The sequence below is a fragment of the Solenopsis invicta genome, chromosome 16 (assembly GCF_016802725.1).
Source record: "Solenopsis invicta isolate M01_SB chromosome 16, UNIL_Sinv_3.0, whole genome shotgun sequence".
Taxonomy (NCBI): domain Eukaryota; kingdom Metazoa; phylum Arthropoda; class Insecta; order Hymenoptera; family Formicidae; genus Solenopsis; species Solenopsis invicta.
The window spans coordinates 24,992,073-25,136,251 of NC_052679.1; the positions used below are offsets into that span (position 1 = coordinate 24,992,073).

At 37.7% G+C, this 144,179-nt stretch overlaps 2 protein-coding genes, 2 long non-coding RNA genes and 1 pseudogene across 5 annotated transcripts in view; 4 read left to right on the forward strand and 1 right to left on the reverse strand.

The window, feature by feature from the left end:
• Positions 1-3,572: 3,572 nt before the first annotated feature.
• On the reverse strand, positions 3,573-96,111 carry LOC105193842 (protein artichoke). Its single transcript, XM_011158467.3, has 6 exons — positions 95,804-96,111; positions 62,443-62,525; positions 13,754-14,148; positions 9,877-12,969; positions 8,160-8,497; positions 3,573-7,476 (listed from the first exon to the last, which is right to left on the reverse strand). Exons 3-6 carry the CDS (start codon positions 14,055-14,057, stop codon positions 6,886-6,888), a joined length of 4,326 nt encoding a protein of 1,441 aa, XP_011156769.2. The 5' UTR covers positions 14,058-14,148; positions 62,443-62,525; positions 95,804-96,111; the 3' UTR covers positions 3,573-6,885.
• On the forward strand, positions 50,370-52,904 carry LOC105193841 (alpha-glucosidase). The gene is made up of 2 exons (XM_011158466.3): positions 50,370-51,741; positions 52,318-52,904. The coding sequence occupies exons 1-2, from the start codon at positions 50,495-50,497 to the stop codon at positions 52,832-52,834; spliced, it is 1,764 nt and encodes a 587-aa protein (XP_011156768.2). The 5' UTR covers positions 50,370-50,494; the 3' UTR covers positions 52,835-52,904.
• LOC113003863 lies at positions 53,662-54,919 on the forward strand (annotated as a pseudogene).
• Positions 96,112-122,489: 26,378 nt separating the features above from the next.
• LOC105193844 lies at positions 122,490-123,678 on the forward strand. The gene is made up of 3 exons (XR_850613.3): positions 122,490-122,639; positions 122,721-123,136; positions 123,428-123,678. It is a non-coding gene; the product is annotated as an uncharacterized LOC105193844 (long non-coding RNA).
• A 2,028-nt stretch (positions 123,679-125,706) lies between these two features.
• The window catches only part of LOC120359807, a 21,623-nt gene continuing 3,150 nt past the window's right edge, over positions 125,707-144,179 (forward strand). The window contains exon 1 of one of the 2 annotated variants that reach the window (XR_005576594.1): positions 125,707-126,748. This is a non-coding gene — a long non-coding RNA (uncharacterized LOC120359807). Of the gene's footprint in view, positions 126,749-142,018; positions 142,721-144,179 lie in introns of those variants that run through there. The other variant, XR_005576595.1, reaches the window with a different exon arrangement.

Here is a 144,179-nt window from a genome sequence, read left to right on the forward strand (position 1 = left end):
ATAGCTCACGAATATTATTTAACTTTAATCAATTTAATCTCCTCGTGTCACTTACGACAGTAATTAAGAACATATCGATGTGCGATGCGTTTCTACTTAATGAGACCGTTATTAAGGCGACGTAACTGTTTTCCGACACGACGTTCGTCAGAATATTCTCTCTGCAATTACTGCAAGCGTCACACCAGCGTTACGCGTAACGAAAGTTGGACACACAATACGCTCTTAAAAATGCAGAACAATTAACTTTTTCATTGTACCCCGTTGAACAGGTTGAAGTAAATACGAACGAATTATTTTAATTACGAAATAATGTGCCCGCGCATATATAATGACTGAATAATAAATATGATAAACAATATGCGAATGAATAACGTATTTTCCTCCCTCGATCGAGTAGGCAGCGTGAATATTGAGAGCTGCGTGAAAAATGCAATAAAGGCACGAAATTTTAGTTAAATGTACCGCGTGCGCGATAATGTCGCGCATTAAATTTGGAATGCAATAAGCTCACTTTTAGCAATTTTCAAGTATTCATTTTAATGAAACTTGTACGCAACGCATTTGCATTCTCTTGCAAAATTTTTGTCCCAGATAATTTCTGTCACAAGTAGACCATTTTTATCACTTTCTTTGTAGCTGTCCTTTTTAATTCTATTTACTGTCGTAAATATTTTTTTTTGTAATTAAATAAACGTAACGAGATATAAAAGGACGTAAAAAGAAGCATAATATTTCGCAATTCTGTGTCTGTCCGCGAAATTGCTTACACACTGTTCATTAAGCGAAGCAATGGTAAACGAAAAAAATTGATAGCTACCCGAGAGAGTATTTTTTTAGTGACCAAGTCATCTTTTTTTTACGGCCAGCGATTTGCAGACAGGTGGCACGAGAGCGTGCGATAACTCACGATCCTTAATGTTTAAGCATCTTGTACTGCTTAAGTTTTAATGTCCTTTTTTGGGCATCCTGACGACAATAAATAACATCCGAAGACAAGAAGGGGAGACACGGGTACCGAAGAAATGGTTAAATTACGAAAAAAAAAATATATCCCTGTCGGCTACACTCGATACTCGGTGAATAGATGGTTACGGTGATAATAAAAAAATCAACGACACACACACACACACACACACACACATTCGATATAAGTGCGATTGCTTTCTTAGCCGATCGATTTCCAGGCAATATACCGTTGCTTGATACCGAGGCTCCTCGTCGCTTTCTCTCGTTCAACTTAACTAATTACGAATTTCCGCGCTTTACCGACCAGTTAATTAATTAGTTCACATTAATTACAGTTATAGGGGAATAATTGCTTTCTTTTCAGGGGCGATATAGCGGCGCGCGCGATCGTCCGGGTGTTGGCCGCGTATAAATGTTCCTCGCACACAGCCGGCGTTTTTCGCGCTCGACCAGCCGGGACCGCCATCGGCGGCGTATACGCGTGTTCTTAACGGTGAGTTTCAATTTCCTGGTCACGGGTCACCGCCCTTGCAATTCCGGAAGAACGAAACCGGGACGCGCTCAGCCTCCCGGAGCGAACCCAGGAACAAATGAAATATGCAGAACGCTTCTACTTCGCGATCCACGGCCAACGGCGGCTGGGTAGGCGGTGGACGCGGGGGGCGCGGGCGCGGGAATGGCGAGGAGGGGTTAATTGCAAGGAAATACGATAAAGCAGACGGGAAGCGTTTCGTCGAGACGCTGGAAAATTTATACGAGATGTAGGGTATACCGGTTTAAAGAGGAACCCGCTCCTCCCCCTCGCCGTCGCGCCGTCGGTGCAGGCGCGGACGCCGAAATAAACGGGAGCAGGCCGCATACTCTACGAATTCCGGTTGCGCCTCTCGAGAGCCACAAGCCTTTCCGCGGACCTCGTTATTCTCGAACCTACACCTTGGCATTTCATCCCACGGGTCATTCTGACGGGATCCGTTGATAAAACTGGCATTGCTCTCATTGGCACGTATTACGGACGACAGGCAGTCGATATTATCGCTATTTGTGTTTCGTGCTCGAATATCGGGTCGTTATTCTTTTCTGCCTCGAGCACCGATTCTATCTCCTAAATTGAACTCTTTTTTCATGACACGTGATTTTGCTTTATGATATCAAGAACATTTTTTTTTTTTTAATGTGCTAAACTCATTGCGATCCAAACTATTTGTCGCGAATGAATGAAAAGTCAATATTTCACTTTCACAAAGTCATCTAATCGAGACTCTAACATCAATTAGAGAAATTTTATTATTTGAAGGAATTTATGGACTACCTTGTCATTTTGCAATCATTTTGTGCATATAAATGTTTGAAGAATCGTACAACCAACTACCGCAATGCGTTATATATGAAATCCGATTCAACCGCAAAGAGTTAAAATGTGTTTAATTATGAAGAAAAACTATGTTTAAATCTCTCATTTCCAAATCAATTTTCAATTTCACTTTAATCCGATTCTCTCTAAAAGATGTTTTTATTCGCATTATACTGCGAAAGTTTTATATCGCTGACTTATCGACTTATCCTAGGAAGGTGCGCTGATCGAGAAAAAATCAATACAAAAGCAATAAAAAATTCCGTGCAGCTTACCGTTAATAAGTTATCTTCATCCAGTTCTTTGTCGAGGCAGGTAGGGTTCAGTGGTGATAGAGATTGCCTCGTATTCGTATTCCATCTACCGAAAAGTTGTCAATTTTTATCCACCGATACAGCAGCGAGTCGAGTCCATGTGTGATTGCGAATTCGATGGAACTCGTCAAATCGGCCGATATGGCCGATGGAAATTAATATATTCTATGAATCAATCCCGTTTCTGATGTAAGCCATACTCCATCGGAAGGCTATATACGTATAATCGCGTAACGCGCTAGAGAAACGTAATCCCCCGCCGCGCGTTTGGAATATACCGTTCGCAGTGATAAGAGTCCGCGACATAGAGGACGGCGGCGGGATGCACAGAAAATATTTTTCTATTTATTTAAATTCACTCCTTGTTAAAATTTATGTGTTGAATTTTTAACATACCTGAATGTTAATTTAACGTAATGCGACTGTTATTTGAATATTTTGTGCTAAATTGATATTCATTTGTAAATGATGAAAAAACACAAATTAATGGATAAAAACAAATGGATAAAAACAATTTCAAATTAATGTTGAAATAACACAATTTATGGATAAATAAACCAACATGATAAAAACGCAAGTCTGAAATGTAGAAATTCTAAAATTAAATGTAAAAAGTGTCACAACATATTACAAACGTTAATTTTATTAAAGAGATACGCTTCTATGATTTGTTTCCAAATTATGTTAAAGTGTAAATTGACACAAAAATTTGAATGGACCGTTTTTGAGGCGTGCGACGCGTGTTGAATTTAACCCAAATTTTCCAACTGTATAAAAACGCGTTTCTCTTTCGAGTTTAGGCGGGATCTCGTATTAGGTAAGAAAAACCCAGGCCGGTTATGATTCAATCTCGTCGCTCGGCGATATCGGGGTCCGGACGGATTAACACGTCCCTCCTCGTTCGCTCGCAGCCCGCGCGGGAGATGAAAAACACCTGATTACAAAAGAATTTGCATTTTTATTACAGTGACGTACGTATATGTTACAGTACACAGGGTGTAACGAGAACACGCATACATCGTAGATCTCGTTGCCGCGGCGATTTCGTCAATCCGCGCGAGATCTCGCTCTCCTTCTCTCCTCTTTTGCTCACACGGCCGGGAAACGTAAGGGAGCCTCTCCCGCCGGCGCCGCGCCGGTCGATCCCGAATGATCCGGTAATGCGATAACGAACTACGCGTTGAACGCGTCCGTCGAGCAGCTACGCTCCTCGCAGCGCTGCATTTCGTAACGATATTTCATAACGAGCTCGCTGGATATCGCATATCGCCTCGATAATTATTTCGTCGTCCCGTCGAAACGGAAACGCGGGACTCTCGCGTCGACATTAAAAATTCGTCTGCACCAAATGCGACATTTCGTGCATTTGCGGCTTCAGCGCACCGGCCTCGGCGCGGTGATTATATCGGTGATTAGCGATATCGAGCGAGTCGGTCTGTCGATCAGAATCGTATCCCGAAAAACGTACAATTCATGCGCGCGTCATTCATTCCTAATGCGAAATGCCTTACATCGGTATCCATCGACACCGCGATAAAAAGTTCTGATGTATCTGGTCTCGTGTATCTTGGCCTCCTCAAAAATCGGGGAGGATCGACGCGCCGATCTGCTAATTCAACTACTATTGTTGTCTCACTATTTAAGAGATCATCAGAATTTTTACGATAATAACCTCCGGTGATATCGACGCTCTTAATTGAATACATAGGTTTTCGATACGTATGTATCTATATACAATCGTTTCACGTATATTTATAGATTCTAAACATGATCCACAGAACGTCTCCTTAATCGCTGAATCTTCAACGACAGCCAGCGTTCAGACGCGAATATTTGACCCAGAAAGGAAGCGACAAAAATGTAAAACAGATTCGTGCTTAATTTTATATCTGACCTATTCTTCACACCTTTTATTAATCTTCTGCAGACATTAGCGAAATTATTTATCTTTTTACCGATAAATTGTGAAGAGTGACGTGATACAATTTTAAATGTAGTGCAATATTAATGAACGAAATAAGATTTTCCAAGTTTAAGTTTAGATCTGTCCTCATTGTGTGATATTAATAACTTGCTTGTTAGTTCTCACTATATAAAGGTTGTAGAAAGTTCATATTTTTATAAAAAAAGAAACTTTTTTGTTCAAAGGTACAATTTTGAACAAGTGCTCACAAAAGTTCAGGTATAAATTTGAATACAAGTACAATTTCGAATAGTGTTTAATAATAACAATAATATTATTATTTCTTTTTTCGTCAACTTTTTTTCTCATTAGGAAATGTAGACACTAAAAAAAAAAAAAAAAAAAATTATTTGTGGGAAATCCAAATTGTATCGTGCTATATTCAAGATTATATTTAATAAAAAACAAGTATACTTATTGCAATACGTTTTCGAACACTTTTCTGAAATAAAATAAATTACTTTGGTCACATTAAAATTTTGTTTTTATATTCGTGTATTTCGTGTTAAAAAAATTAAAATATGTGTTAAGAGTTCGAAATCGTATAGAGCACCATCATATCCTACACCGTTTTCACATTAGAAAAATTCATTCACTTGCAAATACATACAAAAAATGATGCATACCTTGGTGTTTGTTGCAAAGGGATATTTCATTTATGTCTATTTGGTGTCTATCGGATGCTCTACTGATTCGCGCTGGAACGCTAACCGGATGTAGAACATATATCTTCCTTCAAATTTACATGCTCTTTTTTTACATCCTTCACCCTCTTATTGCCGGAGGATCTGAAATCCGTCGATTACTCGCAGAGATGAGCAATTTTTCCCGCGTTCCGCCACCCTGACGATTCCGCGCGCGGCCCAATCGGAAATTGATGGTACCGTCGTACCGCGGACGTTCACCGCAAAATGGCGCGCCATTTCGCGAGATCGGCGCGTGGGTGACGTTCCTAAACCACGCGGTTTGCCGAGCCATTAAGAAAACACAATAGCCACTTCACACCCGTCCGATCTCATACTCGCGAGCGGTAGCTCCGGTCTGCGGAAGCGATGTGCAATAACGCAGTGTTTAGTAAATCGTTCGGCAAATACGCGTCGTGCGTTACACGGAAACAAAGGTCTATCTACCGTCTATTTCTCCCCCGTTGTCGTTTACAGTTGTCCGAGAGCACGCGCGACCCTCGACAGATCGTGCTTCATACACTCCTCAAAATTTCATATTTCTTGAAGAAGACTGAGCGTTATGTTACAGAGATGCGTGAGAACCTTTTCTTTCTCCTCTTCCTCCTCCTCCTTCTCCTCCAAAGTACCGCGCTCGCCGATTACCGCAAATTCGATCGATTTTTCGCGAATGGAATGACATTCGTTACGTTCAGAGTAGTTCAGCATACGTTCTCGCATTTGTCCGATGTCGATATTCTTTATGTATTTGCGATTTTGGTCCTTCGAACCGCGCGTATTGATTTTAATGCTCCACATTATTAATAACACATTACTTAAAAAATCTCTCGATCCAATAAAGACCTAAAGCAAAATCCGATAAGAACTTGGTCGAATTTATCATAATTTTGTTTTAATTTTCTTGATTGCAGAGGGGCAAAGAGTACGATATATATATCTCTCTCTCTCTCTCTCGTCTTGTTCAAAACTTATAAGATTTTTTTAGAGTATACGAGAGCTGCTGCACATGTGGCTCACATCGCTCGTACATTATCGAAATCAATTTCCCGTTCTGTACAACTCTTATGACATTTCGTTCGCTCGATCGCGTTGGTTCGATACGATGCCACGCCAAGTGATTAAAGCTACTTTGGAACCGAATTCAAACTCGTAGAAAATCCTTTATAAAATGCTCCGTTACTCTAATAAAGATTCTCATTCTCGCGCGCGCGCATTCTCTCACGTACATGCATTACTCACTCGCTTGAACTCTTCGTTGCCGTTAACGACGCAGAGGTCTGGCATGGCCAGTGTTTGGTAGTGACGCTTCTCTCGAGAACGACGCTCTTTGCCGAGCGTTCGTCGAGTCCAATTAACAACACTCTCTCAGTGCGTATCACTTGAGCGCACAGCACTGCTAATTGTGACAATTTTTCAGTTTGTAAGAAGACAGTTTCGCTCGTGCCGAAAATTCGACAGTCGGCATTGTCCTTTGTGGCTCTCTGGCGCGTAAACTCGAAACTTCCGCGAATCGGGGAGACCTTCGAACCGGTTAACACGCTCGAATCACTCGAGCCTCGCTCACACGTTCGAAACCTCCACGAGTCGGGAGTTCCGCGGCTTTTCTCATACATTCAGCGTGGTGTTGTTGATGAAGTTCGAGTGCTGCTGCTGCTGCTGCTGTTGTTGCCCGTCCTGGCTGGTCTGGCTGGTCTGCCTGACAGCGGTGTGGCCGGCTTCGCCACTCTGTATGCTGAAATGCCTGTATGATATGTACTCTGGCGGTATCGGTTGCTGCTCTCTCTTGACCACTTCCCGCTGCTTCTTCACTTTGAGGTAACCCAAGACGGACACCAGGAGGAGGAAGACGACGAAGCCCATGCAGCAGCCGACTATTAGACCTAGTCGCCTCGTTAAGAAGCTGCTGACGCTGCCAACGTCGCCCATGGCCGAACCGTCGCTGCTGATTATCGCGTCCGGCGCGTCCAGCGTCTTCACCTCGGTGCAACGGCTCGTCGACGAGTCCGTCATCTGCGAGCTTGGTGTGCTCGCGAGTATCTCGACCTGCGTGAAATTGAGCTGTTCCATTGGGCCGTCCTCTATCCGCGACGTTATCCAATTACCGAGACCGAATACGCAGATCAGGTAGCGAGTGTTCGACGACAGTTTCGATAGTTTCACCGAGCGCGCGTTCGGCTCGAGTGTTTTGGCACGTACCTGAAATGCAGAGCGATAAAAGTGACGTCACGTTTTCGAGGGCTTTGAATAAATTCAGAAATAAATATATTAAAGTGTTGCTTAAAAATAATTCAGCTTTCAAATATATTCGAAATATTCCGTGACCCCTTATTTATTTTTATTATCTAAAAAAAGGAGCATTAATATTTCTTATAAAAAAAAAATATATAAAGAGTATTTTATTATAACAGTATTTAATATTTAATATTTTTTTTTTCGTCGATGAAATAACGTAGCGCAAAATTCTCTCTCGCGGAATAATGAACGCGTAGCGATCGAAAGAATGGCGAGCATACCGCCATTATCCAGTAATTACTAAAAATGAGTAAATTCGATTTCTTTCGGCGAAAATACTTAATCCGACTGAAACGCCGCGCCGCCTTTTTGCACGTTTGCGCCGATCGATCAGCGAGGACGGTGTCGGGTGTGACGACACGTTTTTGCGAAGAATGAGCTAGAGCCGTGTCGAGAGAGACACAGAGAGAAGGATAGATACAGCGAGGTCCTCGGCTATATCGATTGAATCAAACGCCGTTTACACTTTACATTTTATCCGCTCCGCCCGTTCGATTTATACTTCGTGTTGTACCCGTACCCGCTTTTTAGCGACGAGCACACCACGTGTGCGCTACGCACAATGAGAGTGCCTATTTTTTCGGTACCTCGTCAACGTTATCCAGGGCGTGATAGGCCACCTGGTAGCCGCGTAGACCGGAATGATTTCTGCTCTGCCACGACACCAGGACGGAGAAGGGTTGGATATCCTGGATCGCCAGTTTCAGAACCAAAGGCGCGGTGCAGAAGGCATGCGGGTCCAGATCCAGGAAGACCAATCCGCGCAGCTCCGGTGGCTGCTCGCATCGCAAAAGACCACCGTCCATGTCGTTCATCCTTAGTCCACCCCCGCGATTTCGGCTCATCCCGCCGCCGACCAGCTTCTGGTGATCGCGCAGCCATTCCCAGAGCTCCTGGGACTCGCAGTCGCAGTGCAATGGATTCTCTGCGCGGATTTTAATGTCCGTGATTATCTTATGAGAGAGGCCTGCGGGTCTCAACGTTTATAAGCGTATCGGTATTCGTTCCGCTGGTCTTTAAAAAGTTTTTTATCGCACCACGATGACGCGATAAAGTGAACGTCACGAAGATGTCGTGAGTTATGCAAGCTCGGAGTGTTTAGATTCGTAAGCACTGTGACGTTTACGGCAACCTAAATTACCGCGACGCTATAGCCGTTCTCGGCGCCCTGAATAGCATCGTGATGTTTTGTAACGTTGCTCGCGATTGTGTGCTCCGCGTTCATATCGTTCACTCGACGTCGAGAAGTCCCGAGTGTAACTACCCGCCGGGGCTATTTTCGACTGATTGTGAGTCGAATTCGCTCGCATGCGAAGATGAGTTTTGCATGCGACCAATCATCTCACCGGTTGAGATTGCTATTGTCGAACATAGCGCGATATGATCCGTGTGAATAGCGTCATGTGTCTTTTATATGTGCAAGCAATACCGTCGAACGTAAGAGAATTTTTTTCGTGCTAACTCGCAATAAACAGTCCAATAACAGTCTCGAAACATACAAATGCTTGATACAGGAAATAACTCGCGGCTCTCAGAAATAAAAAGATGAACATTGAAAAGAAATCTGTCATCTCATAAGACACGGTGTGTGATATCGTTTATAAAGGCGAGAAATAAGACGCAATAAATTATTTGCTTCGTACAGCTTTATATTTAGTTTCTCTTTAAACAAAATTTTGTAATCCTGTGACATAGACAACTAACTGAATAAACTGAGACATCTGTCCGATAAGTCACGTAGAAGTGTAAAATAAGTCTTGAAATAATGGTATATTTCTCAATTGTCAAAATCGTCGTGCTGGATTTTTTTAAACGGTTGATTGCATATTACAATTTATTGCATATCGTTTCTCTCTTTTGATGTAATAAACAATATCGCATCACGAGAGAGCCAAGCAAAGCCTTAGCAAAGTTTTCTTTCAGAAATTTTAATATTGGTATTAAATTGTCCTTTGCTTGATTACTTATTTTGAGTATTGATTAACCCTAGAATGCTACTCATATTTTTTTTACAGTAAAAGTACTTAACAAAAATTTATTCACAAAATGAAGAACTTGCTTAAACTTCTTTCTTTATTGTTCTATCGTTAGTGCTTTTAACATTTGAAATAAAAAATTAATCACTGGCCAATTTATTGTTGCCAGTAATCAATTTCTGTAAGAGTTGTAATACAGTTCACATGAGAGATTTTTAAAAATAGTTGTTTTCGTAATTTTGTATAAATCGTAAATACGTAAACTCTCATAAATGCAGCGTAACGTAGTGAAATGGAAATATACGATAAAGTAATAAATTGTACTTACCCTCGGCCCGTAAACTCCGTATTTGCGTTTCGAGCGGTCGAAAGGCATTCAGCGGTAAGTTCGCTAAGTAGTTCCTACTTAGATCTAAAATCCTGAGCTTCTTCAGCGGCTTGAACGCATCCGGCGAGATCGAGGATATCCAGTTGCCGTAAAGGTGCAGCTCGGCTAAATTCTCCAAATGCTGGAACGTGCCCTTTCCCACTCCGCTTATCTGATTGTACGAAAGATCGAGCACCTGCAAAGCTTTAAGATCAGGCGGGAAGTCCTCGAGCTCTTTCAAACGATTGTGCGTGAGATTCAGTAGTCTGAGGTGTTCCAGTCCCTTCAGTCTTTCCTGTGGCAGTAGCTCCAGCTCATTGACACTGAGATCTAGCGTGAGTAAATTTGTAAGGCTGCGAAACGCGCTGGGCGAAACTCTGGATATCATGTTGCTGCCCATGAAAAGATGCATTAACGCGGGAAATGCCTCGAAGTCTTGGCTGGTAACTATCGTTAAGTTTGTTCCGGAGATGTGAATTTCCTGAAGAGCCGGATACTTCGCCTCCGAGCTGATCTCGTGTATTCTCACGAGAGGATTAGCCGTGACGTTCAACCAGGCTAGACCGGGTATATTTTGCGCCGTGAGAGCAACGGCGGGTATTTGCCGGAACTTATTACCCGCGAGCTCGATCTTCCGCAGCATATTCGAGCGAGCGAAGAAATTCGCCGGAAGAGCCGTTAAGTGATTATGACTTAGATCCACAGATATTAGGCGGGAGAAATTGACGGCGGCGAAACCGATGAGAGACGCGATATAATTACCGCGTAGATCGAGCTCGCGCAGACTGGTCAATCCATTCAGTCGCGACATGTCCACGCGGTGAAGAACATTGTTGGCCAGGGAGAGAAATTCCACCGTAGTGGCATTCGCGAACACGTCGTACGGAACTTCCTGGAATCTGTTGCCGTCGAGTTTCACCTCCTTGAGCGTCTCCAGGCCCAAGAACAGGGTCGCCGGCAGTACCCTGAGTAAATTGTTGCTTAGCAACAGCTTCCCCAGATTCTTATTCTTCGAAAATATCTCGGCCGGCATCCTATAGATTTGCGACGAGTCCATCGCCAGATGTTGAAGGGACGGCAAGCCGTCCAACGAATTGGCGTTAATCTGACTAAAGTTGTTGTACGATATTCTCAAAACTCTTAATCCTGGGATGTCTAGGCGGTCCAAGGCCGTGGCAGTGAAATGATTGTGCTCGAGATTTAGCTCGTAGAGATTGTTCAGTCCGCGGAAGGCACCGTTCTCGATCACGCTGACAGTGCAGTTCTTCAGGTTGAGCGTTCTGATTGGCAGGCCCTCCTGAAAGATCTTATCATGCAGCACGTTCAAATGATTATTGGCCAAATCGAGGATACGCAGTCTTTTGAGGGCCGTTAAGGCGTAAGGATCTAAACGGCGTAGACCGTTATCCTGCAGATAGAGTTCTTCCAGCTCGTGGAGCTCGGAAAAGGTCTTAACGGTGACGTGACTCAGCCGATTCATACTGAGCTCGAGAAACTTGAGCGCCTGCATCGGTTTGAAGGCGGTGTCCTCTATTCGCGAGATGGAATTATTCGTGAGATACAGGCGTTCAACCAGCAACAGGTCTCGGAACAATGGAGCTTGAAGTCGAGTCAGCCTATTATGTCCGAGCCACATGATCCTGACCGAGGCTTGGCCTCTTAATGAGTCATTGTGTAGGACGCCGAGTCCATTGTTATCCAACTGAATGGAAACCAAAGAGCTACCGCTGTTTTCGCTCTGGCCGACGTCGTTCGACACTTGGAACACATCGCCGAGCACCGCGAGTAGGTTACCCTGCAGATTCACGTGTTGTAGACTGTGGAGGGATCTCAGAGCGCCGGTTTCCATATCCGTGATGGCGTTGTTCTGCAGATGTAGCTCAAGGAGCGATGGTAACGGCGCGAACACGCCACGTTTCACCTCGGTGATCTGATTATCCTGTAGCCGGAGCTCGCGCAGCTGCTTCGCCTTGGCGAACGTGCCCACTTCGAGCTCGCGAATGTTATTACCGTCCAACGACAGGGTCGAGAGATTCTCGCAGTGCTCGAGAAAGTCGCGCGGCACCTTCTCGATATAATTTCCGCTTAGATGTAGCTGCGCCAATTGACCGAGCGTCGCCAAGCCGCGCGCATCGATCCTTCGGATGGCGTTTTGTTGAAGATACACGACCGAGAGGCTCGTGCTCCCGGCGAACGTTTCAGCCGGTATTTCGAGAATGTTGTTCTCCGCTAGGAAGAGCTCCTTCAACTCGGGCAGCCTCGAGAACACGCCTCGGATGTAGTGTATATGATTGTGGCTGAGATCGATCGACCTGAGCTTTTGATTGGCACGGAAGGTGGCCACGTCAAGAAACACGATCTTGTTGTGGCTGAGGTCTATCGACTCGAGATCGATCAACGATATAAAGGCATCCTTGTCGACCGATTCGACCGCGTTGTAATAAAGCGACAGTGTCTTTAGGGACGGACAGCAGCGAAAGCAATTGAGCGGAATGTCCTTGAAATTGTTGCTACTGAGATCGAGGAAGTTTAAGGCGTCCAGCCTGGAATAACCGTCCTCCGGGAGCTGGGATATCTCGTTCCAAGCGAGCCTCAAGGACGTGAGATGTTCTAATCTTCTTAAGGATGTCATAGGGAATACTCTGATCTTGTTCTCCGCCAGATCCAGGTCCTTTAAAGTGCCCTCGAGCCCGGCAAAGGCGTACTCCGAAATTTTCATTATTTGATTACCCTTCAGGTTTAGTTTAATTAACGCGAGCCCGAAGAAACTGAAACTCGGCAGCTCGTTAACGAGGTTGGCCTCCAGGTCCAGCGCTTTGAGTAGGCTCAGCGAGGCCATAGCCTTTTGAGGTACGTGAGGTAGTCGACCGGATACGAGTGCCAAGGATTCCAGGCTTTTACTGAGTCGCATGAAGGCATCCTCGCTTATTTCGCGGATCGCGGAATGCGAGATTTGCAGATGCCTAATTTGCGAGCCTGCCGGGAAAGCGGCGGACCGAAGTTCCTCTACTTTCCGATCCAACTCGTACACGCTCAACGATTGAACGAGCGCCCCTGGAACAATCGCCAAATATTTCAGTCAAAGCCATTGACATGCTTTGCAAGTTACAATTGCGAAATGCAAAGCTAAATTCTTCTCTTTTGTCTCTTTTATTTTTCCTATTTTTTTATTCAATGAAAATATTTCATCGAATATCAATAAATACAAATAAAAGGACGAATCACACTCTTCAATAAATATTCATGCGTGCATTGAGAATTTTTATCACTAAAAAAAAAGACAAACCTGCGTAATATGTGTCAGAAGTAACACGAAATTTAAATCAAGTGTCAGAAGCTTATCTTCAAACTTTAGACTAAAGAAGAAAAAACGAATTAATAAAAAGTGTATCCGACTATTTTTCTGTAGTTGGATTAAAATATCTCGTACACTAATCTCTCTAAATAAGAGAAATTAAATATTCTTCCGAAAGAGATATTTCAGAAATGCAGTTGTGTTAAGATATCTCAGAATTTGGATATCAAGTAGCTACGTGACATTTGAAAAGTAAAAGCTGAAAGAAAATGAAAATAAAAGGAAACTATGAAAAAAAAAAATTTTTTTTAGCTTATTAACTATTTGCACAGATACTGGAACAATCTCTCCGGAGCTTTTTCCTTTGTTTATTTTTTTTTTATTTTGCGCCACAGCTGTTTCCACCAGCGTACGACGTTACCACCGTAGTCGTTTTACGTACGTATCGCTACAGCGGCTGTTTCTACTTATGTATGCGAGCGGAATACGTGTTCTCCCCCCGTTGATCCCCGCTTTTTGCGTGTTGTATCATGGACGGTTTACCTTCCTCGCCGGCGGCATGTATCACGCCGGACAAAGCGTTCCTGAGGGACTCCTCGGTGGCACCTGCGCACTCCAGGAACAGACCGCCGTTCTCGAAGTTGTAACACGGGCAGCCGGGTATTGTGTCCGGTGGCGGACATTTGGCGCCCCTCGCTTCCTGCGTCGCCATGCAGGCCGCCAGGATCACCGAATAGATGATGCGGAAGCCGTCCCGACGGCGATTCCACCGATTGTCACGTTCTCTGCACGACAGGGTCGACGGTTGTCGCCACTTTCGCCTGGTCCGTGGCCGCGTCGTCCACATATTATTATTATCGCACCGCTTCGTTCCCGGCTCGTCCCGATTCGTTCATCGTTTTTCGCGCCGACACTCGGATTTCACACCGCCGCGGGTTCTGCGAACAATGAGAAACATCACCGTGAAATTGGACGTGAACGGAAGAGAGACGGGGCTTACTATCATCTTCGCGAATACACGCTTGAATACGTCCTTCAGATATAAAGACTCTCAAGATAAATGTTCAGGAGCGACTAGAAATATCCGATAGCTCGAACAGCACCATTTTTATCTGATTTTTCATCGACATAAACGAGCTTCAGATTTAGACTATATCGGATTTAATGCCCAGATAGTTTTCGATAATGAAACTTGCGAACTAGAAAATGTACAAAAATAGATTAAGAAGGTTGGTAAAACGAAAGAAATTTTGTATATTTTAAGCTTGACGGTTTTGCAATTAAATCTTTTGTCATGTTAATCACACAGATATATTGGCATACACTTAAATATTAAAACAAAAAAAAAACTCTAATTTTTAAACCTTTTCCAGATTCGCTTAATCTTCGTATTGCAAGTTTAATATTTAAATTTTTTGCAGATCGTTATTTATAATTTGTTTCTCTGCTTTTTCTGATTACGACAAAAAAGATTGCAAATCCCAGTTCCGCATATTTTCTTTTTAAAAAATCGCCGTTGCTTGCTTCGCCTATGGCTGGGATCGTCTACAGAAAAATATGGTTATCCTGTTTTCGACGAACCACGAAGCATGTACACATATATACTTCCTGGACGGACCTCAATTTTCAACAGGACAAGGTTGGATCCCGCGAGACCGAAAAGCCGACGGGTAACGTCCTTAACAAAAAATATAGAAGGAAAAGAGAGAAAGAGAGAGAGAGAGAGAGAGAAAGAAGTCAACAGCATCGTTTGGTCACTGGGCTCCTGGTCACGGGTGTCTCGTTCAAAAGATACCGATCCCGAAGATCAGCCGGTCGACGGTCGTAATTTAATGCTCGTAGTAAATCACCGTGGCTCGGGGATGCTGTCACATACCCGCGTGACCCGTTACGATCGGAAAAATATGACCGGATTGGGCGGTTGCCAGATGGTGTCTTAAGACGGTGCCCAGGTCGCGACGCGGGGCGGTCGGGGGTCACGTGTGGGGACACGATCGAGAATACGAAGTGGTAAATGGCGTCGATTTCCGTCTTGCTACACCATGTACGGCGTGTCATTCTTCAGATAACTTTGTTAGGACCGTGCTTGCAGGCCGGGGGTGACGTTAGGTCATTGGCTGCAACGCCGGAGTAGAAAAATCAATATGCCCTCGCGACTCCTACGCCAGGGGATTTTATTTTTTAATCCGCTCGCGCTTATCGCAGTTCCTGCTTAGGTGCTCTGCCCCTCCCCCCCCCCCCCCCTCCTCTTGCTCTTGTATCTCATCCCCCGTGTTCAGAGTGACCGTTTCAGACATTCTCTCGTTCGCATCCCCATTAATTAATTCGCTAGATTTTCACGAGAGAGATACGCGATTCATTATTTCTGCTGGAATTAAGGCAGTTAATTAAATTTCATCCTAATTAGGTGACAGGGCTAATTATGTACTTTAAATTATACGGTTGAATTATATTGAGCTGCATCTAATCCTCGATTGTTACAAAAAACAATTTTTTTTTTAAGAGGGATATGAGAAAGCAATAAAATTGTAAAATATTGTTCAGTTGTTTAAGAATAGAGTACTTAATATTAATCATAACATTGTTGCAGAATGTGTTGCAAGATTATATCGTAAATTTGCAATCTGATTCTTAAAGATGCAGGATTCTGACATATAAATATGAATTTAATATAAAAGTAACAATATTAAATTTAAGACCTGATTGTAATCGATAAATCTTCGAGTATATCTTTCACCATTTTTCAATGATGCATTTGTTTAGAATCTGTGTTATATCCTAATACACACATAATTCTATGATTATTTAAAGTCAAACCATGCGTATCATGTAATACGCTGAATTAAGAATTAATTTAGAAACTTTATTTTAGATTTTAAAATTACTATATTGTGACAATCCGTAGATGTGTAAGTATATATAACTCGGCTTCGATTGTGATAAAGTCGGTCAAATGCATCTCGTTGCGCGGAAATAGACTGGAGTTCAGTCGTTATATATTCGAATCTTTAATTTACGAAAACTCGAGATAAGAAAAGCCGGAAACAAAATGAAATGCTTGTTGTCGCTGCTTCGAAAGTAGGTGAGCTCATGCACCATTATAAATTTCAAGAACTACATAGTACGTATCTCTGTAATATATTGGATCGAATCGTAAGGTCGAACTTTGTCGTTTGCAAGCATGAAAGTTGTTCCGCGCTGTAACTTCGCCGGGAGATTCGCCCGTTGCTCTTGTTTCCGAACCGAGAAATCTTTCGTGTACTCAACGTTTTACTTCCGAAGGACTTGGCGCAATATTTGCATAGCGTTACGTAATGCGGCATTCGGCAGGTGAATCTATAAACGAGTGCAATCATTTCCTTTCCGCGTCACATTTTAAAAATATTTTCAATATAATGAGCAAACTGTTGTGGATTTTTCATTAAATTTAACTTTATTCAAATTTGGGCAAAAGCATCAATGTTTAAGCTTCATAGTATATTTGTATATTTTAAAAATAACACACGTTAAACTCGAGAGAATGATTTTTATTACTAATTTAGTTCATTAAGTTCAAATATATCGCAATCAGTGCTCTCGCTTTAGCATGATACTTATCACTTGATTTGCCTGCGCTAAATCAAGTGTCGGTGATAAATTAAATATAGAAAACTATGTTTTGAATAATTAAATTTATAGTAGAAAATAGTGAAAGTTTTAATAAGATTAAATAAGGTATATAAGAGATATTTATATAAAGTTTAAAAGCCAACTCATAAAAGTTAACTCACGAGTTTATTGTTATGTGCCATTAACGTCATAATATCTTTGAAAATATAAAAATGAAAACTTCTCTGTATCAAATCTAGAGTTCTCTAACAGAATTCTTTACAGAAAAATGTATTAAGAAATATAGAACAACAACAGAGATAGATTTCCAATTATTTCAAAATTTTTAATTGAAATAAAATTCTAAAATTCCCAAATACTAAAAGAATAATAGAAAACTAACTTTTTAAATTTGTTAAACAATCTTGGAAACGGTCGGTCCAAGGTACACGATGCGTATCTCGCTCGTGCAATTACAAGTTAAAAATTTCAGATCGACCACGCGAACTTTTTAGGAAAGTTACCGAATTCGTATTCGACATTTCACTTGCGTATTCCGGCGCTCGTTCCCATCGAAAGTTTTCCGGAGTATCCATGTCAGTTAGACATTCTTGTCGATGTCGTTTGTGTCGTTCGCGTCGTTCTCGCGCGCGATCAACTATCGAATGCTGCAAGGGTCGAGAAGCGAACCCGGTCGCGCCACCCGGAATCCGCGTTACGTTCGAACGGATTCCGCTTTCGGTGGGATATACCCAGAGTCGATCGGCGTTTCCGAGAGTCGGCCTGACTCTCCGGTCGGAAACGTTCTGGTCCATTACCGCCGTAGCGAAATTGAATTTCCTCGGAATGGCGGCGTGGCTTGACGCCGCGCGCAAGCTCGGATTAAATCGTTGCGGCCACCGAGCAAACCGCAGCTACTAATGAAGCGTACCGCGTTGAATTTAAAAGATTCCTCCTTGCTTCCCCCCTTCTTTATCGCGTTGCGCGAGGTCGGGGACCATGAGGATTCCGCATCCTCGCGCGAAATTGCAGTCAGCCGAGACTCCCCTCCTTCTCCCCCCCCCCTCCCCCGCCTCTTCTTTCCTCCTTCACTATACTGTGTCTTAAAGGGAGAGGTTGAGAGCAGCATAGCTTGCGGAGGTTGATGGTGAGTGCGTCGAAAGAGCGCAAGGGTGCAACGGATGTACCTGTACATACGGCCTCTTTCTCTCACTTACTTGGGAGGGGTCGCCTAACGAGCTCTCCGACCACCGGAGTGCTTTGCAGTTGTTCACCTATTTAAATAAGAACCGCCGATGGTAATGAGAATGCAAATGGCGCGACACGCCCTACGCGAGCTTCGTCTCACACGCCATGGAATAATAAAAAGGTGAGCGTCGCCGTGGCATCGAGGCGATGTACTTGTGTGTACCGCGAGCTTTTCAACCTCTGGAGATCCGCACGGGAGGCAATGGGGCTGGGAAGACGGTAGTGCCATGAGCGCTAATTTCTCTTCTTCGCGCTATACACACAAATCTAGGATTAAAGCATCGAGATTGAGATCGATCGAGAGGTGTAGATATATACGTGCAGCGTGTCGAATGAAATTACAAAGCTGCGCGTTGTAAGTCGCTGCACGGTTTACGATTCCGATCGTAACTGAAAACAATATTGTGCCGCATGTTCGATAAACGCATCGAACTTTACGATCTCAGCTTCTCGTGAAGGACACTCTCTGTCGTTGGTTAAGAAATAAGCAAGGAAACGTTTATTTGTAGATAGAACTGGATTTACGGTTGAGTTTGTCGCAAATGCAACGTAAAAGTCTTAAAACGGAATCATAGGAAGCAGCAAATTTCGCAAAATGACTTACGCATTTATGATAGGTATTAACTAAGAACGAGCTTCGATCATTTACGATAAGGTGGATTTTACGACTTTGATTCTTTCTCCCCGAGATTGAGATCGTTGTTCCCTTCGTTTGGTGCGTTATTCTATTAACTATTGTTTCTCCTTGAAATTTTTGTTAAATTGCTTTTTTTTATAATGTCAGACTCTATTTCCTTCTTCTTATAAAGAAAAGAATTTCGATGACAACTACTCGATGAAGCCTGCTCGGTTATATAAAATATCTTTAATCTGCTTGTTTCTTAGTCTTCGTTGAGGATACATTATCATATGTTACAATATTTTCAAAATTATGAAAAGATTACAAATTGTTCTGTATTACATTTAAAAGTACAAAAAAATTTAGTAGTGATTTTCTAAGCTGAATCAAACACTATTTTAATAAGAAGTAGAAACGTGTTCTAATAGAAATGTAATTAAAAAATAACGACAAAATTTGTTTATTTATTTATCGAACTAAGCTCAGAATCGCAATACAACTATACATAAATCAATTTAAATATTTTAAGTACTTATATAAAAAATTAAAACTTTTTCAACTATTTTTAAAATAATTAAATTTTCAATAACACAAGATAAATAAACTAAAAAATATATTATTAAATAAAAATATAACGTTATTCACAACTTTTATAAATATAGTTCATTTAAAGTATAAATATTAATATATTTTATTTTTAATTTACTTTGCCGGGATTGTACATTTGATACATATACACACATACACATCAGACATTACATGAATGTTTCGAAACGCGTGATCACAATTTTGTTGTTCAGCGAGAATTATCTTATCCGATAATGGCAACGTGGAAATAAACTCAACGGTGGTTGAAAACGAGAAGTGATATACACCGGCGCGGCGACGCGGCGACGAAGCGCGGGGAGTCTTGCTTTATGAGTTCTAGGGCCATCGTTGAAGTAACGGTCGTTGAGATCGTTTAATAACTTGTACTTCACCGAGTGAGTTCTGTTTCTCTCCCGACATCGAGGCAATATCGCGTAATTTCTGCGCTTGGAAATAAAACGCTTCTCTTCGAGTTTACCGTTGTTTTAATCGCGCCTCTGTATCAGACACGCCTTCGTAATCCGCGTGATGGTAAATCCCTCCAAAACGACCAATCTAATTTATCGATCGATCATTAAAAATTGAGCCGCCAACATACGCGACTCGCGGGAGCGAGACCTACGCCGACCTACTTACGTGCTTCACATAAACTCGCATTTTATCCCGAGAGCGCGTTACGAATTGCTGTAGCGCGAAGCGCGAGTACTGCCGAAAATATCCGGCAAGTTTTATCGAGCGGTCTTAGCGGCAGAGCCGCGCGCGCGCTCTCTCTCTCCTAAATGCGCAATGTCTTAACGTCGCAATCGATTCTCGTTTCCAGGATGATCCTTTTATAAACTGCTTTCGAAGAAACTAGAAAATGCCGATTTTAATTGTCTCGTGCTAAGACGAAAACTTTGCTCCAACATCACGTGCCTTTGGCTCTGTCACTCTTCTCTGGAGCGTTCCACTTGAGACTTCTCGGTCTCCGCGTAATGTTGCAAAGCAGAAAGACACAATCTCCTTCGGCATTTCTGCCAATAAAAAAATGTACTTTACTCGAGTTAGAGAATCTGGTGTATCCTATCGTGAGATGAAGAGTCAATCTGCGTAAAAATTATATCGAATCGAATGTACGTCGTATCTGTATTATTACATAGCTTTAAGCTTACGCAATGAAAGAAAGTTTTCCATTGCTTCTATTATGATCAATGCAAATCTTATCTCTGCTAACATATTTGCTTGGTACAATTGCCCTTATCTTTGCAGCAATAAGATTGCGATGCAAAAATGATTTACTTCTTGTTTTCTTGCAACAATACGTACAGGGGGAAAAACGATGGTGTCATTAACAGCATCTGGTCAACAGCACTCCAATTAAAAATAATCTTATTAGTTTAAAAAAATAGTATTAATAAAACAATATTTGAACAAAAGCATGATATATTTGTTTTATTAACATTATCATTAACGAGACTATTTTCAATTTTATTTTCAATTTTAAAAAATGCTATGTTGGCTAATACTGTTAATATAACATTACTTCTTTTTCGGTGTATAACAGCAAAACCAGCTATCGATTTTTATTATTATTAGCTCCGAGATATTTGGGCATATGAGCTCACGGTTAGAAACGAATCGTAGCTTTGCCTTGGAAAGCGCTACTGTTGATTTAACTCCTTCAGCCGCGAATATGGGTCAGAGAAATTCATTACGCATATATGCGAAACGATAATTCTCTTTTTCAATCAAATGAATGTATGTATTGCATTTCAAAGTTGCACTTTCCGTTAAACCGCGTTCCGCAATTAAGAGATCCACCGTGAGAATGCCCGACATGAGGTAATTTATTTCGAGTGAAAAATATAGACGACGTCGAGAATAATCCATCACGAGGAATTCGTGGCCAAGTAAGAAAGTTCTGGTCCTCGCGCGTAGATGATAGATCCACCGTTTGCTATCGATCGTCATATTTTGCCTCGCGGAGGAAGAAATTCCTACAGCCAATTTAAATGCCTCGAATCCATCGTAATATGCTCGCAAAGTGGCTTTGCAACCGGAACAATTGGTTCGCGTCGAAATATCGCGAAATTCGAAAATCGGCAAATTTCCTCGAGTCCGGTCACGGACACGGTAGATTGACCTCTCTAGCGGCGAAACAAAGGCGGGGAGGGCGTTAAATCGCGACACGTCGTAATCCGTTACGGGCTACTGGCTTTAAGGCGTGCAAACCTGCTTAGAGTACAAAGCAGCGAGTATAAAATATATCGCCGGCTGAACTTTTTCCCTTGCGTTGCCTCGCGCGTAAGACGGCATGCCGCGGCCGCCGCGACGCGTGAGAGCGGGGAAGGTTGGATGCGTCCTCAAAGGAAATTTAACCCCGTTGATCCAGCAAAAAAGTTCTCGGCGGCGCAATTAGTACGTGGCGCGTGAAACAGCTCTGGGAGCATCCGGACTGCGGATAAGATTTCATTAGCCGTACTTAGTGGTTTTAAGGGTTAATTACCATAGGGATTAAAGAGGAATCTTTTCTTATACGAGGGCTTGTGCAAACCGAGTGTTTCGGATACACGGGAATACAAAAGGATTTTTTGTTATGCGAATATTATGTATATTGCGAAGCTTTCTTCAATCTTTATCAATATTTAAATGTGCGAAATTTTTATTTATTTTTAGATTCTCTCGGGTAACGTATGAATTTTAATTACGTTTTATTATTATGTTTTACATCATACCATTCTTTTCTTCTTGTAAAATTTGCAAGCACAAGGAAGTGAACGTTTGGCTGGAGAGTGGTAAGGTGCGATGTTTTCACACGTTTTTTTTTCTGCGTAACTGAAGCTAAAAATGCTAATGTAAAAAAAGAGTGTAAACTTACATCTCTGGCTTCGGCAAAACGCAAACAGGAAAATTTAAATCAGAACGTTTTACGTCACGTGCCTTTCCTTGAGTATGTACGTCATGCAACGTCGTGTCGGCTTCGCGAAATAGTCCGCGAGGAATACGTAAATAGCACTTTCGAGATTTATATTCATGAAATAAAGTAATAGTTTTAAATATAGGGCACAGGCACTAAATCATTGCACACGACGGACACAATGCACAAAAATGGAGAGAAATTTTTCAAGTGCATTTCTTACATTTATAAACTCGACTGAACATTCCGTATATTTGTACAAAAGTAACTTTTGATTCATCTGAAATACAAAATACATTATCTAAATACATTATCATTTGAGCATATATATTTACTATAAATTTTTTATTAGGTGAAAAATTTATAGAAATTATTTTCACGATCTAATGTGTAAATACAGTTAATTTTAAACTAGTCGTACTTTACTTCTAATACAAATATTAATGCTATTAAATTTTAAAATGTAATTTTTATATTATTCGAGTACTTTTATGAAATAATTTTAGAATTGTACGAAAGAAAATAATATTTTGCAACATCGCGCCCAACTAAAATAAATTGCGGAACATTCTTTCGTGTTGCTTATGTACAAGAATTACATCTTTATTTTTACATCAAAGTAACGGATGAGTCTATGTCCGAGCAAGACAAACGAGTATATGCTGAAAACAAAAGAACACGAGATATCTCGTCTATAAATGTTCAACATATATTTTAAGAAAGAGTATCTCTCGAAGCTTAAGTACCTGAAGCATGAAATTTGAAATGCCATACGGATATTTACGACAGTATTAAGTTTTAATTTAAATATTGTTTCGCAATTTTCAATAAATTCTGATAAATATATTTATTACATTATACATTATACAGATTTTCAATATTTGTGTATTTATGATCTCTTTGCATCTGGCAATGACATTGATAACAGTGGTACGGTAACTGTAACGTGTATTGATTTCCGTTTCGGTGTATTAAAAATCGAATTGACATCGAGATATATTTTTAACTGTGAACACATAAAGATACGTCGTTTTTCAACAAAGTATTTTTTTTTATGTTTGTAGTCACAAAATTTTATAAGAAAGAAATCACATAGCTTATAATTTAAACACATAAGAAATAAATTATGTAAGTTGTAAATATATAAAACGTATTAGATTACGTTAGAGTTTTCAAAATATATCGTTGTATGAAGTTTACAGTAGATAAATAAACACTTTTTAAATATCGCGAGATAGAACCTATAAGAGATAACAATGTCCGATTATCGTATGATTATGGAAAAGAAAAATCTCTGTATCTCGTCATACTACGCCGTCATACTATCCCCACTCATAAAAGCTCGACATTATGGATAATGAAGATATGAAGGTGTTTATCTGGCTGTGCTATATGCTACATCGTTACGCTACATAGGATGCTCGCGTGCATTTAATCGATATGCAGAGAGTGCAGTCAAAATTATTATACAGTCGTGAAAAAAAGGCTGGTTTTTCGCGGAAAAATAAGTCGAAAACGCAAAATAAATTCTTTTTGTTTTTATTTACAAGAAAAATGAATAAAAATTTGGAAACCGAGCGAGAGAATTCGTTCCTTTCCCGGCTGTATCACGATATCAAACGTATTTTGTGCATTATTATTCAGGAACATGAATTCATTCTAATATATTCGCATAATAATTACATGGACAATATGCAATTCTATGTGGCGTCCCTACTTTAATCGTGGCTAAGCTGCATTAATAACATTAAATCCTTTTAATAATGGGACATTTATTATGACTTTTCCATCACGATATATCGCAATGATACTACCATATTGAATATTAATTATCACATCACATAATTATTACTTATTTATAACTGCATACATATTTCGGCCAATAATATAATGGCATATGTAATATCACATCAATATTAATATATATTCGCGCAGATTAAAATTCGCTATTTCTAAACTTCATTTTCTGGCGCAGTGCATCGTTTGCAGGGCGGTACATTAAACAAGTTAAACATATGCAGATACGACGTGGCTGACTTCCTGAATTGCAGCAGCATCATTTCACCTCATATTCGTCAGGCGCAGTAATTAAATGTGTAATCAAACGCGGTCATCTTCGAGATTATCTGCATGCTTAATGGCGCGTATTTTCCCCATGCGCAGGAAATGAAAACGCCGTCCGTTGGCCGAGAAAAGTTGGACCGGACAGGTTAAATCGAGGACACCCTCGCGCGTGCCACGTATAATTCTAAGCGCCTCGAGTGAACTCTTATTGCGCGCTGGACTTTCGTATTTATCCCCAGATGAACGTCATTCAAAGAGTAAACTTGACTTACGGAAGCAGATCTGATTTGCCTGGTGCGATTCCCGCGATTCCGGTTTGGGGTTGGAGCACGAAACCCACGCGGGGACACGATTCAATCTGCTTGTAAAAGCAGAAACGCCACCACTCCTCTTTCGTAAATCCGAGTTGCGAAATCTCCACGGATTACATGCACTCCGCTGTTATTTTACAACACGGCGCGACGAAAGGATATTTTTTTTCTCCGAGTTCGCGAACGACGAATCTTTCTCGCCCTCGTCGCGTTTCGACGATAGATTTCAAGCTGTCGAACGCAGATATTTTTCTCGCTAATCGTTCGACGTTAACGGTGAACGGGATAAAATGGCAACGGTGATCGCCTTTGCTAAAACGCGGGACACGTAGCGCGCATATAAAGTTGTCACAATGATAATAACGCGTCGACGTGTTCGCCTCTGTAAACGGCGCGACGGGAAGCTCGCGCGAAATGGCTCGGGGACATTATGCTAAGACGCGTTAATATGGAAACAAACGCGAGAACCCCGTGCCGCGCTCGCGACGTGCCGTCAAGTCGAGATGTTTCGGAACTTTTGCCTTTGTGTCGGGGAGAGTTAGCTTTGGCGCGGAAAAAGGAGCGGCTTTTCGCGAACGGCTGCGCTAAAAGTCCGTGATATAACGCGTTCTCTTTTGGGATCAGAAAGAGAATGAGCTCTTTTACGTAGGAATGGGAATTACATATATCTCTTTCATTTTTATACATTGCGCACAGACATTGGCATACCGAAGCTAAGGATTCTCTATATAAATATCTTTCTTGTTAAAACTATGCAAAAAATTCGTATATAAACGTACGCGCGGAAAAGTTTTTCTTAGTTTCTTTCTCCGTTCTCAAATATTTTTATAAGAAACCAACATTGAGCGCAGCTGTATGCAACTGCTCATCTTCCCACGCAGCAATAATTTTCATGAAGAAGACTAAATTATAAAGATTTTATTAAAAGTCGTAACGCGTTTGTTTCAGTAAATTATGTGACTTTTCTTATTAATCTTATCGTTTTTTATTTATTATCATTTTTAATTACACTATAGCGCGAATAATCAGCTTTCAGAAGCTCATTTTGCTATCTTTGATTTTTATTCTCAAATTCTTATAATTTTCGTTCTACTTTTAATTGTTTAATTTTCAACACGATCTGCGTACTTTGGCCGAGTCTATGAGCGTTATCTCGACAATTTATAATAGGAGCGAAAGTTCAAAGTTAAGAATCACCTTACTTTTTTTTCTCTCTTTTATTCATTTGCTTATACACAGGAAGTGATTCGATAATTCCACTGCTTCGTCGTTAGTGTAGAAATTACGATGTCTAGGAAACTTTATAATCCAATTGGAAAGTTTTACGCTGATGTAATAACCGCGCTTCAGTAACGAAAAAAAGAGCGGGCACTTTTCACAAGAGCTCGAACGACGCCGATAACTCTACACCGGTAGTTTTTTATCTTGGAGAAAAGTTCATCACAAGTAGTAGCGGTTGTCACGATCGTAATGCGATATTCGACGAAGATTACTCCTGAAATAAATTCAAATTATTTATATACACGATGGATTCAAATTACTCGTTTGTGTAAATTTATTAACTGCGCCCGTGGAAAATTTCATACATTAACTCACTGCATTACGCATTATTTGCACATTATAATCTTCGAATTCTCTCGGGTACGCGTTAATCAGAAATTAATTAATCAGAAATTATCTATTAAATGAAGAAGGAATTGGTTTGGAATTGTTATTTGTTATTCGCTTTATTATTTGTTTGTACGCGATTTCGTCGCTGAATATATCCCGCGTTCCTCCTTGTGGTAGGGATATAATTACAATATTTTCTCTCAAACACTACTGTGCGCAATAACATTTTGTAAAAATATTTAATTGACCAATTAATTTAATCTAATGATTAAATAGAGGGATTACTAATTTATAGTATTATTATATTACAAATTAAATTGCGTTTCCTATTATATTCATGTGTGAACGATACTTTGAGCGGGCCTTCCGTTTCCTTGTCGCAGAGATGAGATGAGGCACGATAACGTCGCTCAGAAAATTCGCTGAAGAAAAGCGGTAATTTACAGCGTTTTACGCCGTCCGAGATGATGGAACCTCGATGAAAACACGTTATCGCGAGAGAAATCGGGCGGTTCTTCGCGACAGGGTTTACGGCGTGCGCATGTTAAAGCGACGGCGGCTGCATGCATGGTTCATTGGATTCTTCTGACTCTTGTTCCGAGTTGGGGTTAAAGGCCAGCCACTTGGTCCGTAGTTACCATAGGACTCTCAGCCTTGAGCTAGTGCTTTTCTGAAAGAATTTCCGACGGGCTTGACGCGGGATGGTTATATGACGGCTTACCGTCGTAATAACCACCCCCCCCCCCCGGGGGGGGGAGTTAGGGGGATGGGCAGAACTAACCGGAGAACAGCCGACGGCGAGCGGTCCGGATCTGCGCATTTATCGTAGATCCTAAATCTAAAATGGAAACGAATTCTCGCGACAACTGGAGAGCCCCTCTTCTTTTTTTATTTCTCGTCAATATCGTCCGCCGCGGCGCGTGGAGTACAAGTCGAGTGAGGTCCGTGTTTTGAATTGGTCGAAGTGCTCGTCCGTCTCTCTCTCTCTCTCATTCTCTCTAGTGCAAACAAACGAATCCGCATGCGGGCGGACGAAAAAGAAAAAAAAAAGGATGATCGAACTTCAACTCAATTTGCCGCCGTTCAGAAGCGAGACTGGATTTTCATTTTCGTTGCGACCCTTTCGATGTAGGTATCTGTTAAATGGCAGGACAGGGATTAATTACTTTCCCCTTTGCTGGCGTGCTCTTGACGCCTCGTCGAAGTGAAAATCTACGTTGGTTGTCTATTTCGCTACTTCGGCTTTATTTTTCAGCTTGTAGTTTTTACATCTGATGAATTCTTCTTCAAAAATAAAACATATTTTCACAGAGAGAGTATGTGAAATCCAGTTATAAATAAAAACGTTGTACGCACGAAAATTAAAATTTGATACATGACGTCTGTTCTCTGTTTATTATCAAAATTGCTGATTTCATAGAAAATATGTGATATTTGTTAGTATTTAAATCTAATTTTAAATTTTAAATTGGTAACTTTATAATTTATTATTATTTGCAACATATATTGTATTTATATTATAAAAATGATATTTTTCTCTCATAAATCATTTCATCCATAATGTTTTATATTAGCAAATCTTGATAATATATCACGGATAGAATTGGCTTGTATTTCAGGCAACATCGTAGATATATAGCCGATTAACTTGTTAACGATGTACGCGCGCACATTTCTTGCTGGTGAAAGCGTTCGAGAACGTTGCCGGTATTAATTTCCATCGGTAACGCAATACGTGTAATTTAGGTGGCTGATGGCTCTCCTAATGGTTAAATAAGATTAATCCTAGCGTTTAGCTTTAATTCGTTTGTTTTTACTCTTGATCGTGGCAAACTCACAGTAATGCGTAAGAGTAATGCTCTGGTTAAAATTTATGGTAACAACATTCACCGGCATCGACTTTACCGCGAAGCGGATTGGAAGGAAAAGGACCCATTTTCAAGTTTTAAATAATTTCGCTTTTAACGGGCTTCAAGAAACTATCTACCACGTTCTCTGATCAATTTTTCAACTTGCGGACTCCACCATTAGAGCGGCGATCAAAGACAAAATAAGAACGATTTTTTTTTTTCAAATTGTCTCTTTGATGTTTAAGAGATCTCATTTTAATTTTACTTGCCTCGGGCTTCGATACGATACGTATGCACCTCGAGATCGCATATTAGTACCTATCTTTATTTAAATCGCAAATTTTGCGATGTTCTCGTGGTAATCTATCCCTACTCACGTAATGATGATATGATCCATAGTTAATCGCGGAACATATCATGCGCCATTGCATCGCTCGTATTTCACGCCCGCTACCAGGCAATGTCAGAAACATTACAAGAACGTAAGAGGCAGCCTCGGCGGTATTTTAGCCTCTTTGGGAATTGGAAATTCGTGTATATCGGAATTGGATTTTTTTCCCTCGCGCCGTAACTCAGTCGAGGTTTCTAATTTCAAACGGGGAAGCAGATTGGTTAATCCCCTGGGGTACAGGTGTATACTTGGCGTTATTATTTATTTGGTACGCAGCGCAGCTTTCTTGGCCGATAAAACGGCTGGAGAAAATATGTGGAACACCGGTGCGCGGATCGAATAAGCGTGAACAAGCGAATAAATAGAACGACGCGACCGCCTGAGAATTTACGGCTTTGTTCTTAAAGAATTTATGTTCTATATTAACACCACCACCCCAATGAACTGTGAAAACTTTATATAACAGAACTTTGAATACATACAGGAAAAGAACAGTTTTGTTAAAGTGTCTAAAAGTTTAGTTAGATACGGAACAATAATTTTGTTAGGTCGTTAAACTAATTATATAGGATGCTCAAGATTGCTAAAATTGTAAAACTTTTGCATTGCTCAGTATGCTTGAAATGTCTTTATTTTGATAGTCCGACAAAAGTTTCAGATTTATCCAGTCGAATTTTTAGATATTTTAGTAAAATAATTCTTTTCGTGTATATATTTTTGAACAATGTGCATATATCTAAAATCAATTTCAAAATATCAGTTTTAACTTTTCTATCCTTCTCTCGCCTTTTTCTAAAAACACATAAAAAAATACGAATTAAGTTTTACTTACAATATAATAAGCTAATAAAATAAAACGAGGATTAGTTAGGTGTTGAGTTGAAAGATGTTCTCCGCTAAAATTTGACGCTATTCATTAGTGGATTATTTGAGTAGAAAGATATGGGGAGTACTCAGTAAATTGACCCGTTTAGAAGCATGATACCCCACTGCATCCGATAGTTCGAATTACGGATGGACTGGTTGATAGGACGTACCAGGGCATTCATCAGCCTTACGATGTCTGGAACGCCGTTCGCCTTCTCGTCACGTAAGCTCCGATACAGGGGCGAAATAAGTTATCGCTTGACGCAAACGCTCGTACGGCGCGGCGTAAGTGGCGGCGGCGGTAAAAACAACAATCCGCTATCAATGCCATATGTTTCCGCGGAAAATGCAAATTTTGCTACGCGCGCACGACGTCGCGGAGATACGCATGCGACGCGACGCGATGGTAAAGAGCGCACCCGTAGCCGCGCCGTAGGCTTTGATTTATATGCGAGCCACGGGAGCACCGTGAGCTCTATGATTTATACGAGCCGCGACGCTGGAAAGTGGTGAAGTCGGGGAAATTGTGGGGAAGAACGCGCTTTTCTCCCGACGGGACGCGGTCCGGCGGCGGGTCGATTAATTAATTAATTCAGGCGGAAGAGCGCGCGCTCATGACGTCGACAGGGAGACATCGTGTACTTACGAAGGATTAGAGTGCCCGTTGATGTTGCGTCATCACGTTCAATTTTGAATCTCCCTTTTCCGATATATCGACTTATTTCCAGAATAGGGTATTTCTATCCTTAAATATTACGCGATTTTCTCGAGCGCAAAAACTTTGTTCGCCTGTGCGAGTGTTGTATTTATTCGGAGAACATCCTTAAAAATTACATAAAATATACATACGACGAATAAGATAGGAATAAATGTATTTTTAAGTACGACATATAAAAATTTAAAGTTTTATCAAAATTTTTAAGAAACAGAAAAATTTTGCAAAAGATATTTGTGTAACGGTTCGACTTTGGTACTTGAATATTTTGAATTCTTTTGATGTCGTCTGATATCGCCTGAAAATCAGACTTATCAGAAATATGGAAAAATATTAAGTTAAAAAGAAAAAAAAAACGTGATGAAAAAGCGAGTTGATCTTCAGTTAACTATTTAATCTGACTACTTTTGTTATTTCACGAGAATATTTTGTATTTTCATTATACGTATGACTGAGTGATATTTATGGCAAAAGTCAAATTTCAATTTCATCTAGTATATTAATTATTAGAAACATTGAATGTTGTTGTTTCACTGGTTACACAGGTGTATTGAATGATTCTATGAAAATATTATTTCTAGGAAAAAATATATTGTACACATGGTTTAATGGAACATTTCAATCTCCGGCTACTATTTATGTTCTTGTTTAATAAAATGTTCGAGAGAATATGTTATGTAAAAAACTTTACTGTATTTTTACAAAAATGTATTGTACGTTCTCGATATTTTGGACGTCCGAAATCTCGTCGTGGTTGTTGTATTGAAAAATCTCGTCGAATTTATGGCTCAATTGTATTAAAGCTTGAACTGTACGGCCGGCAATATTGCAGAACTTTAAGGGTTAAGCAGTTTACTGTATTACATCATCTTTCAGTTATTCTATCGTGCTGCTGCACTCCTCATGCAGCTGTTTCGCCAAACGCGGAGTACTGCAAAACAATAGATGGGATAAAGAGAACGGAGTTTATTACCGTTTTAGAGCCGACAGCTTCTGCCAGATATAGAATTCCGCGAACCAGTACTCGTCTCTCTCGCCTCTGACAATTGAATCTTATCTCAACTGCTCGGTGTTAACGACGTGACTCTGTCGGAAGCTGCGCATCTCGTACAGGGAACAGCTGCGTTATAAGTGAATTAATTGAAGTCGATGGGATTTCTTTATACTTTATCTGACAAATTGCAACATACGTCTTGCGCAACGCGTTCCTTTGTTTTGTGATTTTTAAAATAATATTACATACACGATGATCAAGGAGGTATTACAATATTATTTTACAGATTCGATGTATTTGCGATACATTTCTCAAATTCAAATATTAGAGCGTATTCTTAATTTAAGGTAGACTTCGTATCGAAGAATTTCGTATCGAAATTGCGCGCTGTCGAAACAGTTTGCCCGTGAGAAATATTCCGCGGAATGGCGTAATTGACGCGAAATGACTTGGATGAGCGTAATTCGATTATTTAAGTGGAGAGTGAAAAATTGCACCGCTTAGTTAACGGTGAGCTTAATTGGTAGGTATTAAGCGATCAATCGCGATGGTAGTTGGTATTGTGGATTCTATACGAGGGAGGCGTGTGTCGTAATTTCTCGGCACACATCGCGCATGACGTGCCACGTATCGACGAATCAATCTTAGCGCTGTAACTTACGTATTGTTCCTGCTGCTAGTTTGATTGTGCCTCTTTTAGTCATTGTACGTATGCACTTTGCGCACGACACGTACACGATGCGCCATTGTTACAGTTCAACGTCGCTTTAGCGGGCGAACAATAGTCCCGTTAAAGCTGATGTTCGTTTCCCCACTAATTACGGATTGTATTGATGTCGGCACTAAAACAATTCACCAAATTCTGACACTTTAGACTGCACTGTAAGGCCCGTTCGATATTGTTTTGAACATACAATCGCGATATGCTTTTGTCTCGGATGATTGAGTTTGTTTTTTTTTCCGGACGCCTCTCGATGGAAGGTGATTTACAAAAATATCATTTTTGCAAAAAAACGTGCAACAAAAATATCTGCAAAGTTTCCGTTAGACAACGCAGCGTATTTCAAATTTTCATATAGAGGTTTAAATATTTTTGTGTAATCCGTGAAAGCCGCAAAATCAACTTAAAATCATTCGAAAGTGTGTTATTAACGTTGAAATGAAACGACGTAGAAAATGGTGCCAGAAGTGAGTCGTTCAAATCTTTGCAACGTTACTATCTCATCGATCGTGTCCATTGTGGAAAATCGAGGCTTTGTCGCACATAGGGTCCGATAGGCGAAAACTCTTTTAATTTTGTTCGCCATCTCTTGAAAACTTTCTGTCCACTGTTGCGCACTCGGCACGTTCGTCACTTGAATTCGCTGAAATTGAACTCCCGCGAGTTGCCAGATGTTGACGTTGGTTGTACAATGTCACTTGTGGTAACCCGCTGAGAGATGTTGTCGCTAGCTGAACGATTTTATCCTATCGTTTAGTTAATATTCGAATCGTCTTTTCATCGTATTTATAAAGTTTTGCGAGTACGTCACGCACGCTTGGTAAATAACATTTGATTATATCTCCGTTATGTAGTCTATTTTCTTGGCTGCGTGACAAGAATTAATTCTTTATAACGCCGTGCGATTTGAAAGTTTCAGATTTTTTTAATTTCAATGATTTAATCAGTGTCATTCGACTGTATAAATGTTTTCATAAGTAAAAAAGAGGTAAAGGATTAAGCTTTAAGATTAATTAGGTGCATCAATCCATAAAACGAGTAAATTTGATAAAAAAAAAATTTTTTTTAGAGAATTTCTTAACTGGTAGGTTGAAAACGCCATAATATAAATCACTACTATAAGCTAACTTGCGAAAATGATAATACCAAGGATTTAGCAACGTATAATCATGCGACTTTGTAAATTACGGCTAGTGGCGAACTACTTAAAGTAACTCCGTAAACACCTAACTACCATAATCCGAAATTATTGGCGGTATTAGTGCTCGCAAAAGTGCTTCTTTTGAGAGTATCGCAGTGTGTGTGTGCGTATTATTTTTCAAGATATAAATTATGTCCCTTGCGTTGCATTAAAGCAGCAATTCTGGAATTATTGATTTCTTTTTCGCGACAGGTTAAAATAACGATGTCAAAGAAAACGTTTTTTGTCAATTAGTGTCTCGTTAATTGCGTGCGCCGTGCAGTGTTTTCTCTCCACGCTACGTTAATGACACGGTCGAGAAAAATAATGATTATTGCGTCGCGGGTAGCGCGGTTGCCGAATTCACACATGTATTATAAACGGAAAATGTGAGTGTTGTGTAATCTTTTTTAATTCACGATAATATCACCAATAGTTAAAAAAAAATACAGAAGATCGTAAATTGTAATTTTACAAAGATTATAGTTGATCTGTAAAAAAAAAAAATTAAACAATAATTTAAACTAGAGCGTTTGAGAGTGAATCACACAAATAAGTAGAGAGGCGTCAAATAAAAATTAAAATTCTTAGGAGAAAATGGTGTACGATAAATTTTGCGACATGACATATTTCTATATATCGCATGGGGCAAAATATTAGATCTGATGCGTCTTGAACGCGCTTTCGATGTCTCCTGTATATATGTGTACACATATGGAGTACTTCTTAAAGATCGGTAGGAGCGTGATTTAAGAAGAGGGATAAAAATCCGTCTCACTCTTTTCGTATTACTAGGTAAGCGGTTTAGCGAAAGAAAGAAAAACTGTTATGACATTTTCGCGTTTTCCCTCGTGGACGTTTTTATTTACCGCAATCTTGTTGCGAGCGTGTACAGAGATTTTCCCGGCTACTCTTACCGTGGCCGTCATGCAAAAAAGATTCGAGACATTTCGCTCGCGGTATTAGCGAAATTAGATTTTTGCCCGCCACTTCGTTACACGTCGGGGATCGCCGCGTTCTTATTGGAAATGATTTGGTGGCCGTGGTGGCGCGAGCGCGTAAATCATGCGATTCTGGCATTTAAATAATGCAATTTCTGGGTATTACTTGGGCTTAGAGTCGGCCCAGTGAGTAATCCCGCGCCGCGCTGCGCCGCGCCGCGCGGGCAAAATCGCAGTGCGCGCAGCGCGGAAAGCGATACACGCGGAAACGAAACGGATGTCAGCATTTTCGCGATTTTTGTGCGTTTCCTACCCTTCTTTTTCCATATAATACGCTAAAATGGGATTACGCTGTATTATCAATTCCTTGTTCAAGCGGGGAAATGCAAACGTTCGCGCATACCGGGCCGCGTTTTTATCTCGCTTTGTGCATACCGTGCGTCCTTCAGTGCTGTTTCGCATGCGTTTCTTCTATCCGTGCACCGTAATCGCATTATTTTTAAGCGTCCTTTCCATTTGCGGCGATATTAATAAAGGGTGCACAGCTATTCCATTAGTTGTCAAACGAGTCCGCTTCAAAGCACTTGGCGATATTAAATGTAATTTACCAAATTTATTGAAAATATGTTTCAGTACGCGGGATACTTTGATACCTGCGGTCGAGAGAGACCTATAAAACTTTTGATACTGAAATATTTAATATGGAAAGAGATGATACTTCTTAGTCGTTTAACGTACTAGTTTAAATTGCGAAAAGTTGATGTAAGAACCGCGAAACTTTATTCGAGACGTCGCTAATATATGTGACTCGTGCGACGACGGTTTAAAATATTGTAGTCATTAAAGCTGTTTTGCGTGCATTTTGCCACCAGAGTCTTAGAGCTCGCTGCGATTGTTCGGTAGATTCAAAATCGCTACAATTTGCATATCGTCGCTGCATTTTCGCGCGTTACTTCCGGTCCCATGGGCAAACATCGTTGCACTTTACTGCAGTTCGCTACACTTCATCCATAACGATGCATTCGTTTCACCAAGGAAAATGTCCGACGGCTTTGCATAACCGAACTTTGCGCACAATCACACTTTTCACTTAGGCGAGCCCGCACATTGGTTTAAGTGATGTGAAGAAAAATTATTTATGCTAAAAGTTAAAAAACAAATAAAATTTTCGTGCAGTGCTTAAAATTATTTACAAGTACCAACATTTTTTATTTATTAAAAGGATCAAGCGATTGAATTACTGTAAAAGTAAAAAGTGATAAAAAAATAAAAAAAATATTTTAACAGGATAAAAGAGATAATGAAAGGTCTGTAAATTTCAAAATCCTATCTTTTAATAATAATAATAATAATAATAATAAAAGTGTTTAGTAACCTCTGGAATTAAAACTAGGCCATTCATAAAATTATAGAAGCATACGTAGGTATATCGTCACACGCACGCACGGAGGTTATTTATGGGTAAGATTACGTGACATTCTCATCAACCTACAAATTCAGATCTCCACGACATTGTGAGCTTTTAGTGTGCATTTCGTGTGGTCGTAGTGTTTTTTGTCGCGACCGTGTATCTTCAAATATATTCAAGTACTGCGGTAAAATTAGGGTGTTGGTTGGTGCAATGCTTTAAAGTAAAAATGGAAATTTCAAGCATGATGAATATGTACTAGATTGTATATAAGCGTCGCATGAGAACGTCTAAGAAAGGAAATTAATTAGAATGTAAAAATATATACCACTTGGTGTATACGATTTTCAAATAAATCTATACTTGAGAGATTATATATGTTTTATGTTTATAAATTTAGTGTGTTTGTTAAGTTTTAATGTTTTAGTATTATTTGTGTGTGTTAAAGTATTAATAAAAATTACAAGTTATTAAGAGCATGATTGAATATACAGCCAGATATTAAATATATATAGAGAAATAAAAACCATATTATTACATTTTATTCATCCGTTATTCATTTATCGGATAAAATATGGAGTAAACACGTTTCATTTATTTATCTCAAAATCGTAAAACGTGAAAAAGTGCATTATGTCTCATAAAGTCTAATTAAAGCCAGTCTACTAGTAAATGTTAGTCTCAGCGTAAAGAGACAGTCGATCAGATTATGGGCTATACTTTAAGCACCGTCTAAGCAGTAATTTAGCTCCACCACTTTAAGTTTCATCAAGCAGAAGAAGTGTAATCAGATTTTAACTCGTGCATCTTACCGGCTATAAGAGCTATTTAAAATTACATTTTCTTTTCGAGGAAGTTGGCCGCTATACTTAGTGCTCGTTAATGTGAAATAGGATATAAAAATAAATTTTGTTTTCATGATTTGTCCGCTACAACTTTTTGTATTACAATATCACTTGTTCACCAGCTATTGTTCCTTATGTAATTAAGCATTTGATAAAGTTTAATCTGAAACGTTTATTATGTTTTCGAATTAAATACGTGTGGTATGTATTTTAATTTTACATGTACTTGTTTTGTGCAAGCAAAATTGTTATGATTATTACGTATTTATTTATAAAAATATATTTATCTTTTATCCATGAGATATGAAGTGCATATTTATTCAACGTGCGATTATAAATACACGCGATTCTATATAAAATCACATATTCGTAGCCGACTGCACGGAAATAAGATGGCACTTTCTTCATCTCTACACGCGTAGTGTCAAAGTTTAATAAGTAGAATTCAATATAAGTTGAATTTTTAAAAGTTGAATGAGCTTCTAATGCTCGTGATCGTTTTATTCTTACTCTACCAGAAGGGAATTCTTTCCGTCCAATCAATCTTAAAGAGATTAACCCTTAGGAGAACTTCTTGCCGTTTCCTCGAGGTAATATCCGGTTAAGTCACCGCGGTTGTTAATTACAACGACTTCCAGTTATCAGAACCTCAACATGCCATCAATTTCAGTCACGACATGTTTATCCCGATGCCGGAATATTTCATCGGCAGCGGCAATTTAGAAAAGCTGGCATTTTTAATATCATACATGTTATCTAGTTTTAATGTGTATCATTTTTGATCCCGCAATAATAAGACTAACTAATACAATACATATTTTATAACTTATCTATTTATATTTTCCTTTATTATGTAGTGCAGCGTAGTAAACCACTTAACTTTTTTAAACTTTGTATTCGCCAATAGATTCAAAATTTAGTTCCACCGAGAAAAAATATGAGTCTGATCAGTTAACTGTACACGGATCAAGCATCAAAGTCATTAAAATTTCGTAGCAAAGTTTCTCTAATTTTATACTACTTATATTTACCGTTGTGAAGAATATATTTTTCTTTAATCTAACACAGAAAGAATGGATTTTTGCTAAAGTATTTAAAAATTTAATTATAATTCAGTTACAATTCTGAAAATAAATTTGTTGACTTATTAAAATAATTACGTGGAATGCTCGAATTAATTGCTAGAATGCTAAAATTTTTTGAAGCATTATTCATTATACTCGATCGTTCTACGTAATTATTTTGATAAAATTATTTTCTCTTTTAATTAAATTCTTAAATATTATTATTAGAACTGTTTTCTCCGTGTACCTATCGATTTGTACGATATTTAAAGCAAAGTATCAATGTTCTCTTAAGGAATTAGCAATAATTTGACAGTGTGTTTACGCGTGTCTGACAATATCGTGATGTACCTATAGGCTTTGTGCCTCTGAACCGACGTGCTTCTGCAATAATGTATGTACTGGAACCACCTGAATGCTTGTGCGTACTAATGGAATGTGAACCATTCGGTAGCAAGTGGGTACATAGTTAGCATTACGCCACATTGTGCTATTGTTTATATAATATAACATTGATGACTAAAGCCTTAGGAATCAAGAGACGCGGTAGCGACTTTTGTTGAGTAAACCTTATTAATAAAGCATCGTTTCGTGCGTGAGACGTAGCGGCGTATCTTTTATAGGAATGAAAAGACTTTTCTGGAAATAAATCTTTTTTTTTTTAAATAAATCGCGCTGTTATATAAAAGATGAAAATATTAGGAAAGAATATATAGATTTATGTAGATCCAAAATAAAGAAAAATTTAAAAAACTAAATTTAAAAAAATGTAAAATTCAAGTAAAAATAATACATATTATCTATATACACTGAAGAAAAAATTACTAAATTTTAATAAATATTTATTCAAATAGTACTAACGAAATATTTACCAAATGTAAATATATATTTATTTAATATAAAACCCACTAATTTAGTTTAAGTATCATCTTTTCTTATAGAGTAAATATTTATGTACCGTAAATAAATGTTTCATTAGTATTATTCGAATAAATATTTATTAAAATATAAGAATTTTTTTCTCTCAGTGTATTGTACTCTCTGTTACGTATTAAGTAATTAGTGCAATATTTAAATGTTTATAAATATAAAAAATATTTTCTTCAATAAACGTATATTCGATTTTTTATAGGTTATATTAATAAAATAATAAATTACACATATATTAATTATAGATTCATCCTATTCTCGTGCTTCAATTATTTGAACTAAGAAGTTTCTATTTTCATAAATTTGTCAATGATAGTTGACTGAGATTAAACTGTGATTGTTTAATCTCAACGAATAAACGTGTAATATCAGTAAATGCTTGATAAGGAAACTTAATATTCAGCATTAAACGGCTGTACAAGAGAATTATACGATTTAGATAACTAACAGGTGTTGCTGTCGATAAACGCTGCTTGATAACAAAATAATATTTGCGGTTACGTGTACCTACATTTCAAATAAAGCTAATCTGCAAATTAGCGTTTCTAATTTCGATTGAATTGAAATATTTTCTGGAGAAGTAAGAATTCCCAAATCTGATTATAAACTTTCTCCAGTACAAAAAGATTTTATATTTCAACAAGCAATAATATCGAAAATATTTTAGATTTTAACAACAAGTAATATTATCAACTATTTTAATAATATTTCAGCGTTGTTAATTATATACTATCAAAAGTAACTGATAAACTAATAAATCTCATTAACTGTTGCAACAGCGCAATGTTGATCGAAATACAATATTTTTGTTACTCATTAATTATCAGCTACTTCGTTACATAAACCTTTCAACAATTATAAACTATAGTGGTAATCCCTCTCTCTCTCTCTCTCTCTCTCTCTTTCCCTTATGATATTTGATAAGATTCGCCGATAAGATTTTATTTAAAATGTCCATAATAATTTTTCTGCGTTGACACGAGATCGGCATAACGATTTATTCGTATGTGGCTATGTTCGCTTTCCCAATATCGATACTTTGCAAACGGTGCGCAAGTAACGAGGCGCACTTGCACATATCCTTCCTCGCGCCAATCATCTCGGTTATTTGAATCGTATCCGCGTAATTATCGACGCATCCACGCGAGCCGACCGGCGCGGCGCGACGCGGCGAGGCATCGATCGATGACACAGATTGGGCAAAGTTACTGTCGGCACATTAAGCGTATCGGTTCGTTCCGACCGGTTCGGTCGAACGGAGGTAGGCGCGTCCGCCTCTCCGTTGGGAGCAAACATTTTCGATACATCGATCATTGGGTTTTTTCGCTTCGGTACGCCCGATGCACCACGACACGTACAGTCGGTAGTATAACACCGTAACTACTGGCCGAACACTAACCCGGCGAAACCTAGTCTGGCGGCGTGGCGCGGCGGCGGTGACGCTTGCGTGCGTGCGTATACATACGTGCGTGCGTGCGTCACATGCCATCGGTATCGCTAATTGCGCCACCCATTAAGGATCCTCCAATTTGCACAGTGCACAACGCTCGTTACGATTAGCAGCGCTGTGTGCGCGGACTGCTGTATATTTAAAGAGTCGTATATCTCTATCTGATACTCGGCGTTACGAAGTCGGATGGCTCCTCCCTCTTGCGACGACGACGACGATGGTCAATCGACGACGGGCGAGCGAGTGAGCGAGCGAGCGAGCAACCGAGCAAGCGAGTGCAGCTTGAATGAATGCGCACGACGCCGAATTCAATTTATCACTCGTCTCGCTCTTGCGACCGACGAATTATTTTTCCACATCGACGAACGGTGGAACGATGATTATTCATGCGCTGCATTTGGACCTCCACGTCGCTCGCTTGCCTACTCTTGCATTACGCAGGACGAGAGCGAGAATCACGGCGCAAATGTGTTTATCATGAGATTGCGAACTCACGACTTCATTAAGGCACCAGGCCGAGATGAATTTAATGAATTAATATGAGCCTTTCGCGGCTCTTGAAGATCGCTGATTTCGATCAAAAATGATTTCGTTGATACATTTATGAATGCTTCATGTCTAAAACCGTTTAATATTTTCATCATCTTCGATCTTATCATAATTACTTTTATATTAATTAATTAATTGTAAATATGTATCTGTATAATTTCTATTCTTCTCAATAAATTCTACATCGAATGTACATAACTGTTTTTATATTAATTAAGCAAACATTTCTATACTGTTTTTCTTTTGTAGATTTCTTTTAAGAGATTGTATTTTTGCAAAATTCTATGTCGAAAGAACAATATAGTCATGAAACTAATTGTATTTAGAATATTGACAGTTGGTTACATTATGATTTTTTTAAGTATAAACTTTAGATGCTTTTTCATTGGAAATTTGATTTGTAGCATAAAATAAAACTTCCAATATTCTGTAACCGGACAATTAAGATTTTAGGTTTCAAATTATGGACATTTCAACGTTATCGCAAGTTTGTAGTAACATTGCAGAAATCTTTTGTAACTTCCATACAATAATCTTTCCATACAATAATCTTAATCTTTCAATGCTGGGTTATGATTTTAACCTTCACTTTTTGTAACAAATATTATATTAATGATTAATATTGAAATATGGATTTTTTTCATTTTAAACTTTTCCCCTTTTCTTTTTCCTTTCTTCTCTTCATTTTCATATTTTTTCCATATTTAAAAATTTCTTTCTTCCTTCTCCTTTCATTTTTCATTATTTTATTTCTTTTCTTTTTTATATCCAACGTTTTATAATATCTATCCGTCTAATGAAAGTTTGTAATGCAGTGCGATGCAAGAAAATCTCTCTAAAAGTCGCTATGGTAGTCTCACGGAATGAGAGAGACTCCGCTTTCCCAACGCGCGCGTGCACGCCGATTAAAGCCCCGCCACTCGGGTCGTTGACCGCTACGCCGCGCGCCGCGTCGGTCGAGGAGAGTGGGGACGCGGCCCAGACGGTCGAGGAGAGTGGGGGGAGCCGGCCCAGACAGCGAGCACGTGCGCCTGTCTGACGACACCACGTGCGGTCAACGACCCGAGTGACGGGGCTTTAATCGACGTGCACGCGCGCCTTGGATAAGCGGAGTCTCTCTCGCTGCGTGAGACTACCGCAACGACTTTTAGGGAGGTCTTGCATCGCATTACAAATTCTCGTAACTCATTTGCAGAATTGGGTAATTAAAAAATGAAAAGTTAAATAATAAAATTAATAACTTTTAACTTAACCTTGTTAATTTTAAATGATTTAATTTTGAACTTTAACTAGTTATTTTTTAAATACATGAACTTTAATTTATTAACTTTTTACTTGAGTTAAAAATTTATTTATCTAGCATTGGAAGATTAAAGAAACATTGCATAAACTTTACATTGAAATATTGTAATATTGTATGAAAGTTACAAAAGATTTCTGTAATGTTACTACAAGCTTGCGGTAACGTTGAAATGTTTAAAAAATTTTTAATCTAAAAATTTTTATAATGTCATATGACTGCCATATTGGATGCTTGTTAGCATCATTATTATTAAATTGATTTTTTATTTAATATTGTAATATTATTGTACTATTTTCATTCAATTTAGAGCTGTGTTTCAAGACCAAACAATTTATCAGTGAGCCGCTTGGTGAATTGAAAATGTATATACACAAAAAATATCAGCTCTAAGATCTAGCTATGAGCCTTTAAGATTTTTTAATTAGTTATAAAATTATCAGTTTGCAAGGCTTGCGAGATGTTCTCGATTTTGTCACGTCGCGCGGTAACATCACCAAACACTTATTTAGGCATTAATTTTTTAATTAAAAATCACGCGCTGTCAAGAAAAAACTCGGTCGGTTAAACGAAGAGGAGATTAATGACGCTCTATGCCGAGAGCCGTCATTCATGCGAGCTCTCGCGTTCTAAAAGTGCGTGCACAGAGTAAGCATGGGGGCGCGAGATTAGAGTGGCGGTGTGTATTACCACTGCCGTGCGTTTTAATTATGGTCGTCCAAGCTCGCCCGCGCTCGCCCGTTCCTTCGTTCCGCGCGTACTCAAGTTCGAGCGCGGCACGCTATTTCACTCGCGCGAGATTATTCCTCCTAATTATTTTAATTGCTCACGCTTGTGGGACACGCTGCGAGGGCCTCGGGCGCACGGAGTTCGAGGCGAAAATCCACACGACGCGAGACGTGATTATCTCTGTAACAGATACCATTCATGGATACGCTCCGACCGCGGTATTTTAACATTATGCATCTTGGATAATTAAAGAGCCCACGCGAACCGGACACGCCTGTTTCTTTAATAAAACAGTTATCCACTGCGCGGTTTAGATTCACTAAACGCAGCTTATCGGTGAACGCGGCGAGCACGGGACACGCGTTTACAAGAGAACTTTACCCAAGTCGAAAATTCAAATTATTACGAAACTTTTGTAATGGAAAATATCGTGGGGTGTAATAAATTATTTTTTTTTGCTGCCTGAATTTATCCTGACATTATGTTGGCCCATTTTTCATTTTTGTTTCATTATTCATCAACAAAAGGAAGCGGAACAAAATTTCATAGAGAACATTTATTTTCTTTATTCGGTTTATCGATTAGAAAATTTATTAAAATATAATAATAACAAAACAAAACGAAAAATTGGCCAATTTTCAGGGATTGATTTTATTTTTTCCGGATAAATTCGGGTAGCAAAGAAAATAGTTTATTACACATCAGTATATCCTGTACGTATTGCCAATTTTATAATTTTGTTTTAATTTCTAAGTTGGAAACCTTTCCTTGTCAATTAAATACGAATAGTAAAGAGAGGAGGAGATCGATACAAATTTAGGTTGTAATATTGATCGCGGTGGCCAATAAGATCCGCGACGTCTCGAGTACCCACGACGATAAAGACACGCGTTGTAGACACGACGGAAGCTTTATGAAAACGGTAAAATTTCAATTGCATCGATACAGAGTTGTCTTTACTGCCGCACGTCGCTTTAAAAAACCAATGGTAATGTAAAAGAAATATTTCCCCTTTTGCTTTCCGCGCGCGTTTGACCTGTATTTTATCGTTGACGCAGCTGCATATCGCACGGAATATCGCAGGGGATAACTCCCGTTAAGAGCAGTTTATGCGTATTCTCGCCGATCTTCACGGTGAACGCGCATCCGTCGCATAATGAAACACTCGGATTGATGTAATAACATTTGGCTCTTTCCTTTTTGTGCGCGAGTAGGTAGGAACGATCGCCGACGGCGCATTTTTTTTCCATCGCAACGCGAAAGGATAACGCGATCCCGGCGTGGCGGGAACCACGCGACGCGACGCGACGCGACGCCGTCGTCGGTGTGAATGGGCCACCGCCGCCGGTCCCCCGGGATCCGTGAAACATTTTTCGCCGGCGGCTCATAAATATCAGCGCGTCCTCACCCTTACGTTCCTTCCTTCCTTCCGGCGTTGCGTCGTTCCTCTTCCGGGCCGACCGAACGCGGCGACACAAAAGAGAAATCGGGCTTAGAGAGCGATTCTTCGACGACGGTGCGATGCGGCGCGGCGCGGCGCGGCGCGGCGTCCCTCGACGGTGACTCGATTCATGGAGAGCTCGTAGGAGAAGCCCCGATCTTATCCCGCGGGCTTGCGACTGCTTCGCGCGATCGTCGCGTCGGATCAGACGGATGAAAGGCGCGCTTTCCTCTGCTCCCGGGGATATAAATACCGCGGCCATTCACTCCGCGCGTCGCGATTTTGTATTCCGGGGTTGCACGTATATACGGATGTTATCGGTTATTTCTATTCGTCCTTATCGAACGCAAGAAATCCTGCCGCGAAATGGCTCTCTCCCCTTCCTTGCACAAAATGCGCTGTCGTTACCCCGTCGTAATCACCGGAAGCATAAGGCACGCGACGAGCTAAAGCGCGTACCGCTGATGAGGGTCAAAGTATCGCGCTCGGCGCGGATCGATAACTTACACCGGATCTCGCAGAGCGCTTGCGTTTTTCACGAAATTCCTTTTATTAATTAATCGGATTATTTGATCGATTGGCAGAATCCAATTCCTGACTTTGATCAAAATTCTGCAGTCATGAGTACTCAGCCATTCACGATCAAGTAAATAACGAAGTAGTTGCGTATAAATTTATTTTAGAATCTGGATTTTATTAATGTCTGTAGTTTAATAAAGCGGATGGCGTTTCGTGTGCAGATAAAAAAAATAGATGTAAAAATGTCAATTTAACGCAAGTTAAAAAAATCCATTTGAAAATTCCAAAAAAAGATAACCTGATAATTGTGTGTGTGTGTGTGTGTGTGTGTGTGCGCGCGCGCACGCGCGCAACTTTATGACTACTTCTGCAGTATTTGTTCCGCTTATCCACTTATACCGAGTTACCGTAATTTCTGAAAGCAGAATTTTTTCCTCGACTCAAAGTGCAACCTTTGCGTTCGTTTTTCTTCTTAGAACTAGACAAAGATAAAAAGCAAGTTAAACAGAGTTTAAAGTTAATTTCCTATTGATGCGAGCCTAATTCTGCTCACGCGCAGAGTAAGAGTTATTGTTTAAATTACAATTTGATGTCTGTTTAACGGACTACTTAGTTTCGCAAAATCATTTTCCGCCCGTTTTGTTGGTGCTTCTACACGACGAGGAGACTCAAAAGCCTTCCGCGGCCTAATACCGTCTACCCTTTTGCCTCTTTCTCGCGAAAGTTTCCAGCTTTTCCCTTTACGAGACTACGGGAAGGCCGCGTGCGCTGGTCGTGTAATGAGGTGCCGAGACAGGGCCTTAGAGTCGTTTACATCGGGACTCGGCAAAGTTTCCGAAAGGAGTTGGCGACATCGAGGACCGAGGAGGAGGGGGAGAGGCGTCCTGGGTTTCACGGCCGGAAAGAGACGACGACCGGCCGTTCGTCGGCGAGGCGCATAATTATTAAGGAAAAAGAAGAAGAGGCACAAACGAATGAAAGATCTCGCGAACTTGATCCGCGGCTTTGAATTACGTCCGCGGATATGCTTCTACTCTGCGAGATATCGTCCGGCGCTGCGCGACAAGTTTTAAAGAGCTACGTATGTATGCACAGAATTGTAGCCAGAGAGCTGCTTGCAAAGTTTAGCTTTATAACGGACACGGTAATCAGAAATATCTCTTTTCAGCTCTTTGTAGCTGTTTTAACCCTTTGCGCTTGATGTTATCTCTGTCGTAATATCAATACGCATTACATTACGAAATTAAATTTATAATTTTTTGAGTGTCTGTCTCTCCCTCTCTTTCTGCTTCGAGTTCCACAAAGAATAATTAAAAAAATTTAACAAAGGCATATATTATGTCTTTTCATATCTGGACGAATACAAAAATAGTAGCAATTTTCAAATAAATAATCGAATAAAATAAATAATACATTGTGTCGTGCATATAACTGTGCGCGAATATAAATGGATAAAATCTTCAAATATTGTTGTCACAAACAGATTGAATTTACGAATTGTTTACATTAAACGCTGTTCATGTGATTGCAAAAGCATATTAATAAATTTCGGTATATGACAATTTTTTATAATTGCATTGCCGCAACTTTGAAAATAAATGATAATAATACATGCGATTGCGTGCTATGGAAAAATGTATTTCGCAATTTTCGAAATATTGTTTTATCCAATGATTAATTAATATAAAATTACAATTCGCAACTCATACAGGGTAACGATGTTACCTTTGTTGCTCTACGCGTTCTCGTTATCACTCAAAGAGCGCGAATTTGTTTAATTAAGTAATGCGGTCATAATACTTATTACATCGATGAATACCGTACTCTGCCGAAATTTCAAACAAATTTGTATATTTTACGAGATGCAACAAAATAAGCATCAATCAATAACGAAAATAACCAAGTTATTCTCAAACTTTTTCTTTTTTTTTAAGCAAGTGATGTGGAAAGTAACGCGAAGGAACTCCCTTAAATTATACTAAAATGTCCGCGTACTTTCAGTTCAAGCTTATCCAAAGTTAGGCGACAGAGTATTCTTCGGTGAAATCTAGATACGAAAGTTCGCGCTGTGCAAATGGAAGGAATGTCATGAATTTCAGAAGAATGTGCTACCTGTCGACGATTGCCTGCAAATGCAACAGATGCTGTTCGTTCTCGCCGCAACGGAAACAAGATACCACGTCTATCAGACAAAAGATCAAGGAAACTTGAAACAAAATTTGAAAATTTGACAACACGTATATGTCAATTTTAATTACGCGGAAAATCTATTAATTACAGGCACGCCACTCTTCGAGCGATTGTACGTATCTCGACTAATCCAGGAAGTTTCGAGAGTCATCCGTTATCCGCGGTGTAGTTTTCCCTTCCCCCTTTTTTCTACGGCATGCGACGCCGAATGATTATACGATGGTTTCCCACCCCGCATCTCGGACTTGCAGCAACTCCTAAAAACATTTCTTCGCAGAAGTTTGTCGTGATAAACTTGCCGACATAGTCGGACGAAGCCCGTTGGATTCAGCGAGTTGCGAGAAAGGCTGTCGAGGCTGACTACTGGAAAGGGGAGGGGGGGAGAGGGAGAGAGAGAGAGAGAGAGAGAGAGAGAGAGAGAGAGAGAGAGAGAGAGAGAGAGAGAGAGAGAGAGAGAGAGAGAGAGAGAGAGAGAGTAGCACGCTGCCGCCACGAACGAGGGCTAATAACCTGGGAAGTTAATTACGGCTGTAAACTGTGAGAGGGGCTTGTTTGACTACCCCATCGCGCCGAGGGTGGCTGACATAAGGTGGCCTCATTGCATCGGTCAAACCAGTGCCCGCCTACGTCGCCCACGTCGTCGGTCCTTCGAAACGATCGCACATCGTGAAAAGCTTCCTCACGCCGAGAATTGACTTAATACTGTCTCGTCGCGCCAGTTGAAAACTACGTTGCAAATAAAACTCGTGTAACGCGCGCTCCCTTTAATTAGATGATGAAAGTCCGGATGCGGCAGAAATTGGTTCTGGTCACGGGAGGATGCGATATGCGATCGTGAACGAGTATCGTTTTTGAGATCGGGAAACGATCGTGTTTTGATTTCCTTTCATCACCTCGTATCTGACGCGTGCCGTAATTTTCTGCCGTTTACTTCATTCTAATCATTGTTTGTTTCTTCATGAAGTGAAGAAACGGTTCGATTTTGGAGTATGGAATAGAAATGAATATTTTCTCTGCATTTATCAAATGTATGTAATATATTACATATATTTGTAAATTTAAAATATATTTTAAGCTTAAAAAGAAGATAAAATTATATAAATCTCGTTAGTAAACAAGATTATAACAACACATTAGTGAAACACCGTACTCTACGTTTTTCGTTGTCACGTTAATTGAAAATTATTAAGTACATTTTACCGGCACGATAAGATTAATCGAATGAAGATGAAGTGCTTATGTATTTTCAACACATTTCCCCGGGGCATGCTAATATGCTGGTGGAAAGGTTGATAAATAATATCGTGAGACAAACTAGAAATTTTGATAAACTTGAGAGCCAACGAAAGTCAACAATGGAAATAGCGCTACTAATAAGAATGATGTATCATCTCAGCGAAATTGTCTTTATCGTCCGCCCGGATAATGAATGAATTAAGTTGGCCGTAAGCCATGAAGAAAATTACCCATATAAATAACACCAGGAGACAAAACTTCACGTCCGCGGTAACCGTATGAGAATTCTTGCTGACGGTAATATTTTCTGGCCACCTCGCTGCATTCGTAATCGTAAATTATTCCGCAAACTGCAACATTTTTGCCAGTTATGTTCTTTAGAGTCTATGCTTTTAATCCGCGGCCAATTTACACGTTGTCACTTTATTACTTCTTCCCCTCTCGCGCAACTCGCGCGATTTCTACCACTCTTTGATTCAACATTTTGATCTAGCCAAATTATCCGATTACGTATGATTGAAATGTAACGCAATTTCTAAAGATGAATACAGAGTGAATCGAAATACGTGATACAACTGGAAAGAGGATAGCTCAAAATAAGTCAAAGTAGAAAAAGAATACATTTTCGAGGAAAAGGAGTGATATTTGATTTAACTTTTTTTATTTTGTACGATTTGTTTACTATCGAGACTAATTCAATCAACTAATTTTTTAAATGGATGAATTTATGTGAGACGAAAAATAATTTGATAATTTTTTATTTAGTTGTAAAATATTGTTGAAAATGTTGGTTATTGTGTGTCGTATATAAAGTTATATTTTGCGAATTAAATTAGAATGTATTATTTCTAACATATATTCTTTTCTTTAAATGCACGAAAAAATTAGTCAAGTATTCTCGACTAATTTTCAGTTTTTTTTTTAAATAAGACGAACCTTATAAAAAAAGTTATTTTATTATTTCAACTTATTTAGAATTATCCCCTTCCCGATTATATATTTTCTTCTGTTTAAATCAATCAATCGTATAAAATTGCATCTCTACCGCTCGAATTTTGCAAATTATTATTTATGTGGAAAAGCTTCTATTTTCATTTATTCGTTTTTTCATTTATTCGTCGACAGAATCAATTGATTTGATGCATAAAAACTTGTTGGATGGATAAGAAGATATTCAACTCTCCATTAACTGTCTTATTAATCTTGTGCAGTGATGATTTTTTCATTTTTTCCTCCATCAATGAAATTGTGTTTATGTTACGTGGAAAAGGTACGTTCGCTTCTTTTTTCATTGAGAGATCCAACACGCGCGTTTTACGTCAAACGTGAACGCTATGCGATAGAAAGTATCAAAGAATTGTAAAGAGCCGTCCTCCTTGGGATGAGTGTTTCAAAGTATCCGACACTGTCGAGAGAGTAGCAGCAAAGGGAATAAGGATGAAAAGGCTGTTTTTATTAAGACTTTTTCTATTTATCAGTCGATTTTGCAAAGAGACCTGTAAAATGTTAGGTGATATATTTATAGCCGGAATTATTATACAACTTGAGTAAAAATTATTTCAGAATTTCAGATTGCGTGATAGTGTGTCAGACTCTCACGTAAAGGAAGTCAATCTTTTCATTGATTTATACTTTACACCACGTGTTGCTCTTCGTTTTGATTTATTCACTATCTGTCAAATGTCAAATAAAAATACGAAAAAGCAATAAGGTATTGTAAGCCCGTCATAGATAATAATATCGTTTTCGCATTCGATGTACGATAAATTACTTCGCAACCTCGATTTACTATCTTTTTTTTTTTTTTTTCGAGGGAATTGTTCTCTTCCCTATTGTATCGAGACTTTCATCGCTTTCTTTATAGCGTAACTTCCCGAAGAATGTTGAACGATGGCACTTTATCATATTATAAGAGGAAGTTTATTTCAAAGAGTATTGCCATTGAATTTTAGAGGTGGAAGCAAAATTTTCATACCGAATACTCGACCCACGTATAGAGCGATAAAAAATGGTAGAGAGAGAGAGAGAGAGAGAGAGAGAGAGAGAGAAAACGGAATGCAACGTTATTTCGCGGTAATAGCAAATTTATTCCTGACGGAAAGCTCGACGCTCGCGCAGAGATTAAATTGACCCTCGCGACGATGTAAAAGAAAGTAAGAAACGCGCGGGTGGCGAACTACCTGTATAATTAGGCGTAGGTCGCGATAGCAGTTACGAGGCCAACACGCATAAACGCCTCGCGCACGCGAGATGGTGCGGGTCTGAATGTTTGCCATTTTTCAAGTGGCCGCGGATCGAAAAGTCTTATCGAGGCCGGCTGCAAGACGACGTTACGCGCGCGCGGCCGTACGCGAGGTCGTGAGCTTTTCGCGGGAAAAACCGCAAATCTCTTCCTGTCTTTGTAAGAGCGAGTTGTAATAGCACGCGGGTCGTGCAATTCTACGAATTTCTAAAGTGTGGCGCGGCTAAATCGATTCTCGTGGCGCACGTCGATACGCGCCCAGCTGCAAGACGCCTAGAGGCTCCGCCGCCGCTGGGGATCCTCGTGGTGAAATCATTATTATCTCAAAATTTGTAATGCGAAATAACATAATCAGCGATACACCGCAAAACGTGCCGCGAAATGTTTTATTTATGAAATCGATTGCTCGCAGCCAAATTTAAGCAACGATTATTTCAGCAAATATTTGTATCCACTTCGTAAGTCTTCTATATATTGTGAAGACGAATGAATAATTTCATGAGTACGGAATAATTTTTCATTAAATATGCAGTAATTGCGTACAATTGCACAATTGAGATAAAAGTAGTAGCACAATCACGACGATTGTGCATGAAAATATTTGATATCAGTTGACATGTATGTTATTGAGAAAAATGCAAGGTATCGTTATCAATTGATAGTATGATTCCTAGATGCGGCAAGACGTAATCACGGTCTTATCAATTGATAATATAACACCATACTTAAAAATTTTTTAAAAGTTTGCGCTTGATATAAAAGCAATTGGAGTAAGTGATCAAAGTCAAACAATCACAATGTTTCGCTCGTGCATCCTCATTGCGGCGTTGATCGCTCTGACCGGCTCAAACTCGGTCCAGGTAGATGGTAAAGATTGGTATAAGAACAGTCTGGTGTATCAGATCTATCCAAGAAGCTTCAAGGACAGCGATAAGAATGGCATTGGCGATTTGCGAGGTATCACGAGCAAGTTGGATCACGTAAAGGACATTGGCGCCGATGCGCTATGGATGTCACCGATCTTTAGCAGCCCGCAGGCTGATTTCGGATACGACGTTTCTAATTATACCGATATTGATGACGACTACGGTACCTTAGATGACTTTGACGCTCTCGTGGCGAAAGCAAAGAAACTTGGACTGAAAGTAATCCTTGATTTCGTGCCGAATCATACCTCTGACGAGCATCAATGGTTCAAAAACAGCGTCAAAGGGCTAAAGCCCTACGACGAATACTATGTCTGGCGTGATCCGAAAGAAGTAAAAAAAGACGGCACACCAGTACCACCAAACAACTGGATGAGCGTTTTTGGAGGTTCCGCTTGGAACTATAGCGAGGTGCGAAAACAGTTTTATCTGCATCAGTTCGATCCTAAACAACCAGACCTCAACTATCATAGCAATGCGCTACAAGAAGAAATGAAAAATGTGTTGACTTTCTGGATGGACCGGGGCGTGGAGGGCTTTCGTATTGACGCTATCAACCATATGTACGAAGATTCCCGATTTTTGGACGAGCCGTCAAGTAACAGATCTGATTTACCAGAGGATGACTACGATATCCTGGACCACATTTATACGAAAAATCTTCCTGAGACTTACGACGTTCTCCAGAGCTGGAGACGTTTGATGGATGAAAATCCGACGACCGCTAATACTAAGATGATCCTGACCGAAGCCTATGCGGACTTCGATCTTACTATAAAGTACTATAAGTCGGGCTCAACGGTGCCGTTCAACTTCATGTTTATAGCAGATCTAAACAATAAGTCCAAAGCAAACGATTTCAAGAACTCTATTGATCGCTGGATGAAGAATATACCTGACGGTCCAGAATATGTTGCGAATTGGGTAGTGGGCAATCACGACAATCATCGCGCGGCTTCCAGATTCGGCGAACAACGAGCCGATCAACTTTCCATGCTGGCGATTGTTTTACCTGGTGTGAGTGTGATTTACAACGGTGATGAGATCGGTATGCTTGATACAAAGTTCACATGGGAAGAAACCAAAGATCCTGCTGGACGCAGAGCTGGACCAGATAGGTAGAGTTGAATAGGAAATACAAACTAGAATCTGAATAAAATCGTATAATTCCGTAATATATAATAGAATTTAAATAAAATTTATAAATATATATTTTTATTTGTAATTCTTACACTTAATAATATTTATCTGAAATGTAATAGCATAAAAGTGTTTATTAATTATATAAAAAATACTATCACAAGAATTATCTATCAGTTTGCATAAACATATTTAGATTATTATTACGAGACTTATATGATTTCATTTGCTAATAATTAATTTATCTAATTTAATTAACTAAATACATAAAAAAATATTAAAAAATTGGCGATGATTTTTCAATATACTCGTATATAAATATAAATATTTTTTCTCATACTATATTTTGACAGTAAAAAAAAATTAAATCAAATATTATAATTATATGCTCAATTAATCATGCTACTTTTTAGACTTTATTAATAAGTGATAGTAAATCTATGTTTTGTAAAAGTTATTATGTTATTTAGTATAATAATTTAATGTATATAATATTATAATTTAATATAAATGTCTCTAAATGTATTCAAGATTGATCTTGATCGCGTTTTCAGATTTGAGGAGAAATCGCGAGATCCGGAAAGAACGCCTTATCAATGGGACAGCAGCCCTAATGCCGGCTTCTCTGAAGCCGAGAAGGACAAGCTTTGGCTTAAAGTGAACGAGAATTACGAGAGTCTAAATTTGGCAAAGCAAAAAGATGATTTAATCTCTCATTATAAAATATTCAAGCTTTTGAGTAGACTAAAGAAGAAGCCTGTCATAGAACAGGGCTCCTTGAAGACTGCGGTGTATTGTGCTGAATGTTTTCCCGTCGATAATGTTCTAGGGGTGGTACGGCGACACGGAAAATCTGTCGTAGTGCTCATGGTGAATTTCGAAGATGACAAGCCGGTCACAGTCAACGCTAAGCTCAACGCTAAGCTCTGGCTGAATATTCGAGAGCAATTGATTATCTATGCACCTAGCCTAAACTCCAAACTGCTTCCAGGAACGAGCGTCGATATGACTTCTGTCACTCTGCCCGCTGCGGCTTCTGTTGTGTTCGTTACATCAGATTTGTTTGAATAAATTAATGCTTATTCATGTATCTACAAAATGTACATTTTTGTTTGACAGATTAAATTTTATTTCAATCGGATTAAGAGTAATTTTTTCATTGCTCCTATAAGATAGTATAAATTTATGCTAAAATACAACATTTATTGGCTTCTTAGTTCAGTTGCCTCTCGTTATCTTAATAATTAATTTTCCTCTGTCGTCACTTCCATATTAATTTTATTTTATAACTTCCAATTTTTCTTATTAAAGTGAATTTTTTTTTTTAATCATGTTGTCATGACGGAATTAAATGAAAATGATTATTCTCCTACGGCGTATCAAAGCGCAATTTTAATTATTCTTTTCTATGTGTAGTATTAAAATGAATAACTTTGTTGTATTACATATTTGTACAAATTATTTCATTTATATGAAACATTTCTGTTTTGCATTTCTGTGAAATAAGCTCAAAACCATTTTCCAAATCATAATTCTGTATTGGATACTTTTTATTTGTTATATAACATACAGTTAAACGTTATAATTGCAATCAACTTTTTGGTTGAAACAAATATTTTTAATAGGATTATAGTTTTCTTCATATTATAAAAAATGATATACGAGAGAAATAATCTAACCTCAGATTATTTTGACGTCACAAAGAATGTACGCAAGTTATCGTTATCAGCAATTTTTGGATGCGATCATTTGCAACTATGACCTTATCAAATAAAAATGACAATATATATCTGTTGCTATAAATTTTGAAAAAGTTTATCGTATAGTATACAGTATAAAAGCGCATCAGAAACGACAGTGGAAGCTATGTGTTTTTTCAGCATCAGTTGTTTTAACAATTTCCGTATTCCAAAAGAATAGGTAAGAATCAGTATAAGAAGAGTCTGGCATGTCCAATCTACCCGAGAAGTTTCAAGGACAGTGATGAAAATAGTTTTGGAGATTTAAATGACATTAGGAGCAGATTGGAGTATAAAACGCGGAGAGAGAGAGAAAGAGAGAGAGACATTGGCGCCTATACGCTATGTCAACGATGTATACCAATTCGCAGTTTAACTTCGGCTATAACATCACTAATTATATCGATGTCAACGAGGATTACGGTACTTTAGCTGACTTTCATAAACTTGTGGCGAAGGCAAAGTCCCTCGAGCTGAAAGTAATCTTCGATTTCGTGGCGAACCACAGTTCTCACGAACACGAACGGTTAAAAGAAAGTGTCCAGCGGATCAAGTCCTACGACGAGCACTACATCTGACCTGACGTGCAAATAGCGAGCGGCACTAGGAAACCACTGAACAACTGATTGAGTGTCGTCCAAGGCTCTGACTGGAAATGGAGCTCGGGCACGGAAGCAATACTATCTGCATCAATACAACGTTGCCCACACAGACATCGACTACCGTAGCATTACAACACGAAATACAAAATGTGCTGAATATCTGGCTCGATCGGGATGTGGAGTTTTCGCATTGATACTATTACTCATTTGTTTGAGGACGCGTGTTTTCTAGACGAGTCTCGGAAAAACGGGCCAAGAGTACAAGACGATGATTATGAAGCTTTGGATCATGTTTACGCGAGAAATTTTTCCGAGACTTAAAAGTTCTCAAGTCGAAAAAAGAGTTATTGGACAATCGCTCAAAGGCGATTAATACGAAAATGATTTTGGGGCCAACATGCGTTGTGCTATTGTCAGGCTTGAACGTGTCGTACAATTTTACGTTTATTCTTAGCTTGAACAAGTCGAGCGCGGTCGACTTCAAACGTCTCATCGATCGCTGAATAAACAATATACCTAACGATTCACCATACATTGCGAATTGGATGCTGGACGAGCATGACAATCGTCGCGCGGCTTTCAGATTTGGCGAGAAACGAACCGATCAGCTTTCGATGCTGGTGACGGTTTTACCTGGCGTGAGCGTGATTTACAACGGTGACGAGATCGGCATGTTCGATAGGAACTTTACGTTTGCGGAGACCAAGGATCCTATCAGTTGTATCACTGGACCTGACAGATATCACATGAGTAAAGATAAACCTAGACCTGGACAAAATCGTGTGTCTAAATAGATTTGAAACGATATCTGTAAATGCACCATTTTTTAATTTGTAATTGTGTCAGATATTTTTTATTTTGTAACATCGTCACATAAATAAAGAGTGCTAATTAATTAGGATAAATATGTTCAATGTAATCTCTATTATTATAATTTCTTATTTAATTTGTCGAAAAATAATTCATTTCTAATTTCTAGTTCCAAAATTTTATATAGAATAATGCACGTTATTTATCTTTATGAAGTTGATCACGCATATTTTAAATTTCATCAACTAATTCTATAATACATTTATATTTCCAAAGTACATTTTTTATTTAATACATAAATAAAAAATCTAATAGTAAAAACTATCACCTTTTATCGGCATTATATTTTTGTTGTGATTTTGATTTTAATGCATTTACATATATCATTTAAAATCGAGGGATTTAGCAAGAACGCTTTGTACGATAAAAGCACCAGCACCGACTTTTCTATTAGCAATGAAACCTGAGCTTCCGGTGAACAGCAATTACAGGATTCTGAATTTAGCGGCGTAAAAGGCCGTGACCGTGTCCCATTAGTGTATTCAAATCTTTGTCCCGTTTGAAAAGGAAGCCCGTTGTCGAGCGCGGATCCCTGCGGACCGTGTTGGTCACCGAGGAAATCCTAGGAGTGGTACGACGACACGATGCATCCGTCGTGGCGCTTATGGTTAACTTTACTGACACGCCGTAGATACTAGGACCTGGATGAATATTCCAGAGCAGTTCATAGTCTATGCGTTCAGTGTGCATTCCGAGATGCTGGCAGGATTTGCGCGTCGATACGACTCGGATCACTATTGCCCCTCGGTCTCCGTTGTGCTCACTAGAGCAGATTTGGTTTAGTAAACTCCTGCCTATGTTAGGATCACGAATAACTGTTCGGTAACACGAAGTGTTAGATATGTATGCAACATACATATATCACTTATGAAGTAGTTTTGAAAGTTTATTTTATGCGTTATTGTGAATGCAGATACAAGGAAGAAGTTTGCTTTTAATAGGGCTCGTAGTAAATTTGCCAACGTTATCGTGTTACCAGTTGATCATTAGCGATTAATTATTGATAATAAATATGCTCGATTGCATGTCTATAAAATATTTTCATGAAATAATATTTAAAGGGAATTTTCGATTCTTTTAGGTAGTAATATATAAGATGCTAAAATAAAAGATGAAATTTTTAATTAATTTTTTAATAAATTAAATCAGTAGTAAATTATTTAAGAATTAATTCTCTTTTATAGTCAATATAATATTTATTTCACATATAATATTTATTTCACTTTCAGATTTTTATTTGTTTTAAATAAAGTCTTACATTTATTAGGATATTATGTGAGTTAATTGAAACTTTAATTTTTTTTAATTAATAAAAGTTATATAATTTTTATTGGAATTTTATGGAAAAATATTTCTTATAGTATAAAAATAGAAATTTACCTAATTTTTAATATTTTATAATTAATAAAAATCATATAATTTTTATTATTTATTATAGTTGTGCAATAACTTTTGTGAAATAAACGGTAGAATAGATATCAAATACGCGTATAAAATTGTAAGGAATTCTAATTATATCTGTTTATCCACATATATTTAAATATTATATTGCATAATATTCACTAAATATAGTAATAATATCAATTATATTGTATTCTCTTATTCATCATTTATAGAAATACAAAATGGCCGCATGTACAGCTGTACGATATGTTTCGTGATAATATTTGATTTTGTGGTGGCTGTAATAGCAACGCGAAAGTGATCTTTTGATAAATATTAGCCTTTGACAAATGATGACGGTACTTTATTCAGCCCGATTTACATTACAACTTGCGCGTGTTGTTTGTTGTTTATATCTGCGCGAATAAACCAGTAGCAACATGCCGAATAATATTTTATTAGTGGAAAATCTCTCTGTAAAATCCCAATACAAATTCGCTTTGTTATTCGGCAAATATAACAAGACAAGCAGAATTTGGACATCTGTCTGATTTATGATATCATTTAAAGCGGCTTAACAAAATACAATATTGAATGCTGTAAAAAGGATTGAAAATTTGGTGGCGTGGAAAGCGCATCGCAAGAATTAAAAATCTTTCTGTTTACGTATTTATTCTATTAATACTTTTGAGAGGGTTTCATGTAGATAAAGATAATTGATTAACGTTGTCAACGTTGTAGAAATTCATCTCTTTTCGGACACATATAAAATCGTTCGCCTAACAAAAGTCTGCGTACTCACGTGTCCGGGACGCAGACTATCGAAACTTACATATTTTTCTCTACACAGGCCAAAACGGAAATAGAAGAGCAAGATGCGGGGAAGAAAATAGATTTACGACAGGAAAGCCGATAGTTTCGATCAGCTAAGGTAGCTAAGACGCCACGCGGTGAGAGGCAGACTCGCACGCACGTCCTCGCGCTATGTGCACATGAGTAGTTGGGAAAATTCTCGAGTTTTCATGCCGACAGCCGGCACTATGCACCGGCGCGCGGCACCAATCACGCTGAGTGCACATTCTTCAACCTCTTCTGTCTCGGAGTCCTCTCTCCGCCGTTCTCTCGTCCCCGAGACAGCCAGAAGAGATGCACCACTCTCGCTCTACGGGGGTGCGCGGGGCGGCGCGGCGGTTTCGTTTGTATATTGTGCATGTATAACGTACATGTGCCATGCCGGCAAACGTCAGGGCATGGCGAATCGACGGAGTTTGCATCTTCAGTTGCGCTATCTTTCTTCGTTTTCTTCTTTCGTGTTCGTACAACCGCGAATGAATACTCGCTATGAAGTCTGTTGAACTGAGCCGTCACTTGTTCCCTTGCTACGACACTTCGCAAACTCTTAATTAATTTGCATATTCTCGCTCTTATCTTTCCATACATGCCCTTTCTCACATTCTCGTCGTGTTCTCCCTTCGCCTCCCTTTTGTCTTTCTTCACTATTATTTTTAGCTTCCTGCAGATGATGAATAACGTCCAAGCAGATATCAGTCCACAATACGGACAGTTCGCGGAGAATTGCGTTCTTTTTCTTGCCTTCCATAATATGCGCGCCCTTTGATATTTAAAAAGTATTCTAAATGAAAAATGTTTGTTTGTACGCCGTGCGTACTGCAGCACGAATCAACTGCTGCTGAGTCGGTGTATACATAGGCGCGCCTTCGTTTCGTAGAAATTGTTCCGCGTTTCGTTTAATAATGCAATAAGACGCACGAATGCAATTTGCAATGTTAAAGATCGCCGTATTTGCAAACGGACCTTTGTAAGGCCCTCTTCAAGAGTAACTGACGTGCAACGGACAAAGCAATTATTAAAATGTTCTGGATAACAAAACTGAGAACGAGATATGTAAATAGAAATACGTATTAATAACAGGGTTAGTAACAAATTCTGTCTAAAGAAATGTGTTAAAATTAGCATAGATATTGGCTTGATTAGACGGAACTTGTTGCCAGATTTATTTAGAATTTGTTATCAGAGCTGATAACAAATTTATTGAGATAAAACGTGTTACCAGTTCTAACAAGAAATTTTATCAAAATAAATCTTAGCGATGATAACATTGAAGCGATATATAGCATTTTCGAATGTTTGATGCAACATGCAACGAGATGTTGTAAGTAAGTGCAACGAGGAAACCCATTTACTTGTACGATATGTTACGCCGCTTTTAGGATTACAGTTGCGAGCTCGCAAGAGGATTAGTAATTTCCGAATAGTACTATTTTGTGCAATGCGCACTGTATGGGTTACTATTAAATACCGCGCTATCCATGACCGTTCGTGATATAGCGTCGATTTATAACGCTATAGAGCCTAGCATAAAATAATCTCTGTCCGAGTATTAGCCCGCCCCCCTCTCTCTCTCTCTCTCTCACTCCCTTTTTATGTGCATGTGCCGCGACTACCCTTACTGAATGGGCGCCATATACTAAGTGGATTTTATGCACGCCCTGAATCCAATTATCCTGAATAATTTATCGCCGAATCGCAGACGTTAATGACATCAGACTGAATTAGGCAAGCTTTTCATAATGGTTCCATAAAAATAGCTGCGCATATGGTACGCTCGCCGCTCACCTTTTACCCGATAATGAATCATCACTGTCAATGGTGTAAATGGAGCTGATAATTACATTGTCCCGAATCATTGATCGGTCGCGAAAATGAGGCTTTGTTTTGCCTACCTCGTCGACATATTAATTAGCTTTTCCGTGAAATAATAATGTGTCAAATCCGCTGTAGTGGCTAACGGTTCTTCCGTCCCGCGTGCAAATGCAATTAAATTATTAATTGGGTACGGAAAAATGGGGAAGGAGCGCGAGGATATCGATCTGACTAAGAGACATACAAATGCCGTTTCTTTCCAAAGAAATTCAAAATTCAGAACGCTTTTGAAACTTTGCAGACCCACGTCACTCATCGTTAGCCGCGTTTCGCGTATATCGCGGAATAATACGCGCAAATTTCCAAAACGTCCCGACCGTCGCCCAGAACGTTTTCCCGCTTCGGATTCTGAACGTGACATATTTATTAATAATGCAATTCGGTAGAAATGTTCTTTCGTATGAAAGTACACGGCGGCGCACATGGATTTATTGTGTAGCGTCAATTAAACTTTATTTTCATTGTTCCCGGCGATGTTACTCGCGCATTATTGACTGAATTTTTGACGTATGATAACGCAATGGCTTTTTCCATTTCGATTTATAAATATCTCGTGCTTTTACCACGTTCATTGAACATCGGCACGCGTGTATTCGACGACATGAACGGAAATAAATGCGGAAAAGGGAGACACGTGCAATGGATACGTGCAATGCAGTGCGTATCGAATACTCTTTTGAAGCGCACATTTCTATCGTTTTGCCGTTTTGCAATAAGAGTCATCGGACGGTGGTCGATTTGTATTCAGGTGTAGCGCGAAGGGAAACCATCCCAGCATCGAATTAATTGGATAAAAAAAAGAGAGAAATTGAAACGACAATTTATTTGTTTTTTTTTTTTTGCACAACTTGAAATTGCAATTTTCGTGAAACCCTATCGTGTGAAAGCATTTAGACGATACACGTATCTAGAAGACGTATATGTAGGATGCCATAATCCCTTAGGCACTTTTCCAGACATCGTTTGAGATATCTTTCAAGCTTATCTGTTATTTTGTTATCCTATAATGATATCGAAGTACTCGCGGTATAAAGTGCGTTTTTCTTATCAACGATTCAGACTATATATAAATTATTAATATCGACTCCATCTTTTCTTCAGAATTTATTTTAGATTTTTTTTTCCTTAGACGAGCATTCGTTTTCGGATTTGATTTTTAAATTCGAGAGATTTTCACGTTTTCTGCGTGCTGTGGCTTTTTACGTCCGTCCTTCTGTACGGACAAGTAATTACACGAGTGTAGTGACCGCGGCGTAAAATCACGGTCTATACCACATTTAACACTCGGGATACACTAAGCTGGTACACTACACTAAGCTGGCGTAAAGTGGGTCGTGTAAACGTTGTCATTGACGTGCAATACTGTGCCATTCACGATGTTGTATTGCGTCTCGTGACAAAGCCTTGATTTGTCTGGAGTGTTTATGTGAGATACAGAATAGCGCTAATCTAGACCTCTCGACAAAATCGAATCACAATTGTTTTGAATAATGTTGAAAGCACGGGGAAAGAGGACGTGCAATTGAATTACAATTATAACAAATCGTTGGTCGACGCTGCCTTGCGTTTTATCGATGTCGCGATACGGCGCCGGCGTAACGGCTTTTCTTTCAACATGAATATTTTTAAGATTCACATGTCCGTTTCACTCAAAGGTGCTGCACTGTCGACTTTGAAAACATCTGACGCGCAGCAATAAATAACGTTACACAGTGCTGAATGTGTGCTTTACTTCGAAATATATTTCTTTCCACTATACGTTCTTGAGAACGCGTTATCATGAGATAACGTCTAAAGTGAAATTTCCACTTCTTATATTCGATAAAATATCGAAAGAATTTTACACGCGCCGTTTCAGTGGAATTGACGGTACCGTATAGTAAAGAAAATAACATTAAAAGATATTTAAACGACGATTGAATACCCTTCTAAGAAGTTATAGTATCCTAAAGTCTTTTAGATATTTATGTCATTTTAATGACAAAGCTCGATAGAATTTTTCCGATTGCAAAAAATTGTTATTTCGAATTGTGCGACACACACGAAATAAACTGTCAATATGATTTCTTTAGTGAAAGTAAATTTTTGAATTAAATGGAATTTTTGGTGGAGAAACATATACAATAAAAAAAACTTCTATTGTATATTTTTTGCTCTAATTCAGTTCTTGTTTGATTTTGAAGCTCACCAAGCCTTCATTGTCATTTTGTTATAATTTGAAAAACTTGTACGTAATTACGGTAAAGATAGGGTGTGTTGAGAGATTGTTCAGCGTGATAATGATTTCATGGACCGTTTAATTAAAATTTTATATAAAATTTTACGCGCTCACTCGGAAAGTTTTGAGCCCGGTGTGGCGCTTGGAACGCAATTCCAGCAACTCCTTTAAATATCCGTTCTTTCATTTGGTGATCATTCTAAGAGGGCTTTTCCGGGGAAATGATAGTTCCACATTGCCGCGATAAGGAACGCGAGAATGCCGCCGAGAGCGGTTCCCTCCCGCGAAGGGAAATGTCATCCGTTCGCAATGAAGCAGAATTTTTCGCTTCGCTTCTTTTAACGGTAAGTTAGAATTTCTCTTGAGACCGGAGCTAAGCGAGCCCGAAATTCTTGCAGACGTAAGTGTACTCGGCGTCTCGTACCACGAAGACGAACAGGGAGAAACGCGAAGCGGAGAAACATTAGGAACTATTTATCAGTTGACTTTCCATTCCCCGTGTACCTTCTTCGTGTAGAAATAGTGCTTGGTCAAGGAAAAAGACTTCGATTTAAGTTGCGATAGTCGGGTAGATTTGTGGAACAAGAGCTTCGAGAGATACAAAAAAATATATCATAAAAGGGAACGCTCGATTGGGGCTTGCATTTGCAAAAATTCGCCGGCGCAAATCGCTTTAATCCTGGAGCACTATTGTGGGTGAATTTTCACCCAAAAGTACTAATTTGTTGCAGTTTTCGTTAAATTTTCACAACTAATTTAATAAAATTTTGTCTACGTTAAAAGTGTTTGTTCAGTGATTCTAATACTTTGCAACCTATAAAGAAAGTATAAATAAAATTGTTAATTTTGTGAGTAAACTTTTTTACTCAAAGTACGAGTAGCACTTTATTGTTAAGTTGGGTTCCTATTCTCATTTTATAATATTTTAATTTATTTATAAGCTTGACGAACCACTTCAATATTGTTTGAAGGATTGATTAACGGCGAGTTATAGCGATTTAATACAACTTGTCTAAGAGAGTATACCGGTTAGAGCGTATTTCATTATGTACAAGTTGCACTTTGTGCATAGTAATTGAGGTGCAAATATTACTTTCCTAACAATTATTACAAAGTTATACTGATAGACTCATTGTTATTTACCTGCTTTGCGCGCCTTTCGAAGGTTGTCGGTACGCGTTACGCAGAATATCTACGTCGCAACACCATCCTGCCGCGCAAGAATCCTGCAAGAGAGAAAAAAAAGAGTTTGATCTTATATTTGTGGTAACATAAAATATTATTTATGTGTGCTAGCATGCGAGCGATAAAAGGATAGAGTATCATCAATTTCTCGATCATGAAAGTATACAATTTATCAGATTTAAAATTATCCGAGCGTTTGTACTGCTGCCGCGCGTCTTCCATTCGAATTAAATTTTACCCACTTAATTAAATTTTATTCGAAACCTGGTACAAAGTTGGTAGGTTTCGAGAAAGCCGAGACTCAAAAGCTAAATTAAATTAGCGTTTAGGAATCGGCTACGCTTGCTGAAAGACAACAAGAGGAAAAGGAACGAGACAGAGAAATAAAACAAATTGGAAAGGAGAGAGAGCGAAAGCACATATCTCTCCGGTGGGATCAGCTCCTCGTGCTACGATTTCGCGATGTTCGCTACGCTCGAAACCGTATTAATCCTCGAAAGAGTGCTCTACTCGTGATTTAACTCTGCGCGTGCGATGCCGCGAGCGAGTGCGGACGATGCGATCGGAAATGTACGTAGCTCGCGGCGCAGACGTAACGTAACTACATTAGCCCCCTTCGTGACGGTCGGCAAGGTCCTTTGAGGGTGGCACGGGGTGCCGAATACCAATCAGTTATGTCAATTGGCCCCAACAAAGTAATGAATGGTAATTGCAAGCCGCACGTCCCGTCTCGCTCTCTCCCTCTCCTTCTCCCTCTCTCTCCCTCCGTCCACACGCTATCAACCCTTCGACCGAGTTCAAACACGCTCCCTCCAAACTGCCCACCACCGGCTGCACACTGTCCCTCGCCCGTACACGGCTCGTATCCGTCGCGAATGGATCCCACCGTCGCGCGCTGGTCACCATCGATTTTATAAATCCGGATCTAATCGGATTTTCACGCGGGACACGGACAGGCGTCGGTAATCATCAGCGGATTCACGTGAATTAACGTATCGGAGGTTTCGTATGAACCGCGGAAAAAGTTTGCGAACGATTTACCAGTGAAACGGGTAGATGAAAAGAGCTTGTTTGTTTCAAAAAAAGGGTTCTGGTGTTCGGTCGAAAGGAAATATATAGCTTTTACAGAGATTCTCTCTGTAACGGATATACTTGCGTACATGAGTTGTCCATTATACATATATTTAAAAAATCGCAAAATAAAATCGTTATTTATATATATTAGATCCTATTATTTTAATTAATTTAACTTGTAAACATGTAGCTGCGAACATTCCCTCTCTTCTATGATTCTCGCGAATGTTATTATCAAAGTTTCATCGTTTAAAGAGGTCGTTATGTGGTCGTTATCACAGCCTGAAATTTCCACCGCTAACTTCGGCTTCTGCGGGTCGCTTTAAAATTCACTTAGCAAAAGCCCTTTTTTTCGTTGCGCCGGAAGATTTAAAGGAGCGGCATGCGCTTTGCACCCAATGACGGCGGCACGTTTTCCCGACGTGTGGCGAAAGAAAAACGAGGATAGTCGCCTGCCTATCTGTTATCTGCTAATTACGCGGCGTAATTACGAATCTCGCGGGGACCAGCAGCCCCATTCCTCCTCCGGTCGCGACCCTTCTGCCCTTACGCTTTCCGGGGGGAGTCGGAAAAATAGGATTCCGCCGGTGATTATGTTTTGCATTTCCGCGCGCAATTACGCCTGATTGCCGACGAATTTTGCCTCGCGGTTTTTTCGCGCAAGGAAAACGATTCCGCACCGTTCTTGGCGAGGGTGAAGAAACGCTAAGCGCAGCTACCTCCCCTCCCTCCCCCCTTCTCTCCCCCTTGCATCTTTATTACCATTACTCAGCGGTATGGTAATACAAAGGGGATCTCTCGGATTAAGCTTCACGCTCGTCTCCATGCCATTCGTTAGCGTCTACTGTCTTTGAGAAGGTGCCGCGACAGAGTTCGCGAGTACGTTCGTAGTTTACAATGCGACGCGATAGGACGTCGGTGTTCCGTATCTCCTCCGTTTCGACGACGAAACTTGTTATTAACCGTGCAACGTAGTTATATACACTTTACGATGGTCCACTTGTCGTGTTTAGATGAGAAATGCTATAGTTTAATAAAGGAGAACTGTCGCAATTACAGACACGCAAATTTGCGTTCAAAAGGGTAGTTTTAATATAATCGCATCGTTTAAATTTTAAGGCAGTGTTTTATTTTGTTGGGTACAAAAAAGCCTGCTTTTAAGAATTTGTTTTAGAAAAGCTTTTAAGAATTTTTTTTTAAAAGTTAAATTAAGTTAAATCAAAGCAATCAAGTTGCAATTTCTGTAAAAATATTTATTGATTTTTATTGATATTTTTTTTTTTATTGCCGCAGACTATCCAGATGACGTTAAATCGGGAATGTATTGATTCTCTCTGCAAAAGTAATTGAGAGAGAACCGAAAATAAAAACGAAAAATTTTCTTAATTTATATGAGTTTGTGTGTATCGACTCAATAATTAAAACTGACAAAAATTGACAATTTTTAAATGGTTAAAATAAAATTAAATAAGATTAAAGTAATTTTGAAAAAAATTTTGTCAGTTTTCAATTTTTAATATTGATAGTAATATTGTAGTTCAGTCGATACACATAAATAAACTATTCATAAATTTAAAAATTTTCTATTTTTATGTTTCAGATTAATCAATGACTCTTAATCTTCCGCAGAAGGGATAATATAGTAGCCAATTTAACATCATCTATACGTTATTCACTGGATATTCTTCGATAATAAAAAATATCATAATCTACAAAAAAATTGCATCTTAACTACTTCAATACTTATCTCTAAAAAAATCCTTTTTAAATGAACATATGAAAGTGATCTGCTCCCCATCTTCATCCATATTGACACGGAAAGCAAAAACTATCTTTGGAGTGGCGTGCAATTAAAAAGAATATTGAATAATAAAGTTTCAATGAAGTTGTCGCACAAGTTGTTTGTTACGCATAATCGCGCTGCTACCCACATCGTGTTCACCGTTTAGAGAAAGTATCTACAAATTTATCGCAAAATCCACAGAATCTGCGACCGACATACATAACTCGTTTGCTGATAAATTGAAATTACACCAGGCAGGGATTGGGGCACGCCTGGAATCGCTCCGGTAATAATACGCATATCGACACGTGTTTGTATTAATTTGCGATGATAATGAAACAACTGTTTGCCGAAAGTTTCCTTCGTGCGATTCAACCGCTGTTTATGATTGAAATCGATTTATTTACGCATTATACCAAGAGCACATTCGTCACGTGCAAACATCGCGCAAACTCGCGATACCGAAACGGTGAGACGCCCGTAAACATTGATCGACTCACGAAATTGAAATTCAACGGCATATCGTTGTTTACCCATTGTATTCCCGACACCTTCCGTAATCAATTGCGGCAGATTCGCGCGTTACGCCGCCTCGTCGCGCCGCGCCGCGCCGCGCTGCGCCGCGCCGCGCTGCGCCGCGCCGCGCTGGGTCGCGCCGCATCCGATACAGACCCTTACCGTATTTTTCTTCGCCGGACATGATCGATCGTACCTGGTGATAACAAACGCCCGAATATACCGGTGCGGTGTAGCGTGTTACCGCCGCACAAGTGTGCGCGGGCACACGTTACATGCAACATTTACACATTTACATCGTACACACGCTCCCCCATCACCTTTGGGTTCGGCTAAATCTTTGAAGGAGCGACGACAATGCTAGTAAGTAAGTGCAGCTTTCGCTCACAATGCCCATGCGGTAACAAGGTTCGTGTAAAGTGCTCGCAAATCAGACTCGATAAAATGGTAATCGCATCCAAGGTAGAAGTTCCCTCGAACGTTCGCGGGAGCGGGAAGGAAAAGAAAAAGCGACCCCCTTCAGGTCCTTACTCGCTGACAGTTCTTTCCGACCTGCCCCGCCAATCAGCCAAGTCCCCCGGTCAAGTTTCTACCTTGGCAAAGTACGCCGTAAAATGTAACGAAACGGTTGATAACGCATTTCAACGCGAAATATAATTCAAATTTAAGTAGACGCGCAGAGGAAAAAGAAACGCAAGGGACACGCGGCGGCTGCAATAGCTGCAATGCAGCGTCGAACGTCGGAAGATTTAGCTAGAAGAGAGAGAGAATATAATGAGAAGCTTGTTACCGATCGTAGCGCGCGATCGTTGATCGTAACGCGAGTTTCATGCAAGAGTTCTCGTGTAAGAATGCAAGACAGACGGGTTCCGTGCGCTCACGTGAGCCAGGGAGAACGCCTTTATCCTTCGTTGAGTGTCGGTGCGCGGGCGCGGGTGCGGGTGCGGGCGCGGGCGCGGGTGGGGTTGAATGAACTTCCAGAAAAGTTTTTTTCGGTGATTTATTCGTGTCGTACGCGGCAGGATTTACATCCGCGCGTTTTCGTTTTTCTTTTGCGGCGAGCCCGCCGGGAAAGCCACTTTTGCTCCGGAAAACGGTGTACCGAGATAGAAATTCGGTTCCAATTCTATTCTAAGCCGAGCTGCACAACTAGCTCGAGCTGCAGCGCGCACGCACGCGCGGATGTACGGAAATACAGATCCAATTCACGCCTCAACGGCTCGCTATAGATACGTCCATTTCACGTGATGCGCGAATAAAGGCGCGATTGGCAGTGAAATGCTCGCTCATTATTTATTAACGATTCGTTTGCCGCCGATAGATCCAAGATGTTGTTTCATTCGCAGCTCTATTCAATTTCGTGAATAATTTTGTGTTCCTCCAACTTTTCAATTCAACGATATTACGTTTCTCAAATTACGATGGCAAACAATCAGCTCTGACCTAATCTCGCATTCACATGTTTGTTCTATTGAAATTTTAACGGAATGTCTCATTAAAAATTTATATATTGGATGTTAATTATGCTGTAATGAAAATTCGTAATCCTTTATTCTCGTAGCGTGATGAAATTTTCTTTTCATCCGATTATCCTACTTCATAAATGTATTTATTATATAGCTCATCAGTACTGTTAATTTCTAGTTACCATATAATAATCGGCTCCACGTTGTACGTGACGGGAAACGGGCGTGGCTGTGACGGCTAATTTCTGGATTATTGGGGAAGTCCCTCTCCCATGTATAATATTAAGCCAAATAGATTCTCTCGTAATGTAACGAAATCACTGTTTAATCAGAAACAAACGTATAATTCGCGATAATGCACTTCTTTTTCTTTAATTTTTATAAAACTGCCACGTCCTTTACACAACATTATCTGTGAAATTACTAAAAATACAGGTAAGAGTGACGCGTCACTTGTGAAAAATTATATAACGTTATTATCAAATCGTTATTATTAAAAGGTAATGGTAACGATGTTGTAAGTAAACTTCTCATCCCTTGAAATTACGTATATATTTTAATCAAATTTCAGACACTTAAAATGCTCAGAAACTTGTGCTTCGAGACATTTATTTATTTAATTTAAAAAAAGTTAAACGTTAATTAGGTTATGATAAACGACGGTATAAAAAATCTCACATATTAGTACGCGAGTAGTAAATGGTAAATAAACGTTTGATCGAAGAAGAGGGTTTAATTTTATCCAGTGAATCTCTTGCTTACGGAAAACTCAACTTAGCGTTATTACTTGTATCTGGAGGTTTCGGATCAAAAGTCAGCAGCTCTGCGGATTTCTCGTTACGCGTTCGGAAACAAAGAGATCGTTATGACATTTATACGGTACGTTGCATCGATAGTTGAAGCAAAAGCTTCTTAGTCCTCCTCGCTGCAGTCGGTGAAGTGCACCAATCGATGCGGTTGTACGTCACCGACATCTGTGCTCTACATCGACTGATGCAGCACAAGCTTTGTCTTGCCTTTCCACGGATATTTCGCAGGATATTTCATCTCAAGTTTCATATATTCGAAGGCGAAACTCAGATCAATCGATTGACATTCAAATACCCCGCAGCAAAGCGAACTATCCGGATCTCAAAGGATCCAGTCTTCGCTTTTTTCCCCGCGAAATATTTTGTCAGCGTATTTGTTTAATTTCATATAGTTATTTACATACTAACAGAGATCAAATGTAATCTCTTACGTTTGGAACTTTTTCTTCCTCTAGACTTATATTTCAGTTTTACTTTTCAGAAAGTCGTCAACGTTGAATAAAATCGCAAAGTGTTATAAACATTGTGTTATAAATAAAAAAAAAAAATCGTTTTTCACCCCTGTGCATCGAAACGCGCATCTTTCTACGCGCGGTATAAAAATCACGAAATTTATATCCAGAATACACACATTCGAGCGTGTAAAGAAAAACATAACTGCAGCGTGCTGAAATAGCAATGTCAACGAGAACTCCCATATGATGATTATAGCCGCCCTTGATAACCAATATCCGGCGTGCGAGCCCCTATTGCCAGGTACACACACGTGGGATGACAAATATGCTCTTACTACGCCTACGGCGCATATATTATTCATAACGCTATTATCATAACGCAATGTCGACTGGTTTACGAAGTAAAGATGCCACGCTCGATAGTTTGGAAGTGCTCCAGATGAGGATAACCGCAGTCCCGGCTCGTATCTCGCGATTAACGAGACGCGGAGCGACATTTTCGCGTGCTAGGTAGTTTCTTTCGAAGTATCAAAATTCGCGTGCCGCTTCACGTGATAGAAGTCACGGCTCCGGCTGTGTTTTCTTACACGTGCGATCACACGATAGCGACGGAGATAATAATTATCGGCGTAATATTTAATGGCGCCTGCATATAAAGAGACATTAAAGAGACTCCGCATGCTCGGGTAACGGGCGTGTCCGGGTGATTTAGTACGATGATAACACGGATCTCGGACTTGCATCGTATTTCACGAGCGGTGATGATGCAGTGTGGCATGGACGGACGCGACCACTTTTGCCGGATGGACCGGGGTAGGAAGTGTCCATCGGTGAAATGAGACTAATGTACTTGGAGCACGTGCGCCAATGATGACATATAGTTTATGCGTTCTGCACATACAAGGCGACACGTGAATCACGTGATGTCGAAGCAGCTGGGCAGAAAAGAACTTGTGGCAAATATTTGTCACAGCCAGGTAGACATCGCGCAAAAATTTAATCAAACGTTACTTAAAGAAAAATTAGAGTGATATCTAGCAGGTTAAAGCGTTGGCTCGGTTAAATTCGTTTTCTGCGTGGCAACGCGTATAATTTGTCGAGTATAATTAAATTTGTATGAATTTCTATTTCATTGAACTGTTAAAGTTTCGAAGCAAAAATGAATAATTTACAAGATCGACTGCACGTATAGAAAAATGTATAAAAAAATAAAATTTGAAAATAATGAGCTTTTTTGCTCCAAGCTTTTCAGGTATCGGTAATAGCACCCGTTATATTGTTGACTATCAAAATATTAAACATGTTAAACATGAACATTTTAAAAGCTTTTTTACCTCTCATGTTAAACATGCGATAGAGAAGTAAATGAATTTTTATCTACAGGACACATAACAAAGTGTGTAAATACTATATGTGATATTTTTTCAAAGAGATGCCTCCATTTTTTATCCCAGCAGTTGCCTAAGGCATATATTAAGTTGTACAGCTATGATCAATAACATAACAAAAACACAAATTGCAGACTGTACGTATACATATACATATAGGTAATATGTTACGCAATTTTTACAAATGAATTATTTTGAATGCTATTGCACTGCGCTATTTGATTGTTTCGTTTTGCTTTAAATTCAATTTTTAATATCGTAATTTAAAACTTATTACTCCATAAAAAAGACATAAAAGTAAAACGTATTAGTCCGTAATAAAATTTAGTTTTCAAATAAAAGACTTGTGAAATGTTGTAATTGTGTGTCACTGGTTTCCAATATATGTGTATTGGAAAATACTATATATACTATATATGTATATATATATAAAATTGTAAAGTTGTCTTCGTATACAGATAAATAATTATTATTCTGATCAATAAGAATGACTTAAAAGGAAAGCAAAGTTAAATATAATTTTTGTGATTAGTACATTAGTAGTTTTCAATTTTTCTATAGCTTATGAAATAAATTGATTTGATCTTGCAATAATTACGTGTACATAAAGGACGTTTAACGAAAAAATATTTAGTAATTTTAAATTGTAGCTATGAAGGATTAATATTTTATTTTTCAACACATTTATTAACTTATATTTGAATATTTACCCAAAAATATTAACATTGATTTAATCAGCTTGTTAAGCTTATTAAACTTAATAAATTATAAATTTTTGTTGGGACAAATTTAACTATACTTTATCGATCGATGTAATAATAATAATCGCTAATAGTTATATAGGAAAGATGAAATAATATTCTGGATTTTATCGAAAGCTAATCTTGCGTCAGATGTTTCATGATTTAAGTTTTTCACAAAACATGACTTCATAAACAATAATAAGTCAAACACCAAATTATTAAATACAAAGATGCGAGAGCACCATTATTGATTAGCAACGGATCTAATGGGTCTAATAATATCTTTCATGTGAATTTTTTACAATTACTGGTTCACCGGTTCACTGCACCGATTATTTGTCGGTCTTTGAAACACAGTTACAAACTGAAGCCGGAGTATAAAATATCACAAGTTAAATTGACAAGCAATTTAATAATGCTTTGATGCTAACAAGCATCTTTTAAAACATTGTAAAGAATATTGCGAAAAATAATACCTCAGCCAGGATTATTAAACTGCTTGTCAATTTCACTTGTTTGATATTACTGCTTCTGTTTGTAGCTGTGTTTCAAAGACTGACAGATAATCGGCGTGCAGTGACGTGCGTAAACTGATAATTGTAAAAATTCACACGATAAACATTATTAATTTATAGCAAGATCTGCTAACGTGATAATGCCGCTCTCTCATCTTTATATTTGACCCAACTTTATATCCAATTAAAATTAATTTAGAACAATAAGAAATAAAATAAATAATCTTCGGAAGTTAAGTGTAATGACTCTCACACGCTTTTAAATTTTAATGTGAAATCAATCCACTTGCTTTCATGACTTTTTGAAGTGGAACTCGAACGGGTGCGATTGGGAAGTGAGGGAGATTCATTGGGATAGATTTTAAGTTTATTACCCGTGAGTTTTCGGACAGTGAAAGTGGAGCGTGGTAGAATTCCAAGCGTGCTCTAGGGACTAGAAGAAAGACATTCCGAGATCGTTACCCGACATTTGGCTCCGATATTGAATGAGAGTTCTTCAGACTTGAGCTGAAAGAAGAAACTCGAGATTAAGTAGGAAAGAAATAGAGTTCACGATAGGGCCGCGATAGTGTCTATTTCGATATTGCTCCACTTCGAGTTATTTCGACCGATTCATTTGGTAACACGTAAATTGAAAGTTTTGCATAGCCGTATATTGCGCAAAAGTTTCAATCCCACGGTAAAAATCGCAGTTATTTTTGCACGGCGCATTGTCCGTGCGCAAAACGATACAATATCAAATAATCCTAATTTGCATGTTTACATGGCAGCTGTGCAGCGTTGTATAATCATCAAAAAATTGAATGCCAGGATCGCCCGTTAACCCGTCCAATATCTTCTATTGTGCACTTCATGTATATACGTACTCTCTCGATATATTTGCAAATATCGATATCTTAATTAAAGATATCACATATGTTACTTTAACTGACAATTACATTTAATGAAATATTTTTTTGCAAAACATGGGCCGCGTAATTCTACACCCGATTATTTATCGTTATTACGTTCATCCTCGACATTCAAGAGCACTGTCATATTGCGCGGATGAATGCAGCTTTTTTTTTTAACGATATTGCGTGTACACACGTGCCCACCTGAAATATTTATATATATCATCCCCGCTCCTTTTTTTCCAAATAACCGTACATTTTCTTTCTCACGATCAAATTTTTCAATACATATTGCGATAACGCGCGAGACTAGCGCGACGCGAATCCTAATACCTACGGGATATATAACGATAAGAGAGATCGCTGACTTTAGATACAACTACTTGCGTGGACCGGACGCCAGATAGGAAATTAGTTTGTTCTCCCTAATCGTGGCGTGTGGTTTACGTGTGTGTTGCAGGGCTACGCGCCACCCTCGTAGGTTTTGCTATCTTGTGTGGTCTATCTGCAATCTGGACAGTGACACATTGTTGCTACGTCGGATATTTCTGTAACAATGAAGATCTGTCACGATACACGCCATCATCCGTATGACGCGTGTGACGTGTCATGTGGTTTTAGGATTAAACTATATTGCATCGTGTGCCACGCATTAGTTCTGTAACTGTGAAGTAACGTGACGTTTGGCCTTGTTTAAAGAATTAGAAGAGAATTGGAATAATTAGAAATACAAGTACCTGATATTTTAAAGAATTTTGTATATGAAATACTTTGTTCGGTATAAGTTTTAACTTATTAAACAGTTGATATGAATGTAATAATAATTATACACAAAAATAATACTAGATACAATGGTACTGGGCGCAATTTTCATAAATTGTAAAAATTAAGAAATCTAGCACAATCCACGTAGTCTACTAGAGGCAGACAAACTCATTTCGTTTTTATCCCCGTTACAGAGAAGAATGCAATTTGTTTTTTAGTATTCCGCCTTCCGTTAATGCCGCTTCGGTATTGACCCTTTGTCGCAAGCGGAAACGCTCAAGTACGCTTGAAAGGGAGACGCGAAGTGCCGTGAAGAAGCGTCGCGCTAATTCTTTTTCGTGAAGTGAAGAAGGCGCAAATCGGTTTACTGGTGTAAGACACGATACGTAAACATAGCGTACAATCCTTGCTAAAAATGCACGAGACAATCGGCATTTTTCCGAGGCCCATTGTCATTTCTCTCTCCTCCAACACTTAATTACCGCGTGACATTCAATTGCAGCGTTCAAAAATCCTTCAAAGGCATTCTCGATTTTATTTGCTAATACTTATCGCGGCCAAATTAGCGCAGAAATTACGCGACGGGAAAGATGAAGCGCGCAATAAGGAGGGGAGAATGCAGAGGGGAGAATGAAAGTGAATTTCATTCGCCGCAGTGAATTTCAATCTAATCGTGATTATGATTTGTTTTCCGGTCGACTGACCCGGCCGCGCGCATTATCAAGGCGGCGTTTGAAGAAGCGCTGGTACAGCAGCTGGAACGAATGATAACGCGTGTTGCGAACAAAGCACAACGATCGGGAAAAGATTGCCGCGTATTTCCGAAGCAATTCCAGCGTACATGCCCTTTTCCCTGGGGCAGCAACTTTTCAGATAAATCAAATATGTAGCGCAGAATGTACGAAGCAGCGCGGCGGGAACGAGGAGGGGGTTCGAAACGAGGGATGGAAACAGAGCCGAGCGGAGGGCAAAATCCCCTCGTCGAAGCTTCCGCACTGAACTGTCTGCACCTCGCAGCCTCGAACCTGGAAATGCGATAATGTCGCGCGTAATTAATTCGCCGTTGCAGTTACATTCTCCTTCTCCTCGTTCCCGTCACCACCCCACCGCCTTGTAATCGCAGCGGAACGCCCGACTTGCCTGAAGCCCCGGAGATGTCGGCTGTTTGTAAATAATTCTAATCTAGATATTGCAGCGCCGTGCATGAAAATTGAGCCTCCCAATTCGCAGCGTATTAATCAGAATACGAGATAACGTCGTCGAGTCGCGCTCGCAACGTTGGAGTTCTGCAATCTGCTCGAAGATGTGTACATATATACGTACGTTGAAATTATACGCCGACGCGTATGTTGCGTGTGAGATATCGATAATTTTAGAGCCGAACGGCTTCATGATTCGGATCGTTGAAAATCGGCCATGTACGCGTATATGTAGCTGTGTGTGTGTGTGTGTGTGTGTGTGTGTATGTATTCGTTTAAGGTCCAGTTACCCGCGTAATCTGCCGGAAATGCGCAATTGAGACGGCACATTATCGTTCTCTATTCGAATGTACTTGTTGATGCGTCTCGGCTTTTTATTTCTTACAATTGACATATGTCATTCTAACTTTTGATTCAACTCTAATGCGTGAATAATACTCAACTTGTGATTGTACATACAGAAAAAGTATTAGTGTCAAATTAAAGCTAATATATTCTATTTGACTATTATTGTTTCATGTATAAGCAGAAAATTGTATCGATAAAATTATATTACGAATGATAATTATATGAAATAATAATCTTGCTTATGTATAATTAATCTTGCTTAATCTTCTTTAAAGAAAATTATTTTTAATATAAATAATAAAATATTATACTTTTATTTCACTAATAATAATAATAGTATCAAAACATTTTAACATTTAATATTTATGATAAATATTTAATTCTTGGTTTGAATATTGTTATTTTTTAATCGATATCTTTCTTCTTCTTCTTCTCTCTCTCAATCCAGGAAAATTATTATTAAATAAAGATAAATATATTTTTCTGGAACTACAAAAAATTTTTTCATTCTTCATATAAACAAGTTATGTCTGTGTAAGACTATCTAACTTTTTTTCAAGATTTTACATTTTTGTTTATATGACAATAAATTGTTAATTTTTTTCTGTGTACCCCATTAAAAAAAAATGATAAGTAATTATAAAATATAGTGTTTTAACACGATTCTCTCCTTCAGTAAAAATTTTAGATTTTTGTAAAGTTCAACACGCGAACGAAGAGAATTAACCCTTCAATTATGTATCCATCGATAACTTTGTACATGTTTCGCACACTTTACTATAACTGATGCAGTCGATTTTGTTTGCGTGCCTTGATTTTCTGTGATGAAATCGGCGTAGCATTAAATATTGTAACAGAAAATCACCTATGTAATATGCGTACGTAGCATTTGAGAAAAGACAAAAGAAACATAAAAATAACAATATCCGACGGTCGAATGAGAGACATTAATTTTCGTTATATTTTAATATCGCTATATTTTTATATAGTGTGTTATTTTATTTTTTAATGTGGCTATATTTTAATATTGCTTTTCATTGTTTCATTGATGCTTTATGACATCAATTGAATACTGGCTCTCTCTCTCTCTCTCTCTCTCTCATTGTTTTCATAAAGCACCTACCGCTCCTTCATTACCGCGTCGTCCCGACAAAATATTCCTATCTTTCTCCAAACATTACAATCGCCGCGAAATAATGGCATAGGCGCTATATCGCGATGCTCACGCATTCATTAAACGCGCGAGCGTGATGTCGTGTTATTTTTACACGTCCCGACTTAGCACCACCCGCACGTACCGCAGATATATTACGGGAAGTGCACCGAATGCTATTCGGTGCAAGACCACAGTCGCTTTTGTTTGGCCGCGTGTATACATCTGCCGTTCCCACGTATCCGGCACGAATCGGTTCGGCCGTCCGGTCGAACGAAATCGGAAACTAATTTCACGTCTCGTCAGACCGGTTATCATCGATGTGACGTCAGACTTAAGCGACGTCGGCGCTCATTACGCGGGTGCGAACGTGCGAACGGACGTGCGCGCGCGGGCCACGGGCCAGGTGGCTTCGCGTCATCATTCGGCGAACGAGATATGACGGATATCCTCCGCGGTCGCGGTCGTATTCTCTCGCGCATCCGTTCCCGGCCCATCTCGAGACGGATTGCAGCAGAGAGAAAGAGAGAGGGGGAGAGAGAGAGAGAGAGAGAAAGCAAATCGACGTTACGAAGAGCCGCGCGTGTCGCTATTAGTATGCAAGACTTTGACGTCCTAAGATGGATCGCGTCGTTCTCGAAATGTCTACCGCGTAAATCATTACCCGGAATGAGTCTCTCTTGGAGTATATCTTGGCGTTTTGCGGAGCGAAAGATTCGTAAACTATGTTTGAGATTTTCTCTCTTTCCTTGCCCTCTCCTGCTCCAAGTATCGCGCGCCGCCTTTGAGCGACGCGGCGCGGTCAAAGGGGTTGCGAAACGAAGTAATTAATGCGCCGCGTTTCTCGCGCGGCTGCAAGCCCTTCCTCTGTTTTCCGAAGAGTTTTGCGCGGGGTGACGTAAATTACTGTTGATATATCTGACGAGAGTTTTATTAGAGATTAAACGGAGAAGTGATGGTTGGAGATATGAGATTATCCATGATTATGAGATTATGCGTTTTCGGCCTATAAAATTGGACGCTTAATTTTATCTATTACATCCACTGCGCTCAACTCCCGAATTTCTGAATTATCTCAATTATCTATTTTTGCACTTTGAAATTCTATTACACGCACAATTAAAATCGCTGAAAATCTCGAAATTTTTTTATTCAATTTTATTCACGATTATTGGTAATATAATTATTGGTAAATATCTTTCTCTGAACGTAAAAACATAAAATATAATACACACATATATGGCTGCTGCACAATTACTCTGATATAACAATATCTTCACGTGCAAAATCGAATATCGCTTAAAATAAAATTTGCATATTAATTTTAATTAACGGTTAATGTTAAAAACATTATGAACGGTACAGCTCTTTATTTGGGTTCAGCACTTTTAGCAGCAGGTATAGGGAAAACGGCTTTCGTATCGGTAGAATTAACGGGAAAACATGCCGTGCTAATAATAGCACGCGGTTAATTACGAAGTTAATTGTAAGATAAGCGTACAAACTGCGCGACGAATTTGTTAGGACGCTTACGTACCTCTCTAATTGATTTTAACAGCGCGAATGCGAATGCATTGTTTCACTCGGTGATTTAGCGAGTATGCGGTTGCCCAGTGCGAACGCGATACCATCGATAACATGGCATATCAATATTACGCGGCTACGTATCGTAATCTGCGCGTATAGTGGAAAGCTCTCCTATAATCCGATCAGCCGTAACAACCGCTCGTGGATATACATTTTCGAGCTTTCAGCTCTTTTTTTATTTCTTCTCTGTTGGCAGAAATTTCGGCGCGGCGCGACGCAACGCGGCGAGGATTATGCGTTTAACAATGCGGTTACGAGACTTGTACCCTATCTGGGAGACAGATAATATGATTTTCTGTGTACTTAATTAACGAGCCGGTGTATCATTACTGTCGCATGGTACGTGAAATTTACACACGTCTAAACGTTGATTAAAATTGAATAGCCTTTTTAATGAGTCCGCTCGTTGAAAATTACGAAAATTTAATAAATGAGCAAGTAAAATAACGAGTCTGTCGACAATGAAAAAAAAAAGACATTAACATTAGCGGATTAACATATTCGCTGTACTGGCGTGCAATTGGACACGTCAAGCCGCGTTGAGTGGCAGCGGGAGCGTTACGTTAAAATAAAAATACGTTAATATGCACGTCGTCATTTGCATTGCCACCATGCAATCTCGTGACGTGATTATCATACATTTCGTCCCCTTAATTTTCTAGTTCACTAGTCGATGCCATTCGAAACGACGCCGATTGGTAGATAAAATGCGCGCTAACCGAATTTTCGTTCGCTTCATCAGCGGACTGATGTGTCATTTTGATTGCACATAAATGCGAGGTCTAAAATTCACTCACGTTTGCACGGAAATTTACGATTAGGTGTATTATTCTAAATTTGCACCTCCGTTGTAAGCGGATCGATGATGAAATCGTTAATGTATCGGTCGAGGCATAAGGTTGAACGTAATACACTTATACGCGTGAACATCAGCAAAGTAGCTTAGTCCTTAATGACTGAAACTCTCTCTCTCTCTCACTCTCTGAAATCTCATTTATGAGAGTGCATATCTCCAACTCCGCCGGGATCCGCAATTTACGTCTTTGTTTACCGTCTTGTCCGACAGTGCTCTTTGCGCTGCGAGCGTCAGTAGCAGTCTAGTCTTGTTTCCTTTACTTCCTGACGGTATTTATGCACCAGAATTGCGTCTCAGTTGAGAATGAGCACAAACGTGCGCTACATTAACATACGGTTCATTATATGTAATCCTCGTGGTCTCGTTTTCGTACTATTTGCGCTTAAATCTAGAGTGCTCGCACGCAGATAGAGTCCCACGCTATCTTCATCTGGAAAATTATGAGAAATGTTATCTTATAAGTGCGTATCGTGTTTCTCCATTGCAGTACTTTAGAATAATAATTTAATCTTCCGATGACTGTATTCCTACAATTCTTAGAGCACGTATTAAAATTTATTGTAAAAAAATTTAATTTGTGCCGTGTCAAAAGCATCCGTAACAAAATTAAGTTGACGAGTTAATTGCATTCGGACTTGTTGTGCACTTCAAACCCGACTAGAATAGACTATTTGCGGATCATATTAAATTCATGATTGATCCGTCACTTGGTATATTTAAAGCGTCTCTTTTTCATCTTCGAATTTTCCCCGTAATTTTTTCCGTAGTTAAAATATTATTAGATAGATTTTTATTAGACATTAGATTTCAACTTTTTTTCTTCTTTATCTTTCTATTTTCAATTTTCGAATTAAAATTTTAAGTAATTATAATTTTATATTATAGAACATTTTTTATAGAAAGAAGACATATTTTTATATATTATAGATCATTTTAATTAAATTTTACTTTTCAATTTCAATTAAATTCTACTTTTTTTATCTTTAAAATTTAAATCGTTAAATTCTTTTGTCTGTTAATTGTCCATAATGCAAAAAGTATTTGTGATTTTTTATTTCGCAAGGAAAAACTCAAGATGCATACACGGTATGTAATTACGTTGCTAATTTACAAGTCTTTGCAGTCTCTTATTAGAGCTGCGACATGATATTAGCATATACTTTCTAATATTAGCACTTGATATCGTCTCAGAAAAGACATGAAACAAAATTATTACGTTATGTGAAGCACTTTGTTCAGATTTTAGATCTGCGTCGATATGATATTGATACGTCGAATGATAGAAAAACGAGGTCCTCCAGATATGATGAAACTTTCTTAATCATCGATGGCATTGATGTTTCTATATAAGCGAGGGAAACGTGTGTAGCACATTATTAGAAAATTGCGGACTCACTCTCAGTTGCGTTTAGGCTCGCTTGCTCGCATCATTAATATAAACTAGCTAATTTCTTTTCATATAAATTTTATTTTTTTTGGATCTTGCAATTAGTTTTGAATTCTCTGAGACAATTTGTTTTTGTCTTATGCGAGTAAAAGATTTAAGATACAAACGTAGCTTCTCTCGTACTTCCTCACGCAGAAAAAATAGAAATAAAAATAAAATTGAGATAAAAACCGAAACGAATGACAAGGATGGTTACGTAAGAGAAAGCACGACGAAACGCGATCTCACGATAGTGAGCATCCGGCTTGTGCCACACACGAACGAATCGGCGAGGGGGACATTATAATGAAATCGGTTTTCGCTTAGCGCGCTCTCAAGCGGCCTTTATTAAATCTGCGATTTTGTCGTCCCTCTTTCTCTTTCTCACACACACACTCACACATTTTTTTTTTATTATTATTCACAGCTAGCGAATCTTACGGCCTTATTCTCGATGGCGAACTAAGGTGAACCTGTCCATTGCCCTTCATTCTTTTTTCTTTTCTCGCCTTTCTCGCCGATCTGAAGCGAACTTACAATGGCGGCCGCGCCGCCTTTACTGCTCGATGGTCTCTTCCGTCCATCGCCGTGGATTGAGAGGGAATAAAACCGTAATGCACGTGAAGCGCTTAACGGTAACTCGACGTATTCAATTTAGTCCGCACTCTTGTATTTCGCGCTCGTGCAGCAGGCGAACCTGTTCCTGGCTTTCCTTTACGACCAGACCTCGCAGATGCGACACTGTCCTCTTACAGAAAATAAATGTTTAGTTCAAATGAAAGAGCAAAAAGCCAATTTCTTCTCACAAATTTTTCTCAAGTGCCGCTGCGTATGAAGTTTTAAAGTCGTACGTTTTAACGCGTTTTTTTCCGTGAATACGTTCCTTTATTTCCCGTGGAAATGTAATGAAGGATTAGCCTTTCACATGCGGGTGGAACTAACATCATCGCTCGCCGCTCGACACGCTAAAGCGTTTTAAAGTTTAACGAACTAAGCGAAATAGCAATATGATTATCCGAACAATCGCTATAATATTCATAGCTTGCCGAAATGTAAAAATAGGAGGAATTTATCAGATTACATATCTAATTGAAAGGTCGAGTAATTCAAGTATCAATTGGTGTGATTAATTTAATAATATTTTAAGGAATTTAATAATATTTTAATCAATTTTGAACTCGCAAGAACGTTGAGAATAATCTCGATATATCCCCTCCCCCTCTTCTCCTTTTTTTTTTCACCCGAATGAGAATGTGCGGAAAGTGTTTCTTCCCTGATGCAATAGAAAAACTAATTTTCGGCGTGATCTGGGTTTCATCGCTAGCGCTGGAAATACGGAGAAGGGAATTAGGAGAGTGCTGTTAGCCGCCGGGTGAAATGGGCTTCGGGTCTCGCTTTGGCTGCGCAGTTAATTTTAGTTTCGTTTGGAACATTTTGTGTCGACGATAGCCGTAGGCAATTCTCTTATGCTGTTCGTCCTAAACAGAAAAAAATGTCGCGACGCAAAAGTTGCTGTTTTAAACAACGCGACACGCTCTCAGTAAATAAAATAATTATTACCGCGGTGATTGCAAATCTGCACATTCGGTTAATCTCTATTCCAATAACCATATCGGTTGTTAACAAGAGAGGAAAAAAGGATATATTATACGAAAAATATACATTAAATATGTAATTGAAGTATTTTACAAATAAAACATACCTGCAGCTTGATCAAATTTTCAGAGAAATTTAATGCGGTACATATTTGCGAACCACAAATGAAAAACTAAAATTTATTATGCCAGAGAAAAATTCTAGATATTTCAATAATACATATGTTGAAAGGCCAAAATTTTATTTTCTAAATCTAGATTGATCAATTCTATTTAAAACTGAAGGATGCTAATCATTGTGGCATTTCAAACTGTTAATAATGAATATTAATGAATGATATATATATATATATATATATATATATATATATATATATATATATATATAAAAGTGATTTATAATGTCAGCATATATTTAAGCAATCTCTAAAAATAATATTTAAGCTTTCAGAAAATCGTATTATCTTAAATATTTCCTAGATATTTTTAAAAATTTGACCACGCTTTAATGTTCATGAGAAATTACGTAAATAACTCAAAAGGTAATTTTTAAATAGATAAAACGATGAATTTTTTAGTATATAACAAATTTTAAAATAGTTTTCTAAAAGCGCAATTATCAAGTGATTCAATTGGAAAGCACGAAAAGAGCATGCTATTCATATATTGTTAAAAATCATGACGCAGTCAGTGATATTTCATTGTGATAAACGATGAAAATTATTTGTTAACGCTCATACATGATTATATTGCATAAAAAAGTGATATACATCGCGTAGATGCAAAAAGGGATTCGTCAAATCCGATTTGCGCAGTTCATGTTTTATCGAAGCACAAATGGAAACGTTACTATCGCGTAATTTTAACCAGGAAAGTAATCCGCTGTTTTTCGACGTACTATTTCATGTTGGTATTCTTTCGAGTTTACTTCACTTTTCGTCCCACGAGTATTTTATAAATGCATCTCGCGTACGGGTGTACCGCTTACCGAGCTAGAAATCGGTCATGCCCCAACTATTTGCCGATATCGGCAAATCAGTCGGAAAAGATATAAAATCCCAGCGCGATACACGCACGCACACACACGCACATGCACATACACACACACACACACACACACACACACACACACACACACACACACACACACACACACACACACACACAGGGCAGCTTAACGAACTTTTATTAAAATAGAATTTGAGACGCACGTTGCTCACGTGTCAGACGCCTGGTTACGATGGAAAACGAACCGGCAAACCATTTTGTGTGTTCAACGTGACTGTGAAAATATGCGTGGGCATGAAACTAAATTAGTCGCAGTAAGAATTTGAAAGTGGTTAAAAACCTTCCGCTGGGTTTGCTAACAGCAGCACGTACGAGGTATAAAAACGGATTTTACAGGTCGCGTCTTTTCCACTCATTGAGTATAAAGTTCGTTACAATTCACGCATTAAAGATCATTACAATATACTAAGGTACCAAAATTTGGTGAAATAACTTATTATCAAAAATCGACACAAAATTTCGTTACTTTATTGAAGAAACATTTTTCGAACAAAGAGAAAAATCTCAAACAATGTTACTTCAAATATCTGTGTGTTACGACAGAGACCAGAATCGAAATACATTTGATAAACTGTGTTACTACATCACTATTGAAAATAAAATGTAATATCGAATAAAATATATCGAATAATACCGAATAAAATAACAATATCTAATAATAGCTAGAAAGAACATGTGTACTTGATATATCTATTAATATTTTTAATTAATAAGGACAATAACTTGTCCTTATTAATTAAAAATATTAATAGATATAAAAAATACATACCGTAAATTACACGAATAAAATAGATATTTCTTTTTTCAAATATTTCACGTATATAAATGTTCGTATCCCCGCAAATCTATCATCCTTTGTTAATACAATCGTTATTCAAAAGAAGAAAAGTAAATTAGTAATTGTTGTCTTTAGCAGTAGAATCGATTTTATTTATGTGCACTTTCTGGATTGGCAAATTGATAATTGATAAAACCGACATGTAAAATCCTGCAATAAATATGAGAATGCCTGTTTCGTATCGTAATAAATAACGGGTCCGGACACGAAACGGAAAAATGACGATGTTTATGGGGATAATACCAACGTAACGTCGATACGTGCAGTTGCAGTTGTATAATGGTACTTTGCTTTAGCGTCGATAAAATACGCCGCGTCTCTGGTATGAATAGCTGCTCTGCGTGTTTTCACGTAACAATGGTCGCTATGGAAGACATAAAAATGTAGCTATATGAAACAACAATTATAAAAATCTCGATTATGGAGATATTACAATAATTTTAGCTGTACTATTTCCGGTTCTCTCATTGTTTTTCCCGATTTTGGTATTTTTACTTCATATTTTATTAAATTTTAATATATTTGATACGTTGAGACGTTTTCGTAAAATGTAAATGAGGGAGCTATCAGAATATAGCCGTATTAAAATCATATTTCTATCGTTAATAATTTGAAAAATTAGTTTGAGTGAAATGGAGACAGATAGAGATTCGAGAGAATAAAGGGGATTTTCTTCTTCATCTCACGACACACTATAACTTGGAGTCGATAAGTTATTCGAGCGCAGTTATGTGTGTGTGCAATCCTCTGAAGCATTAACCAACCGCCCGCATTTCTTCAGCGCCTCATCAATTTATTATGCATGCCGTAAAACAAACTCGTATAAAAGCGAGCCCATAAAGGCCCGCAGGTAGGTCAGCGTGCAACTCTGCAGCGTCCCGTGTAATCGATGCCCCCTCAAACGTATGTGGGGAGGACGAGGCGTTCAGCGTTGTAATATCGCGGTCGTTGCAGGTATTCCGGGCGGAGGTCTGCCCAGGGAATTGCATATGTCGTCATCGCGTTGTCAAATATTCAAGTCAATCTAAAGTGCCGACGGCTTCTGGCACAACAATGTCCCGAACTAATCTAACTAACTCGTGAGCAATTGAACAGCAAGTTCGGAAAACGTGCTAAGTCGGACCGGGCGTTACAACATTCGGTCATATGAACGTGCATCGTATAAATGGCTACTAACCGAGATTCATGGACTGCTCGACATAAATTCATTGATAACATGAAATTTCCACGAGGGACCGCGACGAAGATATATACGAGCGTCAGCTGCTTTGAGCTATTAGTTATGCGGCGAAATATTAACTAGAAACTAATTTTATAATATAAAATTTCGCAAACGTGTACAATTACGAAATAGTGGAATGTAATTTTCATCCAACATTCTGTACGAGTAAAAACGATGTACGTTGGTTATAAAAAAAATAATAAATTTTGTATATATACAAACACAAATGTGCAATAATTTATGATCATACGTCGTAACGTTCTTAATTTTATTTCGAATAAAATGATTATCTTATTTTTCTGTTCGCTATTTTATGCGTTTATTGATATAATGTTTAATTAGAGAACGTATTTCAGAGAATAAATCATTGATTAGTTATTTTTTTAAAACCAAAATTAAGCTAATTAGATTATGTATCAAATATTTCCGAATGCAAATTGATACTTATCAACGATGGGGGATTATTTATCGTTCGAACATTTTAAAATATCATATAACGTGTAAAAAGCGTGATTTTACTTTTTATATTTAAAATCTTGTGATAAATTCAATAATAAATTGTTGTCAAATATTAAATCGTTTTTGGTTTCTAGAACATTTAAATCGGACGAAACTTGGCTCATTAAAATTTATTCTATTAAAAGTGACAATTATACCTTGAGAAAAATTTTCTCTTGATATTTGTCGAACCACGTTTAATATTAATTGTACATTATCGTCTTGAAAATTCTCCAAATAATTTCTGACATTTATATTGCAATATGTTTCACAGTATAGGTCAATAAAAATTGGACCTCTGATCATGATTTATGCAGACTGCACGTTGCATGAATGATATAACTTCAAGTGGAGTTGCTTGTTGATTCACGATGGTCACGAGCTGGACTTGCTATTCAGATAAAAGGGGTTAATTTCATATTCTTTGCGTGCGTGCAAAAACGAATAGCAGGCAAACAACATATATCAGTACATGTAGAGTAAATAAACTAGCCTTCTTTTTACATCCGGCATAACTCAAACTACTACGTTCAAACTGGATTCTTTCTCAGATAACACGCAAGTAGCAGTTATGATTATTAGAAGTGTGTCTGGGTCAATGTTTTGTATTACAATTATTTAAAATTGTAAATTTTCGTTTAATATAAAATAACTTTCCAATTTCAGATAATTAGACAAAACCTGGGTGAGGAATCTCATACTTCTGCTGCACCTTTTATTTTATTCTGCATAGTTTTTCACTTACGAGAAAAGAACTCCACCGTTCATCTGTCAGTGCTGCGTATAGCTTGGGTAAGTGACTTTAATGAAGAATTTGCTAAAAACTTTGTAGATATTCATTTTTCTAATTCCGTAAATGTTCTTTGAAATAAATTTTTTACCAACTTCTATTCATCTATGTGCTAGGAAAAGAGGCGAGGCAAAAGTTAACATTGTGTCATTTATACTTTTGCTGTAAGACTAGATGCTTTTAAAATTTAAAGATTTATGTCCATTTCCATCACGATGCAGATTAACTTTGTTAACTTACTTTCTATCTTTTTTAATTCTTAAAACTAAAAAAACCTAAAAAAAGACAAAAACTAAGTAGAAAGTAAAGTTAATTTACATTTGTGCAAACGGCCTTTATCTGTCAATTTTATCAATATCATTGTAAATTTAAATGTAATGATTGCAAATGTACACACATATTTTGCATAATGTGCGTTTGAGATAAAATTTCGCGTATCATTTAATTCTAAAAGTAGTGAAACGTTATCAAAATTCGTTTATGCGTCCAGCGAGTCGTTTGCTGCCGGTCAAAGTGGAAATATGGCGTTAATGGCAATAATTTAGTTACAAAATAGTAGTAGATAATCATTACATATGCTGCATAGCATATTTATGATTTTGATATCACAGCATAATTTATATTTTAATGTATTTAGATACACTGTAACTATATTTCATGTATTTGTGGAATTATTATTCTTTAAATAAATTGTAATTATTTTGTTATTCTCTATACGATCAATATACGTATAATAATCGAGCGATTTATATGAAACTATGTTAACAATAAATCGGCTGTAATAATATTTGATAAAAAAATACATTAAGCAATAAGATAAGCAATTAATACACACATATATATATATATATAAAATAAAAGAAAAAAAACATTTTTTACATATATCTCTGTCTATGTATAAGATTGCATTACGTCTATTTCTTAAAATGACGATAGTTTTAAGTCATTATTTTAAGTTTTGTGCAATGTAATAGAAACGCTTTTGCAAGATTTAAGATTAATAATTCACGACTCGAAACATTCCTGATAATCGAATTTAATTCAAGTGTTATCAATAATTACTCTTCGTTCGGACGATGACACGTCGCTTGACATTATCGTCAAAAGATAATGGCTGTCAGCAAAAATGCATTTTGCTACGCGGTTGGCTGCGACATGAAAAAATGCTCTAATGACGTAATTAATTACGCGGGAAAAACTTCGGCCCGGTAAGTTTTAAAGTCTAGGGAAGTAGCCATGAGAGAGAAAGGCATCTTTATTGTACGCCTGGCACAAGTTTCGTGAGACCCTGAGAAACACGATATCGAGCTTGGCCGAGCTTTTTCGTCGGCGTGCGAGGTCACATAAACAGTACGATGCAGCTTAAAGAGGAGCTTACGGAGAAATACGTTTGCACGGGGGTAGTGTTGCTTGAATTACGGAGAAACGCGTATCGCTGCCGCAATCTCAGCGAGATTTTTCTTGTTAATTATTAAAAGCGTACAGAGGTTCAACGACCTCCCTCCTCTCTCTTCCTGTCATTTTCTCACTTCCCTGGATCTGTCATACATGGGGATACCGCGTTTCGTGCTCTCTATGAATGCGAAAAATCTGTTAAAATTTTTAAAGTTCTGCCATTTTCCTCTATCTCGCGGGAGTGCAACTTTTATCACGGAAAGGCTAATTTTTTGTAGTTGGTAATACTGTTGTCAAAATTAATGCCAATTAATATAGTGTTATTTTTAGTAACGATACGACATCCTAATGTAACGTTTGTCTAAACAAAGTGTTAGTTGCGAATTATGTTTCTTTATTTTATTTCTAGTGCTACCCTTTATATCGCGTAGTGTTATTTACAATAGATAAATCCAAAATAAAAATTCGTTAGTTAATATAATTTCTAGCCACAGTCATTAGACAGAGAGCGCGTATTCAGGTCAGTTTGCTCGGTTTACATTATAGAGCTCTAATCTAGCGGAAAGCACATGGAATTCTTGATCCTGCATTAATTAAATTAAACTAAAGCGGCTTTGCTTTCACTGCCAAGGATTTAGCCTTTATATTCAACCCTACTTACACAATCAATATATGAATACGCAGCAATATTTCGATTTGCTTAACAATATAAATGTAAGTTACAAGTACAATGGTAGAATCTTGAAGAACGAAGAACGAAGGGCGAAGGGGACGAAGGGGGCGAAGGGGGCGAAGGGCGAAATATAGCGAATCACATTCAATATGACGGAAGAAACTCGGAAAAATAAGTCGTGCATCGTCATTCTTGCACAATGCCCGGGTACAGCGTGTTCCTAATATCTTCCCGTTATGTTATAATGCAAAATCTCCATGATGGAAAGCCGCGTAATGGAACGAGGAACGGCGCGTATTATTGTTCCGCGAAATCCACGGGACCATTCGAAGGCAGCCACCGCTTTAAGGTTGAACTTTTATCCTTCGATATAACGCGGACGCAGCGCGGCCGCGCGCAAACGCTGTTCTCCAAGGCACATCGCGAATGAAATTCCATCTGGGATATCCTTTTGCTCGCGAAACCTCAAGGTCCTTCCACGGAAACATATCCTTTACGACTCTGTTTTTTTTTCTCTCTTTCTCCCCTTCTGTCTATTCTTTTTTTTTTCTCGAGCAGAACAAAACCGGGAATAAGGTACAGCTGGTTTAGCGAATTTTCCGAGGCGGTTTATAACGTAATGGAAGTTTGCGTGCATATTCGCCCGCGCACGCGACATGCACCACACGCGTTTATGCACGCCAATATCCTCCCCCGCGTGTCGATCGGCATCGAATAAGGTAAGCACGTGTAGCCCTGATGTGTTTTTATGCTCGCGCTCGCGAACAGTTGAGCTCTCTGTGGCAAAAGCAGACGGTTATCAAACACAACTCGGCCGCGTCAACCGAACGGTCTTCCCCGTAATTCCCGGGCTTTGTTTGCTTTATCGCGCATGATAACAAACTCACTTTTTTTCGTGCGGATACTGCGTGCTATTAGATTTTCATTAACACGCGCGCGCTGCGCTTTTACCTCCGCGAAAGTTTGTCTATTTGCATTTCACACAGTTTGGCTCCCGTATAAAACTTTCCGGTATTTTGGAGTTATAAAAATCCGGGAATCGAGATGTAATCGCCGGGGGAATTTGTTCAATTTCCACGTTTTCAAGTCTCGCAGGAATCTCACGCAATAAAATCTCATCTCGTTTAGCGCCAAAGACAGGCGATTACGAGTTCGACAAATATGGTGAAAACATTTACTTTTGTTACCTTTTCTCCCAGGGGAAAATAATGCGCGAGTGAGGTTTTAGTTCTCAATTACTGTAGAGATTATAGAAATACGTATTTCGTATACGTGATATTTATAAGATATAAATGTATATCAAAAATCTTAAAATATAATTTATTACTATTAGTAAACTGTAATGATGATACGCCAAGAGATGAAAGCAAGAGATTTAAATACACGGTGTATACAATCTGAAGGTAATAGTATCGGTGTTGCGTAAACTATACGGGTAACTTATAGTAAAACGGGCAACAAACTTTCCGATTATTATAAAGCGCCGAACAACTTGTTGCTACTTCTCGAAAAGCATTATTGTATAAACGGCATCTCCGTATATACAATATCTCGGATTATATCAATGCGTTTGATATAATTGCCGTTTCTTTTTTCTCCGTAAATTAACAACATCTTGACATTTAAATTCATTGACCGTTTAATGCGAGCGCCGCGAGACATCGGTTAACACGATAATTCAACATCTTTTCTCTCTCGTTCAACCGCATTAACATCGAAATGATGACTGCGAAATACCTCCGAGGACAAGGGGAAAAAAATTTCGCTTCTCGAAAAATTATCATTTAAATTGGCACTTGATATTACTTTCCTCCGACATTATTTGTATCTGTTTCTTTTCACTTTTGTATCCGGCTGTCCGGTAATAGTTCTTCATCTTGTCGGATTAGGTATTGTACCGGCTTAAATTTATCGTCCGTTATATCTCCGTGGCGAGAAGTATAAATCTCGCACGACTTTAAGCGTTGAGCGTTACGATGCGGGATAAACCGCTTTTATAGTGTCATGCTGTTCGATTAGCCGATTCGCAATTATTGGAGAACGTTTCGCGGTAACGCCTTGGTAATGCGGTGCCGCTGCATTTACACATAAATTATCTGCCAGTAAATGCATCAGTCGACTCGACAAAACCACTAGTTTTACGTCAGGGAAACTGGAACGTTATGTTTGATGTAATTGGAATATTGATTCGTTTTCAACTCATTTCTCTCTTTAAATAAGTTTTTCTTCAAGAAGAAATAATTTACTTTGTATTCAACTTATATTATAGTAATGAAACATCGAGTGGAATTTATGAATAAAATGGAAATGCAATACATATGAATTAAGATAATATAATTTAATGTACATAAATTAATAATAATAGCGATTAGCATTTATTAATATAATATAATATAATTTAATAAATGTAATTTAATGACACATTTAATTTAACTTAATAATAATAAGCAAATAATAGAATTTAACATTAATCTCTGCAAGGACTTTTCTATTTTAATTATGAAAACAAATTTCCAAACTGGTCATACTATTAATTACATAATCTACGACCTACCTATTAGCTTGATGATCTGATCCTAATCTAAACTGAACCAGACTGATCCTAATCCTACATCAACTTGACCCTATCCCCTCCCCCCGACTGAGCAACAAGCAAAATTTAGAAGCGTTCCGTCAACGAAGCGTTTGCACCTTCTATTTGCTGATCAATTATTATATCGCTCATTTTTTACAACATTGATAAGGCTAAAAAAAATTAAGTTTTCTAAAGTATAAATGTTTTTAATCGTTAAAATTTTATATCATCTTTAAATGCAATTTTGGTATAATGGTTTGGTCTACCGAATGTAAAGATATAAAAATATTGCTAGCTCTTCGTTCAGTGTATTAAATTTTCGTCAGAATTCTTTTTCTTTTACAGACAGCTCGAATGACAATTTTTTGAGTTATACCATTGTTTTAGCAAATAAGAGATATACGTATTTTGCATTAAATTAGAAATATTGAATTACTCAGAAATATCAAAATTTAGACCTCCAAATTAGCCATTTGCATTAATATTCATTAAGCTAATAATATTCATTATGCATAATAATACCTATTTAGAGCATTACGCTACAGCATTTCGATAACGGATTAAAACGCACCGTTGTAAGTTTAAAATTTATCAAAATCTTTTCTTTTAAAAGTATAAGGTGTCTCTCAAATTATAGTGAATCAAACCTATAAAGTCTCGTAGAAATACATATTTATTTGTATCGAACATAGGTATCCTATCTCGCATGCGGCGTGAAATGGTTTTGGCTGCGATTTTCCATCGATCAGGAAGTAGCCGATTGTACGAGGTCGAATACGACACTTTTAGCCTCCAGATCGAAGGAGAATTACAGTCGATACCGGCGTGTATAGCAGTGTATAGCAGTTTATGGTAACTGGAGGTCAGGTATATGCAAAAGTTGCCCCGCTGTGCCGCGTAGAAAGACCCTGAAAGAACGCACGACCTTCCTCTTCGTCGTAGCTAATGTATCGATCTCGGTGCAGACGTCGCGTTCGACAGGGATAGAAACGGGAGCAGAGTTGCATGCTCCGTCACTTTTATTTTTGGCTGACACGATATGCTCTGTAACGGATACACAGATCGAACTATAAACTCTCTACACACACTTACGGCGATAATCCCTATTCGCTTCTCTATATCCTCTAGACTTCTATCGAGTTTTGTTGTGATTGCACCACCGACATGTTTCGTTTACCTTTAATCCTTCTTCTCCTCCTCCTCCTCTCCTCGTTCTCGTATTCGTTGCAAGGGGTTTCTCTCGGTTCGCCGTAAAAGTTAAGCAAGGGTAAAGTTTTGATGGACAACGTGAAACATGTACATCGTACAGCTTAATTTGTCAGAGATCCCTTTTACATCAACGCGTGCACGGGAATAGGTGAGAAAATTTCATGTTCGGCCACCCCGTCGATAGTGGAGAAAACTTTTCGGCGAAACTTCTTAGCTCGAAACTTCTTGCGTTTGACGTTACGAGAGTGTCTTCGAGATTATGCATTTTCATGAGCAGGTGCTTATACGGCCGCTACACGAGACGCCCGAGGAGTACACGGTTGACGGCAAGGATCTATTCCCGAGAGAGTTTAAAATCAAATCTGCGGTTGGAAGCGAAATGATTCAGAAACTTCCTATGTATAGAAATAACTGGTCTAGTTTAAGAAATTTTACATAGTAAATACGCGCTGGTTTATCGAGCATATACTCTTTCCATTCGTTTCGGCCAGTTAGATCGTTTTCTATAATCAGAGGCAACGTTCTTCTCCGTTGCGTCCGTTCTTTGCCGTTTCGTGCAGCTTGGCTAGAGCTATCCCGACCGGATCTATAGCGTAGCTTCGCAGTCGCGGTTAAATTGTTTGACATGTCTCATCCGCGGTTCTAGCGTAACTAAGTTCACGCTTGTTCCCTGGATTCTGGAATTGCCCCCCGGCGAGATATCTCTCCAGAATCTGATTGTAGCGAAATGTCCAACTATTAGACTCAGCAGCTCTCTCCGAGAACATTATTGATATTTAGAGTTTTCAATTTGCGACGACCAAGAAATTCTGCGCTTGAGCCGTTTATCTGCAAATATCTTTTCTAAGCGTATACGCAATAGCAAATATCCATATATGTATATAGTATTTACCTTTATGCCATATTTCTTTCTGTGTTAGTTCACCAGTAGATACGATTTGATATGACGAAATAAAATATTTTTGAATGTTATAAAAAAATTTTCGCTAAAAAATACGTTCAAAACAAATATAAACGAAATCCTCGAAACATCACGGCGAAGCAGTTTGCTTTTGTTAACATTATATTTTTTCTATATCACGCGCAAAAATTTTCAGCGATTTTTTTTTTATCTCTCCTCTTCTTTCATAAATTGATATTAATATCCCTTTCGCAATCAATATCAATCTTCGGTTTCGCTACGCTATAACTAATGGTCTTCGGTTTAACTACGCAAACTAATATCGGAGCGGTAATGAAAGTCGACTTGTCTGAAGAATCGTGAGATTCCAGGGTGTTTCTTTTGTTCCCGCTCGAGGGAGCGGGATGGCCACCGTCTCGTATTCCGAGCAGAATTTACCGCAATGACGTAATTAATAGAATCTAAAGAGATTTTAAGTTTTGTCTTCCTCCTCACGGCGCGGGCGACGGCGGTGCCGTACGCATGTCTTTGTTAGGAAAATTGAGGCTTAAGTCGTGATTTCAATTCAACGTAAAGTTTCGCCTCGCTGCCTTGATTACATAACTCTGTTTCGTTTTCCTGAATGACGGCTCGCGAGGGAAACCGGTGACTAGGAAGGATAATAGAAGACGGATTGGCTGCCGGCATTCGACGACAATTTCCCTATACATCCCTTTGACGAGTATTTGACTAAATGCTCGCGCAAAGGTATTTCCTCGATAATATCGCCAACCAATTGTCGAGGACAAATACCGTTAATAGCATGTCCGTGCATTGTGTGCGAGGCACCGTGCACCACGCATGCGGGATGCCCAAATTCAAAAGTCACGCGTTCTGGTATTTGCATGCTGTATTTGGAATTACCTCGGTCAGTATAATAACGGGCGGAAGTAGCCTCGTGGGAATTCAAACTAATTTGACCCTTTTGTTTAACCTGCAACGAGGAGGATGCAAGGTTCAAAATCTGCACGCTGTTTAAATTTCAGATAATCCTACCGAGTTTTGAAAGCGTGTTCGTGTACACGGCGCTACACGGTGTACCGAACTGTACGTCGCGCTCTCGCGCATTCCCGGATCTAAATCAGGATATAAATGTAACAGCACTTGGACCATCTCCCTGGGATGACTAAAATGATGAGAAATTGGGCGACGCGCGTGAATTTATGGCGAACATTAGAGCCGGAAATGTGGGCGTCTGCTGTTTTTCAGAATCCAAGGAAACGGCAAGATATCGGCATGCGGATTCTTTAAAATTACGGTTATTATGATATATTCGGAGAACATTTTTGAGTCGCCTCAAATTATGAGACGGAACCAAGTCGGATCTCATACTTTCAACATGAATCATGATCCTCTTAATCGGAATTTATGCAAAAAGTTTGCCTTTTGCTTTACGCTCAACTTTTTGTATATTCTACACTTGGAAGATTCATTATTTCTATTAAATAATTTATTTTAAAATATATGACAGAAGAAAATTGAGTTTTGATTGGTTTATGTTAGACCGATATATTGCACATTTAATATTTTAATATAGAATTTTTGTAATCAGAAAAAAAATTCTAGAATATTAAAAGCTAGAGAGTAATCAATGTCGATTTTTATATAGTTTACGATACGCAGAAATCGTTGTCGGAGAGCAGATATGTACAAGCGGTGACCGAATCTATCACGGTTTAATTAAAAAAATGGAAATTTTGTAAATATGTATATTCTTGCAAATTCTAATTAAACTTACAGTTAAACTCACAGTTCATAATATGTAAAAAAAAAATATTAATTAATTCAAACTACAGCACAATATATATGAAAAGTTATTGATCGAATCATGCTATAGTATTCATGAAAGGTATTCATTACATTAAACATTAAAACAACATTTAATATAACAAAATTTGCATGTAATATACCATAATTTCTATATAATATTTTATGTATAAAGTATCTTTTTTGCGCGATTATTAAAAGAGTCGATTGATCTTTTGCTCGGCTTATCATTAATAAAAGGAAGGTCTCCACAGGAAATATATATCAAAGTACTTATCGTAAAACCATTGAGTTCCATTGAAATGTTTCAATATGATTTGTAGCAAGTCAGTGCAACTGGCAATGAACAGCTTGAAAGCCCTCGTTTTATATCCATGAAACGTGAATATCACCTTAAATATCCAGAGCGTGACTGCTTTACAATATGAATCAGCCAGAAAGTTCTGATGGTTTATGTTCGATGAAATCGGCATCAGAGAGAGAGAGAGAGAGAGAGAGAGAGAGAGAGAGAGAGAGAGAGAGATTTCGAATGAGAAACTTCACGTACACCTCAAGATTACGACATTTTCTTATCCACCTTTGTTAAAGGAAACGATTAAGCATTCAATAGAAAAAAAAGCAGGAAACCTCAATTTATTTTTCCACTGAGGTATTTAGCAGCATAGATTAAATTACCAAGAATAAACGACGAGTATCGATTTTTCGGGTTTAACTTGATTTATTACTATTAGCTCGAAAAATATTAACAAATATTTTCAAGTATCTCTTGATAAATTCGAGATGCATAGGATGCATGTTAATTTTTAATATCAAACTTAGCTGAATGAAAAATTAGCATAACTTTTTGCCACCTTGCTTAGCGACTAGCAATTTGTTAAAGACAGAGATATCACTTCGCGCACTTTAAATTTAATTCAATCACAACGTAATCCTCTGCGAGTGTCAGATATAATCTGAAGAACCAACCAAGGCCGTCTTTAAAAATCCTCTTTGCTTTCATGAATGGAAATGTTGATTTTTTTTTATCTTGGAAAAAAAATTAAGTTATCTCCTTTTTATCTTCCTCGCCTAAATTTTTTTCAAAATATCCAATTATCGTTGGCGTTAAGAGGCTGACTTTCGCATCCTTCGGTTAATGTGTTATACAAAAGAAAAAGAAAAATTTCTTGAAAATTATTTTCCCACTTTATCCGCATTAAAATTGGATACAGCGGTTTAAGAGAAAATTAATGTGACTCACTCGGAGAGGCTTTCGAGCAACAGCGTTATCTCGAAAATACCATGGGAACAGTATCACGATATCCCCCTTCACACGGGAAATCGAATTTAACTTTGTCCGCTCGCGGAGTGATACGCGCTATTTAATGATGTTTTTCATTTCTTCTCTCATGCCACGCAGAGGAAAAACTTGCGTAACCTATCTGCGCACGGGATCGTGAAAAATAATATCTGCTGCACACGACAGACTCGACGTACGGCGCGCGGTGCGGCGCGGCGGTGGTAACGCACGGCCGGCCGATGCACCGAACGCCTCCGCAGCGCGCATCGAGCATCGATCACCGATTCGCGTAGCGCATCGCGTTATCGGATCCACGGGGAGTCCCGATGTACGCGGCGAGAGCGGGACTCGCGGAAAGTCGCGGCGCGCACGCTAGCCTTCTCTATCGTGCACGGCGAGTCGACTCGCGCGCGAGGAACAAACGAAATGATATATCAATCAAAATCACCCGGCCGTCACGATGCGATACGATCTAACTCGTGCGGCACACATACCTCTTACGTGCTTATGTAATCACAGATCACCGATAGATCCTTCCGGTCGGCACCGCGTCGCTCGACGCGCACTGTATCTCACACACTCACTCGACAGAGTCCGGCTGCGTCCAACCACCGCACGGCAAAAATAATCACTGTGACGCGTAATATAATTAATTAAAAGGATGCCGGACCCCGGGCATTCGTTCGCTGTGCGTTTTACGTTAGAGCGAAACGCTGCTGCCGGATCGCGGATCGCGGATCGCGGATCGCGGAGCGTGGTGCCGCGCGGTACGCCCACGGTAGACTGGCGCCCGCTCGTTCGTCTGACTCGTTGCTGACTCTCCCTACTGCCTGGCCGGCTGAATGGTGCGCCCCGGCGCGCGCGGAGCCAACACGCGGGGCTGGATGGCACAGCGAGAGCGTAACCCTTTCTCTCGGCGACACCTTACCAGCCAGTGTTTATGAGCCCGATGCAATTTGTTCTTATTATGCACCGGCTGTCTCGTAAGATCTACATCAAACTTTGACGTTCGCCGGCCGCAGCGATTTCATGGGCGATTTTTTTTGTAAGCGGAAAACTTGATTGCACGTCATCCTTTCGTAACGTCGTTGAGTTTGTGTGTGTGTGTGTATGTGTGTGTGTCAAGCTGTGAAAAACCACTTCCTTAATTAAAACTTAATTTTAAATTCCGCACACGTAAAACACATATTCTAAATTAAGCGCGCAACATTCTTACTTATTTATATTCTTCAAGTTTGACCCGTGTTCGAGAGAAAACTATTTAATTAATAATTAAATATTTTCACGAGTCGTGACAATTAAATTTTCGAAATAGGAGGACCGATTATAAATTCATTATCAATGAAGAATCTATTTCAAACGTGCTCCGAATATTGTTAACTGTTTTTATTAAAGGAAGATGGAGATATTTTTGGAAAAATATGAATTTCAAATATATAACATTGAAAAAATTTTTCATACTTCTGGCAAAATTTTATGACGGAACCTATCATCTTTATAGAAAACTTTTAATAGAACAATTTGAATTAAATATTATACAGTTTAATTTTTCATATTATTAATTAATCATAAGACTCATCTAGAAAACTGAATTCATTTCAAAGTTCTGGCCCTCATATATTAAATTATGCATACATTTGCATATTACAATCTCTATTTATTTTTTCTTATTCAATTTATAAATCATTCTTAAGATATCACCGACGTTAATGAATATCTACTGATAAACATCAGTATTTTTGAACAATACATAACGAACGTACGTTAAAAGGTACGCAAACGATTAGAATGCAATTTAATACTGCGGTATTAAATTTATTTAAGTCTATAAGACGTTGATATACCTGTACACATACAAAAGATTAGCAATTATATATGCCACAGTTAATTCTGACTCTTCGTAATATATGTATACCTAGTTGGTTGCTCAGTCCGGAACTCGCGTTAATTTTTCATTTTGCATATTTAGCTGTCTGTTTCATGTCAGTCAAAGTCCTCGTTAAACCGTTATACCTTGATAGCTGTACCTTCATTACCGCGATAAGCTTTGTTGGGGGTCTGCTTGATTGCCCTGAAATTCTTTGCCTTCAACTCGCGGGGTTGACTACATTCTCGAACGAAAGTGGTTGTCGGTTGAGCGTGCAACGTGACATGGTTAGTGACATCGTTATCGATCACGGAGGGATATCTGTCGTAATGCTGCTTATCGTGTCTTTTTACGTGCATTTTTATCTTAATGCTAGTTTATTAAATCTGTTTATTACTTATGAAGTAGCGAGAGATGTAATTTATCATGCTAAATATAGAAAATAAACTAGATTGCGATCAATATTAAATAATAGTGTCATCAGGTTCTTAATGCAGTCGTCTACATATGTGTGAATTTTCTGATGACATACTTTCTCTTAATATTAAATATGACTCTTCTTATAATTAATTCAATTAATTAATATAATACAGTCAATATATAATTCAGAATAACAAATTTTTACTATTCTTCTGTAATTATTTAGATATATTTGAACATACTGTAATTTGACATTATCTTCAATATCTTTCTTATTTTCTTATTCATTTGCTTTAAATTTGCACTGATCTTAATCTTTAAGCAATAAAATGAACGATCGAGTTTTCGATTGTTAGCTGTACATAGGAAAGCTTGGAAATGAGACTTTTAAGTCTCGAAACGAAATAAATTAAAATCTTATGTGCTAACCTTAAAGTGCACCCTTTGGAAATTTAATGGCATATTAATAAATCATTTAGAAATTGAACTGGTGAATGCGACTTAGGGCTTTTATTACTTTCAGAGTAATCAAGGTGAAAAGTACGACTGCTGTTATTCAGAAAGTTCAACTCTCGTGAAAGCTAAAGCTTTTCTCCCTTGCGTTGGTATTGAATCTTGTGTAGCAAACGAGAATTGAATACTTCTCCCCTTATTCTTCGTTTTAGTTGATAAAATTTTTTTATGTGGATCACAGATTATGATCCTGAAAATGTTTTTTCATGAATTACATCACATTCATTGACAATAAAATTGGATTAATTAGCAAAAATCTAGCCAAATTAAAGACTTTCTTGCTTATTTGAGGTCAGATCCAATTTGAACAAGATTTCGAATTGAGGTAAATGTGATGATATATAATAATCGGCACTGAAATTTCTATTGCAAAATTCTTTAGAATTTTCGTAATATAATATATGTTAATCTTTATCGATAAAGTGGATTACCAAACTAAGTTACGAAAGTGCGTTTCTATCCAATCTTTTGGGAGTTGATTGAGCTTGTAAATCGCATCTCTCGCTATCGTCGAATCACTACAAAGTACTCAAGTTCTGTTCATTCCGGAACGCCCTGCCTTTCACAAGCGAAGCTGCAACGATACGCTTTGGAACGTTCCGACTGCTCGTGTTCTGCTCTAGTTCGATCTCGTGCGATACATTACTGTTCTAAGACACGCTTTAGTAAAGCTCGTCGTGCATCCCCGTTATTTAATTTCTATATCTTTTCATGTTCACAAATCCATTTTATGTTCATTATACCGAGCAGAGAGAATTTCGTTTGTCGTTTCAACAAGACGTACTATACGTTTTACAGAATCGAGTTATTAGAATGTTATAAAATTATTAAACTCTATTAAATGAAATACGGATGAATTTAAACAGGCTCTCATTAAAATTCTTTTGTGCACATTTATTGGCATATACGCAACGTTCTTCTAAAGTAAATAGAACAGTGGAGCACATTTTTAAATACATTCAAAAAAGTACGATATAAATTTCTAATAAACGTTTAAAATAATCTTTATTGCATTAACTCTTGGAGTATTACGTGACTTAATATCGGCAAGTTATGTAAACGTATATGCAATAATATTGACGCTATTAAATGGGCAACGTACCATATAATATAAAGGAACATAGCAAAATTGAACGCTTTCCGAACTTTACTGCGTATGCTGCATATTTGATAAGAGCATATTTTACATATTCTGCATATATTTCGTCTTGTAGGACGCAACAGTGAATCACGTAATTCTCTGTCGGACATGCCGCCATTTACCCGGAGTACGGCGTTATGGTAATTCTAGTGATGTGCAGATCACTGCTTGTTGAGACATTGAATGAGGTTTCAACAGGAATCAAGTAGTTTCGTACAAATGTTCCCGCCCTTTAATAATTTAATCCGGTTATTGAAAGCTCCAAGACAGCCTTAATCAACCAGAACTGCACAACTGCAAAGCTGTTATTTAAGTTGGAATTTGGGTAGGTGTACCAGAAACACATTCGGATATATTTCCACGTGTTTATATTTAGAGAGTGGACAAAATAATATAAATATTCAGATTTTATCTTTGTTTAGAATAAAGTTTGGAACAATGTTTAAATAAGTTACTAGTGCAATATTATATCATTCTTCTAGTAGAATATCTTTTAAGAGATATTGGAAGATGCTCAAGAAACATTGAAGGAGAAAATCTATTTTTCACTCTGTCCTTCAAAACTGTTCACAGTGACTTGATCTTTCAAGTCAAGCAGTTACGTTGGGAGAAACGTTCAAGTTTTGAAGAATAGAGAGCAATTTTTCGAAAATAGGATGAGAAATAAATTTCTTCCGTCAACATCACTCATATAATCAATTGAAAAATGTTCTGCTAAAAGAGAGAATGGTACAACATTTCATTGGTAACTATTCAAAGATTGATTTTTTTTTATATCAACAATGATAAAATATTATCATATTAAAGACAAATAGTGGATTAATTTCTTATTAAAAAAGCAATGTATTTCTTAGTCTCTTCACATTATTTTAACCATCCTCTGTTTACACAGCTGTAGAATTATTTTGTCCAAAGTGTGCGGAGCGGCCCTAGTTATTCTTTCCTTTCTTACACGGTACTTGAGTCGGAAGACATAATTTCCACTTTTTAGTTTGTAATTCCTGTGAAAGTCTTTCAGCGCGGAACTGTAGTCCCAGATAAAATGGCGCGATATACGATACCACGTCGATCTTTGAAACAAAGTTCCTCGCCACGGCACATAAAACTTCTTTAACAGTTTTCATCTTGTTATTTGACGTGTGTACTCCATACGCGCTACGATATGTCGGTCCTTCGCGACGCGACGCGATGCCATGCTCTGGAACGTGCGTGTATGTACGTCGGGAGCTCTATTGCACAATACCCTCGTCCATCCGTCGCTTTTAGTGTGCAAGGCACATATCTATTTTCTCCATAATAATGTCAAGTCGCTTTAACTAAGTAGCATCCTCATGCAAGACGAGCAGTTGCGAGAGACTTCTTTATCTCGAGCGCAATACGAATACGTAGCAGTGATCCGGTTAAATAAATAAAACGACTCTCGTTTTGAAACACGATTCTTCTACGAGCCATGAGCATCGGAAAGTAATAGAAATGCTAGTAAATCCAATACAAGAGAGACAAGTTCCTTCGAGGAGAATACAAAGGGCTCGAGATACATTATATAAGTCACATGACGGAACTAGTGATTCGTATTACTGTGAAATTGTACCGATAATATATTGCAAAAATTGAGAGTGATAATCTTTATATCGCGCTTTCGATTGAATATGTATAGGTGAAAAGTCTAATAAAATATCGCTCGGCAATAATCATTCGCGTAGTCAATTAAACGCCACATTCCCCACGATTTATGTCGTTATTGATTGATATGTAAAACAAGGTTGACAGTATACAGAAATGCGATTTATGGTACAGCGCTTGAATAAAACGATAAACAGAACAAAATCGCATTTCAAATCTGACGGATAAGCGTTAATACAGAGGGGGATTGGGAAAATGGCGCGTCAACGTTGTCGGAAATTAAGCGACGGGGAAAAGATCCGCAAGCTAAACGCGGCGGCAATATTTTTCCGCACCGCGATACGCACACTCATACGTCACGAAATACGTTACGAGCTTGTACCGGCGATTCGTATTCCGCTGCCATATATTTTCGAGTGTGCAGCGTGTGCGCGTGTACGCGCACGAATATCATCCGCAAGGACTCCCATTAATTGTGCCACGGCTATCATCGTCATTCGAGCGTGCTCGCGCCCGCTCGATCGCCTATTTGTCACCCGCCGATTGCGAAAATGATCGAGATCTGCCGCGCAAAGTTGTCAACCGCGATTTTCAGTTCGGGCCGCGTTGTTCGTAAAGAGTGGAAAAAAAATGACGCTCGCTCGGCGCGCGGCGCGGCGCATGGAAAAAAAATATTTGTGTAATTCGCATTTGTGAATTTGTTTTTTTTTTATCCGCCGGGTTACCTTACAGCCAGCATGCGGAAATATTTCGCTGACGTTATTGTTTGAAATGGCATTTGAAATCAACGAGCATCCTTTTCCGAAACGAGATGTAATATGCATGCTAATCGCGAACACGATATTCCGTGTGAGCCATCAAGGCGGAACGTGCGGATATGTCGCGATAATTAGACGAAGTATTATAATTACGAGTATATTATACGTTACGTTCTCTGGTTTCTTCGTATTCAATTAATATTAACCAAGAGATAGGTCTAGAGGTAGATCGTGTCTATTGCAATCAATTGGTTAACTTAACCAAGTTACGATGAACTTAATCTTCTTTTTTTTAATTATTATAAATCCTTGATGGTTACATGTGCGTAGACATTTAAAAATTAAAATATTATCGGGTATAAAATTATTCGGTTTAATATTTGGTTTGCTTTAGCACGTGTGAACCTGGTCTGGCTATTATTTTTCTATTATCTTCGATGGATTTTCAATTGGAGAATACCTTGTATAAAGGCTATTGTATTCTACGCTTCATTAAAAATTTATAACAGTTATTTGTCCAGACTTATTGATATTTATTTATTAAATACATTATTTGGAGATTGACAGTATTAATATGCAAATAGTATATTATGTTTCCCTTACTAAAGGTAATTGTAAATCGTAACCTAACTTTACATAATATGCTGGATAATAGATATTCCATTAATGTTAATTGTTATTACTCGATATTAGTAATTAATACATATATATTTTTCAAAATAAATATTATAATTCTAAACTCTTCAATTTACATGTATTAATGGAAACGAGAAACGAATAGTCCCGTTAATTTACATTATTTAATTCCCAACAATGATTAATATTAACTATTACCAGTACGTAAAATTGCTTTTCATGGGCATTCCATAAGCGGACATTTGTCAGTGTGTAAGTCAGTAGTCAGAGCTTTAAATACTTAATACACGTATTCGCATCGCGTGGAGCGTTTCGAGATAAACTGGAAAATCTTGTGCATGTCAGCGCATAGCTGGCAGCTTCTTATTTCGTTTTCCTCTTTTTTTTTTAATTTGAGTCGCGAACATTACTTTTGTACCTTTATTTGTCAAGACGCATACTTTTAGCTGTTAAAATAGGCTTTCGTATATTGAATACGAGACGATTCTTGCATATTGAAGATACGGGGGGGAGGGAGAGAAAGAGAGAGAGAGAGAGAGAGAGAGAGAGAGAAAAGAGCAAATAAATAGAACTATGATTCTACCATGGACAATAAAGAAAAGAACGCGGGAACAAGAAAGCTTGTACAAGCTGCAGTTGTCTGCTCTTTCAGCTTGGTCTTCGCCTTTCCTCTTTCTCTTTCTTACGAATAAAACTGGCTATGTAATTGTGCGATACATGTCCTGCTGAAAATTGCAGGACATCTATGAAAATAGTTTAGAATAAACACGTACAACATAAGCAATGATAAACTCAAAAAAGGTTAATAGAAAAGAAATAAGAAAATAAAATAAGATGATACAATTTTATGTAGTTGAAAATTGTATCAATGTTTCTCCTACGTCGTTTTTTTATTATTTATAGACAATAAATATATAAATATTAAATTTGTAATTGTAATAAATAAAATGAATAGGATATTAAATATCCTACTTATTAATACAAATATATTATTTCTATAAACATTTCTCGTTCTCAGTTTTATTTTTGATTAAAACGTGCAGTTAATTTCTCTACGTTCCACTGCGTATCTTTATAAATGTGACCAAGTTAATAATATCCATTAAAGCAGTTGATTTTTAAACCTAGCTAATTGATCTGTGTTTAAGTAAATTAATTCTATTATTAAAAGCTTTAAATGGCTGCGAGAAGTTATTTCCTACTTGCGATATATAGAAATATTCGATCTACATAAAAGCTTTGTATATTTAAAGACCTATTATGTAACAGGGCATTGCCCTTATCACGCGTGTTATCCTTTCATAAGAAAGAAAATCTCATTCCATTTATAAATGAAACAGCAAACTGTCATGACGCTCGATCTTACCGTCAGCATCAAAGATACCCGTAGCATCGTCAGCTTCGTGTACGCCGTTGTAGCGATCGTGTAACCGCAGGACGGATCCTGTATAATACATTAACGCGGGGTGGCCGGCGGGCAGCGAACGACCGAAATCTCAGCGTCGATAACATATGTACGCGTATCTACAGCGAGCGCACGCGTTTACATCTGCATAGATTCAGGAAGGAAAGACTGGAGGGGAAGGAGGGGCTGGAGGATAGCCATTCTCGCGCACCCTCGTGGATATGCATGAGGAGAGGGTACTTTCGCCCGGGGCGAAATTTCGGATGGGACTTAAGTACCCGGCGTAGTCCTCGAGTGTTGTATGGTCTCCAGGGCCGCGTATAATTGCCGCCTATCTAACGTTAACCGTTTCCTCTACGCTCTCCTACACCCTTCGCCCTTCTAATTTTGCTATCCACCACCGGTCTCTTTCTCTCTCTCTCTCTCTTTCTCTCCTTCCGCCCGTCTACATACCGCCGTTTCCATTTCCGGTCTCTTCTTTCTTACATCGCGGGACAATGCAACCGCGATGTACCTATGCTCGTGCGCTAGGTACTAGGTGTACTAGTTGGGCGTCGCTGAATTTGCATTCCAGTTCGAATGAAATATGCATTTCCTGTCGCGCGACGATCTTCCGACTCGCGCTCTCGACGATTCGGCTGTTACGCTATTCGGCGCAAGGCATCTCAGCTGCTTTCTATTAATTAGCGTCGCGATGCATTCTGTCGGAGAACAAGAGCCCGTGCGCTTGTTATAGCACATGACGCAGCCCGCCGTCATCTTGGACGCAAGACAAAAGTACTATACATAGAACAGATCGTACGAAATCGTCGTTATCCGCTCTCGGGCCGCCCAGAGTAGGTTAAATAAATTATGAGCGAGATCGTTGAACGCGCGTTTCCGTCGTGCCTACGCGCGTGGCAGAGAAACGGCATCTACCACTTTGCTGCGGTTAGAATACGAAACGGTCGCCGTTAATGGCGGTTAAATAGCGCTCGCAGTAAATCTCCGTTTAGCGAGAGAGTAAAAAGCCGTACGGCCAGCAGTCTAGTTTAATTTTTCTTCGTTTAAACTGTCGGTGATGATATATTCACAGATTACTTACTAGATTAGATTTAGTTTATTGTACAAATCCGTTTATAAGAATTATGGACATCTGATATTTCTACTACGAAACAGAATAAAGTATCGTAATTTCGTTAGACATGTGGATTTCGAATTTTACCGTACTACACTTCTCCTTTATAATTTTCTGTCAAATTAAAAAAAAAATAGTTTTTTCCTTCTTGTGAGAAAGTTAATTTTTCTATTTAGATGTGTCATTTCGCATCCTTGATTCAAACGTGCAATTTAAAAAACGTGATTTTCAAGTTATGAATATTTATGAACGAGTTAGGTAAATATTACCTTATAAGTAGACAATATTTCCATGGTCAATAATTTGATGTCAAGTTGGAAAACAGTTTTTATCCCTTTCTGGGAAATTTAATTTTTGAATTATGTCACTTTGATGAAAGGGCGCGATATTAATTTTTATGAACCTTTTTATAAAAAAGTGTTTATGTATGATACTTTGAAAGGATAAAAAATGTAGAGAGTAGAAAATTTTCGATTTACAAATATGTTCCCTTCGCTCGCTCCAACTCATTCTGCAACAAAGCATATTCCGTCAGAGATGGAGTGTGTGTCTCCGAGATGATAATTAAGTATAATTAATGAAGAGGAGCAAAAAACTAAGGTGTTTTCCGAGTGGCAGCAGCCAGCCGCCCAGCAGCAAATAAAGTGGAACTCCCGCGAAACGAATTGTTACAAAGCGCTGGAAACCATAATGGGCGAATGTTTTCCTACGACGATGCAATTTTTTTATGACGGGACAAACGAGCTTCCGTACAGTGTATACGTCGACTCTAACTTCCGGCGACTCGTTTACAACGAACGGAAAGTTTTCGCTCGCGTCTGCGAAAGTGTCCGCTTCGAAAATCGGCACGGCGAACGAGAGAGCCTCGCACTTTCCAGCGAGGATCTGATTTTCCGACGTGCTTTCGCGGTCAGACCAAGTTCGTGGATAGCATTTCAAAAAGGGGACCCCTAACTCACTCTCACCGGCATGTCCACCGCCGCTTAGAGCCCCGTCACTTACGAGTTTAAGATAGACCAGTTTGCCGTACTGGCGATCTGCTCGGCTGGCAGGATTTGTGACGAATGGCGATGCGCCCTCCGTCTTTTATTAGATACACTCGGGATTTGTCGATCGTTAAAGTCCCTGGACCGTTATTGCGGATACATCGGATTATAACGTCAGAAGCGAAATTTCTCTCTCTCTCTCTCTTTCTCAATTTTCTTCTTTTTAGCACAACTATTGCTTTTATATTACACGCGACGAAATCAATGTTCTAATTAAATTCTTTTTCACTGCTATTTGTTATAATCATTTTTGCTATTTTTTTATATGAATAATTTAAGAATAAAAATGAACTTAAAAAAATATAAAAATGGCGCTAAGTAAATGCGTTAAAAAAAATTAGTTTTGTACAATTTAAAGAATAAAACTCGAGTAGTATCTATGACTTTAAAAAAATAAAATTCAGTAGTAGTAGCTTAAATTAAAAAAAAAAGAAATAAAATAAAATTAAATCAATTAAAATAAAATTTTTGTATATTTTATTATCCAATTCGGCTCAATTGATATATATTCCCAAATTCTTATTTAAGAATAATTCTGTTTTATTCCAAGTGTAAAAATATTTCACGTAAAACATTTTTAAAATAATATGATTACACGTTTTATATTTGTTCTAACAGCGTCGAAAATGAAAAATTGAAATAAAGTTTTATTTTACAAGTATGCGACGCTGCAAGTGTATTGAGTTTCAATAAATTTGAAAAATAATATAAACGTAAATAGTGCATATATACACATATATTCTTTTTGTGCTAGAAATATTTTCTCATACATGCGCTATTGAGGTTAACGATAATCTCGGGTACTCGCGTGTAGCGGATTTGGCCCGAGACATTACCGTGTCTCTTAATAATGTGTAACGTTAAATACGATGAATCCATAACATAATGTCTGAACATAATAAAATGCTACAAGAGACGCAATGTATTTTTCTTAATTTACAATAAATGAAGCTAAGTAAATTGTAACCTCTCCGGTTTCAAATACATAAATCTGTCCGACTAACAGCAATTCCCGAAGGCTAAATTGGCCGTGCTGTCTGCGAAAATGAGACTGCCGCGACTGGACTTTATAATGCAGATGTCAAATTAAGGCAGTAAATTAGGTGCTAAATCGCGTTAGTAAGCAAGCAAACGTTAGCTGTATTAAATTTTCATGCACACTTGGCAATGCGAAAATTGTGTCCTCGTACTTATCTTATTTAAATTTACGCATAAAGTCGGATACCAGACCAAACAAACGTGCACGTGCAAACATGAATGAACAACTTACTTTAATTAGTGCGCACAGCATCGTCAGCAAATTATTCATTCATGTTTGTTCGCACTTGCTTGCCTGATCTGCAATGGGCTTTACGCATAAATGTATGTACGAGTATACAAAGGTATGTTACTATTAACAAATTTTTTTTATATATACAATAAATGGAATATTCAACAAAATTAATCAATATTAAATTCTTTTGAAATTATTCGTTCAGCGAGCGCAACTTTCTTTTTTTTCTACGATCAAAAAGTAGGTGTTTGGAGAAATTTGTTTGATCAACTGCTCAGAAAATGTAATGCAAAAAATTACTCGCATTGAAAATTGTTGCGTTGATGGTGCGATGTGAAACAAAATTATTGTTCCGCGCGAATAGACGCTCTCTTTAGTTACGTGCACATCATGACGTGGCGTCATATTCGGTGAGATGGGTGCCTTCACCTTTATATTATCCCGGTTTTCGGTCGCCTGTCAGAAGTTCGTACGCCCGCTGTCGTCGCCCTGTTGGGCCTCAGAATTTTACGAGGTAACGTCACCGCCACGAGGAAGCCAGGATTATGGAATGCAGACGCGAGATTTAGCGACGGCAAGTATGTGCATGTGCCACGTATAGCTCTCCTTTTGCGAGGTACAGCTCTCCTGTTGAGTCCCACGGGGTACGCCGCAAGGCGGCTGCTTCAGACCGCAATTTGCTCAGACATGACGAAATAAAATGCAACGCGAAAGCACATGGGGAATGACTTGCTCGCGTTTGCGATCATTTTCACGATTTTCCATTAATAACAATTGAAGTTCATCAAAATCCCTTTTGTTATATTCGTAATCGTGAATATATTACGAGGGAAAAAGCAAAGAGAATCTCGAGTGAAACTGAACTCGCCCGAAGGTCGAAAGAAATCTTGAGATTAAATCTTACAATTAAATAGAAAGATTTATGATTCAGGCATATCGGGAATACTCGAGACAATTCCATTATTGATTTTGGAAGTTCATATGAACCGGATAATCTAACTTGAGTTGAAGAGATAAAATTATACTTCCTATTTTATATCGTTATTGATTTTTGCAGTCCACTCAAACAATTGGTAATCAAGTATAATTTATACATTGAATTGCTACTATCTTTTCTATTAATTGTTATTTCTAATAATGCGAGATGTATTATGCAATGTTGTTCCAAATATCTCTATTTAATAATAAATAAGTATAAGTGATGTATTTATGGAAACTTATTGCTGTATTCTATTTTATTAATAATAAATTGTTGTACGTCGTGTAAGCTAATTTTAAAGTTGTCTGTTGAATTTATTGAAAATACGTCTGTTGAAAATAGAATTTTAATAACGTATTATTTTGAATTATTGAATCCAGAAATAAATAAGATATGCTTGTTATTTCTAATAATGCGAGATGTATTATGCAACGTTGTTCTGAACATGTCTATTTAATAGTAAATAAGTATAAATGATATATTTATGGAGACTTATCGCCGTATTCTATTTTATTAATAATAAATTGTAAGTTGTATAAGTTAGCTAATTTTAAAGTTGTCTATTGAATTTATTAAAAATACGTCTATTGGAACTAGAATTCTGATAATGTATTGGCTCGAATTATTGAATCCAGAAATAAATAAGACATGTTAAAATAATACGAGATAAAAATTTATTATACTACCTAATATCTACCTATGTTTTTTATTCTGTTCACACAGAAATACATTAAGTTACAAAAATCTATTAATAATAGTAAAACACATCATTAATTTGTGACATTGAAACCAATTTTCTGTCTTAAACACAGCCGTTTCTCCTTAATCACATTTAATGCATCATGACATTTGTGTTTCAAAAACTAATTATTATAGAGAAATTTTAAATGGGTTTTTATAAGAATACGCCAACTATATATGTCGCTCATAATTTCTAATAGCTACAAATAAAATAAAGCTGTATATTGCAAAAGATATTTTATAACGCATATATTGATAAATATCATTATTTAAATAATAATTTTTAATAACAGCAAATTTAGCAAGCGCTGTGTATGTTACAATTTATTAATATTTTATGCAAAATAAAATAAAAGAATTAAAAAATTTAATAATTTGTTAATATTTGTATTAATATTACGCAAGCTGCGTGAACATTCAAAATTATATTATAAGCGTTAAATTCAATATTATATTATACACATCATTTGATGAAGGTAGCTTTTAAGAAGTAAAAGCAAGCGGTTCTCCATCTTGATGCTTAGCATTTCTTTGGCAAAAGTTAGTACCGTCTCATCACGAACATCTCAGTTATAAATGCGCCCAATTACCGTTGTAGGTAACCTCGTAAATACTCAACAGGGCATCAATTTAACTGCATTTTTTACGATCTCGCAATTAAGGAACCGGCCAATTTTCCCTAAGATAAACTTGTGAATGCCTAACAATGCCTCGTTTTATTGCTTAAGTCGTGACTTCATTGGCACAAAACTTCAACAAGGTAGATGTAATTGTCGTTTATTTAAAATAAATAAAGACCATTAGAATGACTCGCGAGCTAAAATCGCGCGGTATTAAGTGGCTGCTCCGTTGCCATGAATAATTGAAAAGTTATGTTAGAGCGTCGCATCGCTCTTGATGACAAATTAGCCGCCGACTCTCTCTTATTCCGCCTCCTCTGACAAAAGTGGCCGAATGCTTCGTGGCAAACGACGCTACGAGCATCGTAATTCACCGTGCTATTTGATGATCCTTTTGTAATGTCGCAAGTTTCTTAGAGAAGAGAGTGCACGCACAAGAGAGAAAGAGAGAGAGAGGGGGGGGGGAAGAGAGAGAGGCGGCCCAGATCTGACTTTCAGATCCTCCCTCGGAGAGGAGGCGGCGCACGGCCGCCGGCTTAACCGTCCTGCCATAAATTACTGACCTTGATACATTACCACGTGGCTGCTCCACTGAGCTCTGCATCCACCACCGTCTTTGATATATGTACACGCTGTATCCTCGCGCGGCCGCATGCACGTACGCGCGTATGTACCGGCTATACGCGTTACGTCTAACGTGCACGTTTATGGGACAATTTTAATACTTCCCAAAAGAGGGAACTTCACATCCGAACTCCCGTAAAACTGTCCGCGAACATTAGGAACTGCCGGATAAAATGTCGACATTCACCATGTTACACGCAATGCGGGATAATTTAATTAATGACCGAGCACAATGGTGTTTCATGTGCGTCACAATAATTTTCCATGTTAATGATTTAACCATGTCCGCGGTTTAACTTTGAGCGTTCTCGACTTTTCGCAACAATCGAATAAACGCATATGCTTGAAATAGTCATCTTCCATTTTTTTTTAATTATAATGCTATTAAATTTACATTACTAAATATTATATTGTACGAAAGGATTTATTTGAACATGTAATTCTAAAACTATTTTTAATTATAAGAGAATGATGCAAGAAGAGCAAAAGATCTCTCTCTCTCTCTTCGTTGAATTAATTTCAATTAGTATTTTTTGTACAAAAATAATATGTAAATAAAATCAAACCAAACCTTTGAAGAGCCAGTTGGATATGATAAAAGTTATCATCGATGATAACTAATGATATTAAATATCAAATTGGCTTACTCCGTGGATACTTTCAGTTTTTTTTAAATTAAATACTTTGCAAATAGTCTATCGAGTCAAATTAATTATTTATAGCATTGATATGAAATGTAATGAATTTGCTCCGATTAAAATGAATTTAAAAATGTTCTTCGGTGTGCGACATTAATAAAAAATTTGCGCATGTTATACATAATAATTTATAAAAGCGTACAACGCGACGCGGACGCGAGATGAGATTATGAGTGGTAGATAAACTCGCAAGTTAGAACGTCCGTGATTTTGTTGCGCGGTTTGGCGACATTGCTGCACCGAGACAAATTCGAAAATTCCAGAGGCAGTAAAATGCGGCGAAACAGGGCGAAAAAATTTCACGCAAACGTAGGCTAAATTCGGACGTAACGAAACGTGACGCGTTTACGATGCAACTGCGACTTGATATACATCACCTCTATTCTGTACGTGCGTATTGTGGAAATGTACGTTACTTGATATTTTACGGTATGTATGCACGTACATCGTGTGAAAATAGTATTTTTGCATGAGGGTAACTGCGGGAACCTCGAGGGCAGTTAAAAAACCTACACATCTAGACTTTGACACTCCGGGGGATGATGGCCCGAATCAATTCCTGTTTTTAAATTACAAAATTGATTGCCCGCGAGGCTCGAAATTCTCCTATATTAAACACGCATGTTTGGAACATGGAACATGTAATAATAGATTTGACATATGTCAGAGTGAAGGATCATGGAATTTCGAAAACCGACGTTTCACCATCGGCTTTAAAAATATCGATATTCTTCCTTCAATTCCTATCGCGGTAAACATGTATCAAGATTCATCAAGATTTTCGCCGTAAATTATAAGCAAATATTTAGAAAGAAATCATGAAACGTAGAAGCGTAACTAAAGTTTGATAAAAGAAGATGGAAATCTTCAGATATGTGATATTCATCATGGAGCTCAGCGTATTTTTCAGTGCGTGTATGTATAAAAGGGGAAAAAATATATGCGGCTTCGCGAATGTGTCAGGTGCACGTATGCATATACATATGTCGTGAGTGGCCATGTATACGGCCGCGAATTTCCATCCGAACGATTCAATTTCTCGACGATAGCGTCACCGTCTACCATTGACGCTCCGCTGCGAACTGAAAAAAAAAAAAAAAAAAAAAAAAAATGCTTGCACACGTGTGCGGGGGCTTTACACACGCTCAGACCCGTCGCTATTTCGCATTTCGCCATGGCATGAAAAAATGAGCAGATGATTAATGAGGACGGATTAATGACGGTACCGTTGAACATCGCCACTCGCGGCGCAATCTATACGTCGAGTTCCGGATTGATATTGCCTAGTACTTGTAATATTACTGTATAAACAGTATATCGATCCACCGTTCCATTAGAGTCGTTGCCTCGAGATCCTTAGAAGTCGCTTTAAGGAACCGGTTGCGATCGCTCACTGAGGTTGTCGTGTCTTAATTACAATTTGTAAAAGAAACTCGCCAGCACGAAGATTGAAAATAGATTGAAAATACCTCATTGCGTGTGCCCTGTGTTTTGATTTTTATAGTCTGCAACTTTATCGAGATTAAACTTTATACATTATATATAAATCAGATCGTAATTAAACATAACTTGAGCTTGGCTATAAGATTCAGTAATTAATCTTGGCAATCGAAGTATGGATAAACCAATTTGTAAGTATAATACAACTTTGATAAAAACAGTTATCTGGAAAATTCATACGCGTTTTTTGCTGAGGTCGCCCTCGCGTTCGGCAACTCGCGACAGACCTGATCGCATCGGAGCATGCACGTATGTGTGCACGTGTGTCCGTGCGAAAGAGAAGAAACAGTTTTAAATTAAACTACGGCCAATTCCAATTTGATCCCGGGCCGGTGGATTAGCAGACTCCTGTCGAATGCAAGGACGTTTACAGGATAGGGGATGATTACTGCTTTCGCGTATCTCCCTCGAGCATCCGCGTCGACCGACACGTCCCGTATAGGAATTGTTTCGCGAATCGAAAGGATATTAACGGTGAGCATCCTGCCGACTGGAAATTATGCCGTTAGCGGCGTCATATATCGAGAAAGCGACACTTCTGCTCCTTCTTATTTCTCATATCATACCGTTTTGCTGGGTGTAAACGCGGCTGGCGCGTACAGGAAGGGCGCGGCATTAATTAAATTTAAAAAAGCCTTTAATTACGGCCAGTTGGTTTTCCATACAAAGATAAGGGACGGATATAATTACGGGCAGTAAGAATCGCCGACTTTTCATAAAAATCCACGTGTGCTTTAGCAGAGAAACTGCGGACGGGATGTATGGGATTATTTTTCGTTCGTGTGGCGGCGGAGAATAGCATCGCGCGCTGCCCGCCGCCGGAAGAAACGTTTAATGAGACTCTTTGTGCTTCGTTTACACTCGAAAATGACGCCGTCGGGTTCCAGTTCGTGATTTGGTACCGAATTGTAGATTAAACTAATTTTGATTAATTTCACCGCAACGTTGAAACTTCTCAAGAGATTAAAGTTTAATTTCTTGTCAAGCTTATGAAATGGAGGAAGTGTTTGGGTAGTAAATGAAAAGTATACTTCCTAATACTATTTGAGCAGAGGAAGTGAAAAAGAATTACTATAAATACTTTGATTTCTCATTTTAGAGGGATATTTCGTCGCATTATACTGAAAAAAATTTGTACAAGTGGAATTATCATAATACTATGCATTAACATACTAATCTATTATACTAATCTATAAATGATCAATCTAGTTGTTATAGATAGCATTTGTATAAATGAAGTAATCGATATCTCTGCATGTAAAATATATGTATACAAGATCCGAATGTAATGCGTTCTTGTCTGGGTGTAGCAACACACTTCACATAAAATATGTAGATATTTGTTACATATATGAGCCGTTATAAATTGGATCGCCGATCGCACTTTACTTTGGATATATGTGCAATTTAGTCGACATTACTTATTTCGCAGCGATACGAGGCAGCTGTTTCACCGTCGCGGAGTAGCGCGCCGCCGACATTTTCTCTGAATAGCCGCCGATCCATTCGGCCGTAAGTTTAGATTTATGTAGTAACGGTATGCTAAATGGAAAATCGGTGAAGATCTGCTTCGTGATATATGACAAAGACTCGGTTTCATCCATTACGTACTCCAATATGATATAATATACGAATCGCGATCCATGATTCACGATCTTATACACAATAGATATTAATTAATAAATGATTTATATATGGAGTTTCGCTGTAATTAACGAAAATGTTTTACCGTGGGCAGTCGATGTGTTATTACAATTGTAATTGTATTAGTGCTATTACTATTACAGCACTTTCCGTGCGGTCTCGCCCCATCGTACCGTTATTCCGCTAGAATTAACAGGAGTACAAAGCACGGAGGATTCTGTGCGCGCACGGAACAAAACGGCAAAACCCCGACGATTAAGCAGCTCGGACGAGCGACGCTCATTCGTGCGGCTCGCACGCGGGAAAAAAAGTTGAACTTGGTAGCAGTCAAGCGAACTATTGATGTGTTAAGGGTAGCGGTGACGGCTATGGCGGCTCGTAACACGTATCGCGTGGCGCGCGAAAACGCATCTCGTAAAAAGCAATAACCGCTGCCAACTTTTATTTCGCACCCGCAATTCAGAAGGTGCAATAGGGCATGCGGCTGGACAGCCGGACAAAGCGGAGTACACCGTACAATTTTCTCGAAACGAATGCGTCGCCGACGGGGGCGACTTCTTTTGTGCCTGGGTAACCGGTACCCGGCGTGAATCACATTAACACGGCATTTCGCATCGGGTCGATGCAACTTCCTGCTCTCTCTCTTTCTCTCTCTCTCTCTCTCTCCTTTTTCTCTTGTCTCTCCCCCTCTCTGTCCCTCTTTTCCTCTCTATCTCTCTCTTTCTTTGCTGCTCGGTCAACATCCACCCATCTGCCCGGGTGTTCCCCGCCCCGCCGGGCAACCGCCCCGGATCGCTTTGCTCGTCGCTTCCATCGTTGCGTTCTCGTCGCGTCCTCCCGGCGCAATTTTAACGCTGAACGCCGTCCAAAGGATTCCCGAGTCGGTCTTTTGCATCTTCGAAAAAGATCGCGTTCGCACTTTAATGAAAAAAAAAAAAAAAAAAGAAAAAGAAAAAAAACCACCCAGCTTTTCCATAACAGCTCAATGCTGCTCGAAACTACGAACCCCACACCGTTTCTCTTTCTTCGGCGCCGTCCCTGCAGATCGAAGGTATATCGCTTCGGCTATATCGCAGACTATATTGTATAATGCAATAACGGAACTCTAGTCGGCAACGGCGTCGACGTTTCGCCGACGAACCCTTTTTTATGGGCTCGTTTGACAAATCCTTTATCTCGACAAGAGCCTTTCTGCAGGCTCGTGTCGCGGCAGTTAATAAAAATGCATGTAACGTTCTCTCGTTTTCGTGAGAACAACGACTAGACAGTAATTGCGCTGGATACGAGCGGGAGGGTACGAAACAGAATGGATATGATAGGTTCTCCTAGCTTTCTGATAGGGAGATTTTATTGAATCCGAGCTATTTGAGCCGTTAATTCGATTACGAGCACGTACGATCGCTGTACTTCGCTGAGTGCCTCTCTATTAAATCGACTTGGAATATCTCGATGCAGCTTGTTGAAAGAATAAATAATGATGTGCTTTATAAAGAAGCGCGTGTTTTTATTAGTATATTGATGTAATCAGTTATCCTCACTTTTTTTTTATCTCTTACACAGCGTATCTGTTTTGAGTTTATTATTATACTTATTGTTGTACACTAAAAAAAGACTATTTTTATGTACTATTGAAAATTTTTTTTCATTTCTTTTTGAAACGCATAAATATTGAAATGATGTAATATATTATAGTATTAAGCAAATAAATTTCTTTACAGTTTTTTTAAGGAAAAAGAGTATTATTTAATACATAATACGCGATATTACTTAATCTTGTTCAATTTAGTATCGTGTTATGACTGAAAATTAATTCGGCGCGCAGTTCATTAAACTTGAAGAAAGTATATAAAATCACACAAACAAGACAAGCACGAAGACCTAGCTGTGACCGTAAAAAGCATTCTTGTTCAATTTGTATTTAAACAAATAAGTTATATGAAAAAATTTGATACAGTTTCAAGACAAATATATTTTTATTATTCAATAATAATTTTTAAAATTGAGAAGAAAAAATATCGAATAGGAGAAATAACAATGCCTTTATACTCTTCAATTTAGTAGTAATAATATATTACTAAAATTAAAAATTATTGAATTCTTTAAAAAAATTTTATATTGCTACTTACATGTAAGACAATAATTGTTAAATAGAATTTAATATTAACTTTTTTCTGCATATCTTTTAACTCTAGAGTCCTCTAAAATTTATACGAAAATCGCGTTATGCAAGATTACAGTTAAATATAAAGAATAAAGATAAATTGCAGTGATAAGTCGGACATATGAATGTTTCACGCTTACATACTCGGAACGTAATTAGATGTGAGTCGACGATTGTTCTCTCATTAAAGCTTTGCACGATTTTAGAGTTTTATTTTGAATTATCCCACCGCCACCACTCCTGACGCAGCTCGTTCGCGCGAAACTGGTTGAAAGCGTTATTAATCCGTCTCTAGAGTATCACACGAAAGGATACAATTCAGTTGTGATTCATGAATAGGAAAATCGGTAGAAACGTCTCGTAACGGCAGTACGAAGTACCGTGGTTTCCTGTCCGTACCATGTCGCTTGCGGTAGTAATACGCGGCAGACATCCGTGTCGCTCGAAGGAAGATGTACGATATCGAGCTTGTACGAGCGCATGGCGTTGTAACCTCTGGTAAAGCGGATAGTAATAACGAATCCCGTGTGACAACGCTTCTCCCCTCGCCTTCCCCGTACATCGTTGTATTCAATGCATGCTCTGTCGCAACAATTTTTGCAAAGAATTGAAACTTATGTACCAACGACAATTTTATCAAATATACTTTGCGAGAAAATACTTAAGTTAACTTGAAATAGCTTCCCTTCCTATTTGTTTTAATTTTAAGCAAATTATTTTTATTGCTAGTTCGTCTTTTTTCATTAGTTTTAATCGAGATTTTGTTAACGCTTTTGTTTTCATTAACTTTATTAATTTTAATAAACAAATTATTGTCATTAACTTGACACTAATATTCAATAATTATAGATATATAATTTTATATTTTAATTATAATGTTGGAAGAATAACAAAGAATATTTAAAAAGATTCAATCAAATAAGCATAGAAACCAAGTAGTTAAGTGTTTTTATAAATTTATGTAACAATAATTAATAAATTTAAATGTTTTGAACTTCAGTTAAGTCATCTTTTAGTATTGACCAAGAAATCGCACTAATAAAATAAAAATTGTCTGTATTTGTCGAATATAACTTTGGTCTTGTGAACAGCTCCCTTGAATTAGTTTATGTGGCAGTGTACTAATGCAATTAATTAATTTATTACATTGGCATCTCTCTCTCTCTCTCTCTCTCTCTCTCCTTAACTACATATACACACCACATCATACCGCGCGTACCTTACGTAATTCCAGATACGCTATCGGTTCGTGTTGCTAGCGCACGTAACTATAATAGTGATGTTACTATGCTGGGTTAGGCAAACGGTGTCTCACCAAGACGAATCAGGGAGCGGATTGCCATAGAGAGGGTTCAGGAGCTGGCCGGTTGTCACAAAGCACGCCAAGTGATCTATAGCTCTAATTAATGGCAATCTCCGGAGGGTCCCCTGGCTTTCCACGTGGATTTCAATTATCTCGCATCGGTCCGCCTGGGTAGTCCAGTAAACCGATTAAAGTTTTTGTGATCGAGCTACGAGCGCACTCCATTCGCTTTCATCTCCATTTCTCCTCTACCTGTATTTCGTGCTCCCTGTCGGTATAATGCTATTAAAATCCCACATACTGCGTATACGTTATATTTATAAGGGTTGCATAAGAAGCCTAATTAAACTGTAACAGACTTTGTAACATGCCTTTCAAGAGAGGTACAAACGATTCACAAAAATTATAAAATTATTATTGCAAAAATAGCACTCTGAGATAAAATGATTAATTCAACTGAACTTTCAACTTGATTAAATTTTTTCGACTCAAGCATTTACGTATTTCAGTTAAATATTTAAATGCTCGAATTGAAGGAATTTAATTTAACTTATATATAAATACTTGAATCGAAGAAATTTAATCGAGTAGAAAAATTTAGTCATGTCATAATAATCAATTTAATCAAGTTGACGATTTCTTTTTCTCAGTGCTTGACTTTTTAAAATATAAATATGTGTTATATGTACAAAATATTCGAGTCTGTTCAAACAAACATTAATTAAAAAATAGGCAGAATTGTGCAAAATTTGAATTTTGTTTTATATAGAATTGCTGTTTTTAGATTCTAGCTTATTAAATCGTATTATACGGCAGTACCAAGATTTTATGATATTATATTACATGTTTGTTTGTTATATTACAAGTATATCAACGCTATTGCGATGTGTCCAAGGATTATTATTTGCGTTTATTTGTATAGTAAACCTCTAAGGGAACGTTTCGCGCGTTTGCCTTGAGAGAAGAAACGATGCTGACGAGATGGAGATTATCGTTTGAGAGTGTTTGCATGGCAGCCAAATACCCTCTTAAGATACTTGCCAAGATCTTCGAAGTGTATTTGCACTGTTGTGTTAGAGACATTCAGTTTTGTTGCCACTTCGCGATTGTAATGCTGAAACGCCGAGCTGCAAGATGTCGATGTTTATTTCAATACAAATCCAACATAATGCGACCACTAAGTTTAAAGTTCGATCTTGTTAAATCTTAGAAATTATATAAATATATAGTACACAATTCCCCTTCCTTTCCCCTTGTTGTTCTTTGCAAGTTTCATAAAACGCTACGACTATTATTCTCTTCACAAAAGCACGATGTAAGAACAGTGATGCTATTAAGAAAGTATTTTTTTTTTTAATATTTCTGTTTACTTAGTTATTATAATTAGTTAGTTATTATAATTTTTAAGTAAATTAAGTTTATTTATCGCTTCTGTCGTAAGAAATATAACACTGCGAAAAATATTACTTTTTTCAAATTAAGGGAAAACGGAAAAATTGTTACTTCTTGCATGTATCTGTTATTGCATTGTACAGAAAAATATGCAACGCTGCGAAATGAAATGAAAGACGATTGTTGCATTTTTATTAATTAGCGCATCAGCATAATTAACAGATTTTTTCAAACTGAACGTACAGGGGCAAAGAAAATAAGTAAACATAAAATACATTTGCTCCACATGTGGAACGCGACTAATGGCTTATTTCAGTCTGTTTCAAAATCTCTTAAATATTAATAAAGATTTTTTTATGTTGAAAATAGAGAGAGAGAGAGAGAGAGAGTCCACAAATGTGCAGAGATGTACAGATTTTAATATTAACTTATTTTAATTAATATTAACATAATTGTTTACATAATTTATTTGCGCATCGCCTATTACGCTCGATTCATATGTGCGCTTTTTTTTACTTGTTATTATATTTAAAGTTCTGATTGTTATATTTAAAAATAAAAATATAATTTAAATTTAATTAAGAAAATGTGCGAAACTGTGCTTAGCTAAAGTTTTTTTAGCGATTATCGCCAAAATAAAATCATTTTATGTATCGAACTTTTGTTTTCAAAAGATGCTTTCGATGATGTTTCAATTCTTGCTGTGGTTTTATCGGAAATCCAGTTGGTCGTGTAATCGTTACAGCGCGACGATAATTATGTCACAATTAGACTCAATTAGATACATCGCGTAAGACATAAATCGGCTTTGTCGATAGTGCATTGCTCTCGTGTATACTTAGCGAGAGACAATGTCTGTTGATTCTAAATACACTTGTAAAATTGTAAATTAACATAATAAATTGTATTTCAATCATTTCGATAGAACAGTTAATTTTTCTATTATTTTAAATGTTTTTGTTTGATGCATTTAATACTTTACAAGTGTATAAAAAATCTGTAAGATCCATTTGGAATTACTGACTTCGTGAAATATACATTTGTAGAACTATAATATTATTTAATTGGATTTTAACTTTTTCATGACTGGTAGAACATGTATATTCCGGTTCTTCAAAAATTCATCTTTCATAAAAATAAAAATAACTTCTTGTAGACTCATTTTAAAGATGAAGGATAGGACTGTCATAAAAAAATCAATATCCTTGTAAGTTTCACCTCTTGATCTGCATATCTAAAATGGGATAAAAGTGTAAAAAAATATATATCTTCTACAAAAATTAAGATAACGAGTTCTTTATGAGCCTATTTTGAAGATCAACGTAAGAGTAATGAAAAAAAATCGCTACTTAATTTCAAAATAGATTCAATGCGGACTAAACTGCTAAATTTTGTTGTACTCACAACAAGAGATGTTATTTGATTTTAATCGTTGACATTGCAACAACTTCTTCAAATCAATTCGCGCCGTTGTTTTATAAAGAAAAGTAAAGTGTTAATAATTTAAAGTTCAAAGGTTGTGAGCAGAAAATAGCGATGCTAGAATACATTAAACATGTTTCAATTAGACTGTTTATCTGACTATTGCCTTTTAATACATACTTTATCATCATTAAAATATTTATCGAGATCAGCGCATCGATATATTTGTTTTACAAGCTAGCTCCGGCTATTGTAGGCGTGAAATATTGACGTGACGATCAGATAAATGTTGCATATCGCTTTTAGGCAGATCTGCATACTGCTCGTGCAAGGACACGTAATCAATTAAAAAACTATTGACGGAAGAGAGAGAGAGAGAGAGAGAGAGAGAGAGAGAGAGAGAGAGGCAGGCTAGAGTAAATCGATAAAAGAGAGGCGCTTTTAGTTTCAGTACAGTTTCATAGGAGATGACGAGTTTAAAGTTTTCAAGACAAAATTGTAGTCGCACACTTATCGCCGGGACATATCAACCAACAATAACGGCAAGTGCAACGGATCCGTGCGTGAAACTGTCGATCCGGCTCAGAGGGATTCGTCATCAATCATGCGCAAAGCGATGTTCGTATAAGTATACATGGGTCATCCTATTCGATATGCCCGCGTATACTCCCCTGTTTCTGCATTCGCGCACCCACAGCACCGACGACACCCAGGTCGCTCGTTTGATGGACGGCTCTAATCGCTATCGATCATTATTATACGTGCGCGTGTAATACACGGGCCCCCTCTCTCCCCCTGTCTATATCCTACGCGAACCGCGCGTATTATATATCGGCGCGTGTATAAAATAGAGGAACGTGATGTGAGTGATACTCAACGTCGCATCCGTACGTTGAATGATCGATCGATCGGACAGGTAGATGATAGACAACGTCGTCGTCGAAAAGTTCTTAGTCGTCTCCAGTGAGATGGAATATTTATTCTTTCCTTTCCTCGGAATAAAAATCAAACGAGCAATTCTATGCTCTGACATAAAGACTGACAAGAATTGATTTCTTATCATGCTAAGAATTTGTTAGGACGCTTAACAGATCATACGTGAAGGTTTCGCAAATGATAACTTTTTATTATTGAAAAAAATCAGTGATTTAATGAAGCTAAAAATAATTATTAGTAGTTAATATGGTTTTTAAGAGACAGTCTCATTTTTTCAATTTTTATTTGCGATTATTGAAGATAATTTTTAAATATTCTCCGTAAAAATTTAGAATAATGAGATCTCAATGTGTAAAACGCTTCAAAATCAAAACCGTGCGGAAATGAGCGCGATTTGACGAGAATATGTGATTCGAAAACTCGGTTATAGATTTTCCGTCTTGGGGCAATACTGGTGCAGCTTTGCATTATAGTTGTAACTTTGCGAGGAAGCGCGTTACAGTAACCCTGTAAATTTGCACGTCAAACTTACGGGTTCGTGATCCCGAAACTTACTGTATATCCTTTAAGACTCGTCAATGTCTCAATGGTATGCCTGAATTTCGTGCGATGCGGAAAGTTTAATGAATTTCGACGTAAAGAAAATTTAGTAAGGATCTAAATTGAAGTGTATAATTACATAATTAGATCAATTATAATTGCGTTAATCTAGTTGCTTAATGAGATATTTGATTTTGCAAATTCTAATATAACTATATCATTATGCAAGAAAACATTATTCTAAAAATAAAATTAAAATAATTTAAAAAAAAAAAAGGAAAAAGGCACCAAGCCACATATATCTATTAAATATACAATTTGCATTATACAATTAGAAAAAAATTAATAGTTATATGAGGTATTTTATATTTTTTATATCAGCACATACACATACTACAATAAAAATATAAAATATTTGTAATAATTCCTACTTTTTAAGTCTATGTTAATTTGTTATCAATTTTACTTTTTTAATACAACTTAAAATTTTAATTTAATATAAATTAAAAATATAAGCGACACTTTTTATTACAATAATTGTTCTAATCTATTATGATACATTAATTTTTTCAAATCGGAGTTTAATATTTCTCAAGAAAAAAAAACACAATACAAAAAGTATAATTGTATAGGAGAGCATTTCTAAGTTTAAACTGATATTAATTTTTATTGTATATCTACATTTTATATCTAATAATTGATAATAATTTAGAAATATTATTAAACCAAAATTCGCTTTGACCGAAAAATAGCACTTATTTTTCCTCTTGTGTTGTACTCATCGATCTGATGTTCGACTTATTATTTATATTTTGGTATAGAGTCACGTGTTTTGCTTTGTTGACCTTCTCCAAACGGTTTCTTTGAATATTTGCCTTAGCATGAGTAGCCTTAGCGTCAGTACATATTGTATTCGGTTATAACACACGCTGTGTGGATGCAGTGGGAAGAGCTTGTAGTTGTGTGTAGAGGTATTTGAGCAAATTAGATAATTTATACATAGAGTGTAAAATTTGTGAGTCTAACAACAAGTGTAAATTTTTGAATACAAGGAAATGGAAAATTGTGATACAATTAAAATAAAACGAGAAAACAATAAAGGAGAAAAATGGGAAAACGGTACCACCTTAATATGGGGATATTTTACCAGAGGAGGAAAATTATTTGCTGCAAGCTGCAACAAATGTAACTATTCAACCTATATTGGATTCCAAAAAGAAATGTTATGGAGACACCTGATAGTATATCATTCACGCGAAATGCCTGTGATTACCAAAAAAATTAAAAATTCCTGGATGTCGTCACATATCACGGTTGACATGAAAAACTGGAATATAGTGTGCAAGTGTTGCACAAACTTTACTACTAAAATATATCTTGAGGATAGCTTAGTATCTCATTTGAATGACGTCCATGCTATAAAAGAACCAAGACTTTAAGATTTTCGAGCTCTTGAAATTCAACGGAGGTAAATGTTATAACGAATTTTAGTGTTCTATTTTCCTTAGTCTTATATTTTATTCTATTTTATTTTACAATTATTTCTACAAAATGTTATATTTCATTTTCTAACAATAATCAATTTAAGAAATTATGTGTAAATAGTTAAACAAACTACTATAATATAAATATAGAATTATATATTGATTTAAATTGATTATTTAAATCTGAGAATGATAATTTTATCTTTATAATTTTGTAATAAACGTAATATTTCAAAAATTAATTTTATTTTTTTTCATTCCATATTTAAATACAGAATAGTTACCACTTCAAGACTAACGAATGGCAATGTCATGGATTCTTATAAAAATTTGACAGAACATCAAAGTGATGTACGAGTGAACATCTCCACCCATTTGAACGAAAGAAAAAAGAAACAGATGCTTATAAATAATTAATTACTTTGCTTATATTACACTACATAAAAAAAAGAATATACAAAGAAAGTTTTTGAATATTAATTTGATATTAAGATTGCTTTATTATGTAAATCTACTATAATAAATATACGGTTTAAACATACTATTTTATACATTATGAATCTTACCTTTAATAAAGACGGTAATACACTATATTATATCTCATAACATTGTATTTATAATGTTCCTTTAATGAATATTAATCTTTAGTATTTAAAATCTGTAAAAAATCTGTCAAAGTTAGACTTGTCAGAAGTCTTTACGGTAGAGTGCTGTTATGAACGTTATGCACGTTAAAAATGATAATCATTATAAAATAGTAATTATATATTTCTTAGAGAAGGACAAACGTATATGTACTAGAAAAAAACAAGAAGACAACGTTGACGATATTTCTTAATAAAATATTTTCCAGATTAAATTTTACATTATATGATATTTTTATTTATAAAGCGCATAGATCAAAAATAATTTTCTTTAAATATAAAATCAAAGTTATCGGTCTAATGAAAACCCAATCGATTCGGCCATTTCTGAAATTCAATAATTTTGAATATTCGCTGATCGAATTGTGTAGATACACGGGGCGGTCTCAGTTTCATACCACGCGTATATTTGGCACAAGATACTAGTATGCTTCCTATAATATTTTATTTACTTTCTTTTTAGTAAAATTTTGTAAATATATTCCACAATCTTTTCGTAATTTATTTAAAACAAAGAAAAATTCCCAAAAATATATATTTTTTAAATGTATATTTTACATATTATTTGAGAAATGAAACTATTTAATTTTGTTGTGTATAATGGAAAGGTCAATATAGGTCAAAATGCTCTGTCGAATAACCTTACAAAGATAGACACGTCTGCGATTTAATGCTAACACCAAATTCTCATGCGTGATAAATAGTATAACAAGTGTGAAGAACATTTGCAATGCGTTTTTTCTAACGGGAGTGAGCATCTAAAGTCACGTTACATAAAAAGTTACTAGACATTCGCGTGTTTGATTCACGCTATTATCACCACGATTTGTCTTGCGATACGAGATTAATTTGTAACAGCTAACCCGCTTAAAAACACCAATTCAATTTCCTGAGATGTAATAAAAGATTTTCGTATTGTATTATACTTTAAATTGATATAAATGCTGAGCAAAATGTATAAGCTTTGTAAAATCCAGCCAGTTAATTTGCGAAAAAAACCAGACTGCTTTTAATAATGTCGCACATTTCTCCGATGCATGCATTTTTATAACTTATGAACTTTTTGATACGGTGAAAGTTTTATGTAATTTTATGAATTTATCGTCAAATGTATACGTCAAATCGTAAATGTGTACGTAAAACCGAGGAAAATAAAAAATGATTTTCTCTCTGCGTATTCAATATAGTAATCGCGCAAAGTTTTTGAAAACAAAGATAAAAGTGATTAGTATTAAAATTTCACGTTATCGAATAGCCATTGAATAGACATTTCTTATCCAATTTAGAGAATTTAATTTCGCGCGCGTACGATGATTAAAAGTCGTTGGATAGAAACGATGGAGAGGTCCCGGAAAAAGCAAAATAGGAGTCGACTCATCGGCGGTGACGCAGCTGCAACTGCATGACGGTCGCCATCCTCATCGCGACCCTGTCTGCTGGTTGGCCACGTGAACAATTTTTCTTCCAGCGTGTTACGCGCGTTTCATTTTATTCTTCTCTTTTCCTCTTCTTTTTGTTTTTTAGAAGATCGCTTTTCCGCCCACTCGCGTCCATAAAACCAAAAGCGTGTTGCATGCATACGCAGGAGAGCGAAACGTGGTGGGTGGATGCAACGTTGGCTCGCCTGGCCATTTTGATCGCGCCAACTGTCTAAATCCTCAGGCATTGTTTGCGATGCTTTGTGCTGTTCCGCGGAGGTATTCGCCACTCCTCTGCAACCAGTCGCTCGCTCTCCCTTTCTCTTTCGCACAAGCCTCTTTCAACCCTTACGCGCGTACTCCAGCCGTTGCGTTTAGTCGCGCGATTCGCTCTGTCGCAACTGTAGGTACTATATTCCACGGGATGGTTGAACAACAATTTGGTTGGAACAGAAGGGAGGGTTCGACGACGAGTAGTATAAGGGTGGTTTGATGCCGCTGGTAGATGGGTGATAGAAACGATATAGACGGGGCGAGCGAGTAAAATGGTGGGAAGGGGGCCCCGGAAGGGAGCTAGGAAGTGGCGTTCAGAACAATTTCGCGGTCGGATAATCGCGCTTTGGCTGTCCCCTGTTGCAAAAGAGGAGTGAGGGAGAGAGCGAGAGAGAGAGAGAGAGAGAGAGAGAGAGAGAGAGAGAGAGAGAGGGGGGGGAGCAGAGTTGGAAGACAAGCGTGGCGGCTTTTCATCCCCCTCGTGTACTCGATCCGCCGCAGGCGAATGTCTTATGAGCCATTTAAGAAGGAATTTACTTATTTGGCCCGATGTCGATCACAAAAACGCTCGTGATTTGCTTTAACTTTATACAATAGTTTATCTGCAAAGAAATCTTTGAAAGGCATTCCGAAACCTAAAAGCACTTAAAATAATATTCGGCGAAACAGAGAATGTAACGACACTTAGTCGCGTCGTGTGAGAGAAATATGCGCAAGCGATCTATACAGTATCTATAGTATACAATATCTAATTCGGTCGCAACGAGAATAGAAACAGATATACGCGACTGAGTCGCCTCTGAAATATGCAGCAGCAAAGCGTTTTCGAAGGAAACTTTCTTCCTCTCTTCTCTATCGCTCCTTCCTCGCTAAGCTTCTCCCAATCCTACTCGACGTGTCACTTCCTTCCATTCATCGTCAATCCCTTTTGCGGGCAACGAGTCACGTTCGGAGCTACCGCAGACACGCGCACACGCGAATCCATGTGTACGCGCACACGTACGCGCAACGTCTCTCGAAGGCGGGATCGGCTTACGTGTTGCAACTTAGAAGCAGTTTATTGCTATAAACCATGCCGTACGGAGGATCACCGTATGTGTACAGCGAAAAGACGTTGGAAAAGATACACTTCCCCCGCTCGCACTCGAAATTGCACGTATAGGATTCGAGGACATCCGATCACGTTACTTTTGGGGAAATAATCGAATAAGTATGGAGTTGCAGAGTAGTTGAGCGATCGCCGACGAAATATTAATTCGCGGTAGGTGCAATACACTCGTATTAAAATACAATAAATTAATATATTAATAGTTTGAACATATTTATTCGGAATCCAGCGAACTCGCTCTTTTCGTTTCGACTTGTTTGCCTTCTTCTCGACACGCATTTCAAACGCAAGAGTATACGAAAATCCTCGCTCTCTTTTAAATCTCACAACCTTACGTATGTATTTCTTTTTTACATCGTGTCACACCGCGGGTTTTTTAGTTTCAGAGAAAGCTACTCCTTCGAATTTTTAAACGCGACTTCGTGCAACTACGTGACATTTTGATTTAACGATATGTTAATGTCAGTTCGCACGTAACGCGAGATCGATTTTTATTGAGTAACGTACACGTTCACGTTTCATCGTACGCGAGCTTTGGGAGCTGAGCTATTTGAACACCGGAGATCACATTTGTTCCTTAAATAACTCGATTAATCTGTGCGACAATCTATTATAATCTCGTCACACGACGTTCTCGCTAATCCGAGCTGGTAATTTTTTCCGTTGCAGAATCGATTCGATAATAAGGTCGAATGCACGAAGCGAAAAAAAGCTCGAGCAAATAATTAACGAGAGTAGCGCGAGGTAATAAGTCAATTTTAATAAAGCGTCACTCATGTATGAAAAATCAATATTCGACGTTTAATCATTATAAAATTATCTGTTTTATGATTTATTATCACACAGCTCGGTACGATCAAGCTGCGCGCTCGTGGTTTATTCATGGCTTTTGTTATTACCTTTAATTATCGTTAGCGGTCTCCTTAAACACTTTCATGCGGTCGAGTGGTAAGTTGGCTTTCTTTTTAGCGGCGCGATATTAATAATTCAGTCCCGCAAGGCTAATAAAGTTCGTCGTCGGAAGTTTAGTTTCCTTCCACGCTTGTCCCTCCTGTTTATCGACCTCGTTTATCACTGCCGCTGCTTTATTCCGTACCACAGTCGACAACACCTCCGTCTCATACACCATGGCCGAGAGAGTATGGATAGGAAAATAATCGAAACTCCCCCCCCCCTCTCCGCGCAGTTTACGACAACGTATATATGTTGCACACACGGATATACTGTCGGCTGCAGGAAAGCACGTACGATCCATAAATACACCATAAACACCGCGCAGGGAAAACGGAAAATCATTAGAGCGCCGTTCAATTTGCGGTACACCTTTGAAAAGAATGAACTCAATTTGGCCGGTGCAGCTGGGCGCCGGGTTTCCGAGTTGCGAAAAAGTCGAGTTGCGAGCTGCCGCGGTCCATTCTCGCGCTTCGCAATAATCCGAATTCGGTCGGTCGCAGGCCGATAACGGCCGAGAAGAAGAAACAACGTGGACCGCGAATGCAGCGGAGGAAACGAGTGCAGCGAATTGCTATGGCTTGTAAATAATTAGGTTTAGTTTGGAAAGTACATACGTAACAGTCACGCAAAGTTTTGTAATTAGTGAAATGCGCACCGATCTTGCTGTACGTACGTATTGTCGTTGAATTCCGCATAAAATTCGCAAGTTAATTTTTAAATACGGAAAAAAACAATTTTACTACAATTTAAAAAAAAATTTTTAATTTAGCCAGATTCAGATCAGAAAATAATTTTACGTTGGATCATTAAAATAATTATGTAGGATGCTCACACAAGCGTGATAATATTTTTGCTAAAAGTTTACGTATTCTAGCAACCAACTTAAACGTAGAATATAATTCTTTTAATGGTTCAACTTAATTATTTTTAGACATTTTTCATACATTTCTGTAGGAGTTGTAAAATACGTAATTTACTCGAAACGACATCGCTAAGAGAAAATTGACGATATCATAAACTGTCTTCCGTCAGTTGCTATCAAGTGTCGCTTTAAGTAAAATCGCTTTTAAATCCGTTCAAGCGCATGTAGTTGAGATTTCTGAGGATAGCCTATTTTTTGATCCTCCATCGACATATCAGGTAAGGATGGAAAACTGATAGCGGTAATGACGAACCGCTGATAGCCTGTCAACTAGGAAAGTCGTGTGGAAATTCTACACGTGAGCGACTGGGTGCTTATGCTCGCGCGGAAAAAGTACGCTTCCATAGGAAAATCTGGCGCGGCTACGTGATACAGGATCACAGGGAGAAGCAGTATCGCGCACCAGTCTCCCGATATCGCACGTACAGCAAGTATCGTATATATTTACGTAGTTCGCACGTGCAAGCCGCATTTACGTACATGCCGTTCACAAGCAACAGCAGCAGCAGCAGCAGCAGCAGTAGCAGTAGCGGCAACGGCAACGGCAAGCCGATGCGAGCGAGCATCTCTCCCCGTTTCCTGTGAATTGAATTTTCATACATCCCTCCATCTCGCGTCAACCGGTTGTCACGCCAGACGCAGCTTGCGATCGGTATCTCCAATTTCTCTGATCGCTTTACCGTGGCCATGAATAAAATATCGCGTGTCATTTACTCCTCTGATACGATTTAGGGAAGATCCAGGCAACTTCTGTATATATCGTATATAATTTCGTCATCGAATATATATCTGAAGAGATGCTGATTATTCTAATTAAAGCCTTTAGAGATCTTTCTTTCCGTGTTTATTACAAGCGTATATTTCGAAGGACATTTCTGAGAAAGTTTCGTCTTATTTATTTAAGTAACAACACATTCCCATTATACGACGTGCCAAAGGTTGCGGTCTCCGCTATTTCCCAGGATGTATAGTCTCCCGGCATCTCCGTTATATTCTCTGCTTTGCGACGCTTTGCATATGCTTGGTATTTTGACAGCGCATGTACGTTCGCGGAAACGCGCTGCTCGTAGAAACATAAGCGTTTGTGCATTAACGCTTTGCGGTTCTGTGCATTTTCGGTGCGAATACGTCTAGAAGCGCAAAGGAGCTTAAGGTCAATTGTAACAAGGGACAGTAGTAATATTCGGTTGCGATAATTCGATTTGACGGTTGCGGGCCACTCCGGAAGAGGAGTGAAACATGAGTGATTCGAGTATCAGTAGGTTACGGTATACTTTATCTAAAGCATTTTGGCACAATCTATTTTTACTGCCATTCAAGGAAGAAGTGTTTAATTTTAAGCTATTAGATATTTTATTTCTATTCGTTTTTTAAATACATGTTTCAGTTTTAAGCAGTATTTAGAGCTGTTAAAGATTTCAGTTTTAATGTTTTAAATATGAATAATATTTAAAGCTAAAACATTTTTAAGTAGTAAAAGAACGAAGATGGAAATATAACATATTAATATCTTAAAATTAAACACTTTTTTTAAATGATACTATCTATTTTCATTAGATTCTCCTTCTGTCGCCTTTAAGCTGTCATTAAAGATTTTAATATCTCACTGCGGGTTTTGTAACATTTTTTATAAGAAACAAACGCATCGAGTGTGCACAGTTCTGTTTAATTTCTTATTTACTTAACAAGGTAGCAATTTTAATTGCTAATTAATTTTGTTTGCGCAATCATATTGCTAAATTCTAAAACGATTGAAGGCTATCGTCAGTGATATAATTATGAGCAGCGCGAACAGCAATTCCGCGATTCCGACGCAATGAACTTTGTATCGTAAAAATCCACGCCGCGCCGCGCCAACTCTAAACACCTCCGGTGCGCCTTAATTAAGTTTCGCCGTGGTATTAATTATAAAATGAATTATCGTTCGATTCGCGACACTTCGCCTCCCGTTCTCGCGACGTCTTCTCGAACAAGGGGGAAGGGGTAGACGTGCCGTTGCAGCGATAATATATTCTCCCGCTTTTCATTAGTATAGCCAGTTATCGCGCTTCTCGCTCTCTCTCTCATTCTCCCTCTTCGTCGTTAATCTACAGACCGAAGGACTCTTGGTCAATACTATTGAAGTTACATGAAAGCGTTTCCCTTAAATAGACGTTTAATAGAACGGATGACAATTTTGTCGCGTTGTAAGAGGAGATTTTACGATACCCCGAAAGCGGCTTAATTAATTTAATTATTATTCGGGGCAGCTTTACGCGCGTTGCTTGCACGGATGCGTAAAGCTGCCCCAAATTCGGAGCGGAGGCAAACGCGGATGAGTGAATTGTTTCAACGAGTGCGAACGGCATTACCAGCAGCACTCGTTTGCTTAGTCTGGATCTGACTTTACGGGACGAATTAAACGCGGGACGATGATACGTATCCACGTTGCACTTAGCAACGAAATATTATAGACAGACTTACCGCGCAACAGCGGCAGCGTAACATAAAGGTCTGTAATAATGAGCGTCCCGACCTCGACATGTGGGCCAAGCACCGACGCGTATCTGCATCACGTGTCTACTGCGTAGACGCTAAGCTGGGTGGATTCTCTCATTAAAGTGCGAGCAGCCAGGAAGTAACGCTCGGATGGGCACGCATTTCGCGAAATAGTATTGGATTCTCTCACGGAGAAGCTCGAAAGGCGTCGCGTTTCTCTTCGCGAGACTACCGCTCCACTTCGTTTCACTGTAAAATATCCGTCAGAGTAAACCTATAATCTGAATTTCGAGCTTGCGGTAACACGCTTACCGCAAAAACTTTATAGTTTATCTTTTGAACACTTTTAGTTTTCAAAATAATTAGTTATATTTTTATTCATAACGCTTTTCTATTGCCATTCGTGTAAACATTGAAGATTTGTCAAGCATCCTAATTTAAATAAACTCTTATTCCTACGCTATTTTTTATTCTGGACTTTTAACGTAACGTTTCATATCGGATAAGTCACTTTGAAGTATATTTGTGTAGATGCTTGGATGACACGCGATATGCAAATTACAAACGGAAGATTATTAGTGCTTACATGGCAAGGCAGGTTTGATTACAAATGCTCTAATTAACGACAAAGCGTATCGTGGCCATTGATTTATTAGGGAGAAGGAACACTGAACAACGTACATGCGCAAAGGCAATTCTAGGTCTGTCATTAGTTCATACGGGCAAATGGTCCAAGGATTAATAGGAGGTTGATTATGTTGTACAATTTGTAGCTCTCTATCTGGCGACATATCTGCGTGCGCTCAAACGAAACGTCACGCGGATTATCTCCGAAACGATGTCAATTCCTTGCTGCAGCAATCAAGGGAAAGCAGAACACAACGATATTAATTAATTTCATGTCTCGTGTTGGGAGTAAAAAGATTTATTTTTCAGACCAAAGAAAATTCTCGTGTGCCGTAGCAAGCAAAGATAAAAATAACGAAGGGAGTTGAAATAACATCAGGAAAGTGTGTTCTACAGAAAGAAACAAAAACGCTACATGCAAACAATTTTATTTAACTCCGACCAAGCTAAATTAGATATATATGTTATATAAAAACTTACAAGTGCATACCAGAAATAACAATTTTCAGAGTTAAACTTTTCTTTAGCATTAATTTTAGTAAATTATGCACGTACACTCATTATTTACAAAATAATACAATTAATTTTTATTATTTAATATTATTAATTCTATTATTGTACTTTGCGGCAAAAGTATATTAAATGATATATCTCAAATAGTATTTCACACAAACGTCTGCATTTGTCACATCGTTATTTTAAATTTCCTTGAAAATCTTTTTGTTTCTCCGTTTTTAATTTAATTTAATTATGTAATTTATATGCTAATATAAAACTAGAAAGTCTATAAGCTTGTATTTGTTACTTATTTTTTTTAATGCAATCTATTTTGTATTATTTTATACAATATTATATATTAAATATTGCCGTAAATCGCATTACATTACCTGTATCTTTAGATATTTAATAGAGGTTTAATTTAATGTGAGTTCAACCAAAATAATATGAGCATATTCAACTATCTGTCTACGCTAGCACCGCAGATCGCTTCTTAAATGAAACTCGCAGTCATTTAAACTTGAAATTTTCGAATCGACTATCTTCGTGCGAATTTAGCGGTGAGGTAAATTTTGTGCCGGTATATGGTCGAACGATTCCGATTTCTACTCGTTAAACTACGAGCGCTCGCCAGTATCACTTCAAAGAGGATAATCGCCGGAGGAATTATCGGGAACTCGAAATGGGAATGATATCTTTCTCGTTTCGAATAGAAACGCGCGGGACGCGAACGTAGTTTCAGATCTGGTTGCATAACCAGGCTCCGAATCATCGCGCACTTAAACGAGCCTGTAAGTTCCGAATGTTGATGTACGAGGGAGAAACCGGAGGAACTTCCAGAACTCACGGAGACGGATTACGGTAGAATGAATGATGCGTATCGGCTCGATTTTGCAGGATGACAGACCTCATGCTCGTTAAAGTGCGAGCGCTTCAAAGAGCTCTTTGAAAGGAGCACAGTCGCGGTGAACGGCGAAAGCGCGTTATTGAGCTGGGCACTGCTAGAAAGCCTGGGAACGTAGTTTAATTTCAGAAGTGGAGGATGCGCCGCGCCGTCGCGCGCGCCGGTCCTCTTCCGAGCCTTTATATTGCGAGCAATAGTTTCAAATTCATATTGATGACTCTGTACCGTTGACTTAATCTATCTGTCGAAATGTATATTTTCTAGTGTTTCGACGTTGTGTCCCGGTTAGTAAATGAATTACAAGTTGAAAAAAATGGACATATAAATGTTTCTCTGTTAAACCGGATGCAGCGGATATATTTTGCAATTTTGATTTTACATGAGAAAAGTTATATGTGATTTATATTCAAAAACCTTTTTCGGGGGTACATATTAAATTGTTTTATCAAAGATTAGTACAGATTAAATTGTAATTGATATATAGCGTAGCTTCTGGTTACGTTTATGGTAATTAAATGTAATTTGAAATTTGAAATAGAAATTTAAAATTTTTTAATTGTAATTAAAATTAATTACAATTAATATATGTATGTAACAGGTGACATAAAAAAGAATAAAAAAGAAAGTAAAAAAATATAATTTATACAAATAAGTGTAAGTTATTGAGTAATAGGTGTTAAGTAATAAGTGTTGAGTTGTAATATAACTTTTGGATAATTATAAAATTTTAGAAGTTTTATATAATTTTAAACAAAACGAAAAGTAAATAATGTATATGTAGATATTATATATAAAAGACAGGAAGAGAACTAATGTAACATCGTTCGTGTTACTAATTTGCAACAGTGAATAAATCTTGATTTTGCAGCAATGAATTACAATTCTATTATCATCCATTAAGTGCAGCTAATACGCATTTTTTACGGACCATCAGTATATAAATCGAACAAGCACGTTATTTACAGCTGACCAATACTCGAGCCGATAAATTGAATGTTTGAAACAGTTTGTAGCATTTGCCGATTCTCTTCCGGTGCCGAGGGTCGATACTATAATAATACGCTGTATTGTTTCTGCCGTCAATAATGATCACATTTTCATCTGGTCTTAGCATTTCTCACATTTATTTCTCATTGGACCATCATCGTGAGAATATGTATCGTATATCCGCTACAAAGACTATTGTGTTACGGGGTGAAATTATAAATTTAGTTATCAATCTGTGCGAAGAAGTCTTATCGTGGGACACCACACAGTGGAAAGTTAAAAGCGCGTTCATCCGGTGCACTCGTATAAATATTCCACTATCGCCGTGTAAACTACGAAACTAAATTTCGTTCAGCACTTGCTCGGAGCACAGCATGAATGTCACATATGCCTTGCGGCGAGTTATTATTCTGGTCATTTGCTTAACAGAATTATGCAAAATCGTGGAGGTTCGGAACCCTTATCGTAGAAGCGACACGTGTGACTGTAGCGTTCTGTATTCGCCGTTGTAATATATATTCATAAACGTTAAAAAAAAACGCCCAAATCTCTTTGCAATCCTATTTAAACCTTGAGCGATCACGTTGCCGTACTCTATGTTGCCGTTTAATACAAGAGCAATTTTATAGATATGGAAGAGTAATAAAATGGAATGGCGTGCAGTGGAAATGGCGCTTATAAAGAAATACGAGGCATAAAATTTCAACGTTTCAATACTCTCGAATTTATCGATATTATTAACTCTTGATTGAATTAAAACTGATTGCGATAGCCATTTTCAATTCTTGTTTAGCATTTAGAACGTTAGTGATTTTTTAATATATAATAACAATAATTTAATAAAACGCATGTGACACGTGAAATATGAAAAAAACTACTGTTATAAACTACTGTTGCATATATATATACTGTAAATTTTACTAGTTTTACATTTAAAAATTATAAAAAAGCGATGTTTACAACAGTTTAGTTTTTTTCATATATATATATATTCATTTTTAAAGAGTATATAAAATTGCCGTTATTGAGACAATCATAAATCTAATCCTGGGACGTGCAAGACAATAAAAATTATTAATTGAATTTTTAAACGATTCTAAAATACAAAACATAAAGGATTTATTGCAATTTGACGCTTACAAATATCGGTGCGATTTTGGAATCCCTGTATACCGTGATGCCACCGTGTGCAACGTGCGTGTTGCAGTGCCATTTTTCACTGGGAGTATGATAGACGAAGCGATGTTATTTTAGCTTGAAGGTAATTACTTCAGTTATTTTGGTACACATATATATTTTATATACATATATATATATATATATATATATATATATATATATATATATATAATCTACAATTCCTGTATATACATCTAAACGTATAAATCGATTCGTACGAAAATGTAGATGGTAATTACTAACACACGCTTCGTGAAATTGATAGCGATATTCATTCGACCACAAACCGTTGTTACGGTTGGAAATATCCATATATTTTTACGAAAGTATTGCTCTAACGAATCAAAGATTATACTCCATGTGATTGAACCCTCCGTGTACCAAATTTATCATTCTATATTTGCCGTTTTATTTTAGAAACTGCGCAATACATTAATTTTGTAAGAAGAATCCAAAATATATTAGGAATCAAACAATTCCGATGTACTTCATGTGATAATTTCATGAAGATGATAATAGCGACTATGGATTACAGGATAAAATGAGAGATACGCTTAAATAATTTAACAGCTTAAACTTACTACACCAAAAATTTTTTTAATTTATTTGTGGAATATAATGTTCGTCTTATTGAAATAAAACTCTATATTTAAATATAAAATTATTTATAGCAAGTAAACTATCTAATAAGAAAAATGGAATATATTTCATAAAAATATATATTCTTTTTATAACCAGTAAATATCGAAGACGACGTCACAAATGACATTTATTTTTGAATATTTAACTTTTTTTCTTAGTGTAGAATTTAGATTTCAGAAACAGGTGAAATTTGATACAAAAGTTAATGTAAAAAGAAGAAATTCTCTTGTTCTAATGTTTCTATATTTAGAAGAAAAAGAAACAATTTATGAGAAAATATCGAGTTTTCTCTGACTGCGACTCTTTGAACTATATATATTTTTCAGGACTTTCAAAAATGGAAATTTATGCGTTAACTGACATATTTTGCAGCACTCCTTGTCAGAATTTTCCCTAAGCTTATTATATTCCCATGATGGAAGAGATTCTAAATTGCCATGAAGTGTAGATTTGATCTGTGTCGGGAACTTGTTCGAGTTGGATTGAACGGATTTATAATCTGCGAAGAGATCTGTGTAAGTGAGATTGCTTTCGCGTATTTTCTTGACAGTGATGATCCTGCAAGAAGACTCGCGGAATCTTCCAGCGCGTTGATGATTGAATTTTGTTGCGAACTTTTGGTGTGAAAGTTAGATGCCCTTGTTAAATTCTTGTATAACCGGATTTATGGGACAACCTCAGCCGATAGTACATCGCTTCGTTCATTTATAGCACTTTTATAATCTCGACTGGACTTTGTTGCCGTACTAAAAATTTACACGCATACATACACTGTCATCTATCCGGCTTAACCAAATATTTTTCTGTTCCGTTATCTTTCGCACACGCCTTTCGATTATTTCAGCTTGGGTCTTTGAAGTCGGCCTGACGGAGTTCGCACGCAATCATGCAATTATCATAAGGGTATTTTCGCATTTTTTTAGAAAAAAGGGGGAAGCCATATTTTCTAACGTGCAATTTGTTTGATGTTCTTTATCACGTTTATTAATCGTGAATTCCGAAGGGAGAGAAAAGAGAAAACGAGAACAGGAAATTTTTCAAGTAACTGCCACTTACGTACCTGTCATAAGGTATTGGCGTTATCATTTAGAAATGAGCGCAAATTATCGTAAATGAAAAATGGATTGCGGCAACGGCCGCAATAGTAATCTTTAAACTACTGCTATAGTAAAAACGACACACAATTTCATTGAACTCTCCACTAATTAATGACAATTTGATTCCATCGATATACATATCTAGATAAAATTATTGTGCGTGTAACGGTAAAATTTAATTTTCATGATTACGCACATTCATGGAATTAAATAATTTAATAATAGCAAGAATCGGTTCAATGATTAATGCGTGAGTACGTGCCACTGGATATAATATTACATCAACGATTATGGTATCAAGTTATTTAATGCGATACGTGTGGAATGCATACTGTAAACGACAGTTCTGTCAATATAACGTTGTGTTTGAACATGAAAGGAATTGCGTAATGTCGTGCAATGTACGTTAAATTCCGAGCGCGTAAAATGATTATTAATTATTATTACTTTCTACAAGTCCATATTATAATTGTCTAATTTTAAATGCACTCTGTATTATACCGTGCATGTGTTAATATATTTTTACAGCGGATGAAAATGAAATTCTATGTTTGCTGAAAAGCCGTATATTTCCGATAATCAATTTACATTTTATTAATATTTTTTTGATGAAGCAGCATCTCTCGGCCTAACAGCGTTGCGAGTCTTCACTATTTCAATTATTAATATCTAAAATATGTAATCGGTGAAATCAAATTTTTAAAAGTTTTTATTTCCTTTTCTTCCTTTTTCATTTTGTGTCTTTGTATTTGTACGATTTATCAAAGTTAAGTTTATCGTACATACAAACTAGTTTACATGTACATTTTATATTTTACTTTAATATTTATGAAAATAACATCAAATTGTAGAAATATTTGGAAAATCTGTTATAAATAAATGCTAACACAAGTTCGAATAGCATATGTATATACATACATGCATTGTTCAAAGCATGTATTCACGCATGTTGCGTGAACATATCATATAGTAAATAATAGGGACATTTGACCTGCAATGAAATTGGACAGTAACTCGAGCACAGCTATGTGGTTGCTTCATCACTATGGCACCGCTATCATGTTACACGATATGGAAACAGCTTAATGATGCGCAAACAGCCATTCGAATGTACGGAAATCGTTTCTTTCCTGTCAAAGCGATATTGTATTGATTATATTTATACAATGCAAGATTGAAATATTTTCAATATAAATCTTCGTGATTTAACAGATTTAAAAAAAAACTAAAAACATTTTTTCTCTATATATCAGAAATATACAAGTGTACAAATATTTAATGAATAATTTAAATGATTAGTTTTTTTATGATGTGTGTATCTTGTCAAGTAGTTTTGTTGAGGAGTTGAATTTATAATTTCATATTTGTATTGTCTGAGCTATTTCACACGAAACTTATCCCAAGTTCACGGAACTTATCTTAAGTTGTGCTGCCATCTTGTTAATAAAGGTTTAATGAAAAATTGCCTGAGAAATATAGAATATATTATTCTTCCTAAGTAATATTACTTCATATTCAAATTTAGTACATGCATTTATAAGTTATAAATAAAAGAGTAACAATATTATTAAAAAATCTAAAAGTAGTCGTAAAAATTAAATTTATCAATTGAATTAACTACAAACAAATTAAAAAATTGACTTGCACTTAAGACACTGTCAACCATCTTTTTTTAATATTTATAATTTTGTGAAATATATAATATAAAATTAAAATCATTCTTACAGAGATTCGAATCTAAAGAAATTTGACATTATCAAATTTTATATTTGAACTTGTAAAATTAAGATCTACACTAAACGTTATTCCCCTGTGCTGATTACTTAAGTCCAAACTGAGATTCAAATGCCGGATAGATTGCATTTTGTCCAATAATTTATCACCGCTAGTTGCACTTGTAGCAAAAGTAATTCGTCTGCGAAAGATTTGCATGCCGATGGACTGCCTCGCGAGGGCACACACGCAGAGGCGAGCGTGTGTCGCGCGTGTCGACGAAATAAATCAAACGCGGGCGTACGACAGTGCAACGAACAATTAACGTGTCAGGGCTGCGCGCGCGGCTTTGTTACGGCAAACAAATCCCGCAAAAGCCATGCAGAATTCGCCGGCAATTTTCTTCTATTCGATACTCGACATACGTACTTGCTGCGCTTGGCGAACGAGAGGAAAGCGCCGCGCCGCACGGAGATCCTGACACTCGAGAGAGTCAGGATATCCCATTAAGGGAGTAGAAAAGAGACAGAATGATGCGACAGCAGAGCATGAAACAAAAGGTGCGTGCAACGAAGTATATCGGTCGATCACGACGCAAAATGGATGCAAAGAGAACGAGCTGTGCCATAGATACGTATAAAGCGTCTTGTTTCTGTGAGTCTTTCTCTGACATAGTTCTTTAAAACTATTATGCGCGTAAAATTGGATCCTTTATGCGTTTTTATAAACATTCCCTTACTCAGAGACGTCCTGTATTTTCAGAGAGGATTGGAGTTGTGAATTCGTTCTTGGAGGGTGGAAAAGGGGCGTCTTTTCCTCATCGAGAATTCCTGGGAATTCTTTAATATTCGCGCAGTACTGCTCGTACGACCTGCTACCTGCATTATTTATGACACACGCGTGAGGGGCGTTTAAAGGAACCGCATTTACTTCCCCTTTTTTTAAGTCGAAGGAAATGACTTACTTTGTTGGAAGATATCGTAGCTCATGCCTGTCCTTGTAACGTGCTATAACCGTTAATAAAGGAAGTAAAGGAGAGAATTACAATCTTCTCCTCACAATAAAAAGTAATAAATGCGTTAGCCTTGTAATTGAAGAGTTTCCTACAAAAATTGAACAAGCCTAAAAAGTAAAATTTTCATCTTCGAACCGTTCATTGTATAAATATGGTTGTATAAATTTTTCTCCGGACATATATATAATAGATATAAGAATAAAGTTTTAGGCTTTGATTAATATTATGAGAGGACTCATTAAAAAGAAGAAAAATAAATTTCTGAGTTTGTTTGGTTATTGATACAATTTTATATTTATTACCTATTTAAATTTATATTTTTTGTTTTTCTTTTGAATCTGATAGGAAATGATTTGGCCTCATAACCCAGATTTTTAAAAAGTAGACTTTTTTAAATTTTGTAGAAAACTCTTTAATTAGTTCATCAACACAATTAGGCTTCAGCGAATATTGTTATCTTTGAAATGGCCTTTATTTAGATTTTTGAAATATAGAGAGCGAGTTTGCACAATCGTTTCTCTCTCTCTCTCTTTTTTTAGTTTGACCGTAATCAGAAAATGAATTACAGATTTTTTTACGAGAATGTTATGACTCATCAGGATGGATATGTTGTTTTATAAGGGTCTATTGTCTACTGCTTCCAGAGTGTAACAATGAGAAGTTGCTTTCTATTATGCGGAAGAAATGGAAATTGAAGTCGCGATACACAATGGCCGGGAAAATCACCGAGAGATAACGTTTCCACATAGCGCTGCATATTAATGGCGCTGGTTTTTCCGTATATATTCGCGACTAACGCGCGGCCGATGGAAATAAAGTTCACGGTGCTGTCATCAAATTAGCGCGGGTGTACACCCGCTAGCCGTTTTCACTCGAATGGACACAACAATGAGAGCGGAAATGGATATTCGATGTAAATGTCAACGTACCGCAATTCCGCGATAGCTTTATTGGCGTGCGTAGTGTCTCATATCTCGCGGCGATCGGAAACTTATATTAATAATTTATTAGTTGCTCCATCTCTCTCTTCTTCTACATCCCTCTCTTCTCTCTCTCTCTCTCTCTCTCTCTCCTTCTCTTTCAATGCGTGCTCTCAGTGGCGATGTATATTTGGTTCCATGCTACATGAATTTCGAGGGACGGAAACGGATCATTGAACGTAACTTTAATGAGTTGATTAAGGGAATCGAGAAGTTTGATTAGCCTATTATTCTCCCACATTTCTCGCTGATATCCGACGCACTTGTTCTTTATGGATGTATATGTCACATTTCATAGCATTACCAAAAAATATATAAATTTCTTGTATGATTGTTCTATTATTACTTTTGAATAGCTGTAAAAAATTTAGCACAATCCTTTTATTTGTTAAAAAAATTATTTTATTTTCTGTTTGTTCTTATGTAAAAAGTCACTTTGTAGTACTTATTTGCATATGTGATACGAAAGTAGTATCACTGATTAAATCAAATTTTTTACATAGTAAAATTTTTACTAATAAAATTCTAATAAATATTCGTGCAAAAATTTGTTTGGCTTCACTTACTCCTTTAAAAATTATGTACTTAAAACTGCAGCAAAATATGATCATTGCTGCATAAGTCAAATTATTCATAGTTTTGTTCTTTGCAACTAGTTTCAGTGTCAAAATTTGAGTACTCACGACTTAAAGCTTTTGTTGTTAATTAGAAAAAAAAGGAATAAATCTAAAAAGCACCTGCAGTTTTTAAATTTAGATAACTTTTTAGCTTTTAGGTATGGTAGAGCCGAAACATTCTTAATAAAACTTTTATACTTATGGTGCTGCTTATAAAAATTTTTCGATAACTTTAACATCGCATATTTCCAAAAAAGTTTAATTGATGTAAATGAAAGCTTACGTATACGCCACAAGATTTATGCAACAATAGAATAATTTCTTGTTGAATTCTGAAACAACGCTTGGTTAATAAGAATTCAGTTTTCTGTCGTCTTGTGTCACAATGTTGTTAAATAATTTTCTATTTAGGGAATTCCGTTTAATTTTTCTCTTATCTTTCTTAGTTCGGTTTTAATTTATTTTTTAACGAAGAATTGTGCAGAAATTTACTGTGGAGAAACGTTGCCCTATCGTCATTAGACTTTTTGAGGCGCATTGTATTGTAAGAAACAAAATTACATTTCTTCTATAAGACCGTAAACTCTTTCTGAAACTTAAAAGAAAGGAACAGAAGATAGATGTATTTAGAAAGGCGTGGAGCAGGGAAAATAATTTTCTATTTTTCTCCTTTGGAATCGTCGTTTTCTCACGACGACGTGGTGCGTGCGGCGCGCCGCGCCGGTTAAAGACAAGCACGTGAGTGTCGCATTGCGGTGCTCTCTCACCCCTGAAATTGGAACTTGTACGTAGTTAAACCGGTGTGCCTGGCAGTGTCGCGATATTGTTAGATCACGGTGGTAGAAACCAATAGTGATGTATCCGGTACGATCTCGTGTTGAATTTATTCACACGGTACTGTGGAATATTTCTATGTGTTCTGTATCATGGATAGAATTGCTGGGGTGACGTCATTCGATGCATTATCGTGCGACGGGGTTAAAGTTAACTCTCGTTGAGATCGAAGCGAACGTGCGCGTTGATGAAACATTTTCGGTACATCGTAAAAATACACTCACAAGTCTTTTTGTTAACCCGTTAAGAAGCCATTGCCGGAATTATTACAATTTTAGCGATATATTTTTTCCTCGTTTATTTTGGGAATAAATTTTTCAAAAATAGTGAAGGCATAATTTTATATTCGCGTCCGTGTTTCTACACGGTCAACACGGTTTGTTAAAATTGACCTCACAAGCTTTTTAATATTTTCCGCTTAATAATATTTTTATTCTTGTACCGTTGTACGCCTGATCTTTCTTTAAAACGCGCACTAATGACAATTATCTGATAATTATGACAATCGTTAATTAAAGGATTATAATTGATGTTAATTGTTTGTAGCAAATGTAAAATACGTGATAAATGTACAACGATTATTATTCCATAAATCCATAATAATAAATTATGGATTTTTGACTTCAGGAAATCCGGAGATTATAGCTTGAAACGCAAGAATCAATTTGTGTCTATGATGTACGTATGCATAGTTGATTCATTTAATAACGTGATTAAGCTCTTGATAATACGTCAAACGCGTTTTATTCGTGGCCCGCTGATTCATTTCATACTTCGTTCATATGCCATGTATGTAATTATAAAAGAGGGAACAAAGAGACTCATTTATTCATTAAAAGCATCAGTCTTTCGGTTGCGTGTCTATAGTATGACAAAAAAAAACAATTAATTCGTTCTACTTTTGCGCCCATCGGAACATGACTTTAACTCACTTTCTATTACAGGTTAAAAGAAACGTCGTAGCAGTGAAATGTTAAAACTAGTAACATAGTTTAGCTTAAGAACTGTTATCTACATTTGATAACTTTTTCATAATTAAGTCAAACTTATACATTCTTTTATATTGCAATACATGTTGATGCACATTGATTTTATTAAATCTTTTATATTTTAAAACAATTATTTAATTTGTAAAATTTCAATTTGATAGAAAATAATTGATTGGATTATTTGTATATGTCTATATTGCAATTGTTTCTGTAGTTACATAAATTTAATTAAGCATAGAAAATTCGCTGCAAGATAATATAATGTTATTAATTTTAAATTTTCTCCATTGTTTACTCATGCAAGATTAATTTCCGCAAGTAAGTTTTCCGTCGTGTTGTTCCTCAATATAATTTTTCAAAAATTTCTCAAATAATGATTTTTCAAAAATATTTAAAAATTTAACTGAATGCAGATCCAAAAATAATTTTGTTAGACCATCAAAATAATTATGTAGGATGCTCAAGCCAATTGCTAGAATGTTGAAACTTTTTGCAGCATGCTCATCATGCTTGAACTTTCTTTACAATTATTTTAATGGTCCAACAAAATTATTTTCAGATCTCGATCCACCTAAATTAAAAAAAAAAACTGTTCTTTCTATGTATGGAAAAAATGGTCGATATAAAATTTATGTTATTTAAAAAATGGACATTGCCATGCAAAATGGATATTCGAATATCGTGCAAAATCTGACTTGTAACATTATTCATCGATTCTATTTCGCGGCCAGAGGAGTGAATGCGAGCTACAGTCTATTGACGATGTCTCCTGACGATGCCTTGGATTGACTTGCTGATGTTTATGACGCGCCGCAAACTAGCAGGATAGCTCCTCGAGACAGCGATTCTTCGCATGACGTCGAGAGAGGGGCGATAAGCAGGACCGTCCTATTGTTGCTCAATATCTTTGACCGGGGTGCAGAGAGGAAAGTACCTTTCCAATGTCGATATGACAACATTTGGTCGAGCGAACCTAAACCTTATCTCGGCTCCCAAAGGACGTTACCGCATTGAAGAAACCGTAGTATATTCCTTCACCCTCCTCCGTTTGCGACTGGAAAGGGCTGTTTTACGTTTACGGCCTGCTTGCGGTATTTAATGGATCCTAAAACGACCAAGTACCCTTTACCAGCTCGTGCGCGCGCGTT

Excerpts from the sequence above, each read along its gene's own strand:
- LOC105193842 (XM_011158467.3), bottom strand. The coding sequence starts at position 14,057 with ATGTGGACGACGCGGCCACGGACCAGGCGAAAGTGGCGACAACCGTCG. Across the intron at positions 12,970-13,753 it reads ACATGCCGCCGGCGAGGAAG|GGGCGCTCGTTCAATCGTTG; the intron begins GTAAACCGTCCA and ends CGATTGTTCCAG. Across the intron at positions 7,477-8,159 it reads CCCTGGATAACGTTGACGAG|GTACGTGCCAAAACACTCGA; the intron begins GTACCGAAAAAA and ends TCTGCATTTCAG.
- LOC105193841 (XM_011158466.3), top strand. The coding sequence starts at position 50,495 with ATGTTTCGCTCGTGCATCCTCATTGCGGCGTTGATCGCTCTGACCGGC. Across the intron at positions 51,742-52,317 it reads CGCAGAGCTGGACCAGATAG|ATTTGAGGAGAAATCGCGAG; the intron begins GTAGAGTTGAAT and ends TCGCGTTTTCAG.